General features: G+C 49.0%; 3 protein-coding genes across 4 annotated transcripts in view; 2 read left to right on the plus strand and 1 right to left on the minus strand.

The window, feature by feature from the left end:
• Nucleotides 1–203: 203 nt before the first annotated feature.
• UHMK1 (U2AF homology motif kinase 1) lies at nucleotides 204–37,563 on the plus strand. 2 transcript variants are annotated; one of them, XM_065554770.1, is made up of 8 exons: nucleotides 204–549; nucleotides 6,719–7,011; nucleotides 10,395–10,586; nucleotides 12,894–12,988; nucleotides 14,200–14,276; nucleotides 25,555–25,653; nucleotides 28,000–28,088; nucleotides 28,754–37,563. In XM_065554770.1, exons 1-8 carry the CDS (start codon nucleotides 267–269, stop codon nucleotides 28,898–28,900), a joined length of 1,275 nt encoding a protein of 424 aa, XP_065410842.1. In that variant the 5' UTR covers nucleotides 204–266; the 3' UTR covers nucleotides 28,901–37,563. The 2 variants fall into 2 exon arrangements, with proteins under 2 accessions (XP_065410842.1, XP_065410843.1); XM_065554771.1 differs by having other exon boundaries at nucleotides 207–510.
• Nucleotides 37,564–53,061: 15,498 nt separating this feature from the next.
• Nucleotides 53,062–88,736, plus strand: UAP1 (UDP-N-acetylglucosamine pyrophosphorylase 1). Its single transcript, XM_005293594.4, is given in 11 exon segments — nucleotides 53,062–53,476; nucleotides 59,247–59,451; nucleotides 66,408–66,583; nucleotides 68,392–68,564; nucleotides 77,000–77,193; nucleotides 78,933–79,076; nucleotides 80,914–81,102; nucleotides 82,038–82,085; nucleotides 86,517–86,553; nucleotides 86,555–86,584; nucleotides 88,308–88,736. Coding segments are annotated over 11 exon segments (1,566 nt in total). The 5' UTR covers nucleotides 53,062–53,199; the 3' UTR covers nucleotides 88,401–88,736.
• A 54,398-nt stretch (nucleotides 88,737–143,134) lies between these two features.
• LOC135973125 (uncharacterized) overlaps nucleotides 143,135–143,288 on the minus strand; it is a 2,842-nt gene continuing 2,688 nt past the window's right edge. Inside the window, exon 2 of the mRNA XM_065554776.1 lies at nucleotides 143,135–143,288. This exon is cut by the window's right edge and continues 319 nt beyond it. Within this exon, the coding sequence (XP_065410848.1) occupies nucleotides 143,135–143,288 (154 nt within the window).

The raw sequence follows: 143,288 nt of genomic DNA on the forward strand, positions 1-143,288 counted from the left end.
ATCTACAGGGTCTGGTGTTGGGGGGGTGTATAGGGTGTCTAGGATCTATAGGGTCTGGTGGGGGTATAGCGCCTGATGGGGGTATAGCGCAAGCTGGAAGTCTATAGGATCTGGTGGGGGTGTATAGGGTCCAGTGGGAGGTATCGATAGGGTCTGGAAGGGGGCGGGGTCAGTGGGGGCGGAGTCATAGGGGCGGGACCAGGGAGGCAGGGGTGGTCCGTTGGCGGGGGTGGAGCTCTGGCTTGTTCCCGGCGGGCGCTGTGGCAATGGCCGGGGCCCCGCTGTTGGAGGCGCTGGGCCGCCTGTGGCAGGTGCAGGCCCAGCTCGGCAGCGGTGCCTCCGCCTCCGTTTTCCGCGTGCGGTGCTGCGGGGACCCGCGCGCTCCGCTCGGCGCCGTCAAGGAGTTCGTGCCCCCGGCGCGGCCTGGGCCTGCCGCCCGCAGCGCCCCGGAGTACGGCTTCGGCAAGGAGCGCGCCGCGCTGGAGCAACTGCGGGGCCACCGCAATATCGGTAACGGGAGCCCCCCACCCTTCCCCCCCGGCAACATCGGTAACGGGATCCCCCATCCCTATCTCCTTCCTCCCCCCCCCCCCGGCAACATCGGTGACGGGACCCCTCACCCCCGGCAACTGCGATAACAGGACCCCCTACCCTACTGCCCCCAGCAACGGGACTGCCCCCCCCCCCCCGGGACCCTGCACAACATCAGTAATCAGGACTCCTCCCCCGCGCCTCCCAGCAGCGGCACTGGCCAGGACACCCAGCACCTCTCTGGAACATGTATCCTGAACCGCCCCCACACACAACATCAGTAAAGGAACCTGTGGCCTGGGACTGACCCTGTTTTGGGGGCTGGGGGGTTGGCCGCAACTCTTCCCCCCTTGTCACATCAGTAAGCAGAACAACCTCCCAAAAAATTAGTAACAGACAGCCTCTTGTGCTACTTGGTGGGACCCTCTGCCCCCCACCCCAGCATCTGTAACCAGGGCCCACCCTGCATCCTCTGGGCCAGGACCCCACCACAGTAACCAGGACCAGCTGGGGCCTTCTGCATGGCCAGCCCTAGACTCCCTGTCCCTCTAATATCGGTAGCCAGGACCTCCTGCCCCCTCCAAGTCCCCATAATTGGACCGACTGGGAACCCCTGTGTGCTCCAGCCAGGACCCCCTGCACTCCCTGGCAACATTGGTAACCGGGGCCAGTTGGGACACCCCTCATCTTCCTCCTCCCCTCCCCCGTTTAGCCCCCATACTCTATCCCATCCCTGCCGCAACATTGGTAACCAGGACCCCACCCCATTACCCCCATACTCTACCCCATCCTACCACCGGCAACATTGGTAATGGGACCCTCTGACCCCCTAGGCTGTGGACCCCCCTGAATTCCATGACACACACACACACACGCACACACACACCCAGCAACATCAGTAACCGGGATTTGCTGAGACATGCTCCACACTCCCCCAGCAACATCAGTAACCAGGATTCCCCTGAACTCTCTGGCCAGGACCCCTGAGTGACTGGGTCTGGACCCCCCTGCAACACAGGTACCTGGGACCCCTGGCATCCCTCTCCCAGGACAGGACCCCCTACATGCACACATCAGTAATCAGGATCCCTGGCACTGCCTACAGGCCAGGCCTCCATGGTCATGACCCTTCCCACAACATCCGTAACCAGGATCCCCCATGCAACATGGGTAACCGGGACCACCTGGGCCCTTCTGCATGCCTGGACTGGGACCCCCTGCACTCTCCCCCAACATTTGTAACCAGGACCCTCCCTGCATCCCACAACCTGGACCCCCACCCCAGTAACTGGGACCGGCCAGGACCGCTCCTCCTAATCCTTGCAACACCTGGACTCGGCCATGACCTCCTGGCCAGCACCCCCCCCCCCCCATACTCCCACCCCACAACTTCAGTAACTGGGTTGGGACCCGACCTCCAGCTAGGACCCTATGTAAAATTGGTAATCAGGACCCCTGCTAGTCCTCTGGGCTAAGACCCTCCTGGACCCCCTACTCCCTCTCCCAGTAACTAGGACAGGGCTGGGACAGGACCCCCATACCCCACCCCAACATCAGTGATCAGGATTCAGGACCCCTGCACCCCAGTCTCCCCACAACACTGCTAACTGTGGTACCCCCACCCTCCGGTACAGAACCACCGACCTCCTGTCCCTACTGCAACATCAGTAGCTGGGTTCCCTACTGCCTCATAAACCAGAACCCCCCAGGCCTACCACTGCATCAGTAACCAGGGCCCCCCGACCCCACTCTGCAACATCAGTAACAGGGACCCTGCCAGACCTGGCCCCTCTCTCCCTGCACCCTCATGGCATCAGTAACAGGGACCCTGAACCCTACTAGTCCTGGCCCCCCTCTCCCTGCCCCTCCACAGCATCAGTAATGGGGACCCTGGCCCCTGCCAACCCTGCCCCCCCCCTTCCCACTGCACCACCACAGCACATCCTCCTCTCCACATGCTACAACATCAGTAATTGGGCTGGTCCAACTGGGCTGGAACGCCCACCTCCATTCCCCACCACCACAGTATCAGTGACAGGGCCTGTACCCCCACCAGGCCTGGCCCCCCCACCATAACATCAGGGACTACAACCCTCCAACAACATTGGTAACCAGGGTCCCTTCCCTCACTAGCTCACAACCCTGTACCGCCAGGCCAGTGGTGCTCTATCTCCAGCTATAATGTCAGTAATCGGAACGGGGCTCCTCTTACTGCAGCATGAGGTAACTGGGCCACCTGCATGGGCTAGGACCTCCCCAAGATAGAGACTGCCACTCCCCTACTGCAACATCGGTAACCAAGATTCTTCCCTCCCCTCCCCCCCGTCTTTGATCCCTCTGCAATATCAGGAGCCAGGACCCAACTGCCCTGGGACAGAGATCTACCCACCATCATAACACGAGTTAATCTCCACACCAGATTATAACATTGAGAGGGAGGACAATGAAATAAGAACGGATATAGCCGGGGGGACAAGATTGGACATGTGCGGGGGGGGATACTAGACTAAAAGGTCATACTAGCAATACAGTGTGCATACCAAATGGGATAACAAATGTGAGAGAGGCCAAACGGCATAAATTAAGATGTTTAGACACCAATGCAAGAAGCCTAGGTAACAAAATGGAGGAATTAGAGCTCCTGGTCCAAGAAATGAAACCGCATATCATAGGAATAACTGAAACGTGGTGGAACAGTAGTCATGACTGGAGTACAGGTATGGAAGGGTATGTGCTGTTTAGGAAGGACCAGATTAAAGGGTAAAGGTAAGGGAGTAGCATTGTATGTCAGTAATGAGGTAAACTGTAAAGAAATAATAAGTGATGGAATGGATAAGACGGAGTCTGTCTGGGCAATACTCACATTGGGTAAAAGAACTACTAGAGCCTCCCCTGGGATAGTGCTTGGGGAGTGCTATAGACCGCCAGGATCTAGCCTGGATATGGACAGAGAACTCTTTAATGTTTTTAGGGAAGTAAATACTAATAGGAACTGTGTAATGATGGGAGACTTTAACTTCCCGGATATAGATTGGGGAACAAATGCTAGTAACAATAATAGGGCTCAGATTTTCCTAGACGTGATAGCTGATGAATTCCTTCATCAAGTAGTTGCTGAACCGACGAGGGGGGATGCCATTTTACATTTGGTTTTGGTGAGTAGTGAGGACCTTGTTGAGGAAATGGTTATAGGGGATAACCTTGGCTCGAGTGATCATGAGCTAATTCAGTTTAAACTAAATGGAAAGATTAACAGAATTAAATCGGAGACTAAGGTTTACGATTTCAAAAGGGCTAACTTTAATAAATTAAGGGGACTAGTTAGGGAAGTGGATTGAACTAACATATTTAGAGATCTAAAGGCGGAAGGCGCCTGGGATTATTTCAAGTTGAAGTTGCAGGAGCTGTCGGAGGCCTGTATCCCGAGAAAGGGAAAACGGTTCGCAGCCAGGAGATTTAGACCGAGCTGGATGAGCAAGCGTCTCAAAGGGATCATTAAGAAAAAACAGAAAGTGTACAGGGAGTGGAAGATGGGAGGGATCAGCAAAGAAACCTACCTTATTGAGGTCAGAGCATGTAGAGACGGAGTGAGAAAAGCCAAAAGCCGTGTACAGTTGGACCTTGTGAGGGGAATTAAAACCAATAGCAAGAGCTTTTATAGCCATATAAATAGGAAGAAAACAAAGAAAGAAGAAGTGGGACCGCTTAAGACTGTAGATGGAGTGGAGATTAAGGATAATCTAGGCATGGCACAATATCTAAATGAATATTTTGCATCGGTATTTAATGAGGCTAATGAAAGGCTGAGGAATAGTAGAAGCAAGACGGATGGGAATAAAGGAGTGGGGATTGACATTACTGTATCTGAGGTAGAAGCCAAACTCGAACAGCTTAACGGGACTAAATCGGGCGGACCGGATGATCTTCATCCGAGAATATTAAAGGAACTGGCACAAGAAATTGCAAGCCCGTTAGCAATAATTTTTAATGAATTTGTAAACTCGGGGGTGGTACCGTTTGACTGGAGAATAGCTAATGTGGTTCCTATTTTCAAGAAGGGGAAAAAAGTGACCCAGGTAACTACAGGCCTGTTAGTTTAACATCTGTAATATGCAAGGTGACGTGGCCGTGAAAAAAGCTAATGCGGTCTTGGGATGCATTAGGCGAGGTATTTCTAGTAGGGATAAGGAGGTGCTGGTTCCGTTATACAAGGCACTGGTGAGACCTCATTTGGAGTACTGTGTGCAGTTCTGGTCTCCCATGTTTAAAAAGGATGAAATCAAACTGGAACGGGTACAGAGAAGAGCCACTAGGATGATCCGAGGAATGGAAAATCTGTCATATGAAAGGAGACTCGAGGAGCTCGGTTTGTTTACCTTAACCAAAAGAAGGCTGAGGGGGGGATATGATTGCTCTCTTTAAATATATCAGAAGGATAAATACCAGGGAGGGAGAGGAATTATTTCAGCTCAGTACTAATGTGGACACGAGAACGAATGGATATAAACTGGCCGTCGGGAAGTTTAGGCTTGAAATTAGACGAAGGTTTCTAACCATCAGAGGGGGTGAAGTTTTGGAACAGCCTTCCGAGGGAAACAGTGGGGGCGAAAGACCTCTCTGGCTTTAAGATTAAGCTTGATAAGTTTATGGAGGGGATGGTTTGATGGGATAAAGTGATTTTAGTCAATAGGTCAATAACGTGCCATCGCTGGTAATTAGCAACAATGGTCAATGATGGGATATTAAAAGTTACTACAGAGAACTTTTTCCAGAGGGTCTGGCTAGAGAATCTTGCCCGCATGCTCGGGGTTCAGCTGATCGCCATATTTGGGGTCGGGAAGGAATTTTCCTCCAGGGTAGATTGGCAGAGGCCCTGGAGGTTTTTCGCCTTCCTCCGCAGCATGGGGCAGGGGTCGCTTGCTGGAGGATTCTCAGCGATTTGAAGTCTTTAAATCATGATTTGGGGACTTCAACAGCTGAGTCAAGGGATCAAGAATTCTTCCAGGAGTGGGTGGGTCAGCTTTTGTGGCCCGCATCATGCGGGAGGTCAGACTAGATGATCATTCATAATGGTCCCTTCTGACCTTTGAGTTTATGAGTAACCTGGACCCCCCACCATTCCCTGTGATCTCCCACCAAGCCGAGACACACACGCCCCAACTGCAACATCAGGAGCCGGGACCCCTCCACAGCAGTAACAGAGACCCTGGCTCCCCCTCACCCCTGGCCTGGCCTCCCATCCCCCTCCACAGTGTTGGTAACTGGGACCTCCCCCAGGCTGTGTTGGGGCCCCTAGCCCCTCCCAGCAACATCTCTAACCGGAGCTCTCCTGAGCCAGGATGGGGACATCACCCTCCCTGCCCCAGTGACATCCTGATGGGGGGGCCCCCACTGCAATGTTGGAAATGGGCTGGGACCCCTTCCTGGGGAACTGGATACACCTGCTCCCTACAGCAGCCTGAGGAAATATGCCAGGGTCACCTCCTAGGGCTACTGACCAGTCCCCTGCAGCACTGGGCATGGGAATGCCCTCTGCACAACTCGTCCACTGCAGCAGTGGTAATCAGGTCAGACCAAGGACAGGCCAATCCACAGCCTCCAATTATCAGCCCCAGGCCCCCACGTGGGCAGGCTGTGCTTTGGGCCAGGTTGGGATCTGAAGCTGGGAGGTGCTTTGTACCCTCCTGTGTTCTAGGGCTTTTCATCCTGCAGCATCTAGCAGATCAGTGTGGAGGGGGGTCTGCCCTGAGACCAGGTGCCACCTATATGCTGCTGCAGGCTGCTATGCCCTGCCTCCCTGTGCCCATGCTGGGTGGGGGAAGGGAAAAGTGATGAAGCATGCATCCAGCCTCTGGCAGAACCAGTAGGAGTTTTGAATAATCTGCTGGTTCCTTGCTTGGAGTCCAAAGTGCAAATGTAGCAAGAAAAGGGTTAGCAGGCTGGCTCTGTACGCTCCAAAACCAGCCCGTTCCCTCTTCCTCTCCCCACCACGACAGTGCAGGTGTCATGTGAGGGGAGAGGCAGGCATCAGAGGCCTGTCTGTGCTGGGGGATTTCCAAGCGCAGCTGAGCACATTCTTTTTCAGCCTCCCTACGCTCCCTCACTGATCTAAAGGGAAGCAGAACGGGTCTGATGCTCAACTTGGAGTCACTTTGAATTCACCAGCTTTGCCCTTGTCTGATTCCAGTGACGCTGTATGGCGTGTTCACCAACCACTTCTCTGCAAATGGCCCTTCTCGCTGCCTCCTGCTGGAGCTGCTGGACATCAGCGTGTCAGAGCTGCTTCTCTACTCCAGCCATCAGGGTTGCTCCATGTGGATGATCCAGCACTGTGCCCGTGATGTGTTAGAGGCCCTGTCTTTCCTTCACCACAAAGGCTATGTGCATGCAGACCTCAAGCCACGCAACATCCTGTGGAGTGCAGAGGAAGAGTGCTTTAAACTCATTGACTTTGGGCTTAGCTTCAAAGAGGGAAATCAGGTTTGGAACACCGTTTATAGGAGCACTTAATTCTGTTTCATGTCACTGTGCTGTGATCCTGTCAACTCTCGGCAGCTATGTGGATTTGCTGGGCTGGTGACTCTTTAGGGGTTACCCGTCTCTGTGGATCGTTACTGAGCCAATGGTCCAGCTCTGTAGGAATGTAGGGATTGAAGACCCAGTCAGACTAGTGGTCCATATTGTGGCCGATACCAGATGCTTCAGAGGAAGGTGCAGCTAGGAAGTAGTAGGCCCCTAGGGTCAGTTTCTTCCTAAACCCAGATAGCTAGTGCCTGGCCTGTGCCCTGGAACATGAGCTTGTATCTCATCTAACAGGATGCAGATGTTCCCATTATCCATGTAAATGTCTAATCCTTCTCTTGATACCTTGTGGCTGTGTATTCCTCAGGGTGATTAAACATTGGGTTTAAATGCCTTTTTTAAATGTGTTGCTTTTCAATTTCACAGACAGTCCCTTGTTCTTGTATTGTGCAAGAGGGTAAACTGGGGTGCATAAATCTACAGGCTCTCCTCTAGCATTCCTTATTTTATGTACGACCATTACCCTATGTCCCTTCTTATTCACCTGCTTAACAACCCTCATCTTTTCAGTCTCTCCTATGAAAATCCCACTGTCACTCAGTTTTCACCCATCTTTTGACCTCTTTTTCTGCTATGTGCCTTCCAAGATAGGGTGATGCTATTAATGAATCCTCGCATTCTGTTTGATCTTTTGACTGCCGCTTCACATTGAGCAGATTTTCATTGAGCTCTTTGCAGGGATGCCCTGGTTCCTTTTCCATATGCCTAACATTAATATGGAGCCCACCCACACCTGCCCCCGGTGTATGGACAGTTCAGATTATTTATCCTGATGTGCACTACCATGCATTTATCAACACAGACTTTCATCTGAAACCATGCAGCCTCCATTCACCCAGCTCTGTTAGACCCCTTTTGGTGCTTCAGGCTTTACTTGTCTCAGCTAAGTTAAACCATGTTGTCATCTGTAAATCTCATCATCTTCCTGGGCAGCCCCTTTTCTGGATCATTCATATGTTAAACAGCACTAGTCCTCCTAAGGAGCCATAGGACACCTCACTGTTAACATATGACACTAATTTACCTCTCATCTGGGACTACTTAGTTTCCTTAATAGCTTCCTGTGAGGGGTCTGTCAGAGGGATTTTGAAGTCCAGATTGCCTGTCAGCTGGTTCTCCTTCATCCACCTTGTGGCTGACACCCACTAAGAATAGTAGTAGACAAGACTGACATGATTTTCTTTTTCAGAAGTGGTGGTGGTTTGTCCCTCTTGTATCCTGTTCATCTAGATGTTCTATGATTCAATTATTTCAACCACTTGGCCTGGTACTGAAAACAAGGCTCACTGTCTGATTGCCAAGGTCATCCATTTGATTTGCTATCTTTGAGCTCTCTGGTACAGTAGCTGATTTTAATGAGCATATTTTAGTTAGTGGCATGGCCAATTTGCTCTGAAGTGCTTTCGGGACCTGTGGCTGTCTGCCATGCTGTGCTAGTGACTTGTTACTCTGCCTAGCAGAATGTGTTGTGGTTTTCCCATCGTGTTTGCTCCTCTAATTCCTTCTTAACCATCCTAATTCACTTCTTGTATTTGGACCTTTCTGCTGGGCTGAATTTCCTGGTTTTGGTGTTGGGAGCCATCCAGGTTGACCTGAATAACCTCGAGCCTTGCCATGAGAACAGACTGAAGCTGGCTTGTCCTCTTCCCCCTGTTGTTTAGGTGCGTAAGTGCCTTCTGTGACCACTAGGGCTGCTTGTCTGATTTTTAATTTCCTCACTTCTGACTCTTGGGCCTCTTTGACATGGTTCTCCTCTTTTAAATAAAAATATCTCCCTTTCTATCACTTAAAGCTAGGGGGTGCTGGGCTTTTAGAGAGGTTCTCTGGTAAAATGAGGTCTCGACCACTTGTGGTTACCAGTGATCTTGGCTCTTCCCGATGGCAGAGGTGGCTAAATTCCAGATTTGGGAATTATATTTGGCCTGTATCCTCTCGGTTTTAGCTAGCCAGTGTTATCTTTCTGCCCTAAGCTGCTGTTTAGTTGGGTGGTTAAACCTCGGCTGTGTTTTGCTTCAAACATGTCTGCACTTAGAGTGGGTGAAGGGATCTTTTTATACTGCTCGTATGTCAGTTTGAAGTTTACAAGCCACTTTGGGCTCCTTCGGATGAAAGGCACTTTGTGAGAATAAATCTGCAAGAGATGTACAGTCAATTAGTTGAACTGAAATTAATTCTCTTTGAATGGGTTCCTGGTAAAGTTGTCTGGCTCCACACTTTGCCTGGAGAATTTAGTTTCAGACTCTTCTCTTCTGCTGTAATGCCCTGGCTTGACTCTAAAACGATGCTCCTGAGCAGCCCTATAAAGGCAAGGAGGCATGTAGTTTATTTCCTCTGCTGCCATCTCTCTTTTCTTTGAACAGGCAGCGTATAGGCATTTTACTTTCTCTTCAGTAGCAAAAGGCAGAGCTGTCGCTGCTGAACAGGAATTGATTGCTGCAGGTTTTTCTGACTGCAGGGGGAGAGGAGAGCTGGGGGGAAAGTATATTTAAGTTCCCTGCCTGCATATTACAGATGTTTGTTTAGGATTTAGCTTTTAAAATATTAGTATTTGAACAGAAGCCATTATCCGTCCTCTCTGCTCTATGACATAAGCCGATCATGAGCTAGGCCCAGAAGTCCTCTCTGTCCTTATATACTGCATTAGTTTTTGGAGGAGCATTATGGGGACTTGACACCTTACTCTGAAGCATCTAGAATTCTCCTTGGCAGGAGACTGGTTATCTGTTCAGAAGATCATTGGACTGGTCCAGGATGACACTGCTTGCATTGATATTGGTGCTCTGCCTTTCACTTTCATCTCCAATACAAATCACTGATGTCAAAATGAGCCACTAGCTTTCTTACTGGGAGGTGGTTCTCTCTTAAAGTGTCTCACCAAACTGCTGGCTAGGCTACCAAAACAGACTGAACTTTCTAAACTTGGCTGGCTGTTTAACACCTGGAGATTTAGCAAGCTTTTGTTAAGCTGCCCATCTCAGTGGTTCTCAAAGTTTTGTACTGGTGACCCCTTTCACATAGCAAGCCTGTGAGTGTGACCCCCCCCTTATAAAGTAAGAACACTTTTTTTAATAAATGCTGGAGGCAAAGCGGGGTTTAGGGTGAAGGCTGACAGCTCACGACCCCCCTATGTAATAACCTCGCTGACCCCTGAGGGGTCCCAACCCCCAGTTTGAGAACCCCGGCCTATCTGGAAAGGACTCTAGAAGCTGGTATAAGGGGGCGGGGAGGGGAGGGAATTGGCTGAATCTTGGTTCTAGTATTCTATGTTCAATCTTCCTTAGGATGTGAAATACATTCAGACAGATGGGTATCGGGCTCCAGAGGCAGAGCTGCAGAACTGCCTGGCTCAGGCGGGGCTCCAGAGTGAAACGGAATGTACCTCAGCTGTAGATCTGTGGAGTCTAGGAATCGTTTTACTGGAAATGTTCTCAGGAATGAAACTGAAACATACTGTCCAATCTCAGGAATGGAAGGTGAGGAAAAGCTGTTCTTTGGATTCACAAATCCAGGGTCATTGTTCATGCTGGAGGAGCTTGTGCTCCCTGGTTTTATCCTGCTTATATGATGCTATTCCCAATGCCCAGAAAATGCATTGAAACCATCCCTTTAGTTCTTTCTTCAGCCTTCTTGGGAGTTACTGTTCTGGAGCACTAATATTGCACCTGTCCATAGTATGGGGATGTCTCTTTGGGGCCTGAATTCATACTGTGGGACGGGTGAAATGCTAAGGCTCCAGGACTGGGTCTTGTCTATACTGCAGAGTTTTGTTGACAAAAGGCAGCTTTTGGCGACTAAACAATGGAGGTGTACACAGTGCAATGCCACTTTTGGCAACAAAACTCTTCAGTTTCAGTGACAAAATCAAACCACTTCCACGAAAGGCAGAGAGCTTTTTGTGGCAAACTTAGTGACAAAGCAACAGTGTAGATGCTGCTGTTCATTATATCACCAGAACTAGCCTCCCGCAGTATCCCACAATGCCCACTGTGACCGCTCTGTTCACTGTTTTGAACTCGACTGCCGTGCAAAGCCCTTTTCAAAGCTCCAGGAAATGCTGACAGCTGAGCATGCCTGCAACAAAGACAAAATCATTAACAGAATGCTGCTGTCTCCTGCACTACACACAGAGGCAGGCAGGCAGGAGTGCACGTGTGTGTGTGCATGTGTGTGCGCATGAGAGAGAGAGAGACTGCTGTGCAGAGCCAGGGAGGGAGGCGGGGGCTGATGTCGGGGATGTCCCCCTGTCTCAGGACTGGTTGCTTCCGGCGGCTGTCGGAACTTAGAGACTGCGTGCCAGCACACTCCCTCTCCTCCAACACACACACACACCCTGTCACACACTGTCCCCCTCTGCCCCTCCCCCCCACACACTTCAGTTGAAAAGAGGCTGCCAATCTAGCAAGATGGCCAAGAAATCTACATCATATGATGCTGTACCTGCCCCAGGAGGCATTGCAAACCCTTCCCAAAGTACCCTGCGGCCAGTTGCACAGAGGGATAGCTACCCACAGTGCACTGCTCTGTGTCAATGCAAGAGTTGCTAGTGTGGATGCGCTTCACTGACACAAGGAGCATAGCGTGGATATGCAACAGTGGCTTAATTAGAGCGACATCACTTTTGTCGACACAATTCTGCAATGTAGACTTAGCCTAGATCTTGGCTCTGTTTGTAAGACTGCCAGCTTTGGTGTAACACCAGAATGGAAAGTGAAATAGATCAGTTACATTTCTGCAAACTAGTTCAGTGGCATGGTGACAAAGCAATACATTTCTCTGGCTTTTAGTGCGACTCTCACAATGTAGGGCTGTTTATTAGCTCTAGGAGTGTACTGAGGACAGGAGAGTGCTGCAAGGCATGTCTGACTGACTGACTCCACATTTCTGCTCTGAAATGGTCACTTTTATTTCCAGCTCCTCTCTTGGCAGTAGGCATCATTCAGAAAGACTCCCAGTAAGGAACTGAAAAATGTGTCACAGACTGTGAAATAAGCTCATCCCTGTGAAATCTGATCTCCCCCTTCTGCTGGAGCCTCCCAGCTGGAGGCTCCTAACTGCTAGTCCAGGCTGAGCTGGGGAGAAACAGGACTTGTCCTTCCCCAGCACAGCTGCTCTCAGTGGGGAGATCAGACTTGCCTCCAAAGGCAGCACAGAAGTGAGTGTGGTACACCCTCACTTCTGCGCTGCAGCAGCCATGTAGCTGGGCTCGGGGCTTCTACCCCAAAGCTTCTGCCCAGACTCAGGGCTTCCACCTCCCATGGCTTGGGATGCTGGTGCTTGCCCCCCTACCTGCAGCTCAGGGTGCCCAAATTGGCCAGGACCCATGCTTTAATCCGCCACTGGCCAGTGCTAGCCTTTAGTAGCCCCTGCCTGGGGTGTTCCCACCAGCACTGGGAGATCAGACTCACCTCCACTTCTGGGAGCCTCCTCCTGCTGCAGGAAGCTCTGGGGCTGCTACTTTCAGAGCCCAGCTCTGCAGGCAGCACAGAAGTGAGGATGGCAATCCTGTGACCTTCCTACAACAGCTTTGCGACACCCCCTCTCCCCCGATCCCCTTTTGGGTCAGGACCCCCATGATTACAACAATGAAATTTCAGATGTAAACATCTGAAATTGTAAAATTGACCAATTTTAAAACCCTCTGGCCATGAAATTGACCATAATGGACCATGAATTTGGTAGGGCCCTACCCATAGGAAATGCCCCCTCAGTCTCAGCATTTTGGTGAATGTTCACCCCAGGATTTTATTTTCCTTCTAACCCTGGCTGCTTTTGCTTTCCAGACAAACAATTCTGCCATCATTGATCACATTTTTGCCAGTGAAGGTGTGGTAAATTCAGCCATCCCAGCCTATCACCTCAGAGACCTTATCAAGAGGTATATTGCAAATAGCAAATGTTACATGTTACTCTGAGGTACATGTATGCTGTTCCAAGCAGTACTATTCTACTTGTAAAGGTTTGTCTTGCATTCAGATTCCAAGGAGTCTTGCAGTCCTTGTCTAGGCTGCCTACTCTCCTGAAACTTTCCCATGGTTGTGCTGGCAGTGCAGCTCCAGGAGTGCCTGACTCCTGGTATTCTAATTACTGTGTGAGCAGGGCTGCACAGAGTGGGTGTAGAGAACATTGGTGGCCTGCCTATGCTAGCACTGCCATTGTTGCTGTCCGGGGAATGGTGTGATGGGGAACTTGTATAAAAATATTGATGGTGATGAGGCGTTGGCAGCATCTCTTTAAGCCAGTAGATGAAACATGTTTGGAAAAATGCCTTCCCTGTGATGTCAATAAGGTCCAAATAGGAGCATCTGCAGTTCCTAAGTTAGTAGAGGAGAGGGCTCTGATCTTTCCCAAGTAGCAGCAGAGTAAATCAATAACTCTAGCAGCAAAGAAACTGACTTGACTGCCTGGTGGGCTGCAATGGAGCTCTAGTCATGTCACTTCCCTGCTGCTAGTGGGGGAAGCTCTGAGCAGCAGCTGAATCAGAGTTCCCATGGGGAAGAGGACTTAAAAGGAGGCTGGGGGAGGGGATCGACGTCTGTCCCTGAGCATCCAGTGTTGTGAGCCCCAGTGATCACAGCTTTCCCCAGAAGGTTCTAGGTCACTGTGGCACGGTCGCCTGCCATCCTGTAAATGGGAATATGCAGAGGCTTTTCAGAGAACAGCCATCTCACTATGAAAGGGTAGACTCTGGAGCAGCCATAGGGCAGCATCTGTAGGAGAATATTCAATCATGGACCTGTAGCTAGAAATGGTTATAACTGATGGTATAAATGAAACCACTCATCAACATGGCCTGTGCTAAAATCTAAGTGTCGCTTTCCAAACTCAGTTTTGGTAGAGGAGTCTGGAAAAGTTACTCACCAAACACTCCTGTAAGAAGCCCTTTAAGGTGCTTGTAACGCCAAAATTCTCAGACTATGGACAAAAGAGAGTGCACAGAAATCCCATGTGTGTGAGTGCTGTAAGGGGGCAGATGTGCTGTGGGGTTTGTACTTAAGGTTCCAGACTCACTTGAAATGCAGATCTCATCACTGCCTTTGCTGTGGGGATGCTGTGTGCAAAAACATGACGTCTCCCTTTGTCTTCTAGCATGCTTCATGATGACCAAGCGAAAAGAGCCACTGCTGCAAAGGCCCTGTGCAGCCCCTTCTTCAGCATTCCCTTTGGTAAGTTGTGTAGTTCCATCCGCCTCAGGCTTCTAACATCAAGGGCAAGGAGCCCTTGTGTCCAGCTGGAATTGTTTTGCCCCTCAGGCTTCCTTCACTTATTCTCCCTGGGTTGGTCTTTTGTGCCTGATGGCAGCCACCAGTCCTCTGCAGCACAGCTGCTTCAAGCTTTGCCCATGCTTCACCCTGTGCACAGGATCTGACTGTGGCCTGTCTCCCTAGCTGGAGGCCACAAAGTGTTGGTCTCCCTCTAGAAGGGCAGGCAGGCACTTCTCACAGATTCTGCTTAACTTAGACAAAACCGGCATTTACTTGACCACCCAAAGAAGAAGGGTAACCAGTAATATGTGCCTGTTATGGGTACTATGAAAAGCTCTTTTGGGTAGCCTTGAGCTCTAGGTAAGCAGATATAAAAAAAATATATATATATATATGGTTACCTTGTTTCCCACTTAGGCTTGGTCTACACTAGTAAATTAGGTCAGTATAAGTACATCGCTCGGGTGTGAAAAATCCACAGCCTCTGAGCAATACAGTTAAACCAAACTAACCCCTGGCGCAGTCGTTGATGGGAGAATTCTCCCACTCTCCCGTAGAGGTGGATTACCTACATCAGTGGGAGAAGCCCTTCCATCGGGGCCTAGGTAATGTCTTTACTGCACTACAGCTGTGCGGTTGCAGCATTTTAAGTGTAGACAAGGCCTGAGTATGAATCTCGGGGCTTTTGAAGCACCGTGGGGGGCGGAGGGGAGAAGCTGTCTGACAGTGGCTTCTGTTAGTGCCTCATCAAATTAAGCTTGTTAGCAGCTGAGCAATGTCCATATACTGCCCACTGAAGGCAGCAGTGTGGTCCAGTGGATCAGGCACAAGTGGGAGTCAAGTCCTCCTTCTGGGGACTACACCGCAAATCACACTGCATGCTGGTGTTGGGGTCACTGCGTTGCTCAGTCAGCACTGCCCTCTTGGATCCAACAGTGTGATTTCCTCTTCAGTTGAAATGGAAAGGCCATCTGCGCCAAATCACGTGCTGGGTCACAAGCTTCCAGCTGGAGAAAAGTCAGGAACATTCCTGCCTCTTTGGAGTCTTGACCCTCTCCATGTTGTGTCCAATTACCCTGCCTTCCCCTCCTCCCCCCTGAACGACTGTCAGTCCCCCCAGGAGCTGCACACATGGCTTTGCATTCTTTAGTTCTTTAGGCAGCACAGCTGTACTCCTTATTCATTAATGACAGTGTAAATTATTAGCAGCTGTGGAGTCTCTCGCCTCTGGGCTGGCAAGTGGCTTCTGCTGAGTCTCTGCAGCTTTCCCTGAGCTGTGTGAAGTGTGGGGTGGATAGGCTTGCAGAAGAGGAAGCTTCTCAAAGCTCAGAGTGGCCCTGGAACATAAGAACTGCCATACTGGGTCAGACCAAAGGTCCATCCGACAGTGGCCAGTGCCAGGTGCCCCAGAGCGAATGAACAGAGCAGGTAATCATTGAGTGATCCAACTCCTGTCACCCATTCCCAGCTTCTGGTAAACAGAGGCTAGGGACACCATCCCTGACCATCCTGGCTAATAGCCATTGACGGACCTATTCTCCATGAATTTATCTAGTTCCTTTTTGAACCCTGTTATAGTCTTGGCCTTCACAACATCCTCTGGCAAAGAGTTCCACAGGTTGACTGTGCATTGTGTGAAAAAATATTTCCTTTTGTTTGTTTTTAAACCTGCTGCCTATTAATTTCATTTGGTGACCCCCTAGTTCTTGTGTTATGAGGAGTAAATAACACTTCCTTATTTACTTTCTCCACCTCAGTCATGATTTTATAGACCTCTAGCATATTCTCCCTTAGTCATCTCTTTTCCAAGCAGTAAAGTCCCAGTCTTATTAATCTCTCCTCATATGGCAGCCATTCCATACCCCTAATCATTTTTATTGCCCTTTTTTTTGAACCTTTTCCAATTCCAATATCTTCTTTTTTTTTCCTGAGATGTGGCATGCAATAATAAGATGTGGACGTACCATAGTTTTATATTGAGGCAGTATGATATTTTTATATCTTATCTATCCCTTTCCTAAAGATTCCCAACATTGTTTGCTTTTTTGACTGCCGCTGCACATTGAGTGGATATTTTCAGAGAACTATCCACAATGACTCCAAGATCTTTCTTGAGTGGTAACAGCTAATTTCGACCCCATCGTTTTATACGTATAATTGGGATTGTTTTCCAATGTGCATTACTTTGCTATTTTGTTGCCCAGTCACCAGTTTTGAGAGATCCTTTTGTAGCTCTTCGCAGTCTGGCTGGTACTTAACTATTTTGAGTAGTTTTGTATCAGCTGCAAATTTTGCCACCTCACTGTTTTCCCCTTTTTCCAGATCATTTATGAATATGTTGAATAGGACTAGGCTCAGTACAGATCCCTGGGGGACCACCCTATTTACCTCTCTCCATTCTGAAAACTGACCATTTATTCCTACCTTTTAACCAGCTACCAATCGGGAACCTTCCCTCTTATTCCATGACAGCTTACCTTGCTTAAGAGCCTTTGGTGAGGGACCTTGTCAAAGGCTTTCTGAAAATCTAAATACACTATATCCACTGGATCCCCCTTGTCCACATGTTTATTGACCCCCTCAAAGAATTCTCATAGACCTTGGTAGAACACCTTGGTTTGTGAGGGCTCAGGCCAATAGCTTCATTCGAGCCGGCAGCCTTGGGCTGAGGACAGCTACTCTGGGCAGGCTCAGTGCCTGGCTGGTTGGGGATCATGTTAACACTTTTCCTGTTTTGTGAGGGATTTGGGTTGCATTTGAAGTATTATCTCCCTAGCTACCTGGAAGTGCTCTGCCTGGCAGACTTTTTGAGCCAGGGCTCCTCCCACTTTTAGAGAGTACAACTTCTGCATCTCAGGGTCATTTTTGGCCCTTTCCTGCTGAAAGACAGCGGCAGGCTCTAGATGGCTCTTCTGTCCACCTGCCCTCGAAGGCATTACAGTCGGACTGCACAACAGCTCTTGAGCCCAAAAGAATGAAGGCATGTGTATGTGAAGGTTCGGGGCTTTGGGAAGGCAAGGAGCTTTGATGCATTGACACTAGGGCATTGTGGTTAAAGCACTGGACTGCGACCCAGAAGATCCAGGTTCGGTTTGTGGCTGGCCAAAGGTTTCCTACGTGACCCTGGGCAAGTCTTGTAATTTCTGTGACCAGTTCTCCATATGTAAAATGGCGCTCATACTTCAGAAGGATATAGCTATGACTGCTTGCAACACGACAGCTCTAGGGCTGTGTAAGATCTAGTGTAGGCTCATAGCGTTTTAAGGCATTTAGGACCCTCTGGGCTGCCCACCTAATAACACAGGCCATACGGTTGCGCTAGAGCAGATCTTTTAGAAGGCCATCACTTAGTCATGCTCTAAAGACTCCAAGTGCAGGAGACCCCAGCCCAGCCTGTGAGAGTTGTTCCAATGGCTCAGCACCCGAGGTGTTTCAAAACACTTGTCATATTTTCAGTTTGAAATTTGGTGATTTCCATTTCCAGCTGGAGAATCTTATTCTGCCTTTTTGTCTGCTAGATTAAAGAACCTGCTGCTCTCAAAAGTCTTCTCCCTACACAGGTCCATCTACACTGCACTGAAAAACCTGCAGCGCTGAGTCTCAGAGCCCAGGTCAACTGACTCGGGCTGAAAATAGTAGTGTAGACACCTGGGCTCTGAGACCCAATCATCTCATGGGATTTTGGAGCCCGGCCTCCAGCCCAAGCCTGTCTGCACTGTAGTTTTTAGCCCTGCAGCCTGAGTCCCAAGAGCCTGAGTCAGTTGACCCAGGCCAGCCGCAGCCGTGCCCATGGGTCTTTTGTTGCAGGGTAGATGTATCCATAGGGACTTGTAGACCGTGATCAAGTCATCTGCTAACCTTTTCTTCAGTAAACTAGACAACTGTTAGGTCGGCTTTCCAGACCTCAGATTATCTTTGTAGCTCTGTTCTGAACTTCTCCATTTTGTAGCCTCCTTTTTGAGTTGTGGACACCAGAGAACATGAGGTGGTCCAGGGCTTTTGCGTTGTGTCGATGTAGTAAAGACACTGGCACACCCACTGAGGCCTTCTGGCAGGTTGGCGTGTTGGTGCCAAGCAGCAGAGATGCTCCATCACAGCAGTGTTACTGGGCTCTAAAGTGGTGAGCCTCTGGAGAAATGCCCAGGGGCTGAGGCCTGAGCTGTCTTCTGGGAAATCTGGTAGCTATCACCATTGAAAGCATCATCCTCACTTCCCCAGACTCTGAGGTGCCCACCAGCTGAGGCTTTTCTAGCCACAGCAGCAGTACAATGTCTTTTGAAGTGCTGGACAGCGGGAGGCAGCACAGATACATCTGTGGTCATCCCGCCAGGCTGTCTCCCCCTGCATACCAGCCAGGCTGAGCTACAGTAATAACTTGACAGGAGAAGTCAGCTGAGCCCCTAAGAGCCATGTCACTGCACCCAGATCTGTCAGATTCTGCTCCCAGATGAGCATGGAAAGCAGAGAGGCAAGGCTTTCCAGCGCCAGGAAACAGGCTGCAAGAAATCCACTTTCCCTAGGCCACCACCACGTGGGAGCTATGTAACCTCTCCAGGGGTCTAGGCCAGTGCGTATCTCATTAACAAAGGAACTGAACAGTGTTAGCTGGCTAATGCTAAATAAAAGAACTTGCATCTCCACAGCCTGAGATGCAGAAAAGCAGCACTTCTGCCAGGTTAGACCTGTCAGCTCAGCCCTGGGTCCCATTTCATCATCAAAGCTCCTGGTGCCTGATTCACTGAAGTCTTGGGCACCATGTGGAGGCAGAGCCTCCTGGGAATGACAGTAGTGGGAGTCCAGGAGGGCTTGGTATTGAAGGCTTCCCAACAGGAAGAATTGTGGATTTCCACTGCTTAGTGAAGCACAGACGCTCGCAGTCTGGAATTAGGAGTTGCATTCCACAGCATTGTTCAAGGGGCTGCGCATTGTGGGGTCTGCAGGGGTCCCACTTGGGATGAAGCATTGAAGATTTCAACCTGGGAATGTCTTAGGCTTGGTGTTTGATGCCTTTGTCCTATTGATGGAGCAGCAGAAGCACCTTTTCCCCACCAAGACACTGACTCAGGATAGTAGACCAATGAGTTCTTCCATGTCCTGGTGCCATGCAGGGTGAAGTTTTAGGAGTATGTGTGTCTATGTTGTTCTGGGTCACTGACAACTCCAGGGGGACCAGCATCTCAACAGTCCGCTCCCGGTGCTGTTTTACCCAGTGACCGCTCTGTCTTCTGGGATCACTGCGTGGCTGGTAGGTCAGTGCTTCAGATTGTGATTCCTATATTGCAATTCCATTATAGCTTAGTTCCTAGCTCTGCTCCTTGTGACTGGTATTCAAAGCCTTTCTCTGCCTGTTTGCATGGTGTGAGGCGGTGCTGCAGAAGGAAGCATTGGTTGGTGCTTTCTTAGAGAGTTAATCTAGAATATCGCTTGAAGCTTTTGCTTTCACTTTTGACACAGCTGGGTCAGCGCTCCCTACAGTCCAGTTCTGCTGGGAAGTTGGCTGCACTGGGGATAGACTTATCTACAATTGCATTGTGATACCCTCACTCCACAAGTCAGTTCATTTTGCTGGAGCTACGCATGGGTAGGGCCCTACCAAATTCACAGCCATAAAATATGCGTCACAGACCGTGAAATCTGGACTTTTGTGTGCTTTTACACAATACTATACAGATTTCATGGGGGGGGAGACCAGCATTTCTCAAATTGGGGGTCCTGACCCAAAAGGAAATTGCAGGGGAGTCACAGTATTGTCACCCTTACTTCTGTGCTGACTTCAGAGCTGGGCGGCATACCATACCACCCTTATTTCTGTGCTGCTGCTGGCAGCGACTCTGCCTTCAGAGCTGGGCTCCCAGCCCGCTGCAGCCACTCTCCAGCTGCTCAGCTCTGAAGGCAGCGCTGCCGCCAGCAGCAGTGCAGAAGTAAGAGTAGCAATACTGCAACCTCACCTACAATAACCTTGCGACCCCTCCACAACTCCTTTTTGGGTGAGGACTCCTACAATTACAACACCATGAAATTTCAGATTTAAATAGCTGAAATCATGAAATTTACCATTTTTAAAATCCTATGACCGTGAAATTGACCAAAATAGACCGTGAATTTGGTAGGACCCTACCCATGGGTATGGTACTATTTGCTGTGAGCTGTATTGTGGGCTGGCCCCTCAAGACAGGGACTGGGGTTGGAGACACTTAGTAGCTAGCTCCTGAACTAAGCAACAGTGGGGTCTCTGGAGAAATGCCATTTCTGTCATTTACATGTAGGAGGAGCTGCTAGTTGGCAGTTCATGGTACTGGGCTATTCCATGCAGTCTCTGTGTCCAGCAGAAAAAGATGCGCCTGTATACCTGTTCTCCACTTCCTTGGTAGCAAGGGTCCTGTCCAGGAGTGAGACACCATTTGAGCAGCCCTTCAGTTCTGTATTTCCCTGAGTGTTGCCTCTCAATTCGGTTGCAGGTGTCGGTGACTGGTCCCATAGCAATGAGGGAATGATCACAGCGTCAATCAGCATCTCGGGCCAATGAATCAGTACCTCGCATAGATGTTGAGTGTCTGGTTTGAGAGGTTCATACTGAGAAAGCAGGACAATCAGCGAGCTATTTTAAGTGCCTGTACACAAATGCAAGAAGCCTGGGAAACAAGCAGGGAGAACTGGAAGTCGTGGCCCAGTCAAGGAATTATGATGTGATTGGAATAACTGAGACTTGATGGGATAACTCACATGACTGGAGTACTATCATGGATGGATATAAACTGTTTAGGAAGGACAGGCTGGGCAGAAAAGGTGGGGGAGTTGCATTGTATGTAAGAGAGCAGTATGACTGCTCAAAGCTCTGGTATGAAACTGTAGACAAACCTGAGAGTCTCTAGATTAAGCTTAGACGTGTGAGCAACAAGGGTGATGTTGTGGTGGGAGTCTACTATAGACCACCAGACCAGGGGGAGGCGGCTTTCTTCAGGCAACTAACAGAAGTTACTAGATCACAGGCCCTGGCTCACATGGGGGACTTCAATCACCCTGATATCTGCTGGGAGAGTAATACAGCAGTGCACAGACAATCCAGGAAGTTTTTGGAAAGTGTAGGGGACAATTTCCTGGTGCAAGTGCTGGAGGAACCAACTAGGGGCAGAGCTCTTCTTGACCTGCTGCTCACAAACAGAGAGAAGCAAAAGTGGATGGGAATCTGGGAGGCAGTAACCATGAGATGGTCGAGTTCAGGATCCTGACATAAGGAAGAAAGGAGAGCAGCAGAATACGGACCCTGGACTTCAGAAAAGCAGACTTTGACTCCCTCAGTTAACTGATGGGCAGGATACCCTGGGAGAATAACATGAGGGGGAAAGGAGTCCAAGAGAGCTGGCTGTATTTTAAAAGAATCCTTATTGAGGTTGAGGGGAAAAAAACATCCTGATGTGTAGAAAGAATAGTAAGTATGGCAGGCAACCAGCTTGGCTTAACAGTGAAATCCTTGCTGATCTTAAACGCAAAAAAGAAACTTACAAGAAGTGGAAGATTGGACAAATGACCAGGGAGGAGTATAAAAGATATTGCTCAGGCATGCAGGAGTGAAATCAGGAAGGCCAAATCACACTTGGAGTTGCAGGTAGCAAGAGATGTCAAGAGTAACAAGAAGGGTTTCTTCAGGTATATTAGCAACAAGAAGGTAGTCAAGGAAAGTGTGGGCCCCTTACTGAATGGGGGAGGCAACAGAGGATGTGGAAAAAGCTAATGTACTCAATGCTTTTTTTTACCTCGGTCTTCACGAACAAGGTCAGTTCCCAGACTGCTGGACTGGGCAGCACAGTACGGGGAGGAGGAGAAGTGGTTCAGGACTGTTTAGAAAAACTGGACGAGCACAAGTCCATGGGGCCAGATGCACTGCATCCGAGGGTGCTAAAGGAGTTGGCGAATGTGATTGCAGAGCCATTGGCCATTATCTTTGAAAACTCATGGCGATCAGGGGAGGTCCCAGATGACTGGAAAAAGGCTAATGTAGTGCCAATCTTTTTAAAAAAGGGAAGGAGGAGGATCTGGGGAGCTACATGCCAGTCAGCCTCACCTCAGTCCCTGGAAAAGTCATGGAGCAGGTCCTCAAGGAATCAATTTTGAAGCACGTAGAGGAGAGGAAAGTGATCAGGCACAGTCAGCATGGATTCACCAAGGGGAAGTCATGCCTGACTAACCTAATTGCCTTCTATGATGAGATAACTGGCTCTGTGGATGAGGGGAAAGCAGTGGACATGTTATTGCTTGACTTTAGCAAAGCTTTTGATACGGTCTCCCACAGTATTCTTACCGCAAGTTAAAGTAGTATGGACTGGATGAATGGACTATAAGGTGGATAGAAAGCTGGCTAGATTGTCGGGCTCAATGGGTAGTGATCAATGGCTCCATGTCTAGTTGGCAGCCGGTTTCAAGCGGAGTGCCCCAAGGGTCGGTCCTGGGGCTGGTTTTGTTCAATATCTTCATTAATGATTTGGAGGATGGCATGGACTGTACTCTCAGCAAGTTTGCAGATGACACTAAACTGGGAGGAGTGGTAGATATGCTGGAGTGTAGGGATTGGATCCAGAGGGACCTAGACAAATTAGAAGATTGGGCCAAAAGAAACCTGATGACATTCAACAAGGACAAGTGCAGAGTCCTGCACTTAGGACGGAAGAATCCCAGGCACTGATACAGACTAGGGACCGAGTGGCTAGGCAGCAATTCGGCAGAAAAGGACCTAGGGGTTACAGTGGATGAGAAGCTGGATGAGTCGACAGTGTGCCCTTGTTGCCAAGAAGGCTAATGGCATTTTGGGCTGTAAAAGTAGGAGCATTGCCAGTAGATCGAGGGACGTGATCATTCCCCTCTATTCGTCATTGGTGAGGCCTCATCTCGAGTACTGTGTCCAGTTTTGGGCCCCACACTACAAGAAGGATGTGGAAAAATTGGAAAGAGTCCAGCGGAAGGCAACGAAAATGATTAGGGGGCTGGAGCACATGACTTATGAGGAGAGGCTGAGGGAACTGGGATTATTTAGTCTGTAGAAGAGAAGAAAGGGGTGGGGGGTTGCTAGTTGCTTTCAACTACCTGAAAGGGGGTTCCAAAGAAGATGGATCTAGACTATTCTCAGTGGTAGCAGATGACAGAACAAGGAGTAATGGTCGCAAGTAGCAGTGCAGGAGGTATAGGTTGGATATTAGGAAAAACTTTTTCATTGGGAGGGTGATGAGGCTCTGGAATGGATTACCTATGGAGGTGGTGGAATCTCCTTCCTTAGATGTTTTTAAGGCCCAGCTTGACAAAGCCCTGGCTGGGATGATTTAGTTGGGGATTGGTTCTGCTTTGAGCAGGGGGTTGGATGGGACCTCCTGAGGTCCCATCCAACCCTGATATTCTAGGGTAGTCCTGCCTCAGCAAACTCGGGGCTTGTCTACAGGAATATTTCATTTACAGCAAGCTGGTGTGTGACTCTACCCCATACTAGTCTGCTGCAGAGTAACTGTCCGCGTTGACCCTGCTGAATCGCTTTAACAGTTTATTAGTGCACTTCGATCTAGTCCACTTTGAACTGGGACTCAATCAAATCACGGTAATGAACTGTTCATGCGAATCAGCAGAGTCCACATGGACACTTAGTCCATGGCAGGCTAGTGTGGGGGTAGATTCACACTCCAGCTTGCTGTGAACTAAATTTTCACATAGGCAAGCCCTCGGACTGGTGGTTTATACTAGAGCTCTTCCCCCTTCTCCGCTGCATTCGGTCTGACACTTAAGTGTTCGTTCCTAAATTGATCAGCTTCCTTTGGAAGCAGCCATTGCCTGTTAACTCTTTGTTCCTTCCGCTCACGCTCTGGACTGCAGCACCTCCTGACACAGGTCTAGCGAGGTGGTGGTGGTCTTGAGTCATTCTAGGACAGATAGCTGCTTAGCTGGTTTAACGTTCTCCTAACGTTCTCCATCCTAGAGAGGCTGCCCCCTCCCACTTTAATTGGGAAGGCCCTTACATGGAATAAGGCCCTTAAAGGAGCTCATCTCCAAAACTTTTCTCGACCCCAACTAGCTGGGCAGAGTTAGAGCTGAGTGAAAACTCCAGGGACTGCCTCTTTGTTTTCCCGGCTGCTGTAACCTACAGATAAGGGCCTTGAGGGAAGGTGGGTCAGACTGCCATGGTCTCAATCTACAATCTGCCTCGTGGTCTGTTAGGGAATTTACCCCGCCTCATACCTTTGAAGGCATGGGCAGTTCTTGTTGCTTTAGGGTTTGTTAGAGGTCTTGGTGGTCTGTTGATGATGAACCATTCATTAGGATCTTACTATTCTGTGCTGGCCTCGCTGGTCACACTGCAGCAAGAGTGCACGTGGCAGGATTTCTAGGCATCCCTTGAGCTTCTTGTTCTCCAAGAGTGGCAACTTGCCTTTAAAGAAGGGATGCTTACTTTGTAATTCTGCTCTGTGAAGAGCCCACACAGGGTTCTAACTCACCCATCCTTCCACCTCCCCAGAATACGGGGCCCTACACTAAGGCAAAGGGTTGCATTTAAAAAAACCAGCACTTTTCTTTTGCCCTTGATACTGTGAACTGTGCAATTCTCACGGTGCAGTGGTGCACAGCTAGATTTGTAAGGGAGCTCTTGCTTCACATGCATTCAGGAACTGACAGAAAATATTCTTGGGGGAACTGAGGCTGTGACATTGGGAATAGAAGGAGCTGGTGCAAAACACTGGTCAAGGGGAGTGGGTACCTGCTTGAACATGGTACCCATGAGTGCGAATCCTGCAGTTATGGTACGTACAGAGAAGTAGAATTGCAAGATGAGTAACTCTCCTTTCATTTATGGGGTAGAAGGGCTTTATATCCTGCTGTATAAGTAACACCTGGTCCAGCTACTTTGGCCATGGGGACCCTTGTCAATGTCTGAATCCAAGCTGAATAGCAATAATTTCAGACTTGATTCACACTGCTTCTGTGCCTTTAAAAGCACTTTCAGCCACTGTTTCTGGGCAAACTAACCTTCTGGCCTTTGGGTCTCATAGGTTGCACTCAAAGCCTTCCTGGAAGGGAGGCTGGTCAATCTGAAGATTGAGGCCAGCTGCACACAGCATGGCTACAGGGTGTAATGCATGTATGTGGTGAGGGGAAACAAAACTGTACCTCCAAAAGTCTAAATACTGATGCAGCCTTTCTTGCCCTCCCCCTGCTTTCCCGTTTAATGCCTTTCCTTCCATGGAACTGGGTGGTGGCAAAGCAGCTCCCCATATTGAAGATTTGGTGATGCTTCCAACTCCAGTGCTAAGGCTGCTCAATGTCTTGAGTGACGCTTCTCTTCAGAGTGAAGAAGAATATGAAGGTTGGTATCTGTATTACAGACTGCAGTGCAGTAATGTTGTCGTACAAATCCACATCCCAGAATGCTGTTGGGATCAGAGTGGGATGAGAGTTTAGAGGCATAAGGAAAAGGGAGCGAAGAAACTCAGCTGGGATTTGAAACAAGTGCACAGGTACAGGAAGGCTGTTCCAGATGGCAGGAGTTGCAGAGAATGCTCTGAGAAGAGACTGGGCCTAGCTGATTAGAGAGGGTGACCCAGAGATTGGAGTAAGTTCATGGATGGCTAGAAGGGCTGCTTAAGCACATAACCCATGGGTCAAAGCAGCGCCAGATGCCTGCATGTGCAGAACAGGGTGGGAGGGAGGGGAGAATGCTGAAATGCGTTGAGTGATGTCATTCAGACATCAGCAGAGATTTAAAATAATCTATCTGTATTGTCGTACAGTAGCAGCGTTGTGTACAAAGTGCAGACGCTCGGAGAAAGCTAGGAGAGCCCCCTATGGGAGTAGGCTATAGGATGAGCTCTCTTCACAAAGAGCCTGGCTTGTAGTAGCCGGGTTTCCTCCCAGCTTTAAGTGATATTATAACCCAGTACAGAGCACTCATGGAACTTCCAGCTTCTAGCTGTGCAAAACAATCAGTGAGTGCACACATCAGGGAACAAGACTGGCCCCACTCCTGTGAGCAAGCAGTGCAGCCACACGTGTCTAGTCCGTGACACTAATGTTTTCCCTCTGGGGACCCAGGCTCTCACCCTTGTCCTAGACAGGGCTTGTTCCCACTGTGATGTAGCAGAGACTTGGTGACTGAAGGATGCAGCACTCTGCCAGACCCTATATGTCCTCTGTCTGGAACTGAGACCCCTTTAAATAACATGATTTTTCTGTTGATGCTTCTGGGACAAGTAGAATCAGTGGGTGGCCCACTGAGTTCAGGCATTTCTGGGGGCTGGGAATACTCCAGGTACAAAAGCCCCCTTGCCATGTGTTGGGAACAGGGAGCAATGCCCCTCCCCAGCCTCCATGCTCCTGGGTCTGACATCAGGTCGCTGCTGCCTCCCAGCAGCAGCCTTATCTAAATGCTCCTGTACGTCTCCTGTGGCAATCTTCCAATCCCCTCCCTCTCCTGGTGGACAGGCTGGGGGGACAGTCGGCAGCGGGGAGGCAGACAGCAGCAGGGCTGTCGCCACCTCCCAAGTAGCAGGGCTATGGAGCAGAAAAGTCATTGAGACACCCCAGTGTCTAGGGAGAAATAACAGTTCCCCACCCCCACACCAAGGGTTGTGGTAGCATCTTCCCTTCAGTGCTTGACTCCTGGTGGGGAAGGTGAAGTTAATGGGGTTTAAGAAGAGCTGGAGCATCATGGGATAAGTACTCTCCTGGGCACCATGATGGGATTGCTGCCTACTATTCATGCAAGAGCGTAGGGTGCCTCAGGACCACCATGTGCTTCAATGTGCCCAAGTGGGTAACAGGAGGGAGCTGGAGCTGGACTCCAGGCTCCCTGTAGCACCCCTGAGATCCTGTGCTTCCTATGGCCTGCCTCCCACCACATTGCAGAGTTCGGGGAAAGCACGCTAGCTGAGCAGATTCCCTGGCTCCCCAGCTGGTATCCCAGTTTGCCACCTGCTTCCCCAGGTTCTCCCCCAGGACTCTTGTTTTTGGTTCCAGACTTGCCTCTTTAAAATCTGTAGGAGCTGCTGAGAGCCACATTGAGCACCTCCTGGGCCTAGCGAGATCTGCAGAAGATCCTATAGATCAGGGGCAGGTGGAGTAGGTATGAAGATATGAAGGGTGGGGAGAGCTGGGTGGCTGCTCTCTGGAATTCCCTCCTATAGGCTTAGCACTTCTTTCCAGTATGTGTCCTTGCAGAGCATTGGCAGCCACTCTGTAGGCTAACCCTGATATTGCCCCTTCCTCAAAACCTGCAGCAGAAGTTCTGCCAAACCAGGGGCCAGCAGAGAATTTTTTCACCAAACTGGAGGGTATTTGGGCAAGTCATTTTTATTGAGGTAGCATTTCAGTCCATCATGAGAACTTTCCAGTGCTGGCTTAGCCACGGCCTTGCTCGGGCAAGTCACTTCACTATCTGCCCAGCCTCTGGCACGCCTTCCCTCTCCCTGCCAGGATTCTCTTGGTCTTAGGTGGGTCGCTGCCAAGCCAGCTCCGTCCAGATTCCAGCTCACTCAGACATTGGGACATCTCTGGTGTACGCAGACAAAGAAGGAGAATTAAGTGTACGATGAGAAGTGACTGATCCAGACTCAGTCGGGACTGCTCACATTCCACACAGTTGGATTGCCCTAGTGTGGTTTATAACTGGTAATAGTTTGCAAAGCACAGGCCACATGGCTTTCTCTTCCCTCAGATGTGCTGGAAGACATAAGAGAGGAGTGTCAGAAATACGGCACGGTGGTTTCCTTGCTTGTTCCAAAGGAGAATCCTGGCAAAGGCCAAGTAAGTGTGGAGGGGAAGGGGCTTGATATTTACACTACCAGCCTCACTGTCAAGCATTAATCCTGCTGGATGAGGGCAGTACTGTGCAACTAGAAGTATCTGGTTCTGTTGTGCAGCAGCATGAATTTGTCAAGGTAGCTCAGTGTTTCCTAGCCTAAGAGATGCCAGACTAGTTTTAGGGGAGGCTTTGGGGTACAGATTGAGATTGTTTCGGCCCCAAGACCTCTAATCATTTGCTTTACCAGATAAAACTGCGGCGACGGCCGGGTATGGGCCCGACGCTCCAGCGCCATCCATTTTCAGGGCTAGTTGATTTTGGGGTACAGAGTGGAGGATGAGGAAAGTGGGGTGAGAAAGGGGTGTGTTAAGATGCTCAGCGCCAACTTGCTAAATGTCTAGTCCAGAGAAATGAGGAATGGTAGGTAGAAGCTTAACTGGCCTTCCCTACAGACTCAGGCTGTGTGACCCCCTTCCCTGCTGTTCTAGTCCCACGGAGTCTGCTGAGGGCACTCTGGAGTTACAGGCAAGGAAATCAGTTCACTAGCGATAATTCCTCACTAAGGAGGAGAGGAATAAAGCCAAACTTACCCAATCAGTGGGTGATGGATGAAATCCCTGGGGTCTGTGACTCAATGGCAGTGATGCCCTTGTCTCTGTCTTTTCAGGTCTTCGTTGAATATGCAAATGCTGGTGATTCCAAAGCTGCCCAGAAATTGCTCACTGGAAGGATGTTTGATGGCAAGTTTGTTGTGGCTACGTTTTACCCCCTGAGTGCCTATAAGAGAGGGTATCTGTACCAAACATTGCTCTAGCAGCAGCAGCCATCAGGAGAGTCGGCAGCACCTTTTCTTCATTTCAGTGTGTTCTGCAGTTGAATGTACAAAGAGCTTCCCAGCCCTGCTTTTGAGTAGTTTTGAAAGGAGATCTGCACAGGACAGAACTGGACTTTTGCCCTCTAGTGCTGCTTTGTCCTGTACAAAGGTAGCCCATGCGGCTTTAAAATGATCTGTGTTCTGCTTGTTTGGTTACATTAGAGATGTGGCTCTTGCCTACCCTGGAAGGCTCTCGAGTGACTGGAGTAAGCAGTGGCATTGCCATCACAGGAGACTCGATATCTAAGCAATTGAGGTTAAGTCTGGTTCAGACTGTTAAAAATGTTGCTTCAGTGTCTTGACACTAATGATTGACTAATGTTTGGGGAAAGGATCTCTCTGTTAACTATTCATTAGCGGAGTGAGAACCCCTTCCCCCCCCACCCCACCCCATACACTTGTTCTGAGACACCCAGGAGGCCCTCTGGCAAGAACAGGAAAGACTACACTTTTTTTTTTCCTGTTATCTAAGGTAAAAAGACAAGCAGAAACCCCTGCATCTCTGGGGTGGGTGGGGGAGACTTCCGGTCTCTCCACCCCATAAAGTAGTGGCCATCTGGCCTTTGGGGTTACGCTGTCACTGACAGCTGGCCCAGGGAGACCTGTAAAATTTCCTCCGCTCTAGCGTCCGCTGTTGTCTTGTTGGGAAACTGATTGTCAGTGTCAGTGAAGGCAAACTGCTGTCTGAGAGCAGGGCACCTGCAGCAAAGTGAGTTCACTTGTATGGACAGGCTGGGCAAATGTGGAATCCATTAAGCATCTTTGGGGAAAGGACAGTGTTAGTCCTGACCCCTGTAACACCATGTAATCTAGAGGTTACACATTGCCATAGTATGGAGTCATCTACCGCAGCTGACATCCATTGCTCTTAGTACGAGTGCCAAAGAGTGCATAATGGAGAGGCATTCCCAGCCTCAGCAGGATGTCTATTCTGAAGACTTTTTTAAGGGAGAGCAAATTTGTACCTGTCGTCATTTCCTTGTTTGGCTTCTGTTGTAGCATGTGTGGTTTTTTTGCTTTAGCCAGTGTTGATTTATTGGAACTGTGGCAGTAAGCAGGAAGCACTGACACTTTGGGCTCTCCATAGGGTACACAAAGGGCCTGAGACAATACAAGATCCTTTAGAACAAGAATCCTTGAAATAATCCTACTTGACTGCTAAGGGCCTCCTTCAGGGTGATGCATTCTAGTGCTAGAGGGACTGTGGGGTTAGCAAGCACATTAGTTGGATGCTGTTCAGGAGCGCTGCCAGCTTTTCTGATGCCCTAGGCAGCGGGAAGGTCCCGCCCCAAAATGCCGCCCCCCCACAGAGGCAGCGGAAGGTCCCGCCACCGAAATACCGCTGCGATCGCCGCCCCCCGAATTGTAGCGCCCTAGGCCGCCTAATGGGTTGCGCCGGCCCTGATGCTGTTAGGAAAGAAACAGATTGGGTGTGGCCCATGTCACTGCTTCTCTCAACAGGAGAGCAGCCTAAATTCGACTCATGTTCTACTTGCAGTGCTTTAGCATTGAGAAAGAGCTGCTAGAACAGTAGTTCTCAAACTTTTGTACTGGTGACCCCTTTCACACAGCAAGCCTCTGAGTGCGACCCCCTCTTATAAATTAAAAACATTTTTTTCTATATTTAACACCATTATAAATGGTGGATGCAAAGCGGGGTTCGGGGTGGAGGCTGACAGCTCGCGACCCCCCAATCTAATAACCTCGCGACCCCCCTGAGAGGTCCCGCACTAGAATGTAGTGTTTACAAACCCCACATGCACAGACCCCTTCCTTTGAGTGATAGGCACAGGAGGCGAGGAAGTAAAATAACCCTAGAGGGTGTGGAAGCTGCTGCACCAGTTTTAGTGCCGAGGAGAGGCCTCTGATCCCAAGCCCTGTCTAGAGAAATCTGGGGCAATTGTTGAAGAGATGTCCCTACCTCACCCTGCATTGAGGCCGCTGCGCTTATCCGGGCAATGTGCTGCTAGCATCCTGCCCAGGCTGGACTTCCAGCATTCTGCACTTGATCTTTCCTGCTGATATTGCCAGTGTGTCATGCGAGAGTCAGTCTGCAACATGTCATAAGTCACTTGTCTTCATTCCTTCTCTGTGCTGCTGTGAAGTGGCTACTGCCATGCTGTAGTTAAAGTGGAAGCTGGCTTCCCATTATAAGCCCCATATTTAACCCTTCCCTAGCTCCTCCAGAAAGAGCCTGATCTTCCTGAGTTTTTCTGTGCCACTTCTCACTCAAGGTAGAGGCTTTTCTGGGGAGTTTGGTAAAAATCCCAAAAGGAATTTTGATGTTTTAAAAATGAGCCTGTGATTCATTGATCAGACTGTTCCGAAGTGTGGTTCAGAGTATCCCAAACAGGGTTTCACCTGGGGACTCCAGCTGTGCGTGCTTTGTTTGCGTGTGCTTAGCTGGCCTTGCTGAGACATGCCTCTGAGTGTCCAGGAGCTATATTAGTGTTGGGTTTTCAGTGTGTGAAGAGCTGGGTTTATATTTATGGATGTTTAGTATTTTGGTAGTTTAAACTGCCATGCTACTGACCTGACTGCTGCTATCTGCCAGGCTGAGCCACAGGGGGAGGACACCAAGGGCTGTCTGTGCTGGAGATGAGGTCATGTTAATTAACACAACATTCAAACACTCTGGATGTGAAGATGGCCCTGTTCAGATCATTGTCAGCTGGCCCGACTTCACACTCACCTTCACCCTCTGCTTAGACCCAGACCATCCTGTTTAAATGTGACCTTCCCCAAGACTGACTAGCTCTGGCTGGGGGAGCTGTGCTGTGATGGGAGGGCTCTGAGAAAGATGGGGTATGGACTGGGGAGCACATAGAGGGGTGGCGTTAAGCCAAGGGCTTGGGAAAGGGCATGCATGGGGGGAGGGGGTGATGGGAGCCCAGAAAGGGACCGTGAGGAGGAGACAGTAGGGCATGCACAGGCATGGTAGGAACTCAGGATGGGATACCGAGGAGTGCGAAGAGACCATGGGGTGCCTGACTAGCACAGAGTGGGGGTGGGTAAGATGCAGTGTTTTGTCTATGGTAACTTTAAGAGCTCAGTCTTCTAGATACCAACCTTGAGGTGCGTAAAGTGTCCCCGTGCTAAACCTCTCCTTGCCCACCCCAAACCCCGATGGGCACCCAGACATAGCCTCAGCACACCTTGCTGTGGCCTGGAGCAGCTGGTCCTGGAGGGAGCACTGCTCCACCAGCCCTATGGAAACAGGCCTTGTTTGGGAACCCTAACCCATCCCTCCTGGGAGAGTGTCAATGGGATCCAGCTGCACACCAGTCCCAACGTCACTGGGACAGGGAGCTTTCCTTGGGCAGCAGGTGACTGGCGTCTCTTCAGCCTGCCTGGCCAAGGGGGTGATTTGGCCCCACAGTTCAGCGAACTTTCCCCCCTTGGGATTTGCTCCCTCTCAGCCAGTCTCCATGTCAGAGAGGCCCCCGAGGCTCCCTCAGGTCTGCCCATCTTTCTCTGGCTGTCAGACCATGCCCCACCCCTCAGGGGCCTTTTCCCCAGACATTGGCTGCTCTCATGGCAGTCCATTTGTGTACCCCATGTGGGCTGTGTGCCTGGGGAGACCCTGACAAGTGCCACAGCTCCCCCCAGCTCTCTAGCAGAAAGTCCCCCGAGATTGTGCCCCGTCATGGGTCTCTCCCTTGCTGGGAAGGAGGCAGCCTCTGTCCCCCAGCTTTGCCCAGCATTCCTTGATTTCCCAGCCCCCATTCTGGGGAACAGGCTGTGCTGGGTCTGTCTCTTTCCCCCCAGCCTCCATTAGGGGCTGACCGCACCCTGTCAGAGTTACAGGGTTCAGCTGCTCCCCCAGTGCCAGACATGCCTTTGCTCGCTCACTGCCTCACCCATCCGACTCTGTGCCCCCTACAGAATGCAGAAATGGAAGCAAAGGTCAAAATAACCATTTATTAGGAGACTGGAATCTCATTTCCTGTCCCAGGGGCCCATCTCCTATGACCTAGACACTAGCTTTGACCTTGGGGTATCTTACAAATTTGGAGGCCCAGCTAAGCCTGTGGGGGATGTAATGAGTAGGTGAAGGATTATGCAGCAGGGCGGGAAACAGCAGCTGCTTCCCAAACAGGCCATTTCCAGGCCACACAACGCTGGGGCTTGGGTGCTTTGTGTTCAGTGTGTGTATGGGGGTGCTTTGCTCACTGGATCCCAGCCTTTGCTCCTTTGCAAGGCCCGGTTTTGTTAGGTGCCTGTTCTAAGTAGCAGAGCCAAGCTGTTACTAACCCCTAGAGGGGAGACAGGGCTTCCTGGTGGAGCATAGGGGATGTTCTTGTTCATCTTGGCAGAGTTAGCTACCAAAGATGCTGGCTGGGTTTTGTTTAATAGCTTTAATAGATTTGAACCAAATAAACCTGCAAAATGCAAACCACTTTTACTAGCTTTTGTCTCTTGGATGCCCTGGGAAAGCAGGGCCTGAGCCAGTAAGGATCCTTGGAATTTGTTTCTGGATGTTGGTCCTGGCCACACCCCAATGTGAGCCTTAATGTTCTGCTCCCTAATGTCCCTGTGCGACTTTAGCTACATACAAACATTGCTAAAGCAGAACCAACAGTGTGTTGGAGGGAGGCCTTCCCAAGCGCCCACCTAGTAAGCACTTGGTCGTCTTTACACGTGGCTGTCCTGTTTGCCTTTGAGCCTTGCTGTGGAGCAGTCAGGTTAAAACCAGATCTCTCGGAAGAGCATGTTGATTGGTGCACCTTTTGCTGGTGGTATTTTAGCATGATTAAGGGCACGTCTTCACTACCTGACGGATTGGCGGGTAGCAAACGATCTATTGGGGATCGACTTATCGCATCTAGTGAAGACACGATAAAATCGATCCCTGATTGCTCTGCCGTCGACTCCGGAAATCCACTGCGGCAAGAGGCGGAAGAGGAGTCGACGGTGAAGCGGCAGCGGTCGACTCTCCGCCGTCCTCACAGCCAGGTAAGTCAACCTAAAATACGCAACTTCAGCTACGCTATTCACATAGCTGAAGTTGCGTATCTTAGGTCGACTCACCCCTCCCCCCCCCCCCCCCCCCCGTAGTGTAGACCTAGTCTAAGGGCAGCAGGAGTCTGTCTCCTGTACTGCTGGATCATAGCAGAGCCAGGCCCCCAGTATAAGCAAATGCATTAGCTCTCCTGTTCATTGTCTGATCCCTGGCAGCTCTCACTTTTTTTGGTTTCCAAACAGGCTGCACACTCAGGTTATGTCTACACTACAGACCTTACAGCAGCACGGCTGTACTGCTGCAGCTGCACCACTGTAAGGCCTCCTGTATACCTGCTCTATGCCCACAGGAGAGAGCTTTCCTGTCAGCATAATTAAATCAGCCCCAATGAATGGCGGTAGCTGTGTTGGCAGGAGAGCGTCCACACCGGCACTTCCATCAGTGTAACTTATGTAGGTCAAGGTGGTCGCTTTTCACACCCCTGATGGACAGAAGTGCTAGTGTAGACAGCCAAAGAACGCTGCTGCCAAAGCACTTTTCAGCTGAGCCTTTTGCTCAGAGCTGGGATCTGTGTAGACACAGCTTTCTTCGCAGCTGAGCCATTCCGTTCCTACCATTGTCTCTGGCCTGCTCTCGCCCTAGTTACGCACCACGCAGAACCCCAGCTTGCTGGGCACAGTTTGTATCTCCTTGGAGCTGAACATGGCTCTAGGGATGGAAGAGAAGATTTAGTGCCCTCATCACAAATACTATCATCCCCCTCCTGATCTTCTACCTCCCCACCATTCACTCACTGCTACTAACACCCCACACGCTCAGACACGCTCCACCTCGGTCCCCTCCTCTTTGCCACCAGGTTCTTCCCCCCCCCCCACAAAGACAAAGCAGTTCTCTCCCTGGCCCCACCAAATTTGCCTCTCTGTCTTCAAAGCTCAGCAGCCACCGTAGCCTACTGAGACTAAAGGCTTCCTTGCTGGCAGGAGTCTCCTGTCTCTTCCTCCCTGCTCTGCGGAGTCTGTGTCATGTACCTACAGTAACTCTCCCTGCCTGTGCCTAGGGATGGGGCGCCAGCTAGGAGGAGTCTGGGGCAGGTAGAAAGAGCTTGCCAGGACTCCTCCATTGACTAGTGCTGAGACAAGGAATGGAGCTCCCCCTAAAGGTTCCATGTCGTAACAGCAGCTGCTGCACTATTCACACTTCATTCCCATTTAAGGTTTTCCCTCCAACCAGCAGGACTAGAAAAATACTCTTTAAAATGAAAACGTAGTTTCAGCAGCATGGGCCATGTTCAGGCTGGGCAAGTGGGATTCAGTCAGGCTGGACTATCAGGTGCTACGTGCGTACATCAATCAATGTGACAATGCTGTGTGGCCATTTCAAGGAGAGCTGATTGCTGAGTCAAGTACTTCAAGCTCTCCACAGAAGAAACCAGGACTTTAGTCTGGAGATCTTGGATGCTCATGGTTGATCTCCATTGCCTCAAGTCTCTGCCCTGTGAGCTGTTATGTTTTCATCCCAGCCCTTTGCAGCCTATTGTTCTGCTCCAGTCTGCAAAGATCTGTGCCTGAAAGTATCATGTGCAGACGTCACAGCTTCAGTCCTAAACTCTGGGAATTCTGGGATCATATAGAGCAGGAGTACTGGGAAATTGTTGATCCTCTATCTATGCCTTGTTTGTTAGCTCCTGCTAGCCGTCAGACATTCAATGGCAGCTCAGACTCTGAAGTTTCCATATTTATTTACCATGTTTTCACTCTGGAGGACTTTGTAGTGCCCATAACCTTCAACTAAGACTGTTCTCCACCAAGAACCTCTAGCAACTTCACTGATTGCTCTCAGGGTGGTGAATGTGGAGTAGAAGATATTTAGTCACGAATATCCATATGTAAAATGCATTCCATTGATGTAGTTTAACATGGGCATGATGGCCATGGGGGTAGGTACAAAGCTGGCTATTAGCCATAGTGCACAGTCTTTAGGGACTTAAGGTCAATCAGACATGACCTTTGGGATAGTACAATACTGCGTCAGCAAAGAAAAAAGAATGGTGCATCAGCTCATGCTCTGCCAGTGTACTGGGGAAAGATGTCAGCTGTAGACTCAATGCTGCACTTGTAGCACAATACAGTTGGAATATGTAGGAGACTTCCAGGGGTTCAGTGAAATGGGGAGAAAATCAGGGCATTAGCAGATAGAGTTCACTTTCCATGGTTGTGCTGAGATGTTTGGGGCAGAGGGATACGTGCATGGAGAGGAAGTGGAATGAAATGCTGTCACCAGTTTGTACAAGGGAGACTGAGTCAGCAGAGGGGAGCTGTCAGACGAGGGAACAGTCTCCTGGCCAGTCAGGACAATGAGCGTCACCCAGCTCCTGCTGCGGTTTGTACAAGAGTTGTCTGACTAGAGCAGAGCAATGGCCGAACACACACACCCCACACGCCCAGTCTCCTCCAGCGTGCAGGGCTGGCTCTAGGCACCAGCTCTCCAAGCATGTGCTTGGGGTGGCAATTTCCAAGGGGCGGCACTCCAGTCCCCCCCACTTTTTTTGCTTGGGGCACAAAAAGCCAGGAGCTGGCCCTGAAGCAAGATGTTCCCTGTCAGCTGAAGCTTTCCGGCTGAGCTAGAACTGACACTGCAGTTCTGGCTTCAGTAGCTAGATGGCGCTCATGGCAGCCTGAGTTGCACAGGCTGGACTGCAGTTCAGGCTGCCCTGTCCCTGGAGAGCCAGAGCATCATCCCCGGGAGCTGAGCCCGGGCTGCGGTGGCGAGAGGGGCTCAGCTCCGGGGCATGATGCTCTGGCTCTCCAGCGGCAGGGCAGCCTGAACTGCAGTCCAGCCTGTGTGTGAGGAGTTTTGACTGCTAAGGGCCTCCTCTATTGCTCCTCCATCTCACATTGCTTCCGCCCATGCATGGTGTTCAGAAATTTGTGGGAGCCAGGCGTGCTCCCTCTCTGGGGTCACATAGCGTTCTGTGAGCTTGTGCCAACTCCAGTGAACAGCACGCTCCTGGAGTGGAAGTCTGCTACCTGTGCTTAGGCAGCCCAACTGCTGATACAGCAACTGAAGAGGGATCCTGTTTATGCTGTACAATCCTCAACTACACTGAAATGTGCCGCAGCTCATGCTGGAAAGATCCATTAGGTCCAGCTTGGTTTCTGGCTGATGTTTCTAAAGAAGGGGCACCTACCCTAGCTCTCCATTATGTGGTACTGACTGACACCTGGTTACTCTTGTGCCAGACTGTGACCTAGAGGCTACTCTACTGACACCCCAAGGTAGCTGTATAGCAGCACTCAGAGATGCAAACAGTCTGCAGCCTGTTTGTCAGGAAATGCAAAGGCCATGATTCTGGGTGAAGAGCTGTGTAGCTGTTCACTGCCAGTTACTCCTCAAACCAAACACAAGCCCGAGCTGGTTTAATTTTGCTCCGCACTAGCCTCCATCCACTCTTCACAGGAGCACTGTATCTACTGTGACAGTCTCTCAGCCTGTTTCTTATCTTTTCTTTTTGCTGTAATCTGGTCTGTAAACACATGCCTTTGTTCAGATTAGATCTAAGCTGATGTACTCCCTTATGCACTGTTGCTGAGCTGATGTGTGCTTGATAAAGGTGATTAAAAAAAATAAAGCTTCACTACAAGGAAGGTAATTCATTCAGTTTTTCTTAAACCAAGCATTGTTGAAATACCATGTTATGGGTCCTCCCATTGGCTAGCTTCGGAGGTTCCATGCCTACTGTGTTGACTTTTGCAAATCCCATTCTTAGGCTCCTCTCTCCCCCCCATTCATTGTACAGGGAGAGTAGGTGCTAAACTCAGGCTGTGTGGATACCCGTGTATTCCTGTGACTTTTGTAGGCACCTATATAGTTAAGCATTGCAACGCTGTGTCACAACACCTCTTCACTTCAGGGAGCCAGGCCTGCCTTTTCAAACTTCAGCTTTAACTCTGCCCTGGAGTGACTGGGGAGGGGCAGTGAGGAGAGAAAATCTGCTGGCTCTAAAACTCAGGGCAGGTCTACACTACAGCAGGGCTCAATGCTCTGAGATTGATCCACTGGCAGTCGATTTAGCGGGTCTAGGAAAGATCCATTAGGTCCAGCTTGGTTTCTGGCTGATGTTTCTAAAGAAGGGGCACCTGTCCTAGCTCTCCATTATGTGGTACCCTCTAGGAAAGACCCGCTAAATCGACTGCAGATCGTTCTCCAGTTGACCCCCTATACTCTACCCCTGCTGAGAAGAGTAAGGTAAGACCCCGCGGTAACTCAACCTCACGCAGCTGGACTTGCGTTGCATAGCATAGGTTGATTTACTGCGGTAGTGTAGATATAGCCTTAGTGTGATCTAATCTGGGATCCCAGACACTAAATGCCTTAATCCCAGTCATTCATATGGCTATAATGGGAAGTCACTGCAGAGCAAAGCCAAAGTTGTTTGGCTACCCTAACTGTGCAGTTCTGGACCTTGACATGTTTGGATTCAGGTTCTACCTCAGCTCTCAATTTCCTGTATGTGTAATGCTTGTTCTTGGGCTAATTACACTAGTCATATTTTACCCCACCATTTCTGATGACACATGTTTTCAGTCATACCTCCATCTGAATGTGGTGTGTCAAGGCATATTCTAGTACAAGGAGGGTTCGGACCCTCTCCACTAACAGCAGTGGCTTTGCTGAACACACCTGAAATGCAGTGGGCATGTCTGTGGGGATCACTGCAGTCACGGGGCAATAGGAAATGCTGCCCTAACAGCTGTATTTCCTCCCCCTCTTCTAAAACAAAGCACCATTACAAGGTTCAGTTACTGCACAAAGAAACTAAAGGGGGAGGTGGGGGGATTGATGCCTTGACTTTCAGCTGTAGCAGTGTCTTTCGGCTCCTTAACTCCTGACTGTCCCTGTGTACTGGGGCAGCCCAAGAAGAGGTGCTGTCAGTGGGTTGCTCAAAGAGCAGCGTTGTACTAGGTGTGTGGTCTCACCATGTGCAAATCCCTCTTCTTGCCTGAGGAAAGCTGGATTCTGCAGGGTGGCTGGGTCAGATCACAGAGGGGCCTTTTGCTTTCTGGCTACTTGGTAACTAATGTTACTGATGTTCTGCACATGGGCGCTGCCCTACCCCTAAGGAAGAAGGTTAGGAATATCTGCAGCAGAACAGTGCTGGCCCAGCAAAAGGAATCATCTAGGCACAGGCGTGTTTGGCAGACTCAGATGGGCAGCCGAGGCAGCAGCACTCAGGCAGGCAGGTGCCTCCTGACTTTGGGGAAAGGCTGCCCAGTTTGCTGGAGAAGCAGCCGTACTGGAGAGATTTCTCCTCATGGCCAGAGCTCGGGCAGCAAATCCCACAACTGGGAAATCGCCGCAAGGCAGAGCTGCAGCAATAACTTGCCTTTTCTAACCCCTGTGGGGCCCAGGATGTACTTTAATTCCAATGTGGGGTGGGGGTCAGCACAGTACCAGTGTCAAAGCACAGCTGGCTCTGCCCTGCGTGCACTCAGCAGAGTCAGCACAGCTGAGATCCAGCCACGTTATCCTCCTGCCTCATCAATGGGATTGTTTACTGGCCAATGCGAGGCCCCGAAGGCAGGGGGCTGGATGTGTGCTCAGCTGGAACTGGAGGCAGTTTGCCTGCAGAGCCAGTATTACAGTATTTGAGGAGGGAGAACCAAGCTTGGGCCAGGCAAATTGACATTCAGCCTGGCCCAAGCTCTGAGCAATTTGGCCTCCTCTGCCCTTTACCCCAGCACCAATGAGCCAGTGGCTGCCCTCCCTCACACAACCCAAGTGGGTCTGGTTCCCCTGTTTAGGGCTCTTTTGTCTCTGCCCTAGAGGAAGGCTCCAGCTCAGTCCCCTCCTCCCAGCAGCTGGGCTCTGGCTGGCTGGAAGATGACAGCTGGAGAAAGGCTTGGCCTGCCTCAGCCCACATAGTCAGTGGGGCACATCTCCTGCCCTGCAGGCATGGTCCCTGGAGCAATCAGCAGGGACAGGGTAGAGCAGCAGCAATAGGGAGTAAGAGCACTTGTTCATGCTCCTGCAGGGGGCAGCTGGTGGGTGCTTTGGGGAGGTGAGTGTGAGCAAGTCCCTCACTCCCATCCTGAGCAGCAGGTCCCATACCAGCACCAGCAGCCAGGGTGTCTCATCATCATGCCCAGAACTAGCACAGGGGCACCAAGGAGGGAGGAGGCCTCTGGTGCAGTGCTGCAGAGACACCATAAGTAGGGGGTGAGCCCCAATCCAACAGGGACAGCACGTTGCCTGTGCTGTGTGCGTGCAGTGCACCTGTGACCCAGCCAGACCCTCCCCCCCTGTGGAGCAAGGACTGCCCTTCTCCCCCTGCCATTGTTAGTGCCATTTGTGGAGCTGGAGCAAGACCTCCTTCCCTGGACCCTCCTTTCTCCTCCTCCCTGCCACTCTTCATGCCACTGGGGGGGGGTGTCAGGCAAACCCACACGATTCACTGAGCCCTGGGAGGAATGAAACAATGAATGGATGTGGGTGTGGTGGGTTAGGTCACAGAGACCCCCTTGGGACTGTCACCTGATGTGCTGAAATTACCTCTGAGCCTGTTTTCTTTGTCACTCCAGAGCCCTGGGACTCCAGAGCCCTGTCTTGTTGAGCCAAACACGCTAGCCTGCTGCAATACAGCCCCAGGGTCTGAACCACAGTCCCAAAGCTGCAGACTTAACTGAAAACAGCTAAGCAAATACTCCTGTCTACAGCACCCAGACACCCAGTTCCCAATGGGATCCAAACCCCAAATAAATCTGTTTTACTCTATATAAAAGCTTATACAGGGTAAACTCATAAATTGTCCGCCCTCTCTAACACTAATAAAGAGATATGCAATGCTGTTTGCTCCCCCAGGTATTAATCACTTACTCTGGGTTAATTAATAAACAAAAGTGATTTTATTAAGTATAAAAAGTAGGATTTAAGTGGTTTCAAGTAATAACAGACAGAACAAAGTAAGTTACCAAGCAAAATAAAATAAAACACGCAAGTCTAAGCCTAATACATTTAAGAGACTGAATACAGGTAATAGCTCACCCTCAGAGATGTTCCAATAAGCTTCTTTCACAGACTAGACTCCTTCTTAGTCTGGGCCCAATCCTTTCCCCTGGTACAGTTCTTGTTAGTTCCAGCTCAGGTGGTAACTAGGGGTTTTCTCATGACTGGCAGCCCCATTTGTTCTGTTCCACCCCCTTTTATAGCTTTGGCACAAGGCGGGAGTCTTTTGTCTCTCTGGGTCCCCACCCCTCCTTCTAAATGAAGAAGCACCAGGTTTAAGATGGATTCCAGTTCAGGTGACATGATCACATGTCACTTTAAGACCTTCTTCATTACCTAGGAGCTGGAAGATGTGTACATAGGAAGGCTTGCAGGTAAACAAACCCATTCACAGTTCATTGATTCTGAAGCACCCTTAATGGCTTCCACTTAACATGTTTACATCAGTAACACAAGTTTATATCTTATTCTCCTAACTCCAGACATAGAAATAATACATGCAAACAAATAGGATAATCACACTCAGTAGATCATAAGCTTTGTAATGAAACCTTACAAGAGACCTTTTGCATGAAGCATATTCCAGTTACATCATATTCACATTTATAAACATATTTCCATAAAACACATGTAGTGCAACATCATAGTGAGGACAGGATGAGGAACCAACCCAGAAGACTGAGAGAAAACAAAGGAAGATGCAGGAGCTCTGAGTAAAGGCAGAGAGGAAGTGGCTTAGAGAACCAGCCGCTGGCGAAGGAGACCCAGCCTGGAGCTCATAGGAGCTGAGAGCATGTCACCCACCCACCACCCTGCGCTCACACCACATGCTAGAACCAGAGCAGAGCACAGACAAGTTAGACTGACCCAGTGGGGGAGGGATCACACTGGTGCGGGGCAGAGTTGATGTGTGTCTAGCCAGGCATGCGGGGGGGACTGTTTTGCTGCATGCTGTGCTAGGGCACGGGAAGCTGTAGCCCCTGCCAGAGATCCTGCCCTGGGTCTGATGAGGGAGGTGCTTGTCCCTCGGTTAACGCTGACCCCCCTGGAAGGGAGGGCTGGTGTGTGTGCCAAGGTGCATGGCTACGATCTGGGAGTCTCCCTCTGACAAGGAATGACACAAACAGGGATCCCTGGGGACCATGGCAGAGGCACTAGGGGCAACTTTGAGTCAGACGGACTCTCCCATTCCAGCCCAGACCCCCACCCCATCCTGCCAGCGTCACACCTAGGGGACCAGCCTGGGAGATTCAGAGACAAAACGAATGGAGGAGCTGCCCTGGTGCGGTGCAGACCTGGCCTGCTGACCAGATGCCCACCACCGCAAATATTTGTAAGTGGCCAGATTGGATTTATGGGCCCCTGGGCCCCTGGAACAAGTGAGACCCTTTTGCTCGGGCCCAAACATCTACCAAGACACACGGGGCCTTTGCTAGTCAGCTCCAAGGGAGCCTCTGCTGCAGCACCTCCATGGCCCAGGGCCTGGCGCGGAGATGAGCAGGCAGGCCTGTGACCCTGGTGCTCAGCAGGCTTTGCGCTCCCGGGGGGTCCCACAGCCTGATACGAGCTTGGAGTTGGGTCGTAGGCTTCTGAGAGCCAGGGCTGGGCGGCCACCCCCCTGCTGAGCTTGGGTTACTTGCATGTAACCCTTGGGAGCCAGTTGGGGAAGGGCTGACGTTTCCCAGAGAGACCCACCACATCTCCCCCAGCCCCAAGGCAGCCTGGCAGCAAGTGGCTCAGCTTTCTGGATTGGAACTGGGTGCCACCTCTTCCACTCCCCCAGGACTGGACCAAGGGAACGGCTGGCTGAGTTGTCCAGACACATGGAGGGTCTGAGCACACAGCTAGAGATGAAGCTGCAGAGACTGGCCTGAGGCAGTCCAGGGTGAAGGGCCAACAATCAGTTTGCTCAGGATGGCCAGCACCTCTGCTGGGAATGCGGGATGCCAGCCACAGCACAAGGGGGTGCTCCCAATGGAGGGTGGCTTTAAAGAGGGGGATTCTTAGGGCATAGGACTGAACTCCAGGGATAACCACTAGGTTCAAGGCCTGACTGGGAATGGTCTAGATCAGAGGTTCCCAAAGTGGGCGATACTGCCCCCTGGGGGGCGCTGGAATGATCCAGGGGGGCAGTAGTAGCCTCAGGTGCAATTGGGGGGCATTGAATAAAAATAAGGGGGCGGTGGAAACATAAAGAAAGAAGAGAATATAAGAAAATTTTGAAAAACCGTTCGTACATGTTTCATCTGTTGTGTAACATAGAGTTAAAGTTGTAGTGATTACTTTATTTTCCAAATAAATTCACAAATTATAACTGATCAGGTGTCAAGTCCGCCAACAGCTCTTAACAAGCAAGTGTTGGCAGGCGAGCATGTCGCGCATTGTCGGGAAGTCCAGCATGCATCGGCAGGAATATGTACGTGTAATGACTTGTTTACAATACGATACTATAAATAGGCGACGTATGAAATCTAATTTAGATTGTTTCTGAATTGTGTAAAAAGCAGTTAACAATAGTGCAATAAGTATTTAAAAAATTTTATTCACATTTGATACCTTCGATCTTTACGGATTATGGATCACATACAAAGCAAATTGTATTATTGTTGTTTCAATAAAACTGCAATTTACACGTGAGTATTTTTATACATTTTCTTACATATCTACCGTACGTTTCTGTGTCTCTAGTGCTTACTAATAATAAAATTGTAGCAGGCTTGTGTCGGTACAGTACTATTTGAAGTGTACAGTCAATATATTTGTCATATTTTTTATTACAATATTAACGAAAACAGGGGAATGAAATCGAAAAAAACTGTTAACTATTAACATTTATTTATATCTATCGAATCATCTGTGTTAATTGGTAAATAAGGCGTGTGTTAATAAGGAACAATTATTTAAATAAGGGCAAACTAAATTAAAACTATAACTGATTTTTAATTGCATATTGATTATTTTTTAAATTAATTATTTCTTGATAAATTTAGTTTGATATTTGACAATTTAATATCAAATACATATATCTAATGCTGAGCAAAGAACAAAACCCAGTTTATTAGTTTCATTAGTTTTTTAGTTTGGTTGTCTTTTGCCGTCTTACGCAAAAACCACTGTATACCTGATGTCGTGGGCGATATTCTAACAACACATCTTTCTTTACTATATTGTAAGACGTAGGTAGAAATATAGATACATAAAAGAACGCAAATTTGTCACTGCATCTTTCTGTTTGTTCACTTAAGGAAGGTAGATTTCTAGGGGGGCGCTGAGTAATTTTTTTTCTGAAAAGGGGGGCGCTGAGTAATTTTTTTTCTGAAAAGGGGGCGGTAGGCCAAATAAGTTTGGGAACCTCTGGTCTAGATCCATCAGCAAGTGCCCAATGGTTACCATCGTCCTCAGCGCTGTGTGGCCGGCTGCCCCAGTGGAAACCAGTTCCCAGGTGAAGACTGTCCAGAAAAGGACATTCTGCCAGCGCTGGTGGCCACAGGACTTATTGAACCCTCCCAAGAGCTGGAGCCAGCTAACTGCTGGAAACTGGCTCAGCAACCCTTATTAGGGTACGTACAGCTGGCTCCAAGCTGCTTCACCAACATGGGAGCGTGGTGACCTGGGTAGCCATGCTCTGACCCAGGTTGTGCTCCAGCACGGCCGTGACAAACTGCTACAGGCTCATGAACCTTGGCGACGCCCACGGGGGGGGAAGGGGGCAGATGCCAGCATGCACAGTGAGATGGGACAGGCTCAGAGCCGAGACGCCTGCCCTCTGTGGATAGGACAGAACACCAAGACCGTCCTCCCATGCAAGACAAGAGATTGGCATGGAAGCAAGGCCCACGTGGAGCCATAGCCTGGCCCCATGAAAACCCGACTGTGGTGGCCTGCAGCCTGATAACTGTCAGGAAAGGGGTGCTGCCAGTGAGAGGTCTGAACCGCACCCATCAGCCCATGAGGCTGTACCCCACTCAGGTCAGTGCAGGGGTCCGCACCTTCCCTGAGAAGCCATGGTGATCCCCGGAGAGAGACCAGATGTGGGAGTCTCCCCCAATTTCCCTGATATGCTGCATTGTAACACAGTGGGGGTGGAAAAGGACTGTTTGCTTATGGGAGGCTAAGATACATGGGTATGAGTGTCACCTATCTGTCAGGGCCTTAGGCTCCATATCAGTGGAGCATCAGAGAAAACACGGCAAATCCGGTTGCCTGGACATTGATACCTAGCATCCAACGAACCAGAGGTATTTGGATCTCCCCACCTCTCTGCACAGAGGCTGAGCAACTTTCCCCAGCTGGAGAACAAAGGCCTGGGAAGGTGTGAGGTGGAGGGAGAGGGTGTGAGAGCTGGCTGCTGGAATGCATCAGGGCTCACCTGGAGTCTGATGAAGGAGGCTGGAGGGATGGTTCACTACAGCTTGGCTGTGCTCTGGGCTAGCCTGAAGGGATGATGCTTTAACCGCCAGTTCTCTCATGGAGGAACTTTCAGGGGAACACGGTGGGGCCTGGACCAGATCCTCTGGAAAGCAGGGAGGGAGCACCACCCAGCCTCTCCCTGGCCCCAGCTTTGCTCTGTCCCATCGGCAGCCGCGTCCACAGCTGTGCTCCCGACCCCAGCCTCCGCGCAGCTCCACTTTCAGACCCACCCCAGCCTTGACTGCTGTCCATGGCTCTTTTCAGCTTATGCTCAAATAAATTTGTTAGTCTCTAAGGTGCCACAAGTACTCCTGTTCTTTTTGCAGATACAGACTAACATGGCTGCTACTCTGAAACCTATAGTTAAGGTTGCCTGACATTTTCCATTATAAGACCCTGTTTTCATTTGCTTATGACTTTGGCCAAACTGTAAGTGTTTGGACTGAAATTTCCCATGCTGGGATCCTGCCTTAGGCTGACTTTTTTTTTTTTTTTTTTTTTTGACTGTCAGCGGAATTGTTCAGGCATTTCTGAGAATGAAATTAGGGGAAAGTACCTTGCTTTGCCCATGTTATAAAATTCTTACAGTGATTTATGGTGAGAAGCTCCTGAAAATCTCTGTTCTCTCGTGCTCAGTAGAAGTTTGTTAGTGTCTAAAAAGCCTCTCTTCTCTGAGGAGTCCGTCTGCACTGAGTGTGCTCCATCCCCTCACAGCTCCTACATGCTGACTGGAGTGGGCATGCGCCATCCCCACAGTGTTGGAAAGTGAAGCCATCAAAAGTTAAGAAATGCCAGAAATAGGGCTCTGTGTGCAACCCTGTGCCTAGTATGGTCACATAATATTTGCAACTTTAACATGCTTTTCATATAGTTTTTCTGGGTGTAATTAACAGCACAAGCACAGTCTTGCACTGGCAGTGGGACTAACTTTTCAGAGCAGCATCTTAGAGTTTGCAGCAACAAACAGAACGGACACCATTCTCCCTCTAAGGGCAAGCTGCAGCTCTGCTCACTCTAGGATCTTTCTCCATATTCAGACCCCTCTATGGGTGTGGGGAACAGACCGTCCCATTGGTTGTCCTTTCCCATGCCTCCACCTCCTGTGAAAGGGCAGCCACCAGAGCTCCTGGACATCGCGAGTTTCCTGTTTCTTCAGCACATGGAGTAGCTAGTGCTCCACTGGCACTGCAGGGCTGGGAATGCTTCTGTGTGCTGCCACCCCCAGGGCCATGGATATTCTTGCCATCTCTGCAGCTGCCCCCTGGCCAACACTTGTGACCATTTTGATGGGGACAAGGGAGCTAGATGCCTGTGGAGGAAGGAACTCTCCAGGAACCCCCAACCTCTACATTGCAGGATGGAGAAAGAGGGGGCAACTTCTAAAGGTTAGGAGGCAGAAAATTCAGGGGTGGTGCAGGGGCTAACTACTAAATGCTGGGCTGTGGGATGTGGGGGTGAATAAGAATGAAGTGTTGGGGCAGGATATGAAATGGTTGTGTGGCGAAGCTGAAGGGCAGGGACTGAGTGGAATGGCACAGGCCAACAGTGACAGGGTGTGACCGCACACCCAGACTGGCTGCACACCCCTGCCAGGAACTGGGCTGCGGTGGGGTTTGTTTGTTACATAGCTGCTTGTAGCTATGCACATTGCAAGGCCCCACCCATCCTTCCCCTGAGATCACTGCTGTAGATGGCTCATTCATGACACAGACGCCTCCGCCCTCTCCCTGACTGAACTCATCCAGGTTCCTTGGCTGCGATAGTCTGAATTAGAGTCGGACCAGAATGAAAAACCCAGGTCCAAACTCTGTAGCCTGGTGGCTGGATTAAATGTAACCCTATACCATGGCAAGGAGGCTATTTGACAGGAACCATTGGCTGTGCCCTCTGCCTCAGAAATGCTGAATTCATAGTGGGTCGTCAGTTCTGTCTGAATGCCCAAAGTGTGCCAGGTGCTGTCCACGTGAAGAATTGGTCCGGTCCCCAAAGACTCACAGTGTAAGGTCAAACATGCCATAAGCAGACCGGGGGAGAATGAAGCAGAACAAGAGTTACAGTAAATAGAGTAACACATCTGCATTTACTTTCTCCACCACCACTCATGATTTTATAGATCTCTATCATATCCCCCCTTAGTCATCTCCTTTCTGAGCTGAAAAGTCACAGTCTTATTAATCTCTCCTCATACGGAAGCTGTTCCATACCCCTAATATTTTTTGTTGCCCTTTTCTGAACCTTTTCCAATTCAAATATATCTTTTTTGAAAGGGTGTGGGGGGGGAAGGGGCACATCTGCAGTATGTATCTATCCCTTTCTTAATGATTCCCAACATTCTGTTAGCTTTTTTTTTACTGCTGCTGCACATTGAGTGGATGTTTTCAGAGAACTACCCTCAATGACTCCAAGATCTCTTTCTTGAGTGGTAACAGCTAATTTAGACCCCATCATTTTATACGTATAGTTGGGATTATGTTTTCCAATGTGTATTACTTTGCATTTATCAACATTGGATTTCATCTGCCATTTTGTTGCCTAGTCACCCAGCTTTGCAAGATCCTTTTGTAGCTCTTCGCAGTCTGCTTTGGACTTAACTATCTTGAATAGTTTTGTATCATCTGCAAATTTTGCCACCTCACTGTTTACTCCTTTTTCCAGATCATTTATGAATATGTTGAATAGGACTGGTCCCAGTGCAGTACAGACCCCCTCTCTCCATTCTGAAAACTGACAATTTATTCTTACCCTTTGTTTTCTATCTTTTAACCAGTTACCAATCTATGAGAGGACCTTCCCTGTTATCCCATGAGAGCTTACTTTGCTTAAGAGCCTTTGATGAGGGACCTTGTCAAAGGCTTTCTGAAAATCTAAGTACACTATGTCCACTGGATCACCCTTATCCACATGCTTGCTGATCCCCTCAAAGAGTTCTAGTAGATTGATGAGGCATGATTTCCCTTTACAAAAACCATGTTTACTCTTCTCCAACAAATTATGTTAATCTATGAGCCATTTTTATAAAATTGGCATCACATTAGCTATCCTCCAGTCATTTGGTTCAGAAGCTGATTTAAATGATAGGTTACAGACTACAGTTAGTAGTTCTGCAGTTTCACAATTGAATTCCTTCAGAACTCTTGGGTGAATACCATCTGGTCCTCGTGACTTATTACTGTTTAGTTTATCAATTTGTTCCAAACCTTCTTGTGACGTTATTGATATAATCAGGGACCATATAGATCATTGTTGCAACCAAGGTCCTGTAGTGGCACCCAAATCTTGTACAAAGGGGGTCTAAGACAAGGTTATGGTTTGCTGGTTATGATTATGCTGTCTATATGTGTGTATCAATTTTGTAGTTGAAGTTATGAATATTGGCTCTATACTGTCTGTATTTCAAACTTATGCTATGCTTCTGGGTGACACCTCAGACAAGTTGGTGTCAGCTCTGCCTAGCCTGCTTGATGGCCCATTAAGGACTATCAGCTATACAATGAACCCATTCAGAGAAGGCAAATATGCCTTGAGACTCAGCAAAGTATGCAGGAACTGGCCCATATGACTCCAGACTCCATTTTGCTGTAATTTTCCACAGTGAGAACAAAGAGGTGTTCTTACACCTGGAAAAGACTATATAAGGCTGATGCCTCATCTCCATTTTGTCTTCAATCCTGCTTCTTACCTCTGGAGGGACTTCGCTACAAACAGAAACTCTACACCAGGGGTGTCAAACTCAATTGCACAGGGGGCCAAAACTCAAAACTCGCGGGCCGAACAGTATAACCATTTATTTAACAGACTAAATATTTATGTTTTTTAACCATTAATATGAACCAAAATACAGGATATCATTCCAAAATAAATACATTTCAACTTAAAATATTTTGCTCTTCATAAAAAAATATCCTGTCAATACAATACATTCAAAATCTGTACATGCTGGAATATTAAAAAATCTGAAAATATAAATAAAAAATTGAATTTAAAGCAAAAGTATAATCATAACAAATCATAACATTCCATTTTCTTGTCCTATTTAGTCAGAGCCTGATACTTGGAGTCTTTTCTTTGCAACAAGTTCGTTTATGTTTGGGGTTAGGTTCTGTGTTGTGAAGATTCTCAGGATCGATTGCAGGTGTTCATCAGTGAGGCGACTCCTGTGTGACGTTTTGTTAATTTTCATCACAGAGAACAGCTGCTCGCACAGATATGTGCTGCCAAACATGGACAGGATTCGAGCCACATGTTGGCGGAGCTGCGGCATCGCTTCAGGAATGAAGCGAGTGAACTGTGCTGGCCCCGCAGTGTCGTACTTTGCCTTCAGTGTCCCGTTACATTGCAGTTCTATCAGCTCCATCTGCATTTCTACAGGTGCGGTTTCCACATCGACTGCAAATGGGTTGCGAAGCAGCTCGAAGTTACTTTTCTGTGCCTCAAAGTCACTGAAGCGCCGTGCGAACTCAGTGCGCAGCGCGCTGAGTTTTTCAGCAAAGGTGGCATTTGGGAAAACTGTGGCACTTTCTTGGTTCCGTATTACTTGGCAACAGGGAAAGTGAGACAAGTTGCATTGGTGCATTTGTGTCTCCCATAAGCGCAGCTTCACTTGAAATGCCTTCACTGCATCATGCATATCGGTTATTATGTGCTCCCGTCCCTGGAGTTGAAGGTTTAAAGCGCTAAGATGCGACGTTATGTCAGCCAGGAACGCCAACTCACATTTCCACTTTTCATCCCGCAGAACTGTGCAGTCTTTCCCCTTACTGTCCATGAACTGGCAGATTTCCTCTCGCAGCTCAAAGTGTCTTTTGAGAACTTTTCCCCGACTTAGCCACCGGACCTCCGTATGATATGGCATATCGCCAAACTCGCTATCTATTTCCCGCAGAAAAGACTGGAATTGGCGGTGATTTAAACCGTGGGCTCTGATAAAGTTGACGGTTTGTGTTACAGTGTTCATCACATGATCCATTTTTAGGACTTTAGCACTCAGCGATTCCTGGTGTATGATGCAGTGATACACTGTCAACTCACCGGCACAGTTCTCCTCCCGCATCTTTGAGCGCATCCTTCCCACCAGTCCATTTTTTTCACCACACATAGCAAGTGCGCCATCTGTTGTAAGTCCAACGAGTTTTTCCCACGGCAGTTTCATGTCGGTTACACTTTGAAATACATTTCCAAAGATGTCTTCTCCTTTCGTTGTCCCGTGCATCGATTTAATGTCCAGTATTTCCTCTGTTACGCACAAATTGGAATCCACACCACGGATAAATATCGCCAGCTGTGCAGTGTCAGTCGCGTCAGTAGTTTCATCCACGGCAAGGGAGTATGCAACAAAATCTTTTGCTCTTTCAGTCAACTGTGTTTTCAAATCAGTCGCCATCTCACAAACCCGATTAGCAACAGTGTTTCTGCTGAGGCTTACATTTGCAAACGCTCGCGTTTTATCTGGACAAAGGACGTCGCACACTTTCATCATACAATTCTTTACGAATTCCCCCTCGGTAAACGGCCGTCCTGATTTGGCGATCTCTTCGGCCACAATGAAACTTGCTTTCACAGCAGCTTCACTTTGTGATTTTGCTTTGGTGAAAAACGTCTGCTGGGATGTCAAATTCTTCTTCAACTCCTCTACCTTTTGTAGCTTCTGTCCTGCGCTCAGGTTTTTGAATTTGTTCTCATGTTTCGTCTCGTAGTGCCGTCTTAGGTTATACTCCTTCATTACAGCGATATTACTCCCGCAAAGGAGACACACTGGTTTACCTGCAATTTCAGTAAACATATACTCATTCTCCCACCGGCTTTGAAAGCCTCGGTTTTCAGAATCAATTTTTCTCTTGGCCATTGTTGGGGTCTAGCTTTGATTTGATATTAGCGTTGTATACATCAACAGACCGTGAACTTGAACCGCGGCTTGCCGTTGGCGGCAATTGCACTGCATCATGGGATTTGTAGTGTGTGTTATTGGGGCGTCATATCACAGGGCCATTAAAAACAGATATATAAAACGATTTCGCGGGCCGGATATAATTGTATGGCGGGCCGGATGTGGCCCGCGGGCCTTGAGTTTGACACATGTGCTCTACACCAACGACTGATGACCCATCCAGCTGGGGATGTATTCCAGAGACTTGATTTGAACTGCAGTTTATTCTATCTCTGCTGCAAGCCTGAACCAAGAACTGTGCCATTACTGTATGTAATCGATCCCATTTAACCAATTCTAACTCTCATCTATATCTTTTTCCTTTTATGAATAAACCTTTAGATTCTAAAGGATTGGCAACAGCGTGATTTGTGGGTAAGATCTGATTTGTATATTGACCTGGGTCTGGGGCTTGGTCTTATGGGATCAGGAGAACCTTTTTCTTTTATTGGAGTATTGGTTTTCATAACCATTTGTCCCCATAACGAGTGGCACTGGTGGTGATACTGGGAAACTGGAGTGTCTTAGGGAATTGCTTGTGTGACTTGTGGTTAGCCAGTGGGGTGAGACCGAAGTCCTCTTAGTCTGGCTGGTTTGGTTTGCCTTAGAGGCAGAAAAACCCCAGCCTTGGGCTGTAACTGTCCTGTTTTTAGCAATTTGTCCTGAATTGGCACTCTCAGTTGGGTCCCGTCAGAGCCACATCATCACACTCCTCTAATGGCCTCTATCTGGGCCAGTTCCTCAGATTTGTCACCTAAAGAGAATACCTCAGGTTTGGGAATTTCCCTCACATCCTCAGCTGTGAAGATGGATGCAAAGAATTAATTTAGTTTCTGCACAACGGCCTTATTGTCCTTGAGTGCTGCTTTAGGGGTGGGGTGGGGGCAGGGAGCAGCGCTGTGGAACGGGGAGGGTTTGGGTGAGAGCAGGGAGCGATGCAGTGGGGGGAGGGGAAAGGTTGGGTGGGAGCAGTGCTGTGGGGGACTGGGAGTGGAGGAGGAAGGGGTTGGGTGGGGGCGGGGAGCAGTGCTATGGGGGAGTGGAGTGGAGGAGGAAGGGGTTGGGTGGGGGCAGGGAGCAGTGCTATGGGGGGAATGGAGGGGGAGGGGTTGGGTGGGGAAGGGGAGTGGAGGCAGGAAGGGATGGGTGGGAGCAGGGAGCGGTGTTGTGTGGGAGGGGAGTGGAAGAAGTAGGGGTTGGGTGGGGTAGGGAGCAGTGCTGTGGGGAAGGTGAGGGGGGGAGAGGGGAGTGGAGGGGGAAGGGTTGGGTGGGGCAGGAAGCGGTGCTGGAGGGGAGGAGTTGGATGGGAGCAGGGAGCGAGGTGGGGAGGAGGGAAATGGAAGCAGGAGGGATTGGGTGGGTGGGAGTAAGGAGCAGTGCTGGGGGGAAGGGCTGGAGGGGGGAGGGGTTAGGTAGTAGCACGGAGAGGTGCTGTGGGGGAGGGGAGGGTGGGTTGGGGGAAAGCCTTTGTTTAGCCCGCGAGTCGGCGACGTTGAGTGTATGTGACATCACAAACATCACCATGGCAAACAGCTGCGGAGTTAGCAGAAGACAGCAGCGGCTCCCTTCCGCATACGCTAGGGCCTGCCACGTGCCCCAGGAAGAGAGTGGGCGGAGGTGGCTGTGACCCCGCCCCTCGTGGGCTCTCAGCCATTAGGACGCGTCCCCGCCGCCGAATGTGAAGTCAGGGTCAGTGGGCGCGTCGTGGCCCTGGCGGACACGGCGAAGTGGTCCGCCCCTGAGCGCAGCGATTGGTGGCTGTGAGGGGCGGGGCTTAGCCGCCTATATGAGCGCGGTAGAGGGGGGTGTGCTCAGGTCTGGGGGAGCGGAAGCCGGGCAGCAATCGGGCTCGTGGGCCGGGTGCATGCGGGTTGGGAGCCGTGAGCGGCGCCGTTGGTTCGCGGGCTGGGGCTGCCCGGGGCTGGGCGACGCTCACTGCCCATGGAGCCCGAGGTGCTGCGCCGCCGGCTGGCCGCGGCCGGGCAGGGCCACCTGCTGCGCTTCTGGGCCGAGCTGGGCGGCGCGGAGCGGCGGGCACTGTGCGAGGAGCTGCAGAGCCTGGACTGCGAGGCGCTGGGCGCCTGCTTCCGTCGGGCCATGGAGGGCGCGGACGCGGCCGACCGCGACAAGGTGGACGGGCGGATGGAGGCGCTGCCGCGGGCCGTGCTGGGCAGCGCCATCCGAGACGCGGACCAGCTCCCCGAGTGGGAGCGCGAAGGTACGGGTTGGGGCTAGGTTGGCTCCACGCCTCTGGGCGCCGCTTAGCGTCTGGCGAGGTCCCTGGCGGGAGGGAGCCCCTTCGGATGCCACTGCTCTCAGCCCTTGGGGGCGGTGGGCTCTGCTGTCCCTGCTGTGCTACTGCCCGACCATACACTAGCGGGCCTCCCCCGTTAGCCTCCGGCTGAGCCCGGGGTCTCCTCTGCGTTCCAATAGGCCCCGAGCTATTGTGACCAGATGTCCTGTTTTTACAGGGACAGTCCCGATTTTTGGGTCTTTTCCTTATGTAGGTTCCTATTGCCCCCCTTCCTTCCTGTCCCGAAATTTCACATTTGCTGTCTGGTCACCCTAGCCTTAGCAGTGCGGAGGCCAACTGAGCCGGGTGGCAAGCTGTTCGGGAATTCCCTGGGCACGCTCAGCTCTAACAGCCCTTCACTAAGCATCTCGGGAAATCCAACCTCCGTGCCTGGGAGCCCTTTTCCCGAGTGCTGCTCTGTGAACAATGACAGACCCTGGGGCCTGAAAAGCTTGCGCTGGGCACAAGCCTCTTTCTTTAATTTCTCAGTTTTAGATTTCATTAACATAAATATGTTTAAACTTGTTCCAGTGGCTGTTCCTCCATGAGGGCCAGTCAGGTGCTTGTGGCGCTTCACAAGTGGCTGCAACATGCTTTTCAAATGAGGGGGCTGGGGTGGAGTGTGACAGGGAGTGTGTTGTATGTATGTGGGGGGAGAGTGGGTTTTTGGGGGGCTGAGAGCATGTTGGCATGCTGTCTTGTAAGTTCAGATAGCAACAGACACACTCTTCCCCCTGCCACCGCTCCTCTCTCACACACAGCATTCCACAGTAATGGTTGCTTTGTCTCAGAGTAGATAAGCATGCCGGCTGTCAGAAATGGAGCTTTCAAAGGGCATATTGGCATGCCTGCAGTGATTCCAAAACAATGACCAGAGTGCCCACTTGACTTAAGGGGATTATGGGACGTTTCCGGAGGCTGATCAGAGCGCAGTAATGCAACACACTGACGCCAGGGTGTTTCAGCCAATGCGCACCAAGTGTTAATCTTCTCGCCGAGGTGGAGTACCAGGAGTGCTCTAGGCCTGGAGTCAGAGCGCTGTATGGGCCTTGCCAGTGTGGACAGGTAGTGAGCTAGGGTGCCCGCGGCTGCTTTAATGCACGCTAACTCGCAAGTATAGCCAAGCCCCAAGATCTGCTGCCTTCAAATACTGCAGTTCCATGTGAAAGGCAGCATTAACGCTGCATATCCGAGAATGTAGACATCCCTAGTAAGGCTAGGATTGGAATGATAGCTTAGATAAAGAGACAGTAGGAGTGATTGTGAAATGAGTCTTGTTGCTGCTATGTAACAGTAATAGAAGGATAAAGCTTACACTTAAATGTAGTGGGTAGAGCACTTCACTGAGACTTGAGGAAGCTGAGTTTTGGTCCCAGCTCTGCTGCTGGGTGATTTTTGGTGCATTGATTTCCCTCTCTGTGCCTCCATATCCCTATCTGTAACAAGAGGACTGTGATACTGACCACCTTTGCAACGCTTTCGGATTGACCGATGGAATGTGCCATAAAAGAGTTGGCATTAATGTATCGAAACACAATGGCCCTGCTTGTTTTATTTGCTCTCTCGGTATGACACTATGGTGTGGCTGGGTAAAGTGGGGAGAGCATAACTGAACAGACTACTAAGCTTTGCACTGACCTACTAGTTACTATGTATATGGTGTCCTGCCAGTGCACCTCCATATGTGTGGCACCCTTTGTTCCATTCCTTAACAGATGGTTAAAACAAATTTGAGGCATGAGTCCAAGCAGGAAGTTATCCAGGAAGCATTTGACCTTTGGAGGTTCATTGTAAACTCTCAGCTGTTTGCTATCAGGAAAAAACAGCCATACCACATAGCTTTTGCTGGTGGAGAAAGCTCTAATGTTGCAAAAGGCTTTTCATTATAAATGCCTGTCTGCAGAAACCTGCAACTTTCTAAACTCTTCTGGGCCAAAGTGGGGTTGCGGGTAGCTGTATCAAGAGGGTGACATACTTTTTCCATTGGGAGGGTAGGAGAATCTGGACACTAATTACATGCAAAAAACTTCACACACAACTCAAACTTAAGTGGACATTCCTCAGTGAGGGCTACTGATCTGAAAATGGCATTGTCAAACAATTTCCAGCTATTGTGGATTTTTTATTGTGCACTATTCTAGGTAGCTGTCCTGTAAATGTAGACCGTTTGGAAAGAGCACAACTTAGCTGCATAAAATTGACTGGTTCAGCTTTGCCTTATTTGAATGCTTTTACTCTTGCAAAAGTTTTCATTTTTGCTGAAATTTGACTTGACTGAAACCAAAGCTTTCTTGGAAAATGAACTTCTGTGAATTGGTCCAACCACTTTGTTTGCGAAGAGGGGACAAACGTTTTTGCAGATAGAAAATCCAGGTGCAGACATCATAATATGCTTAGGCAATGGCTGGACTACATGAAGAACAGTCACTGTTGGGTTGAAAAATGATTGCATAGCTTTCTAAATTGAAATGTATTTGACTTTACCTTTACCATTGTTTGGAGTCTTGTGACAACAGGTGAAACCCAAACTCTTCAATTACATTGTGGCACAGCTAGAGAGCCAAGGGCCAATGTCTTTGTGCTTGGGGTGGGCACCTAATTAATTGGTTAAATTTTATGAAGTGCTGAAGATTGAAACTCCCATTGAAGTTGAACCCTTCACCACAAACCCTATTGATAACTACTGTGCCTTAAGCACCTATTTAGGCTCCCATAGTAAAAAAAAAAAAATTTAGACCTAGACTCTTCATAACAGTGCTATATAAATCCCTAAATTTCCAGTTATTTGTAACTTTAAATTCTTTTGGTCTGTCACATCACCTGCTTGGACATTGCTTGAAGATGTGCACTTCTTTGTACAAGTTCAGAACTGTCTTGAATTCTCACTCTTGGAGTAGAGCCACCCATGTATGCTACACAACTGAGCACATTCTGTTGCTGAAGCTATTGTGATAGAACTGCCTAGCTGTGTAACATCTAGTATATACAAACCCTCTGTGAATAACTGCTTCATGTCTTAGCCCCACATACAACCTAGCACTCCTAACACTTGGCATTCTTCTAGTACTTTAAATGCTGAGTATCTTTTGCGATGCACCTACAAAACAGCATTTATACCAGCTCCTCTGAGATGAGAGCATGTGTCCTAGGATATGGGAATGGACGGGGGGAGAAATGAGGTACAGATTTACCCAAGCTGCTGGCGGACCTGGGATTAGAACTCCAGCATTTGTGGCTCCCATTCATTCCTATGTTTAGGCCATGCTTCTCTCTAATGCAACACATAGGTACTCTTTCCCTTCTTTCGGTCTTCCTTTTGTTTGTTGAATTCCTTTCTAAACTTTCAAATAGGAAAATTCCATGTTAGCTGTGCAATCTTGATTATTTTTTTAACTTACATACTCAGTTCTGTAAGTAATATGGTATTCGAGGGGTGGGTTATTAAATACAAAAATCTACACTGGTGCAACAAGAAGGGTGCATAACTGAAATGCCAGTTAGGCAATAGGAATGCACAGGTTCCTTATCTGTGTTAACTTGCCAGACTGCATTTATCTTAGATCAGGCAGCATTGTCTAGGGAATTAAGTTCTGGGCTAGAAATCTGAGTCTGGGAATTCTGTTTTTGACTCTACTTCCCTCCCATCCTCCCTGCTTTCTGCCCTTGGGCAAATCCCAAATGAAGATAAAGCCATGTACCTCACAAGGGATTTGAGTGTTAATTAATGTTTGTATAGTACTTTGAATACATGTTGGATTGGCCACCTCTTACCACTCCTTATGATGTGGTTAGTCTGGGCTAGTGATACTCTGACATCAGTGGTTCAGGAGCTAAATTAGTGATCAGCATTACTCAAGAGCCACAGTAGTGTGTATTCATTGTTTCATTAACTATAGTACTATATAGTCATATTTAAACAGTATCAAGAATATTTGATATATACACACAGTAACTCCTCACTTAGCATTGTAGTTATGTTCCTGAAAAATGCGACTTTAAGTGAAACGATGTTAAGTGAATCCAGTTTCCCCATAAGAATTAATGTAAATGTGGGGGTTAGGTTCCAGGGAATTTTTTTCACCAGACAAGACTATAAAATATACATGCACAGTATAGGTTTTAAACCAACAACTTAATACTGGGTAAACTGTGATGATGATTGTGAAGCCTGGTTGAGGTGGAGGAGTCAGAGGGTGGGATATTTTCCAGGGAATGCCTTACTGCTAAATGATCTAGCAATTGGCTGAGCCCTCAAGGATTAACTCTGTCTACAAGGCAGCAGGAATGGAGGGAGGGGAGAGAGGATTGCAGACAGACACACACACTGTGTGTATGTGAGAGAGATGTGGATTTCCCCTTTAAGTACACTGTCTTGTTAATTAGATCAGTTTGAGACTGCAGCTGCTGCTGCTGCCTTGAAGCTCCCTCTGTTGTGTGCTCCCCTGCTGTATGGAAGATGGGGGTAAGCGGGGTGCAGGAGCAGGGGGGAGGGGGACACTTTGACATTAGCCCCCCTCTTCCTCCCCTCCCCCCGCACAGCAAGCAGGAGTCTCAGGGAGCAGCTTCAAGGCAGAGGGCAGGAGCAGCACATGGCAGTGCGGGGAGGGACAGCAGCAATTGCTAGTCTGCTGGGCAGCTGCTGCACAGGGAATTTAGGGGACTGGGGAGCTGATTGATAGGGGGGCTGCCAGTCCACCCTGGTTCCAAGCCCCCACCAGCTAGCTGCAATGTGCTGCTCTTCCTGCAAGCAGTGGACAAAGCAAGCGGCTGCCAAACAACATTAGAAGGGAGCATTGCGCAACTTTAAATGAGCATGTTCCCTAATTGATCAGCAACGAAACCACGTTAACAGGGACAACTTTAAGCAGGAGTTACACTGTGTGTGTGTGTGTGTGTGTGTGTGTTCTCAACAAAATGACTGACCAAGTATTTTAACACAATTGGTTAATAACATAGTAAAAGCATCCTGATTGGTTAATTAAATCTGCAGCACCTGTTAAAACACTGAGAGCTGCAGGAGACACTCAGACTGAGGCTAGTGAGCCACATGTGTCACTGATCTAGGCTGTCCTTGTAATCTCTGCAAGACCTGGGAGTTGTGAGGACAACTGTCTTCCTGGTTCTGTGAAGCCCAGCACTGAGAGTCCCAATGATTTTGGGGTAAATAGAAATCTAAAGAGACTTGGCTGAGCCTGGATTACACTCCTGCAACAGGATGATTTGAAGATCCTTCCTGCACATTTACTACATGAAACTGCCAGCTGAGCTTCTGTACCCCCAAAGGATAATCTATCTGCCCCTCCGCAAGGCCACTCCTGGGTGGAGTGGTGTGATCCTGGTGGACAGGAGCTGGCTGTTTTCAAGAAGGGTGCGGGGTAAACACCACACGCATGCCCAGAACTTAGTCTAGTGCTGTTGGGGCTGCTCTGAAGCTCATTCTTGTCTTCTCCAGACAGAGCTCCTTTGCTGTGACTGAGCCAGTACACGTTCCCTCAGACCATCCTGTCCCCCTACCAATAACCGGAGAGTCTTTGTTTAACTGGGATTGGCTGTGCTGCCTTCCTCCCTAAAGCCAGCCAGCTTGGGTGCTGGAGGATTATGGTTCCAATGATATTGTTCATAAACTGGAAGGCATCACATGGTTTCCCCTCTGCAGGGGGAAAGCTTTTAGTCACTTTTTTCTTTTTTTGTTTAGGTCTCCATCAGATTTCTCAGAGCAAAGTAGCTGTCCTCCTCCTAGCTGGTGGACAGGGGACAAGACTGGGTGTTTCTTATCCCAAGGGAATGTATGATGTGGGGTTGCCATCCCACAAAACGCTCTTCCAGATCCAAGCAGAGCGCATCCTGAAACTACAGCAGCTGGCTGAAAAACAGCATGGTACCAAGTGTGTCATTCCATGGTAAGGGGTTTGCATTGTCAGTCCATCCTGATGGTAGTCTGGTTTGTCTGCAGCAGGGGCCTGGGGGAGAGTTCTAGGTTCTGGTCCTGGCTCTATTTCCTTTGTGTAAACTTGGGCATGGTAACTAATCTCTGCCTTGGCCCTTCCTAGATGAAGGCAATTGGCAGTGGTATAGAATTATAGGACTGGAAGGGACCTCAAGAGGTGATCTAGTCCAGTTCCCTGCACTCATGGCAGGACTAAGTATTACCTAGACCAGTAGTTACCAATCGGTAGATTGTGATTGACTGGTTGATCGCAGAGCCTCTGCCAGTCAACTGCAGTCTCGGGCTGCTAAGTTTGGCGGCGCAGCAGGGCTGAGGCAAGCTCCCTGCCTGCACTGGCCCAGCACTGGTCCTGGAAGCAGCTGGCACATCCCTGTATTGGGCGGGGAGGGGGTGAAGGGAAAGGGGGTCTCCAGGCACTGCTCCCCCCTGCAGGCACTGCCCCTGCAGCTCCCATTGGCCGGGAATGGGGAACTGCGGCCAATGGGAGCTGCGGGGATGGTACCTGCAGGGATGGGCAGTGCACAGAGCCAACTTCTCTCCCCTCAGCCCCTCCTCTTCTCCTTCTCGCTCTCTCTCTTCCCTCCCTTCCCCCCCTGCCCTGAGTTGCAGGGATGTGCCGGCAGCGTCCAGGAGTAGCATGGGGCCAGGGCAGGCAGGGAACCTGCCTTAGCTCCACTGCACTGCCACCTGAGCTAAGCGCTGCCCAGTGCAGCCCCGCACCCTGGCCCAGCCCTGAGCCCATTCCCAGAGCCAGGACCCCAAGCCTTCTCATGCACCCCAATCCCCTGCCTGAGCCCCCTCCCAGAGCTTGTGCCCTGAGCCCCCTCCCTCTCTGAACCCCTTGGGCCCAGCCCAGAGCCTGTACCTCAACCCCCTGCCCCAGCATGGTGAAAGTGAGTGCAGGTGGGGGAGAGTGAGCAGTGGGGTGGAGGGAGTGAGGTGGGGTCTTGGAGAAGGGGCGGGGTAGATCCTGGGTTTCACTTTAATTCAAAAAGTGATAATGTGCTTAAAAAGGTTGGCAATGACTGATCTAGACCATTCCTGGCAGGTGTTTATCTAACCTGCCAGGTGCCCATGCAGAGAGCAGCCTATGCTGAGGCTGTCCTCTCAGTAAATTACAAGTTTAAGCTGCACTGGTGCAATGTCTGTTTTAGAGGTTTGCACTGGTGATACAGCATAGTCAGTCATATCCGTGTGAATTTCCTTAATGTAGCTGTGGCCTGAGTCTGCCCATCTAAATTGTTCTGCAAGGCATTGGTGACTGAAAGACACTATACCCAGGCAAAGTATTGAGTTATGAGTTGTAATGCCATAGTTAAGGTTGCAACCAGACTTCCATTATAAGCCTTCTTCTAATGGTATATCTGTGCTACAGCGGCACAGCTGTGGTGCTGCAGATGTGCCACTGTAGTGTAGATAAATCCACCTCTGAGAGGCAGTACCTAGATTGACCTAATCATTGTGCTCAGGGTGAGACATTGTCATAGCCCTGAGTGGGGTAGCTAGATTAATCTAATTTTTGTGTGTAGACCCAGGCCTTGATCCTCTCCCCTCTGGGTGGGGGAGATGGGTGTCTGCCATTGTTTCTCTTCTTTCTTGGTCTTTAAGCTGGTCTTCCCAGCCTGGCTCAAGAAGGATGTGGACTGTGACCTTTCTGGGCCATCATTCTCATGGGTGGGGGTGATGCAGCTTTTCAAAGAGCTGCTCTCCAAATTGTATGTCAGGTGTCTGAGTTCAGGAGGTATTTGAGTATGTCTACACTGCAATTAAAAACCCATGATTGGCCCATGCCAGCTGGCTCTGGCTGTTGGGCCTGCAAGGTGGGATGGTTTCAGAGCCCAGGCTGCAACCCAAGCCAGAACGTCTACATTGTGATTAAATGATCTCACAGCCCGAGCCCTGTGAACCTGAGTCAGCTGGCATGGGCCAGCCAGGGGTATCTAATTCCAGTGTAGACAGAATATACACCTTTGTTCACAATCTACAAAGTATGTATTGTAAAGTATAATTTAAAACTGGTTTCAATATTTCAGACTGTGATGACCCCCCTCAAAAGTGATAGCAAATTACTGTAGATGCTCATAGGAGCATACTCATGGTATTGCCACCCTTACTTCTGTATTGCCACTGGTGGTGCCACTGCTTTTGGAGCTTGGTGGCCAGAGAGCAGCAGCTGCTGCATCTCTCCCCTCCCCCCCCCCAGCTCCCCTTCCTCTTGGCAATATTTTTTGTGATCTTGTGACCCCCTTTTGTGTCAGGACCCCTGGTTTGAGGTGCACTGACTGAAAAATGCATAATTTGCTGATCATCATTGTCATGGCCAAATACAAATAGCAGCATTATGTGTGAAACTATAAACTTCTTCATATATAAACAAGCTGAAATCATGACCAAAGTATGCCTTCTGGAGAAGTCTGGGGAGTGACCTACAAGTTTCTCAGAGACAAAGGGCAAGCTGATGCCTGAGCCATGTGTAAACAAGGCTAGACAGTTACCTGCCAAGTGGCCATTCTTTGGCAGGAAAGGGGGCAGGGCAAACTTCTACATCTTAGTGAAGAAACAGCATGGATTTTCCTTCCACACTGACTGCTTGTTGCCTTGTTCCCAGCTGGAAGTGCTTCTCAAAGTGGGGACAGGACTATAGAAAGAAGGGACAGACACCCCAAGACAATTCTCTTCCCTGCCCATCACATTCACTGCAACTAAAGAAACAAAGGAAGCAGCTGTTGACTCTGGGGGAGGGGTCCTGACTTAGTTTGGTCAGTAAAACTGCTGAAAGCATGTGGCAAAAGAATTTTGTTTCCAATCTAATATAGATTGGTTAGGCACCAGTAAGCATTTTACTTCTTTTTCTTGTAGCATTTGGACTTTTATACCTCGTAACTTGTACTCAAAATCTCCCTGTGGAGTAAACAGTAAAACCAGTTTATTATCTAATCAGCACGTTCAAGTTGAAGGGTCTGGGTGACTCCATTTGGGGTAACAAATTATGTGCATATTATTCCTTTAAAGGAGTAACAGATTTAACATATTTGTACTAGTCAGGAGAGGACTGGGCAGTACAGGACATATATTCCTGGGGAATGATCCAGGACTGGGGCTGTGTTGGGGTCACCCTGCAGCATAACCAAAGCTGGTAGGTGCCAAGGTGTGGCTGGCTGGCAGCAGCACATACAGACATTGCTGGGAGTGATTTACATGCCAAAGGCTGTTTGTGAGCGGGCCAGGCTGGAGACTACAATGCCTTGCTGCTGTAAAGGGCAGCCCAGGTTACAGGGCAGGGGTGACACATCTACTCATTGGTCTGGATTGTACCCTGGTATGTCTCTCACCTAATGAACTGAAATTGTAAACAAGTAGCTTTGGGATTCCTTTCTGTGGTTTCTGTCACAAGCCTGGCACTTCAGGCACCCTTAGAGCCTGTGAAGAAAAATGGGGGAGAAAAGAGACAAATTTCAAAAGCAAGGGAAAATCCCAGGAAAAGCCATGAAAGAATCCCAAGAGATTGCCTTCAGCTGATGGTGGTTCTCTGCACACTGTGGCTTTCTTCACATACAAGTCTAAATAATAAAATGGGTGAACTAGAGTGCCTCATATTAAATGAGGATAATCAATGGGATACAGTAATACCAAATACATTGGAAAGACAAAACAGGTCATGCTGGTTGGGGGAGTGGCATTATATGTGAAAGCATAGAATCAAATGAAGTAAAAATCATAAATGAATCAAACTGCACCATAGAGTCTCTGGGTAGAAATTCCATGCTCTAATAAGAATATAGCAATAGGGATATATTACCAACCACCTGACCAGGATGGTGACTGTGAAATGCTCAGGCAGATTAGAGAAGCTATTAAAATAAAAAAAACTCAATAATAATAATTAATAATTGAAATACCCCATTATTATCCCCATTTTGGCTGGTACATATCACCTCAGGATGAGATGCAGAGATAAAGTTTCTAGACACCTTAAATGACTGCTTCTTGGAGCAGCTGGTCTTGGACCCCACCAGAGGAGAGGCAATTCTTGTTTTAGTCCTAAGAGGAGCACAGGATCTGGTCCAAGAGGTGAATATAGCTGGACCACTTAGTAATAGTGACCATAATATAATTAAATTTAATATCCCTGTGGCAGGAAAAACACCACAGTAGCCCAACACTGTAGCATTTAGTTTCAGAAAGGGGAACTACACAAATGAGGAGGTTAAACAGAAATTAAAAGGTACAGTGCCAAAAGTGAAATCTCTGCAAGCTGTGTGGAAACTCTTTAAAGATCCCATAATAGAGGCTCAACTTAAATGTATACCCCAAATTAAAAAAACATAGAGAACCAAAAAAGAGCCACTGTGGCTAAACAACAAAGTAAAAGAAGCAGTGAGAGGCAAAAAGGCATCCTTTAAAAAGCGGAAGCTTAATCCTAGTGAGGAAAATAGAAAGGCGTATAAAGTGAAGTGTAAAAATACAATTAGGAAGCCAAAAAAGAATTTGACGAACAGTTAGCCAAAGACTCAAAGTGATAGCAAATTTTTGTTTTAAGTACATCAGAAGCAGGAAGCCTGCTAAACAACCAGTGGGGTCACTGGACAATTGACGTGCTAAAAGAGCACTCAAGGACGATAAGGCCATTGCAGAGAAACTAAATGAATTCTTTGCATCGGTCTTCATGGCTGAGGATGTGAGGGAGATTCCCAAACCTGAGCCGCCATTCTTAGGTGACAAATCTGAGGAACTGGCCCAGATAGAGGCCATTAGAGGAGTTTTGGAACAAAGTGATAAACTAAACAGTAATAAGTCACCAGGACCAGATGATATTCACCCAAGAGTTCTTAAAGAGCTCAAATGTGAAATTGCAGAACTACTAACTGTAGTCTCAGAGTAGCAGCCGTGTTAGTCTGTATCCGCAAAAAGAACAGGAGTACTTGTGGCACCTTAGAGACTAACAAATTTATTAGAGCATAAGCTTTTGTGGGCATATTTAAATCCGCTTCTGTACCAGATGACTGGAAGATAGCTAATATGATGCTAATTTTTTGAAAGGGCTCCAGAGGTGATCCAGGCAATTACAGGCCTGTAAGCTTAACTTCAGTACCAGGCAAACTGGTTGAAACTATAAGAACAATATTGTCAGACATATAGATTAACATAATTTGTTGAGGAAGAGTCAACATGGTTTTAGTAAAGGGAAATCATGCCTCACCAATCTACTAGAGTTCTTGGAGGGGGTCAGCAATCATGTGGACCAAGGGGATCCAGTGTGTACCTAGTGTATTTACATTTTCAGAAAGCCTTTGAAAAGGTCCCTCACCAAAGGCTCTTAAGCATAGTAAGCTGTCATGGGATAAGAGGGAAGGTGCTCTCATGGATTGGTAATTGGTTAAAAGATAGGAAATAACTGACTATACCTACGTTTTTTCAGAATGGAGAGAGGTAAATAGTGGTGTCCCTGAGGAGTCTGTTCTGGGTCCAGTCCTGTTCAACGTATTCATAGATCTGGAAAAAGGGGTAAACAGTGAGGTGGCAACATTTGCAGATGATAAAAAATTATTAAAGATAGTTAAGACCCAGGCATACTGCGAAGAGCTACAAAAGGATCTCTCAAAAATGGGTGATTGGGCAACAAAATGGCAGAAGAAATTTAATGTTGATAAATGCAAAGTAATGCACATGGGAAAAACATAATCCCAACTATACATATAAAATTATGGGGTGTAAATTAGCTGTTACCACTCAAGAAAGATCTTGGAGTCATTGTGGATAGCTCTCTGAAAACATCCACTCAATGTGCAGCGGCAGTCAAAAAAAGCAAACAGATGTTCTAAATGTGCCCGTGCCTGGGGAGGGGGGGGGGGGTGTTCAGAAACTTCCAGTGAGCAGTGTGTCTGGGTCTACAGTGCATTTCCACCATTTCTGCTGGGACTGAAGGGTGTAAAGGGGGATGGTCCAGCTGCCCTTAAATTCATTCTGAGGTGGCTGCTCTTTGACCAGGGAAGTAACAGGATGAACTGATCTAGTTTAGCTCCCTCTTGTTAGTTCAGTCTTCTCTGAAAGTGGTTTTTCTAATTGCTGGTTGTAGGCACTACTGCGGCCTTGCCTTCTTAAGCTGCTTGTGCATCCTCATCCCTCTGGGATAGTCTCCCATCCTCTACAGTTGATCTCTGCTTGGGGTCTGACTCTCTGGTATCCTGGCTGGGGCGGTCAGCATCAAGCACTGATTTACCATATTCCTGGTAGCCATTGCTAGTGTTTCTAGAACCTGAGCCATAATCCCTCTAGTTCTCTGTGCTGCCTATTCAAGCAGAACCCCAAAAGGTCAGGAGATGAGCCTCCTCCAGCTGCAATGGGGCTCAAGGGCCAGTAAGTCAGCAGTGCCAGATGTTGCTGACAAAGGGTCTTCTAGCCAAATTACCCAGCAAAGTATTGTCCAATGCTGCTCAAGGAGGTTCCAGTGTCTGTTTCTGTCAGTGGAAGTGTTGCTCAAGGCCTGTGTTGAGGTTCCTCACTGGCTTGGGGCAGCTAGTTCTCATCCTCCCTAGTGCCAGTAGATCATACCGCAGCAGATAAAACTTCCTCCTGCATGTTTGTTCTAACCATGGGCTCCTCCCAGCTCATGGAGACCACCAGCACCATCCTCCTGGCTCCCTAGGTCCCTGACATGGCCACTCAGACAATTGCTGCCAAACCTGTGGCTGCAGAGAGCTCACTGGTCAGAGGTGAAATGTTGATGTGATTCATTGTTAGATGCAAGTGAGAGCTGTTCTGTGATACATCCTGATCCCAGGGGGTCCTGATCTCTATCCCACAAGTGCTCTACGTGGGCTTCAAAAGCAATCCTGTGTGAAGATCAGACAGGAGCAGAGTCTGATTATCTTCCTATTTACTTGGGTTTTTCTCTTCTTCCTGTGGCAGGTACATCATGACAAGTGGCAGAACAATGGAATCTACAAAGGAGTTCTTCTTGAAGCACAATTACTTTGGTTTAAAGCAGAAAAATGTGATCTTTTTCCAGCAAGGGATGCTGCCTGCTATGGGGTTTGATGGCAAGATTTTTCTGGAAGAGAAGGGCAAAGTTTCCATGGCACCAGGTCTGTGCTGTTGAAAGCCCATTAGTCAGAGTTTAGGGGAGCAAACCTATCCAGCGGACTGGATTCAGCAAGGCTCTGAATGGGGCATCAAGGTCGTTCAGATTAGAAGGTCTCAAATGCAAGATCTGGAGCAGGAGTTCTCAAACAGGGGGTTGCAAGGTGTCAGCTTCCACCCGAAACCCCGCTTTGCCTCCACCATTTATAATAGTGTTAAATACAAGAAAAGTGTTTTTAATTTATAAGGGGGTCACACTCATGGGTTTGCTGTGTGAAAGGAGTCACCAATACAAAAGTTTGAGAAACACTGATCTGGAGGGTGATGGGGATAAGCTTTGAGGAGGTAGGGTAAACCATGGTGGGGTGAAAGTTCATTCTAATTCCATCAGACACATGTAGCCAGAAGCTCACAGGTGTTTTTAGATGCAGAATTGCTTTGTTTGGAATCCTGTTTAACTTACAAAACGTTTCATGGTCTGTGCCAAATCCAGCAACAATCCCCCAATTTCCCATGGATTTCCAGTGTTGCTCAAGATCAGCCAGAGCAGAGGGGAGTCACAGAAATGGCTGGACTGAAGAGGCTTTGAGTGGGAGGGAAGGAGCTTGTTAGACTGCAGCCTAGGGATACCCCCTTTCTCTCATCCCAGAACGTCATGCAGGAGGACAGGTTAGATGGGAGGGACAGAAAATACATAAGTGGGATAAAACTCGCTCTAGGGACTTCAGAGGGTGACTTGTGGAAAGGTTGGTTCTAGGAAACAGCAGAGAATCACTGCTTATCCTTATAGATCTGGCAGACCTGGCATTTCAGAAAGCAACTTGCAGGCTTGGTGTCATTAAACATCTGTATCGCAACAGTAAGTGCCTGCCTGTCCCTTTCCCTTAGACAAATATGGCTCTAACAAAGCCAGGCATCTTGCCTGCAAACTGGGGAGTGACCCTCTTAGTATTCTGCCTAGTTATCTAGGTGTAGTAGTTTGCTCTGCTATAGCACAGCTGGGTTCCTGTTTTCCCTCTGGGACAGGGGAGTGAATTTGCACAGTGTGGCTTGTGCCCTATCACTCATCCATCATCTTGGGGATGGAGTTAGCACTGAGATGCCAAAGAGCCTGCTTAGGTCATAAGTGAATGGGGAGGGGCGAGAGAGAGGCTTTGCAGGGCTTTAGTAGTGACGAGGGGCTCAGTATCTCCTGGTCCTATTGGAATAAAAGCCACTGTTAGTCCGATCCTTCCTGCAATTGGTGCCCTGCAGCCCAATGGCATTTTTATTGAGCTGAGTGGAGTCCTTGCCCTGACTTGGCATCTCAGTGTTGCAATGAACCCTAGGATCTTCACAATTCCATCCTGCATACCTTGGCACAGCCCCTTCCCCATAAACACCTGTCTTGTGTAGTTCCCTCTTCCCCCTAATTCCCTGCATATGCTGCTCCTGCTAGGACTATTCCTCCTCCTCCTCCTCCTCCCCCACAGAGCAGACAGACTGGTGCTGGCCAGTCAGGGTTGTGTCATGGCTTCTCTTTGGCCCAGCCTCTGCTGCAGGGTCACAGTGCCAGGCCCCAGCCTGAGGGATGGGATGGAACAGGGCATCAGGGAAACAGACCAGGGGAGAGGATATTTGGTCTGGGGTGCGCTCACAGGGGCCAAGGTGGGGACTTTGGCCTCCTCTTACTACAGTCTAGTCTGTTCCCCTGGCAGCTTCCCTCAATCTCTAGGAACATGCTGATCCCTGTGTGGCATCCAGCTGGGGACTGGCTTAAATACTCACTCCTGCTGTATGCTTCTGGTGCAGTAATGTGTTCTCGCCTCACCAGATGGCAATGGGGGGCTGTACCGAGCCCTTGGCGCCCATGGCATCGTGGAGGACATGGAGCAGCGAGGCATCTGGAGCATCCATATGTACTGCGTTGACAACATCTTAGTGAAGGTGGCTGACCCCAGGTTCATTGGGTTCTGCATACAGAAGGGAGCTGAGTGTGGTGCAAAGGTAATGGGGCTGCAGTGGGGTGGAGAGGGCAGAGGAGCTGGCTCATACACCCTTGAGTACGCTGGCACAATTGTCGTAATCACACCATTGGTTGGCATCAGCAGCTTGCTCCCCATCAAGGCTGTATCCAGGCTCTTCTGGTTCCTCCATCAACATGGGCTCTGTAGATCCTAGAGGAGTTGGAACTGCTCTCATAGCAATGAATGCTGTGTGGTGCTGTTTTTTCAGGCTGCAACCACGTTAGCCCCTGTAATTAGGAATTGGATGTGGTACACTCCAATCTCTGTGCATGGCACCATGTGATGCCACTGGCAGGAGACTGCACATCTCCATAATAGGACAGTGCCTCTCCTTTCTCACATAACTTGATGACCAGATGAATAGCTGATAGTTTGTTTAAATTATAATCCCTAGACTTCAGCTTCAGCATGGCCTTGTGGTTAAGAGGCATGAATAGTCATCTTGAGCTATGTTTCAGAAAGCCTGTGCACCCAGGCAGGTGGCAATGTCTCTGTTTATATGTGGTCTGTATTGTGAAGCTTTTCTCAAGTGCTAGATGTCAAACTCTAATATAAAGTTTAGGTTCTGGAGCCTGATGCAGCCCCAGGGGAGCAGTATTGGCTCACTGAGCTGCCACAATCCAGCCCCTGCTTCCGTGTTCTTGTTTCCAGTTGGTCCTTTTGGATGGCTGAGCTACTCGAGCGCTCCCTTGAGTGGGGAGTAGAGTAGGTGGCTGTTGCTATTTCAGGCATCAGCTCCTTAGTGGACTGGCCATCTGCCTGGCACCTGCTCTGTTTGTGTAGTGCGTCCAACAGAATTACATTAAACATATTAGGATTGCAAAGTTAATCACTCAAATTAGGAGATGCCTGTGCACCCTTAATCCAGTCCTCTTGTGTATGTAGTACAGCTGTTAATTACTTGATCACATACTACTACCACAAGACCCCACCTCACTCCGTGCACAGGATTGATGATGCACATTGAACGGGTATTGAGGATTTTGTCCTCATTCAGTGCAGAGCCCATGTGTTTACTGTTCGCTGTCCAAATCCTGCCAAATACAGAATAAATTACTCATGGGTTCTTCTGTGGTGCTCTCCTCATAGTCTTAGTTCTGTGCAGACATTACTGAATGTGGTATCTCACCCTGTGAGATGAGTGGGTGATATCCCCATTTTACAGCTGGGGAACTAAAGCACAGATTATAGCAAAGTGTCAGCTAACTTTCAGTGCCAAATTTGAGCAGCCTAGGACCTGATTTTTGTTCAGAGTACTTAGAACTTCATAACCTTTCACATGTTGAAAGCACAGCTCTCGTTGATCTCATTTGCAATTGAGAGTGAGAGAGCACTCTGCAAATCAGACCCCACGATCTCAAGTCAAATACCTAGAAAATGAGGACCACAGTTAATGCCAACCTGCAAAAAATCAGACTTAGGTTAAAATGATTCAAAACAAACCTATAAGAACAGCCATACTGGGTCAGACCGATGGTATCCTGTTTTCTGACGGGCCAGTGCTTCAGAGGGAATGAACAGAACAGGCAATCATTGAGTGATCCAAATTATCCATACTTGTATACAATTAAAGTTGAAATTGACAGTCGGAGGCCCAAACTTACTTTGATCTATTAAAACCATTTAAATAAATGCTTGATCAATGAGCTCTCAAACTTCAATGAATTAAAGGGTGCTGCTTTTTTACATCTGAGGTGATCTCAAAAGTTAAATTTATAAATGTCAGTATCATAAAGTACATTAAGTATCAATTTCAGGCTTTCCAGAAGAGCAGATGCTTGTATTTCAGTTCCTGTTGTGCAGAAAACCTTTTGCCTTAATTGCTTTTGCCTTCAGTTTAGCTAGCAGTTACAGGGAACACTTTCTCCATTTGGACTAGTTAATTCAAAGTTGAGAAATCGACTGGGAGTTGATTTCAGTAAGTTAGGTGTTCAAAAATCCTGTGAGGCATGTATGTGCATCTTTAGGTGCTGAAGTAATTTGAAAAATATGGCTGTGGGCAATTTTACTTATTTGTTTTTATATAGTTAAATAAAATTACCTTATACACCTGTACCTTGATATAATGTGACCCGATATAACACTAATTCTGATATAACGCAGTGCTCCAGGGAGGGCGAGGCTGCACACTCTGGCGGATCAAAGCAAGTTCAATATAACACGGTTTTACCTATAACGTGGTAAGATTTTTTTTTTTTTGGCTCCAGAGGACAGCGTTCTATCGAGGTAGAGGTGTAGTTAATAAAAAACAACTTTAAAATGTTGTTTTTGTGCATTTTAAATTGAATTCTTATTTCCATCCAAATGCAGTTTGACATAGATCTCAACCAAATTAAGAAATACATCTTTCACCATTTTCTAACAATCAAAGTAAATTAAGAATCTGAATAAATGTATGTTGAGCTGTCATTTAAATTTATATTAATAGTGTGTCCTTCTTAGCACAAAGTACCCATCTATCTACTGTATCTATTTAAAAATGAGAATCTACTTTTATTTAAGAAAATAAAGTATGAATGCAAAGCACAGTTAAAGCCAATTTTAACCTAATCCACCCTCTCTGGGTGAGAAGGATTAGAATTCTGTTTCCAGAGCAGCATTCAGCTACCTTTCTTCCTGAAATTCCCTGGTTCATTCAGTACAGTCTCCCACCTTCTGCAACAGCTGAGGCAGAGGTCTGTCAGACCACAGCCTTGACTCATCCCCAGACCAGGTCTGTCCTGTGCACTGAATGAAGCAGGGGTCATGTGGAGAAAACAGTATGATCATGTAATTAAAGAAGCATCATAATGTATATGCACAGGGGGCTAAATAAGTTTCCTGGGAAACCATAGTTCTGGCACTTCCAAATGACCATGTTCAATTTTGTAATCACAAGTTTCTTAACATTTTTTAATGTAATTTCCCAATTTTTGTTAAGCTTAAAGGCAAACTTCAACCTGTAAAACCATTTTAGCTCTCTCTCATGGCTCATCAGCAAGGTCAGGACCTTCAGATTCACTGCACCAGTAATGGCATAACTGATATCTTTGTTGACCTGCTACTAAGGAGGAAATAGACACATTTTACCCATGGTCTAGCTATGTGCTACAGAGCAGAAAAATGGTGGGACTAACCAATAATGAGTTCAGTTAAGGTTCTGAAGGTTTAGCGGTTACAGATCCTTCTGTTTCTGCCCATGGTCCCCCTTCCCCTGTGCATTTCTTCTTTGTCCTCCTTCACCCCTTTGCATTACAGTCATGCAGGTGTGGGACCTGGCAGCATTGAAAACAAGTCAGCTGTTATCACTGTACCCTGAACCACAGAGACCCCTGGCTTCTGGAAGAAGCAATTGTAGAGAAGTCTTGCTCAGGCCCAGCAGCCTGGGATCAAGTAGGCTCAGTTGCTCTGGGGATGGCACATGGTCAGCCTGGCGTGTCGAGGCTGTGAAGGGATGGAGCACGGTTGGTGCAGATGGACTCTTCAAAGAATTGTTGGGCCTGATTTGTGTTAATTCTCACAGGGAGAGCAAAAGGCACCTCCCAGACTCCAGCATTATGATGCCCCCACCTACATAAGCTGCTAGCGCTTCTCTGGGGAATGGCTGCAAGTCTTCACTGAGCATGGGCAGAACATATCTCCCTGTCTTCTGAAACCACTGAGCTATCTGTGCTGTATCTTTTAATAAGAGACAGCCACCATGGAAAACTTCAGCCTAAATTGGTTAAGTTCAGCAAATTTATAAGCCAACAGGGTCATACAATGGGAAGTGGTAGGCACTGTAACTATAAGTGTTGCTATGTGTATTGTCTATAACAGGGGTGGGCAAACTTTTTGGCCTGAGGACCACATTGGGGTATGGAAATTGTATGGTGGACCATGAATGCTCACGAAATTGGGGTTGGGGTGCGGGAGGGGGTGAGGGCTCTGGCGGTGGGCTCCAGGGTGGGATCAGAAATGAGGAATTCAGGGTGTGGGATGGGGCTCTGGGATGGGCAGGGAGGGTGGGGTGTGGGGAGGAGAATGTGAGAGCTCTGGCTGGGGCTGTGGTCTCTGGGGATGAGGGGTTTGGGGTGTAGGAGGGTGGTCCAGGCTCAGACCCAGGAGTTTGGAGAGCGGGAAGGGGATCAGGGCTGGGATAGGGGGTTGGGGAATGGGGAGGTGAGGGCTGTGGATGGGTGGGACTGGGGATGAAGGGTTTGGGGTGCACAAGGGTGCTCTGGCCTGGGACCAAGGGGTTCAGAGGGCACAAGGGGGTTTGGGGCATGTGGGGGGGCAGGTGTTACTCAAGGGGGCAGACTCTAGACGGTGCTTACCTCAAGTGGCTCCTGGAAGTAGTGGCATGTCCCCCCTCCGGCTCCTATGCACAGGTGCTGCCCCACAACTCTTACTGGCCGTGGTTCCCCTCTGCCCTGATGCATAGGAACCAGGGGGGACATGCCGCTGCTTCTGGGAGCCGTGCAGAGTGGCCCCCGACCCGTCTCCCCAGCTAGAGCACTGGAGCAGAGCAAGCCCTAGGCCCTGCTCCCCAGCAGGAGCTGGAGGGCTGGATTAAAATGGCTGGCAGGCCAAATGTGGCTTACAGGCTGTAGTTTGCCCACCCCGGTCTATAAAAAATATTTGGTTACAGTAGTGTATAGGTGGAGCTTGCCCTGGGAAACTGGTGAACCTTAACCAACCAGTGGGCTTCTAGGATGTCCAGCTAAAATCCTGACAAATGTAAACTCTCTGGGTTAATTAAATAATGAAAGACTGCTAACCTGGCATCCCAAGGAATTAATGCGAAGTCCAGATAAAGGGCACAGTCCACATCAGTGCTTCTGGAGCAAGGCTCTCACCTGCTGGAAACTGCTAGGAAGAGCAGTCAGGAAACCGTTCCAGTCCAAGTAAAAAACCACTTGCCCACCCACTTAATAAATACTACTACCATGCTTCCCTCTCCAGACACTTGCCATGTCACTGCTGACTGGCTTTCTCTTTCCCTTATGTCTTGGGCTAGTTTTTCATTTATGTGCACAAAATTCTTTTTCTCTGCTTCCAGATCCCTGCTGCACTACTGACTCCTCACATCAGTTCTGTTTCTCTCCACCAAAGGCTTAATACTTTTAAATCTTCCCCCCCCCCCCCCCCCCCAAGCAAACTCACCTGTGCTATCTCTTCGCAGCAGTGGTTTAGAGCAGGGGTGGCTACTCCTGTCCTCAGTGGAGAAGGACTGCTTGGGGCAAACATGTCAACTCACTGCCTGGCTGTTCCCCTTGGTGTACAGTTTCCCTAATGATCCTAGAGGGCCTGGTGTCTGTCTCTACCTTCTCTTGTGCCGAAGGAGGTGTGCACTGGAGCAACCATACTCTTTCCCTCTCACCTAGAGAGGGATGAGGAACTAGTTCCCTACTGTTCACCTCCCTGAGTAGGAGGGGGTTGCGGGGAGGCAGAGCTGGAGTGCCCTGCTGGCCAAGGAGGGCAGAAGGGAAGAGCTTTGGTCCAGGGCAGGGGGAATCCAGTGAAACGGCAGCTCTCCACTCCCTCTCAATGAACCCAGGGTCTGGGAGTCTGGAAAAGAAAAGCTGTTGGGATGTAACTGCAGTAGCCTGCAGGGTGAAGTGCAAGCACTCTCTCCTGATAGCAGTGGCAGTGGGTTTATAGGCAGGTGATAGAACACATTTCTGCTTTTCCCCCCTCCACTGCACCTCTACTTGGGGGCAGTAGACAGAGTGACTGGACTTATGAATAAATTAGAGGATGTTGTATTAGGCTGTGAGGTAGTCATAACAGTGCAGTAAATAAAGACTGGTTTCAGAGTAGCAGCCGTGTTAGTCTGTATCTGCAAAAAGAAGAGGAGTACTTGTGGCACCTTAGAGACTAACAAATTTATTAGAGCATAAGCTTTCGTGGGCTACAGCCCACTTCTTCGGATGCATGTAGAATGGAACATATATTGAGGAGATGTGTGTGTGTGTGTGTATGTATATATATATATATACACACACACACACACACACCTATACAGAGAGCATGAATAGGTGGGAGTTATCTTACCAACTCTGAGAGGCCAATTAAGTAAGAGGAAATAAAACTTTTGAAGTGATAATCAAGATAGCCCAGTACAGACAGTTTGATAAGAAGTGTGAGAATACTTACAAGGGGAGATAGATTCAATGTTTGTAATGGCTCAGCCATTCCCAGTCCTTATTCAATATTATTACCTCTGGAAACTCCCCATAATCCTTTTAACTGAAGCTTCCTCTCTTTGTTTTGTTGTGAACTCCCAAGGCTCCGTTTGGGGAGCTGCTTATCAAAAAAACAAACACAGCTACTGTTTGCTGTGAATGAGTAGAGGCAGGCAGGGGGGCTCCCTTTGGAACGCCCACAGCTAATGCTTGCTTGAAGAAAGAGGCAGCGAGGGGGTTGGGGTCCGTTTTCAGCAGCTGCTTATCTGGTCTATGAGGGGGAAAAAAACAGCTGCTGTTTGCTTTCAGTGAGTGAGAGGGGGTGGAGGAGGGAGGGGGGTCAGAACTTACAGGGCAGCCTGCTGACACTCTCAGCACTTCAATAAACCCACTGTCTCTCCCCCCACGCTCCCTGTCACGCTCCACCCCACCCCCACCCCACCCCCACCCTTTTGAAAAGCACATTGCAGCCACTTGAATGCTGGGATAGTTTCCCATAATGCACCGCTCCCAATGCCACTGCAAATGTGGCCACGACAGTGCGCTGGCAGTGTGGACAGACTGCAGCGCTTTCCCTACTCAGCTGTACGAAGACCGGTTTAACTCACAGTGCTGTACAGCTGCAAGTGTAGCCATACTCTAACCGTCAGTGAGGAGTAGCTGCTTGAAAGATGTCAGTCTGCAAAGGTCGACCACAATCAGTGTGGGTTTTTTCTCATTTTTTGCCAAACTGAAGGGAGGAGGAAATTGTGCTCAAACTCCACAGTTTGGGCTGAGATCAAGCAAGGGAAACTTAATTCAAAAGCAAATATTTCTGGAGGTGATGGACATTTGAAAATAATGAGTTATAATGGAAGCCTGGACATAATACAATACCTGATACGCATTCTAGTGCTGCCTGGTACCATATGCTGTCTCTGGGGGATATGTGAACCTCTACAGAGTTCTGATTTTTCTAAACACGGCTGAGTACTGTCGTGTTGGAGGGGGTGACTGCCTGCTGCTTGGCTGGCTGAAGTGATTTGATTCTGGCCCATGTCTCAGTGCAGCTTGTGCTAGCCCCCATGATCCCTCCCCCAAAGCACTTGTGATTGGACACTTCAGTTTGCACCAGAATGGCCTTCAGATTCCATGCAGGCAAGGAGACTTATCCAAGGAGAGACCTGGTACTTTGTAGTTCTGTGTGGGGAGTGCCCTAGTGGTAGGAAACATAGCTTTACCCTGTAAGACTCTTCTCTAGTGCCACACGAGGCTTCCCGTGCACTCCTCACCACTACCGAACACTAGATACTCTGGGGATATAAAGCCGTGTCTGCTGTGACTTACCGTATCCATCTCTAACTAAAGATCTCACTGGAAGGACCTTCAGAGCATGCCTCCGTCCATTCCTAGGAAACTCCCTCCTGCCAAGCCACTTTTATTTGCATCCAGCCTCTTTTGACGAAGAGCACAAGGGGGAGCTAGCCCCACGAGCCATGTCTAAGAAAGCTCAGCACCCACAGCCGGGACCAAGTTTTTAGAAAGCCCAAGGCAGCAGCTGAACTTTTCCATATTCCAATAGCTGGCCCAGTTTCTCTAGTGTTCAGCACCAAGGTGAGCAGCCAGCCTGCCACAGAGGGCAGTCCGAGACCTGCTGCCTCCGCAGATGACACTTGTGGGCAAGGCCTGTTTCAGTGTGAGTAGACAGTCTCATTCAGCTCCTGTGCAAAGCAGCCCGAAGGGCAGGCCACTCGCTGCTCCGTTTTCTCTCCCCAGCTCCATGTCCTCTGTTGATTCTCCATGGGCAATGTGAGCATGGAGTGTCCTCCCAACTGCAGAGCCAGTTCCCTTAGCAGGAGGGAGACAGCAGTATTCTGTCCTTCTTCTGGTGCACCAGATGCTGCCACAGGAGAGGAGCTGTCTGTGGGAGTGAAGTCCTCTCCTGGCAGAACAATGTTTCTGGGAGAAGGAAGCAGACGACTGGATAGTCTGTGAGGGAGAGGGGCAGGTGCCAGGGAAGCACATGCAGGGGACAGGGCTTGGATGGAGGGGGAAGAACTGTAGAACATATTGGGATAAAGAGGGTTGATTTATCTTCTTTTTTTTTTTTTTCCTTTCTAAGAACAAGCATCACCTAAAAGCCAGTGTAAAAGTTGTGAACCCCTGTGTGAGGTGTTCCCACTCGTGCCCCTTTCTGCACTGGCTGTGGTAACCCACTTCACCCCTTTACAGGGACTTCCTGGACAAATGCCCTTTCATCTGAGTTCTCCTGTGTGTGTTCTCTGGGCAGGTGGTGGAGAAGACAAACCCCATGGAGCCAGTGGGCGTGGTGTGCAGAGTGGATGGCATGTACCAGGTGGTGGAGTACAGCGAGATCTCCCTGGCCACAGCACAGAAACGTAGTTCCGATGGCCGGCTACTGTTCAACGCGGGCAACATTGCCAATCACTACCTCTCAGTGCCCTTTCTGAGAGATGTTATCAAGTACGGGCAAGCTTGGACCAGGGGCTGTGTATTAGTGCAGTGCCAAAGAGAAGAGCTGGGACTTGGAAATCTAGCCTGGTCCCATTGCAATCAGGCAAAAGCTCTTGTGCAGCATATCACTCTGTTAAACACTACAGGGGTTACAGCTTTCCCAGAGCAGAGTAGGATGAGGAGTGGGGCCTGAGTGTCTCCTTCTGGCACTAGTATTTCTCCTCCTAGCCCCTTTCTTCACAACCACCTTACCTCAGCAGCAGCCCAGTGGCTGTGTTCACGCTCACCATCTGTGGTAAAGTCCAAGCTAATGGTGGAAGGCAGGAGATTTTCATCTCTTGTCAGAATGAGGCTGTTCTCTGAACTTTGTGGCACCCCTCAGGAAGTAGAAAACAACCGCAGAGTGCAAGATAGGTAAAGTACCCTGCTGCTGCTGTTCTCGCTATAGAGACAGCTCTCAGAACCAGCAATCCAAACCCCCGCCCTAAAGTGACATGGGTAAAATGGCAAACTACCTCTGCCTTCACTAGGTTCCTGCTTCGGTGAGGTTGGGACCCCCTGCCACCGGGGAACAAAAGTCACTTACATCCTTGCAGACAGGACGGTTGAGAGTCCGGGCATAATGAACGCTCTCCCATTATGTCTGGAATGAATTGTAACACCTGTCCCCAGGCCCACAGTCCCTCACTGCCCTGACTATATTGCACTACTGGCAGAAGCCCTAGCTGTCATTACTGAGCAGGGACCAGCTGCAGTATGCATTGTTGCCATTATTGTAGCCTCAGGTGGCCTTCTGGCATGTCTATTCACATGGTCATCATAGCGAAAGCTGGCACTCCTTGGAGCAGACATCACACTGTTATTCTCCAGATGTCTCTCCACTTTAATAGTTCCTCTTGCTCTCAACCCCCTAAATTCTCTTTTCCATCACCCCTATACGTTCTGTCCCTGGCAAGACTGGGACTGGTTAATATTGCTTCATTCCTTAATGTAAATGGAGCATATTGTTTTGTGGGTATGGGGCAGCTGGGAGGTGGTTGCTGGTGCTGGGAATATATAGACTGGAACGGTCACTGACAGGTAAATAAGGAAACAAAACAAAAACTGCTTCTAGAAACTGAAGCACAATTAGCAAGGGTTGAAACCCAACTGGACTGTCTAGCAAGATTAATAACAGGCACTAGGATGCATATGTGCAGCCAACAAAGCACTGAGACAAGGGACAAGATCTGGCCCTGTACATGAACTTCTTCCCCTCCACAAATCCCTCAGGAGCATTGTGTGCACAGCACCAGGCCTGGAGTATCAGCATCATGCTTTGTCACCCTCTCATGCTCTGTCCACCAGTTTTCTCTGCTCTGCTCTCCTGTCTTTCAGCAGTAGGCGGAAGCACTGGAGTACCTGGGCTTCCTCCACTCCAGCTGCACAACCTGCAGAGAAGGTTGTGAGCCTGCCAACACTCCCAGAAGCTAGGGAAGAGGGGGACAGAATGGTTTGATCCAGGGGGCATTAAATGGGCACCAACAGCAGGAGGAGGGCAGGTTGTAGGGAGTTTGGTTTTTTTGTATTCTGGCCATAGGGCAAGCAAATTGTAGGCAGCTGTGGGACCAAAAGAGGAGGCAGCTGGGAGGACGATACACCCCCATCATTACCTTCTGCTCCTGGGCCAGAATGACTAGAGGACAGTGGCGGCTAGACCATGCCTTCTAACTGTAGGAGGTTCTGACTCCTCTTTCTTGCCCTGCCAGCATTTACGAACCTCAGCTGAAGCACCATGTGGCCCAGAAGAAGATTCCGTACATGGACATCACCAGTGGGCAGTTGGTCAAGCCAGACAAACCGAATGGCATCAAGATGGAGAAGTTTGTCTTTGACATCTTCCAGTTTGCCAAGTATGCCCTGGGCTCTGCTGCTTGTTACTCAGATGGTAGAATATTGCTGTACCCTCTTCCTGGGGCTGCTCCAAGGAGGAGCTGGGTATGCCAGTGTTACTGGCAATTACTGTATTGGTGTTGGTATGCTATAACCCAGCACGGATTCGGCCGCTCAGCGGCAGTGGTCTCCCAACAAGGACAACATGGCTTGGTCACAGGGCTCCTCCCCCAGGGCAGTTACACTCTGGATTCCATTACAAACCGTGTAGGAAGCTGCGCTGTCACATGCTGATGACGTGGCTCTCAGCACAGTGTTGAGGAGGGCTGACTGTGGTGACTCTGGCCTGTACAGATAAAGACTCGGGGTCCAGCTGCAAGAGCCAGTTTTGGTGCCCAGTCCTGCTCTGAGTTCTGCCCAGGCTTTGTTCCCTGGTTTGTTCGTTTGCCTCCTTGCAGGCTGGCAGCTGCCCTGTCACCTCTGTCTGGTGCACTTTGCACTGCCCTTTAGCCAAGAGAGGAAGCAGCAGGGCAGGGTTGGAAAGTTCTATGCTTCCCGCTCCAGCCCCTACATGGTCTCTTCAGGTTGGGGAGTGGGACCAGAAACCACCTTCTGAGATAGGCCATTCTCCTGGAATTGGGATGAGAAGCTTCTCGAACTCCCTCTGGTACATTGCCAGCGATCTCAGTCACATCCTCGGCTGGGAACAGCCTGAATCATGGAGCTCTTGTCAGAGCAGAGTGGTCTCTGGACTGACAAAAGCCACCTCCAGCAACAAGGAAAATGTGTTGTACAGTAACTCCTCACTTAAAGTCATTCCGCTTAATGTTGTTTTGTTGTTACGTTGCTGATCAATTAGGGAACATATACAATTAAAGTTGTGAAATGCTCCACTCTTACGTTGTTTGGCTGTCTGCTTTCTCCACAGCTGGCAGCCTCCCTATGCCCCCCCCCCCCATGCCTCCCGCCTGCTGGCAGACCCCGCGGATCAGCACCTTCCCCCTCCTCCCCCTGCCTCCTGCTGGCGGCAATCAGATGGCTTGCCGTGTTTTGGCGGGAGGGGGAGGAGTGAGGACTCGGCACACAGGCGCCCTCTTCCTTCCCTGCCTCCCGAACCCAGCAAGCCAGCTGATTACCCCAGGCAGGAGGGAGGGGGGAGGACTCAGCGCGCAGGCTCCCCCTCCCTCCCCTGCTTCCTGAACGGAGCAAGCCAGCTGATTGCCCCGGGAGGGGGGAGGAGCGAGGACTCGGTGCGCAGGCTCCTCCTCCCTCCCCTGCCTCCTGAACGTGGCAATCAGTTGGCTTGCAGCGTTTAGCAGGGGTGGGGGAGGAGCCAGGACACAGCGTGCGAAGTAAAGGGGGGGGGGGGGAGAAGAGGCTGGTCAAGGGTGGAGGCTGGGGGGAAGGGGTGGAGTGGGCAGGCTGAGGGTTGAGCCCCGCCCCTGGTGCTTTCAGAGTAGCGGAAGCTGCCCTGGAACCTAACCCCCCTGTTTACATTAATTCTTATGGGGAAATTGGATTCACTTAACATCGTTTCACTTAAAGTCGCATTTTTCAGGAACATAACTACAACGTTAAGTGAGGAGTTACTGTACTCAGAGCAGGAGACACAGGCTCAGGGCTGTAAGGCCTAGGTGGCTACAGACTTTACAGACTGAGTGGGTGCAGTATCTCGGCCCAGAGGAGCTAATTGTGACGCCACTAGCATTATCTGTGCTGCCGGTTGCTGACAAGTCTCTGGGATGGAGAGAAGAGGGGAGGCTTCCTTTCAGCTCCAGAGAAGCGAGAATAAAGGGAATCTGTAGCAAAGCTCTTCTCTTTGACACCAAGCTCTTCCCTGCCTTATCCCCGCTCTAGACAGTTTGTGGTGTACGAAGTGCTGCGTGAAGATGAGTTCTCTCCTCTGAAGAATGCAGACAGTCAGAATGGGAAAGACAACCCCACCACTGCCCGACATGCCCTCATGTCGCTGCACCATTGCTGGGTCCTCAATGCTGGGGGCCACTTTGTGGATGAAAATGGCACCCGCATCCCTGCGATTCCCCGGTAAGTTGTTGTTAGCTGCCCTACCTCTGCTCCATCCCCACAGAGCAGGCTCCTTTACCGTCTCAATGGTGGGATCAGAGCAGAGACATTTCATTCCCAGTTGGTGATCTAGCCTTGGGAACACAAGGGAGCCCCATTGACTGTCCTACCGGGGAGCACTCTTCCTGCCCTCAGGGTTTAAAGGTTCCTTCTGGAGAGGCTTGGCCGCTTGTGACTCGTGTCATCCAGTTGATGTACTGTTCTGTTACTCAGCTGAGCACCTGTCTTGAGTAGGGGGCAGCGACTGGTCTGTCTGTACACTGAAGAGAATTCTTTTCATCCCATGGGTTCAGAGCAGAGAAAATATTAGCAAATAGTCCCCAGCCGCTGTGCAACCATTCAGTAACCAGCAAACAGATCCTTTGAGAGCCTGTGCAGACTCGTTACCTGGAACTGATGGCTAATTGGTCCCTACTCCGTGGTGGTCAAAGTGCCACCCACAAGTGAAATATGGCTTGTGGAGCTCTGTCATGTGGTCCATGGCCACTGCTACTGGCAGAAGTGCAACCTGCAGAGATCAGTTGTGTATTGCTAGTCTCCTTTTGGCCGACCTCTGCATTAAGGGTAGCTGCACGCAACTTTGCTGGTGTGAGCTGCCCTCCCCTGGCTCCTGACCAGCTCAGGCAGTTGGGCTGAGTTTGTTCAATACAGTGAAGAGGTTACTAGAGTTCTCCACCACACAGCCCATCCTAAGGAGCAGCTAGAGTTATAATGTATCCTTGCCAGCAATTGTGCTCTCTGCTGCTGGCCATCCCCCTCACCAGCTCTTCACCGCAGCCACCACTACTAGGGGGTTCCAGGAAGGGGCTGATGAACAGTTTTACCTCCTAACTTGGTTTAGTTCCGTTTCAGTTTGTTTCCGTCCTATTTAACCCTTATTTATTCCTACATAACAGCTTCACAAGTGGAAAGCCAGATGCCATCACAGCTGATGTCAATTGCAAGTAAATATCCAGTGCCAGGCTGTGCATCATGCATGGTGATGGGGCTATGCTTAGGTACTAACAGGCTCTGCATTTCACTGCAAGGCCAGGTGCCTGGTGAGTGGCAGTTCGCACTGGTTGTGTGCACTGCTTTCATGGTGACTGGCTTCTGATTGGGAGCTACTAACAGAATGGTAGCGAGGGTGCATGCTGGGAAACGGAGAGCATGTCCTGCTAAAGAATCCTGTATCTGTTGCTTCTCACGGTAGCTAGATCCAAAATCAATGATTTATAATATTCTGTGTGTTCTTGCCCGGACCTGTCTCATGTCCAGGCCTGTGTGTGTTAATTCCTACTGCTCCTCTCAGCAATGAGACTGAGTGGTGTAACTTGAGGCAGAACTTAGCCTGGCAGTTGGAATTTGGATTTACAGTTTTGCTGATGCAGGAGCCAGGAAAGACCTCAGCTCCCTTCTGTGGCTGTGCTGTCTTTCTCTCTAGGAAGTGGATCTGAATCCGATACACACTGGGAAAAGGTGAGAGAGTGAACCATGTAAAAATGGCATGGGAGCTCTTCACGTCCTTGCAAAGTAGGCAGGGGTTGGTTGTGGCCTTCTGTCAAACTGTTCTTCCTGCACCAGAGACTGGCTGGAACTCTAGCCACCATCTACGGGCCCAGCTGAGCTTGCTGGCATTTGAACTTGTACTTCCAGAGAGTCTGTGTATTTCAAGCCATAAATGGAGACCATCCTCTTCAGTGTTCATCATCTCAGGCCTCACACTAGGGAAACTAACTGGAAAAACAGTTTCCTTAGAACGTTAGGAATTGGGGCTATTTGCCACATGAGCCTTGTACCGTACGTGTTTGGAGAAGGTCTGCCTTGGACTCTTTGGGAGACAGTGGTCATTCAGGCTTGCTTCTGTGATTCATTTAAATGCTATTCCTGGGGAACTTCTGCACCACTGCACGTCTGCAGAAACATGTTCCCCCCCTACACACTCTCTCTCTCTCTCTCTCTTTTTGCTTTTCCACACAAAAATGGTTTCTGTGGGGAAGCAAAGAGAAGCTGCACCAGTGCTCACTTACCACTCCCTGGCAGCACAGTTGCGTCTGTTTGGCCACCCCGGGCTGCCAGGGGAGAGGTAAGTCTCCGGGGATGCCCTGGCTGCCCAGGGACGTTAGTCTCAGTTAGGCAGAGGGGGAGGAGGAGGACGATGGAAACAGAGTTCTCCCTCCCCTGCACGGAGCAGCCAGGGCTGGGTCAGATCAATCCCCAGAAACCTCCCCAGCTGCAGGAAGCTCTGCACCACTGGGGGTGGGGCTTGGCAGGGAATCTGGGTTCAGGGAGTGAGTCTTGGTGGGGTGGGGGGTTCCGGGTCTGGGCAGGGCAAGGTTTGGTTGGGGGGGGGGTGTCCAGCTGCATAGGGAATGGGCAGACAGGGGGAGCAGCTCCCTGTACAGTGACCCCTTCCCCACTTCCTGGCCCCATGACTCTTCAGCCACTGGGGGAGGGGTCACTGTACAGGGAGCTGCTCCTCCTGTCTGCCCATTCCCTATGCAGCTGGACACCCCCCCTCCCGCCCAAACCCCCTGCATCGGGAGCCCCCTCCTGCACCTAGACCCTCCCCCCCAATTCCCCACTCCCAAACTCCCACCTCCCCAGTCTCACATCCCCTGAGAGCCCCCCCCATACCTGGACCCCCGCCACACTGAGCCCCAACCAGCTGCACCCTGAGCCCCACTCCCCCAGCACCAAGACACCCCCCCCCCCCCCAAGACATAACCACCTTCACCGGACTCCACTGCAGAGTTCCATTCCCCCTTCACCCAGAACCCCCCAACGAGCCCCTGTGCCCCCTTCACCCAGAACCCCCAACGAGCCCCTGTGCATCCAGATCCCCTCCACCGAGCTGCCTGCACCCAGATGGCGCCACACAAAACCCTGGTACTCTTGAAGGAATTCTGCACCAAAACATTAAAAATTTTAAAATTCTGCATATTTTATTTGTCAAACTAACACACACCATTTCAATTATTTTGGTAATTTAATACTTGTCAGCAAATAATTAAAAATGATGTGATTTTATTGTGTTATTTTGACACACAAAATATGCAGAATTTTAAAATATTGTGTGCAGAATTTTTTATTTTTTGGCGCAGAATTCCCTCGGGTGAAGATGGAGTGTTTGGGAGCTAAGAACTGGGCAGAGAGAAAGACACACCTCTCCCCTCTTTAACTGCTTGATCTATGTCAGGTGATAAGGACGTCAGTCACTGTGAAGCTGGGCAAGATAAAATCAGTAAACGAAGGGAAAACATCCAACCCCTTCACCTTTCATCAGAGCAACACACTGAGAGTGCTCTAGTACCTTGTGGTCAACTTGTCCAGCAGCTTGAATTCAAACTTTTCCATTCCTGCCTAACAGGTAAGGCATGGGAGAGGGTGCCACAACAGTGAACACTGCTAGATATGCTAGATCTTCTCTGAGGTCTCATTTAATAATCAGCATAGCCCTACACATGCCCGGCCACATAAAGAGTGGAATTGCTGAGTCTGACATGCTTATGTCCCGGCCCTTCACATGTAGAGACCACATCCTTTTTCCCCTTTCCCTCAATCTCTACTTCTACAGCATATTTCCTCCTCTACTTCTGTCCTGAGATGCCGTGAGTTCTAGTGTCACAGAAACAGATTTCCTGAGGCTCTCTTGGCTGTGCTTTGACATGGGGTATGGTTAAAGAGAGGTCTCCTTCTGTTTGTACTGTAGTAGAACCAGAAGGTACACCCATGGGATCTAGGTACTATACAAACACCAAAAATCAGTCCCTTCCCAGAGAGCTTAGTCTGGCTACTGCTCGTGTTTCCTATCACCCAGAATCCACTTAATTCTCATATAAACCCCTTTTTGATACCGTCCGCCCTGCAGAACCAGTACAAGTTGATATTTGTATTACAGAAACAGTTGAAAGACCACAGCTGAGATCGGGGACCCATTGTGCTAGGTGCTGTACAAACTTAGTGAGCCAGCCCAAGCCCTGCTGCAGGTCTTAGTCTAACCAGACAACAAAGGGGGGCAGGAGATGGGCACAGACATGTGATGGGACTGCCCCAGGTCACCCTCCAGGCCAGTGGCACAGCTCGGGATAGAACCCAGGTATCCTGAGTCCCAGATCATGCTGCCTCCCAGAGAGAGTAGGATTCTGTCCCCCTTGCATTGCATCAGGTAACGACTGCCACTGCCAGCATTAGCATTGTTCAACACAAACAGAAAGAACTCATGTTGAGCAACTCTTTGCTCTGGAAGTAGCCTCGCTGATTTAGGTCTGGTCTACACTAGGAAATTTGGTTGGCATAACTACATTGCTCAGGGCTGTGAAAAATCCACACGGCTGAGCAGCAGTGTTAAGCTGACCGAAGTCCCTGTGTAAACAGCACTAGATGGATGGAAGTCAACCTAGCTACCGCTTCTCAGGGAGGTGGATTACCGATGCCAATGGGAGAACAGCTTCCATTGGGGTAAGTAATGTGTACACTGAAGCACTACAGTGGTGCAGCTGTGCCGCTGTAGCATTTTAACTGTAGACAAGCCCTATGTGGGCCTGCTTGAGGACTGCATTTCTACCACCTGACTCATGCGAAGTAGTATCTGGTCCTCAAGTACAGGGGTAATACTTACAGAAACTTACAAATTGAAGCAAACTGGATCTGAGAACCACTCAATGGTGACTAAATATGGACAGCAGTGGACAGGAGATCAGTAATTTTTAAAGTCTTTCAAATATCTGCTTGGGAAGTTCTCCATCTCGTGTGGCTTCCTGGTAGAAATTTCATGTTAAAAAAGGTGAGCTGCATCTAAAAAGTTTTGCTAACAATTGTTGGAATCAGAAAAAGCAAACAGCACATGCACCACTTACAACATAAAACACACCTCCAGCTTCTGAATTAAGACTAAGAAAAACCCTGATGTTAGACTGGAGTCCCTGCATGCCCCAGAGACAGTCTGAGGCATCCTGAAACGGCTACAGCTCATGCACCTTTACAGACAAGTAGTCTGATATAACATGGGGGTGGGGCTGATCATGGGGAACAAGAGAACAGGGTCACACTATGTCACTTCACTGGGTCTTCCCCAATCAGTCACTGCCTCTGTCTCAGGCTTAGCAAGCATTAATCCTGCATGCACAGCTGAGGCTTGATGAATCTGTGAATGAGCCAGGCATTGGAAGGCAGTGCATGAGTACAAGCCATGTTCGTTCTTTAGTATACTGTGTTCGCCCCTTGCATTGGCATCAGGGGCTACTGTACACACACAGTCTGCGTATATAAAGTGCAGCTGCTTGCACGTTGAAGGCTGCTGGTGTTTAAGGACTGAATTCTCCAGGGCTCTTACTGATAGTCACCACAACTAGAAGCATCTGTTTCTTAACACAACTTTTCTCTTTCTGCCTTAGTTTGAAGGATGCTAACGACTTGCCCATTCAGTGTGAAAATTTCTCCTCTCATCTCGTATGGTGGAGAAGTAAGTATTATTCCCCCCGCCTTTCTTTCTAACTGAAAATGCATTTGTAAACTAGCTTAATGAGGTTTTCGGGTGACTGAGGGATTATGCAGATTCTGTAATTGAAGGGGGAGGGAGTGAGGGGTAGAGTTGGCTTGTTAGAGACACTGAGAATTTCTCCTGTTGTGAGGTTACCTAGGCTTTACTGAGTTAGGCAAGGTACATCCTTGATCCTCTGGAGGTGGAGTGTTTGTCTAGTCAGGGCCTGACTTTGCCCATGCCTAGTGTATCTGCATTGTGTATCTGCTGAGCAGGCAGCTGTGCTTTGGCCTTCTGGAAATATCACCCCTTCAGCTGTTATTTAGTGAATATGGCAGTGAGTTTGCAGCTGTTGGAACAGTCTTACAGTCACTGGTGTGTCTCATTGCAACTGGATGCATCAAAATTCTGCAACACCTTACAGTACATGATGGTGCTGGCTCTTATGTAGGCCACACATTAGTAGCTGAAGGGAGTATTGCTGAATTCTCTGTGCAGCTTAGAGCCCTTGCTTTGAGTTTCATTAAGACCAGCTCAGCGAATCTGAAGCTGGCATTTATTGGAAAGAACCAATTCAATCCACAGGATGCAATGCAGTCCCTTTGACTGCTGGCATTACATGCTCATCAGTTCAGTACAACTTACCTCTTATGTCCTGGCCACACTGCCTTTTAACCAAGCTGGTAACCAGTTACTGGCCATGGCTTGCTCTAATCAGCATTGGCCAAACTTGGCTAGGAACCGTGGCAGCAAGGTGGCCCAGGTTGACACGGTTTCTTTCTGTAACTGGTACCATATGGTCAACTGGGGACAGAGCAAATGGGGACCGCCCCCAGCCATGTTCTGGCTTGGCCGTTCCTCCTTGTGCAGGAGGACATCCCAGAATACCTTGCTGCAGATGCTGCTCTGCATACATGTCTTCGGAGCGCTTTGTCAGAGCTGCCCAAACTTCTCCAGAACTCACTGAAAAACCACTCTTGGGCAGCATGGTAGATGGGACATGCCCCCAGAGCTGTGATGGCAGGAGCCCTGCTGTTTAGACCAGTGGTTCTCAACCAGGGGTACATGTACCCGTGGAGGTATGCAGCAGTGTTCCAGAAGGTACATCAACTCATTTAGATATTTGCCTAGTTTTACAACAGGTTACAGAAAAAGCACAAGTGAAATCAGTACAAACTAAAATGTCATACAGACAGTGACTTGTTTCTGCTGCTCTGTATACTATACATTTCAGTGTAAGTACAATGTTTATATTCCAGTTGATTTATTTCATAATTATATGGTAAAAATGAGAAAGTAAGCAATTTGTCAGTAATAGTGTGTCTGTGTTTTTGTCTGATTTTTGTAAGCAAGTAGTTTTAAATGAGGTGAAACTTGGGGTATGCAAGACAAATCAGAGTCCTGAAGTGGTACAGTAGTCTGGAAAGGCTGAGAGCCATTCCTTCAGACAAAACAGAACCTTGTATCTTATCACTGGTTAAGAGGATGGTTGCAATATTGCAGTTAAAGGTTGTCATGCGGATGGGCCCAGAGCATTAACTATTTAACTAAGCTTTCTGCTCTGGAACGTCACTTTAATTTGCTCACCCCAATTGGTTAAGTATCTAGCTCTTGTCTGTTGGCAGGTAGAGCCATTCTTAATGCTGCTAAATCCATTGCGCTGTTGTCACCTGGTTCCTAACGGCAGCTATCTTTCTCCTTTTAGGGTCTGGAAAAGTATGTGGAAAACAAAGAATTTCATGCGCCGTTGATCATTGACGAGAATGGGATCTATGAGAGGGTGAAGAACAGTGTATAGACTCTTTTGCAGGAAGCCAGCAGACCCAGCATAGCTTGTGACTTTAGCTGTCAGACTGTAAATCCAAACAGATGAAGATTGTAGCTGTAAATGGTAGGGGCTAGTCTTGCCCTCTGAATTCACTGGCTCGTGGCACATGACGGTCTCTATATTTTAATTTAAAAAACAAACATTTTAGTCAATCCCCTGAAGCTAAGTACAGATGTGGTGTTGCTCTCCACACTTTGAGCATAGGCATTTATTTTAAATGTGTATAAAATAATAAACAATTGTACATGCTGAAAGGTTTTTATGGTACGAGGAGAGGTTCATATTAAATTTTATTTTTTCCTCAAATAGATATGACTATCTTTAAAAACAAAAATAGGATCGCTGTCACTGTCCACATTCTGCCTTTTTAGAGTCTCATTTTGTTAGCTAGTACATCTGTTTTGGCTTCTTATACACCACATTACTAGGTATTATGTGCATGGTATTAATATAACATACATTATGTATATGGGTGTTGGGAAATTATGTTAACTGATTGTATTATGCTCTTCCCACAGTTCTGTTCACCTATGTCAAGTATCCCACAACACTGCAAAGCTGAAGTCAGCTTTGGCATTAGAAAATAGGAAACCTGTCAAAGCAAAGCTGCATAAATACCTTGTACCAAGTGCAGTTAGGGAGTACTTTCCTGGCTCATCAACACTTGGAATGTAATATTCAGAACAAGATATGGGAAAGTATAGGGAGGTACCAAGGACAAAGCTGGCACAAACTAGTGGGTTACATTTAAACTTTAACTGGACGTACATGGGTCATTTAGCTTGTAACAGTCACACTATAAATAGAAGTGGGTTTGAGGGCATATCTTTGAAGCACACCTTCTGTGAAAGGTGAACATGCTGCGAGATAAGAATTGCGTCCCAGAAGGAGGGTATGTATGTTTCATCTTCGTATTATGCTGTTTTGTCTTTAGGCAATAAATTTGGCTAGGCTTGTTTAGTTGGTCCCTTGAACATTCTTAGGCCTGGTTTACTCAGGAGGATTAGGTTGGTTTAACTGTGTCAGTCGGGCGGGGGTGGTGGTGGAAAATCCACTCCCTTGTATGGCGTTGTTAAGTTGATCTAAGTTGATCCATCGCCTTAGCTACTGGCTCTCTGGGAGGTGGATTACCTATGCTGATGGGTGAACCCCGCCCATTGAGATAGTGTCTGGACTGAAGCATTACAGTGGTGCAGCTGTAGCATTTTAAGTGCAGACAAGCCCTTAATAATGAACCATAAGTGTAGTCAAATCAATTGGTTAGACCATTAATCAATAATTTGGCAAACCAGGCCAGGGGACATTAGCCAAGCATTAGTCAAACCCGTTTGTCCTGAGGTCATGAGCTAGCCAGTTGGATTTGGAGTATCAGTTTCCTAGAGGTTGGACTTTGGGAGTCCTTGCCCTCGGGGGGAAATTATATTAAGTGTTACTTTGGCAAATAACTGGTTAACAAAGATTATGGAAAGCAAAAACTGCTTTCTGTGCCATAATAAAGCCATATTTTAAGAATATTTAAAGATTAATTATAAGTAAAATGTTTTCTGCACAAAATACCCAGATAAAGCAAAGGCTAAAGTGGCCACTATTTGCAACAGAACACTATGTTGTGCTAAAACACCGAGTAGAAATATAAAAATATAAGCCATAGCAAATGAAAGGGAGAAACAGGACGTTTTAAAGCATGTTATCATACAGTACATAACAGACCATGGCAGTGATTTGGTCACATTAAAGGCAATCCAAAAAGTGATCCATGGAGTCATGTATGTAATTTGTTTAAATTGGAGATGGAGGGAAAAAGCAAAAAAGGGAGAAGACAAAGAAATGGGTGTTTATACAGTGACACACAGTCTATTAACCAAAGCAAGAAAGGGCACTACTGTAAACAATTTGGAGTGCAGACAAAAGCAGCAGGTACTTGGGGAACAAATACAGGTTTTGCAGGGACAGGTAGCAATCCCCACACTCCTCCCGGAGCCAGGATAAAACCCAGAGGTCCTGGCTCCCAGCCCTCCTTCCCCCCTCCCCTCTCAAATGCACAGAACCACTCCTCTCCCAGCCAATGACATTACCTTCTCTCTCTAATATTTTTACTTTTAGTTCTAGTTTCTTTATGTCCTTTCTCTGTCAAATCCTCCCCTTTCCTTTTATATTCTTCACATGGCTCAGTTTGCTGAACTCACTGCTGCTGTCTGTGCTTTGGAATGCCCTCACAGAATTAAGTATCAGAAGGGTAGCCATGTTAGTCTGGATCTGTAAAAAGCGACAGAGTCCTGTGGCACCTTATAGACTAACAGCCGTATTGGAGCATAAGCTTTCATGGGTGAATACCCACTTCGTCAGACGCATGTGACATGCTTCTCACAGAATTAATTAATTTCCCTTGGCTTGTGCCTACTTCCTTTCCTATAACGATTCTCAAAAAGAAGAACAGGAGGACTTGTGGCACCTTAGAGACTAACAAATTTATTAGAGCATAAGCTTTCGTGGACTACAGCCCACTTCTTCGGATGCATATAGAATGGAACATATATTGAAGAGATATATATACACACATACAGAGAGCATAAACAGGTGGGAGTTGTCTTACCACCTCTGAGAGGCCAATTAATTAAGAGAAAAAAAACTTTTGAAGTGATGATCAAGCTAGCCCAGTACAGACAGACAGTTAGATAACAAGTGTGAGAACACTTACAAGGGGAGATAGATTCAATGTTTGTAATGGCTCAGCCATTCCCAGTCCTTATTCAAACCGGAGTTGATTGTGTCTAGTTTGCATATCAATTCTAGCTCAGCAGTTTCTCGTTGGAGTCTGTTTTTGAAGTTTTTCTGTTGTAATATAGCCACCCGCAGGTCTGTCACTGAATGACCAGACAGGTTAAAGTGTTCTCCCACTGGTTTTTGAGTATTTTGATTCCTGATGTCAGATTTGTGTCCATTAATTCTTTTGCGTAGAGACTATCCGGTTTGGCCAATGTACATGGCAGAGGGGCATTGCTGGCACATGATGGCATATATCACATTGGTAGATGTGCAGGTGAACGAGCCCCTGATGGTATGGCTGTGTAGATGGACTACAAGCTATCAGGAACAGTATCCCTGATAATGTCACAGCTAACCTGGTGGCTGAACTTTGTGATTTTGTCCTCACCCACAACTATTTCACATTTGGGGACAATATATACCTTCAAGTCAGCGGCACTGCTATGGGTACCCGCATGGCCCCACAATATGCCAACATTTTTATGGCTGACTTAGAACAACGCTTCCTTAGCTCTCGTCCCTTAACGCCCCTACTCTACTTGCGCTACATTGATGACATCTTCATCATCTGGACCCATGGAAAAGAAGCCCTTGAGGAATTTCACCATGATTTCAATAATTTCCATCCCACCATCAACCTCAGCCTAGATCAATCCACACAAGCGGTCCATTTCCTGGACACTACTGTGCTAATAAGCCATGGTCACATAAATACCACCCTATACCGGAAACCTACTGACCGCTACACTTACCTACATGCCTCCAGCTTCCATCCAGGACACACCACACGATCCATTGTCTACAGCCAAGCTCTAAGATATAACCGCATTTGCTCCAATCCCTCAGATAGAGACAAGCACCTACAAGATCTCTATCAAGCATTCTTAAAACTACAATACCCACCTGCTGAAGTGAAAAAACAGATTGACAGAGCCAGACGAGTACCCAGAAGTCACCTCCTACAAGACAGGCCCAACAAAGAAAATAACAGAACACCACTAGCTGTCACCTTCAGCCCCCAACTAAAACCTCTCCAGCGCATCATCAGAGATCTACAACCTATCCTGAAAGATGATCCTTTACTCTCACAGATCTTGGGAGACAGACCTGTCCTCGCTTACAGACAACCCCCCAACCTAAAGCAAATACTCACCAGCAACCACACATCACTGAACAAAACCACTAACCCAGGAACCTATCCTTGTAACAAACCCCGATGTCAACTCTGTCCACATATCTATTCCAGTGACATCATCATAGGACCTAATCACATCAGCCATACCATCAGGGGCTCGTTCACCTGCACATCTACCAATGTGATATATGCCATCATGTGCCAGCAATGCCCCTCTGCCATGTACATTGGCCAAACCGGACAGTCTCTACGCAAAAGAATTAATGGACACAAATCTGACATCAGGAATCAAAATACTCAAAAACCAGTGGGAGAACACTTTAACCTGTCTGGTCATTCAGTGACAGACCTGCGGGTGGCTATATTACAACAGAAAAACTTCAAAAACAGACTCCAACGAGAAACTGCTGAGCTAGAATTGATATGCAAACTAGACACAATAATGGCTGAGCCATTACAAACATTGAATCTATCTCCCCTTGTAAGTGTTCTCACACTTGTTATCTAACTGTCTGTCTGTACTGGGCTAGCTTGATTATCACTTCAAAAGTTTTTTTTTCTCTTAATTAATTGGCCTCTCAGAGGTGGTAAGACAACTCCCACCTGTTTATGCTCTCTGTATGTGTGTATATATATCTCCTCAATATATGTTCCATTCTATATGCATCCGAAGAAGTGGGCTGTAGTCCACGAAAGCTTATGCTCTAATAAATTTGTTAGTCTCTAAGGTGCCACAAGTCCTCCTGTTCTTCTTTTTGCGGATACAGACTAACACGGCTGCTACTCTATAACGATTCTGTGACTTCTTCCCTTCCTGCAATTTAAAAAGTGATAGTTATTACAGAAATCCCTATTGCAGAAAGAGACTGAGAAACTAAAATAAACAGATTACCAAAATGCCAAAGGTAAAAGCTTTACTTTAAATAAATTCAGTAAAATTAATAATTTTAACCCTTCTGGAAATCAATAGCTAAAGAAGATATGGTTGCCAAGCAACAGAATGCTAACTTGCTTTTGATCCTAAAACTGCTCTTTTTTTTCTTTTAACTAGACACTAACTAATGAATATATACATGGATTTTTCTTATTTCTGTATAGTAGTATTCTTAAGGTAAGAGTATTGTAAAGTAATGTAAGTTGCCTTAAGTTAACTAAATTAATACAACTGAGTGGGCAAATAAAATAGGGATTTTAATCAATTCTTATTAAAAGTTTTTTAATAAAAAAAACCCCAACCTGCCTAATTGTTTAATTCTTTTAACTTTTTGTTTTGTAGTATACCTTGCCATAGTAACTTTTTTAACTCTTAATGCTTCATCATGTATATTTAAAAATAACAATTTTGGCACCATTTGTCTTTAATTGTAAGTAATCCTATGTGTCATATGTTGTCCTATGTGTTATGTTTTGTGGATCATGTGACTTCTTGCTTTTATTTTACTATATTTTTCAGTTTTGTTGCAACAAAATCAATGTTGCACGCATAATTATAAAAATATATGTTTTTAACATTAGTGGTACCACACTATTTTGATATTATGGTTGCACTTCATAATACCACTTCATTTTTTCTGCAAAGTTCAAAATGGGGTCAGTTTATAAGTATATGTACATATATTTCTGTCTCAAAGAATAATTCAACGGCAAACAAATAAAATGTTTTAAAACGGGGGAAAAGGCCTCAATGCAAAAACAACATTTAATAAGATCATAACTTTTTTGTTATAAATTTGGTTGCACCTTTATTAAATATTAAAATATACTTACATTATTTTATAACCAGTGTTTAAGCTATAACAATATATATTACATCTCATTATGTTGTACAATGTTAAAGTTAACCAAATAAATTTCAGCAGATTTCTGTCTGTCTCCCAAGCATAAGCAAATGTCATAAGAATTTATTAACCTCAAGGGTTATATAAACCTTCATTTAAACTTCATTTTGCTTTAATTTTTATACTATTTTTTGTTTTGTGCTGTGTTTAACAATGTATTGTTATAAAAGTTTGTGCTTTAAAAATAATTAACAAAGTTTAATTGCTATAACATACAAATTAACTCTAAGAACCTTGGGTAAAAATTCTGTTGCTAACTTATTAAGAGTGTCCTGGTGGTAGGTGGGGAGAAGTGCAATTAATCTCACAGAACATTGTGATCACTGTCTTGGCATCAAGCACTATATTTATTATGGAAAACTAGTAATGCACATGTTAAGGAAGTAAGAAATAATATCTTTATGCAAAAACTGCAAAAGCATCTAAAACAGGTATATTTGTGCTAAAGAATTGGGAAACTCAAAACAAACAGCAAAAATTATTTTAACAAATGAGTAAAAGAAAAATAATAAAAGAATAGAAAACTAGGCCCTGCATCTGTCATAGTCTATGCCGAAGCATAACTTGTTTCATCAATAGCTTGGTCCCCATCGCATTGTGAACAAACCGAGCTCATCTGTGTATAAATTTGGGTTACTGGAAACAAAGAAATGTGGAGAAGTCTATCGTATTAAGAACATAAGAACGGCCATACTGGGTCAGACCAAAGGTCCATCTAGCCCACTATCTTGTCTTCCAACAGTGGCCAATGCCAGGTGCCCCAGAGGAAATGAACAGAACATGTAGTCATCAAGTGATACACTCCCCATCTCTCATTCATTATGTTAGTTATATTAACCAGCATAAGCAGTTTAAGGATGCATACCACAGACTGGAGCCACCAGAATACATCAGTGTGCAGTGAAGAAGTTCCCTGGGCATCAGAAGAAGAAAAGACAAAGTGCTTTATATATTACAGACTGGTCAACTATACTTTAACCTACGATACACAGACAATTGAGTATGCAATTAAGTATAGAGGCATAAAACCCACTAGCTGGGCCAGGTCTAACTGTTATTTAAACTGTATATTATTAAGGAAAGTGAGTTTATGCATATAACTGGTTTTAAATCTCATTGGCATATGGATGAATTTGATTATTGCTTGTAAAAGCAAATATATATTTCATTGTTAATAGCATCTTATCAGGAACATGCACAAGATTCAGTGGGAGCTAGTGTACAGGAGCAGCAAATGGGAGTTTTGCAAGGGAATTCTCCAGGTGACGGAGGAGCAACTACTTGACCTTGTGGTGAGTTTATTTGTGTGCATGTTGCTTGACTAAAGTATAATATGGTCTGTTTGGGGGCTGTGTGCTGTGCCTAGTGGTCTGCTTGGGAAGGCTGAGACCTTCTTAAGGAGACTTTGATCCTTCATCCTTTTAGGATCCATTAACCAGGGGGCAGGTCTTCTTAGAGAGAACGGGTCTAAATAGCCAGCCACTAAGCGACCAGAGGAACTAGTGAACAAGGCAGTTTGCAAGGGAGTTTAGAGAGAGATACACCTAACATTCTTTAAATTGAGGCCAACAACCCCCCCCATTCGACTCCCCAAAAAAGGCTGCAGGAGTAAAGGAATGCAGATAGAAGTCCAGCAGCTGAGTGGGGGATATTCAGGTTATAGCACTGACTGCAGCATATACAATTACCTGCCTTGTGGGCAGGTGGCATATGTGTGCATTCGGTGCAAGCAGCTCATGGCTCTCCGAGACAAAGTACAGGCTCTGGAGACCAGAGGAGCTGAACTGGAGGAGCTGAGGGAGACAGAGAGGTACATAGAGGAGACTTTCCGGGACCCAGTAGAGCGAGTCTCACCCCCAGTCTGACAGCCTCTGTGCTGTTGAGGAGGATGAAAGTCTCAGGGAAGGAGAACATCAAGCTGGAGCAGAAGGCAATGACCCCATAGTTGGTACTCTTCTTCCCACTAATGCCATGGTACCCTCACACTGAGGACACCCCTCCAGGGGAGGGAACTCCAGTTATTAGGAAGAGACAGGTAATAGTTATGGGGGAATTTGCTCTTTAGAAATACAGATAACTGGATTTGTGATGACTGAGAGAACCACATGGTGAACTGCCAGCCAGGTGCAAAGGTTGCAGATCTCTCAAGACATCTAGACAGATTTATGTGCAGTGCTGGGGAGGAGCCAGTGGTCATGGTACATGTAAGTGCCAATGACATAGGGAGGGATAGGAGAGAGGTCCTGGAGGCCAAATTTAGGCTGGTAGGTAAGAGATTGAAGTCCAGGACCTCCATGGGAGCATTCTCTGAAAGGCTTCCAGTTCCTCGCGCAGGGCCAGTTAGACAGGCAGAACTGGTTGGTCTCAATGCATGGATGAGACAATGGTGTAGGGAGGAGGGATTTTAATTTATTAGGAAATGGGGAACCTTTTGGGAAAGGGGGAGCGTATACAAGAAGGATGGGCTCCACCTAAACCAAAATGGAACCAGATTTCTGGCATGTAAAATTAAAAAGGTCATAAAGGTGTTTTTAAACTAAGGGCTGGGGGAAAGGAAAACTTTTTCACAAGGAGGGTGGTGAAGCACTGGAATGGGTTACCTAGGGAGGTGGTGGAATCTCCTTCCTTAGAGGTTTTTAAGGTCAGGCTTGACAAAGCTCTGGCTGGGATGATTTAGTTGGGAATTGGTCCTGCTTTGAGCAGGGGGTTGGACTAGATGACCTCCTGAGGTCCTTTCCTGATATTCTATGATTCTATGAAAGGTGACAAGTGCAGAGGAGCACATGGTTCAGAGAGAGACATCCCTTAGGGGCAGATTTATTAAAGGGGATTCTCTGTATTCTATTAGAGAGGAGAGGATATACGTTGATAAAGTACAGGGAGAACTGAAGAGAAACAGTCAAATGAAAGAGTCCCATTCAATTACATCACATGGAGGACAGACATAAAAAGTGACAAAATTTATAAGTGCTTGTGTACAAATGCTAGAAGTCTAAATACTAAGATGGGTGAATTTGAGGGCCTGGTATTAAATGAGGATATTGATATACTAGGCATCATAGAAACTTGGTAGAAGGATGAGATATCAATGGGCTATGGTAATACCAGGGTAAAAAATATATAGGAATGACAGAGTAGGTCATGCTGGTGCGGGAGTGGCACTATACGTGAAGAAAGCATCCAGTCAAATATAGTAAAAATCTTAAATGACTCAAACTGTACCATAGAATCGCTATGGATAGAAATTCCATGCTTGAATAATACGAGTATAGTAGTAGGAATATACTACCGACCACCTGACCAGGATGGTGATTGTGAAATGCTCAGGGAGATTAGAGAGGCTATAAAAATTAAAAAAAACCCTCAGTAATAATGGGGGATTTCAACTATCCCCATATTGACTGGGTACATGTCACCTCAGGATGGGATGCAGAGATAAAGTTTCTAGACACTATTAATAACTGCTGCTTGGAACAGCTGGTCCTGGAACCCACAAAAGGAGAGGCAATTCTTGATTTAGTCCTAAGTGGAGCACAGAATCTGGTCCAAGAGGTAAATATACAGTCAGAGTATACAGGCTGCCTTAGCAGGCACCTCTGAAGAGAGACCACCTTTCATGAGCAACTACTTGCAGAGGCCACGGAACGTTTTCCTCCCTATAATTTAACTGAAGAATAACTACCTGTCATCTGCAATCAGCGACCACATTTTCTTACTCCCATCCATAAAAACAAATCTGTAGGAGAAACCAATCTTCCGTACTTCTGTGCTGCTTCTGCTGGTGGCAGTGCTACTTTCAGAACTGGGCGCCCAGCCAGCAACTGCCGCTCTCCAGCTGCCCAGCTCTGAAGGCAGCGCAGAAGTAAGGGTGACAATACCGTGACCCCCTACAGTAGGCTTGCAACCCTCTTTTGGGTCAGGAACCCCCATTTGAGAAACTGTGTACTTTTCTGTACTGTACTACTGTATTAATAAACCCATAGTACAGTACTGTATCGTATAGTGTATATAATGTTCATTTAAAAGGCAATTCAAATTAAACCTGAAACATGGCTACCAATTGTAGCCTTTGAGTACATAGTATAAATGCCCATTTTACAGCAAACCTTTGAAGAGAGACCACCTCTAACAAGTGACCACTTGCTAACTCCCATGAATGATCATTCTTGGTATGTTTTACTATAGCTGAACCATTCAGTGATAGCACCATAATATAATTAAATTAACATCCTTGCGAGGGGAATAAATACCAAAGAAGCCCACCACAGTAACATTTAACTTCAGAAGGGGAAACTACACAAAAATGAGGAAGCAAGTTAAATGGAAATTAAAAGGAACATTCACAAAAGTGAAATGTCTGCAAGTTGCATGGAAACTTTTTAAAAACACCATAATAGAGGCTCAATTTAAATGTATATCTCAAACTTTAAAAAAAGGGCAGACCCAAAAAAAAAAAATGCCACCATAGTCAGAGTTAAAAAGTCATCCTTTAAAAATTGGAAGTCAAATCCTACTGATGGAAAATAGAAAGGAGCATAAACTCTGGCAAATCAAGTGTAAAAGTATAACTAGGCAGGCTCAAAAGAATGAAGAGCAACTAGCAAAAGACTCAAACTAATAGAATTTTTTTTTGGGGGGGGGGGGGTACATCAGAAGCAGGAAGCTTGCCAAAAATCAGTGGGACCACTGGACAATCATGGTGCTAAAGGAGCACTCAAGGAAAATACAGCCTTTGTGGAGAAGTTAAATGAATTCTTTGCATCGGTCCTTACTGCAGAGAACGTAAGGGAGATTCCCAAACCTGAGCCATTCTTTTTAAGTGACACATCTGAGGAACTGTCCCAGATTGAGGTTTTGGACAAATTGATAAATTAAGCAGTAATAAATCACCAGGACCAGGGTGCATTCACCCAAGAGTTCTGAAAGAACTCAAATATGAAATTGCAGGACTCCTAATTGTGATATGAAACCTATAACTTAAATCAACTTCTGTAACAGATGGCTGGAGGATAGCTAACATGATGCCAATTTTTTTTTTTTAGTTACAGAGGCAATCCTGGGAAGTATAGGCTAGTAAGCCTAACTTCAGTACCAGGTAAATTGATTGAAATGACAGTAAAGAATGGAATTATCAGACACATAGATGAACACATTTTGTTAAAAAGTCATTATGGCTTTTTAAAGGGAAATCATACCTCGCCCATCTCTTAGAATTCGTTTGAGAGGGTCAGTAAGCATGTGGACAAGGGTGATCCAGTAGATATAGTGTACCTGAACTTTCAAAAAGCCTTTGACAAGGTCCCTCACCAAGGGCTCTTAAGCAAAGTAAGCAATTATGGGATAAGAGGGAAGAGCCTCGCATGGATCAGTAACTGGTTAAAAGGCAGGAAACAGAGAAGGAATAAACGGTCAATTTATACAAAGGAGAGAGGTGAACGGATGGGCCCAGTACTGGGATCAGTACTGTTCAACATATTAGTAAAACAACTGGAAAAGGGGAAAAGGAAACAGTGAGGTAGCAAAATTGTAGATGATACAGTCCAAAGCCGACTGACAAGAGTTACAGAGGGATCTCACAAAACTGGGTGACTGGGCAACAAAATGGCAGATGAAATTAAATGTTGATAAATGCAAAGTAATGCACATTGGAAAACATAATCCCAACTATACATACAAAATGAAAGTCTAAATTAGCTGTTACCACTTAAGAAAGAGATCTTGGAGTCATAGTGGATCGTTCCCTGAAAACATCCGCACAATGTGCAGTGGCAGTCAAACACAGAATGTTAGGAAAAGGATGAAGTAAACCTCAGTTCTTCTTCGAGTGATTGCTCCTGTGTATTCTACGGTAGGTGTGCGTGCTCACCACATGAACCGATGCCAGAAATGTTTCCCTTAGCAGTACCCATACTGGGGGAGCACCGCGGCAACCCCTGGAGTGGTTCCTGTATATCGCACTATAAGGGGAGCCACGGGCTTCCCCCCATCCTCAGTTCCTTCTTGCCTCCAGTGAAGGTAGTTGGAACTTTTGTGCTCCAGCTCTGCTGCAGCCCTTCTTTACTTTAGTGGTACTGTGGTAGATTGTTCTTCAGTTGTTAAAGTGGGCTCGGGACATGCCCCGTGCCCCAGGCTTCAAGTCGTGCGACTCCTGTCGCCATTCTATGCCCAGGAATGACCCTCACGCTGAGTGTCTTCGCTGCCTGGGTGAGACTCACATCAGCAACTGTTGCAAGATCTGCAGGTTGTTCAAGCCAAGAACCAAGAAGGAGAGAGACTTCAGACTTCAAGCTCTCCTGATGGAGTCGGCGCTGACTCCAACACCGGTGCGCAGATCGGACTCGGCACCGGCCACCGCGTCGTCAGTACGTAGCGAGGCCCCTTCGACCAGTCGGCGCCACTCTCCCTCCAAAAAGCAAGGGAAGGGCTCGGCCTCGCAACGCCGCCGCGATAAGGACAAGGGGGAGGCTGGTCCTGCCCTGGGCAGCCCTCAATCCCCCCCAGGCTCAAAGGCTCCGACTCGTGTGGAGCGGAGCAGTCTGGTACTGTCGACCCAGGCATCCCCACCGGTACGGATGCCGTTGACGCCGGACACTGTGCAGGCTATGAAGGACATTATGTCTCTACCCGTCCCAAGCTCGCAAACAGGTACAGGTCCTAGGTCGCAAGGCAAGCCCCCTTTGGGTGCCCACCAGACCTCTCCGAGCAGCCGCAGTTCCCGCTCCGAAGAGCACTACCCGCACCACTTGGTGCGCAGTGACTGCTTTTCTGACAGCTCCCGGCCACCCTCGACGCCGGCCAGACCAGCCAGGCCGCCATCAGGACGGTAGTGGCGGGGACCCTCTACGCCGCCTACCAGCGAGCAGAGGCACCAAGAGAGGCACTGGGAATGCTCACCTGCTAGATGTGGGTACCGGAGCTGCTCTCGACAGGACAGACATCGGCCACAATGGGACCTCAACCTGGTCTTGTCCCATCTCATGGGACTCCCCTTTGAACCCCTGACCACGTGTTCCTGGTCACACCTCTTGTGGAAAGTGGCCTTCCTTGTGACGATCACATCGGCCCGATGTGTCTCGGAGCTCAGGGCCTTAACCTCAGAACCCCCCCATACGGTTTTCCATAGGGATAAAGTCTAGCTCCGCCCGCACCCAACGTTCCTCCCAAAGGTGGTCCGCGCCTTCCATATGGAGCAGAGCATCTTCCTCCCCGTGCTCTGTCCTAAGCCCCACTCCTCTAACGAGGAACACTGCCTACACATGCTCAATGTGCGTAGGGCATTGGCTTTTTATCTGGATCGGACTAAACCGTTCCGCAAATCCTCTCAACTCTTTATTGCCTCAGCCAAGCGGGCAAAGGGGCAGCCCATCTCCACCCAGTGGCTCTCCCGCTGGATCATCTCGTGCATACACACGTGTTATAATTTGGCAGGGATTCCCCTGCCACCGATTGTCAGGGCACACTCTACGAAGGCTCAGGCCTCATCAGCTGCCTACATCACCCATGTCCCAAGCCAGGACATTTGTAGGGTGGCCACTTGGGCCTCAGTTCACACATTTACTTCGCATTACACGATCGTCTCCCAGTCTAGGGATGACGCTGGGTTCGGCAGGGCGGTACTTCGTCCCGAACCATCGTGAACTTCTACCCACCTCCAACAGATATTGCTTGGAATCACCTACTGTGGAATACACAGGAGCAATCACTCGAAGAAGAAAGGACAGTTACCTGTTCTGTAACTGGTGTTCTTCGAGATGTGTTGCTCCTGTCTATTCTACACCCTGCCCTCCTTCCCCTCTGTTGGAGAGTCGGGGGAGCCCATGGCTCCCCTTACAGTGCGATTATATAGGCGCCGGTGCACGTGGCAAGCACACACACCTACTGTGGAATAGACAGGAGCAACACATCTCAAAGAACGCCAGTTACGGAACAGGTAACTGTCCTTTATCATATTGCCACTATATAAACCCATGGTACTCCCACATCTTGAATACAGTGTGCAGTTCTGGAGGTCCCATCTCAAAAAAGATATATTAGAAATGGAAAAAGTACAGAGAAGGGTAACAAAAATGAGGGAAGATTAAAGACTGGGACTGTTCATTTTGGAAAAGAGACAACTAAGGGGTCAAGTATCAGGGGGTAGCCGTGTTAGTCTGTATCTACAAAAACAACAAGGAGTCTGGTGGCACCTTAAAGACTAACAGATTTATTTGGGCATAAGCTTTCGTTTTCACTCTATGCATCCGAAGAAGTGAGGTTTTTACTCACGAAAGCTTATGCCCAACTAAGGGGTGATATGATAGTTTTATGTACTTGAAAACTCTTATGTTCTGTCATGGAGTCACTGGAGCGATGCTCTGGAACTACTCCATATGAAGCCAGTCAGGACTCTGAGGGATCATGCCTCCTCTCTCTGAGCATACTGTCTCCAGAGCAAGAAGCTTACACAGCTTCGACCTTCCTGGGTCTGACCTCGGAGCATTCAGCATCCCCTCCACGCCGTGCGCTTCCCACAGCGAGTCCACTCAGGCAGGGCTCCTGGGAAGCCAGAGGGCCCTGCACACCAACTCCGCAGTCAGACGTGACTCTCACCCAGCCAGTAAAACAGTAGGTTTATTAGTCAACAGGAACACAGCTTCGGACAGAACTTGTTAGCACAGAAATCTGTGACTTTCAGCCAAGTCCAGCTTGTGGGAAAGGAAGCCCAGAGCCAGGGCTCTCGTCCTCCCCCTGAACCCCAAGCCAGCCGAGACTGACTCGCTTCCAGCTGCCGGGCCCCTGCCTGTTGCTCCTCCAGCCTCTGTCTCACTTCCTGGCCCAAGAGTCACCTGGTCACATCCCTCTCCTGGGTCTCAGGTTATGAAGGGGCGGCCATTGCATTCATTCAGGCAGCTAGATCAGCCCCCACAAAAGTCACGCATCTGATTTTTTGGGTCTTTTTCTTATATAGGCTCCTATTACCCCTACCCCGTCCCGATTTTTCACACTTGCTGTCTGGTCACCCTATTCCCACCACCTAGATATTGGTGCAATGAACAGGGAAACACACACACAGCATTCATGCAAAACAGGCTCACATACAACATAAGAAAAAATCCCCACTTCGTCACATCTGTCCCCCCTTCGAGACCAAACTGAGCGGGGTCACTTTAGCCAGTGACCTGGGGAAGTTCAGGCACTCTCCAGGACAAAGCATCAGCTATGACATTTACGTGGACCACCTCCATCTCATAATCCTGAAGGACAGACTCCACCTCAGGAGCTCCACCCTCTCATCTGGTGCAGTCACGGCAGGGCGAGTGGTACACAGTGAAGCATCGCCCAAATAGATCCAGCTGCAGTCTTTTAATAGCCCACTCCGTGGTCAGGCGCTCCTTTATGGCTGCATAGCCCTGCTCCCGGGGCAGCAGCTTCCTGCTCAGGTACATGATGTGGTGTTTCTCCCTCTTTGCATTGACCTGCCTCAGCACCACACCCACCCCTATGTGTGGGGTATCAGTGAACCCCATAAAGGTTTTGTCAAAGTCTGGGTTTCCCAGCACCGGGCCCTTGATCAGAGACTCCTCTGGCACTGCCCGGTCCAGACCAGGTTGTCTGGCTTACGCTTCTTGCATAGCTCAGTGACGGGAGCTGACACAGAGCTAAAGTGAGGCACAAATCTCTGGTAATGCCCTGCCATCCCAATAAAGGCCTGGGCCTGTTTCTTAGTCTGGGGGGCAGGCCAGTCTCTGATCGCCCCCACCTTGGCTGGCTCTGGCTTTAGGCAGCCACTCCCCACCTTGTGGCCCAGGATATGACACCTCTGCCACCCACACCTTGCATGTCCCAGCTTTGAAGTGTCCCTAGCCTCTGTTTACCAGAAGCTGGGAATGGGCAAGGGGCTGGATCTGTTGATGATTACCTGTTCTGTTCATTCCCTCTGGGGCACTTGGCATTGGCCACTGTCGGAGGACAGGACACACTGGGCTAGATGGACCTTTGGTCTGACCCAGTGTGGCTGTTCTTATATGGGAGAGTGTAGGAAGGTACCAAGGACCGAGCTGGCACAAACTGGTGGGTTAATCTTAAAGTGACATGTAGGGGCTTTTGGCTTGTAAATAACCACGTTATACATAGAAGTGGGTTTGAGGGCATATCTGTGAAGCACACTATGTAAGGTAACATGCTGCAAAATAAGAATTCCCAGAAGGAGGATATGTATGTCTCCTCTTCATATTGTACTGTTTTGTCTTTATGCAATACATTTGGCCAAGTTTGGTTAGCTTGGTCTCTTGAACATTATTAATAACAAATCACAAGAGTAGTCAAGCAATTGGATGTGCTTTTGAACAATAGTTTGTATCTTGTAGAGATTGCACAGTTGTAAGAGGAAAAACTTGATTAAGGCCTGGTGTAAATTATAGACTTAGTTTGAAGTAAGGCAGCTATGTCAACTTAATTATGTCAGTGTCAATTCTACAGCCTTGTCCAGCCGATCTAAGTGCCCTACTACAGTGACATCATAACTCCACCTCCACAAGTGGCATAGGGCTTATACTGGTGTAGTTAGGGCAACACAGTGTCCATGTAGACACTGCCTTACTTACATCAGCTGTTGGCTGTCATTCTTGTCAATTTCACAGCTCCCTGCCAGAGCCCCGGAATTGACAAGGCCAGTAGGCTCCCTGCTGTGAACCCCGCACTGGGATCACCACTTAGGCTGTCACCCTGGGGTGAGGGTGCTGCAGCTAGAGCCTGACTGCTGCCCAGGTTTCCCACTCCCAGCTGGGCTGCTGCCCAGACTCCCAGCTCCCTGCTGCAAGCCAGGCTCCCCATCGGGCTGCCTCATTCCATTGAGGGATGTCTGTGGGAGTCCACGTGCTGCCCATGGTCCCTGCTCCCAATGGGGCAGGGAGCAGGGACCATGCAGCCCAGATGACACCCAGGTTCCTGGAGGGTGTCCAGTGGGACAGCCAGGCTCCCGGCGGGGAGCTCCATGCAAAGCTGAGAGCCTCGTCAGTAGCCGGGCTCCCAGGATGGAGCAGAGCTGAGAGCCCAGGCTCTCAGTGCTCTACACTGCCCCTCTTCAGTTGGTGCAAGCACTCCTGGTGAAGATGTATGCCACTGACAGAAGGCGGGTAATGTGGACATGAAAAACAGCAGTAATCACTGTAGTGGCTGTGAGTCGACCTAACATAGGTTAAGAACGGCCATACTGGGTCAGACCAAAGGTCCATCCAGCCCAGTATCCTGTCTGCCAACAGTGACCAATGCCAGGTGCCCCAGAGGGAGTGAACCTAACAGTTAATGATCAAGTGATCTCTCTCCTGCCATCCATCTCCGCCCTCTGACAAACAGAAGCTAGGGACCTCTTAAATTTGACTTAAATTTGTAGTGTAGACATGCCCTAAATCTGACTCCCTCACATCTGTCATGTGCGGTCTTATTCAAGCAGGAGAGGAAGTGATTTATGGAGAGGCTGGTTGCAGTTCCATAGTGAAGGCTGAATTGAGTTTTGCTCTTTATTGCATATGAAGAATACCCTGTATCTCTTTCCCCCCCCCCCCTTCCCCCTCCAAAATCACAGCACTTGTGGTGCTCAGCTTGAATTGACTGAGGATTTATAAGGAAATCTGTTAATTGGTTTGAGTGAAAGTGAATTTTTAAAATGTGCCCTTTAAGAAATTTAGCACAAAGTAAATTTTGCACACCTTTTTTTGTCCCAAATTATCTCAACATCAGAATAAAACTCTTCAAACTTCCCATTGTTATAACTCACTGAAATCTGCTTAAAGCAAACTTGAAAATATCAGATTACAATCAAGCTTTGTTATTAATTAATACCATTATTCAGGCTGTAGCTAGAATCAGTTCAGCATCATAGGGCATTCTGAGTGAGCTGCTGTGACAGGTAAATCAACCAATTCCTACTCTCTGTCTGCAGCTAACTTGGATGTTGCAATTCATTGGGTTATAATGAGGCTTTAAACCAGTTTCTGAGTATTAGGGTACTGGATGATGAGATCCTCTGTCTTCCTACTGTGGGGTTTCTTGTACCTTCCTATGAAGCAATTAGTATTTTTAGCCCCATTTTACAGGTGAAGAAACTGAGGCACACAGAAGTGAAGCAACTTGTCCAAGGTCACCCACCCACCAGTAGCAGAGACAGGCTAGAACCCAGGGCTCCAGCATCCCAGTCTAGTGCACTCATGTAGCTCCCACTTGCATGACCTCTGGCAAAAGGGGAGCTGGATTTTCTATATATGTACAGTCCTGGGGTTGGGAGACTGCTCCCAAAGGGACAGCCAATGTGCAGAATCCCTGTGAACACCTATCTTGCCAGACCCCGAGGCACCAAAATTCCAGAAACATGGTTAAATTAAGAGCCCACACAGAAGGGAACACTGGAGGGAAGGAAGAGCCAGTGACTGATTAAACTATGGGTAATGAACAAACTAACCTCAACTAGAATATCTGAACATCATAAAGATACTTGTAAATGCACAGCTGAGATAAAATTTTTGGTATTAATGTTAAGTTTGGGGATAAGAATTTTGACATGGATGTTAAACTTTATGATAATGCTACTTTTCAATTAATACCTGTAAACAGGTTTAAAGCTTATCACAGCAGCGAAACCATAAAATTTCTGGTTTGCTGTGTGTGAATGGGGAAACTGAGGCACACCACCTCATGGCCTTAATGGCTGGATGCCAAAAGAACTATAACACAAACTGCCTTCAAGATAGTCAGTGACTAACCCTCTTGCAATAAACTAAGGGGGGAGGTGTGACATGCTGTACCTCGGGGGAACATCCAGCACCCCCATGTTCCTCCTTATAATATGATTATTTGGTATCTAATGCAAAGTTTGTCATGTCGGGTGTCTTTGGAAGGCTCATGATGCACTGAACGTTGTTATGGTAATGTTATAGTAATCATTGTTATAGGTTGTAATTACATGTATATAGTTATGAGGCTGAGTTATGTGTCCTTGTGGCTTAAAGCAAGCCCAGGTAAAAATTCTCCAAGAACTGAGGGGCAGTTCACACCTCATCAGGGCATGTATGGGACAAACCCAGCCCAGCCTCACAGGAACAAAGGACGCTGGCCTAGGCAACAACAAAGGATCTGTTGGACTCTCGAGTGAGTCACCCCCCTTCCTTTGGTCAGTTTGGGATTGCGATGAGGTAATGCTCACCTGACTCTGAAGGGGGGGGGGGCAAAGCCAAGAGGGAAGAAAGGACATGATAAAAGGGAAAGACGTTTGCCATGCTCTTCCTCTCTCTTCCACCTCCATCTACAGCCACCACCACCACCACCAAACGACTGAAGCGCTGATCAAAGGGGAGAGCCTGGCTGAAGGGCAACCAGCCAGCCTGTAGTGAGAAGCATCTAAGTTTGTAAGGGCACTGAAAGTGTTAAGATCAACTTAGAATGTGTTTTGCTTTTATTTAATTTGACCAAATACAACTTATAGATTCTAGGACTGGAAGGGACCTTGAGAGGTCATCGAGTCCAGTCCCCTGCCCGCATGGCAGGACCAAATACTGTCTAGACCATCCCGGATAGACATTTATCTAACCTATTCTTAAATATCTCCAGAGATGGAGATTCCACAACCTCCCTAGGCAATTTATTCCAGTGTTTAACCACCCTGACAGTTAGGAACTTTTTCCTAATGTCCAACCTAGACCTCCCTTGCTGCAGTTTAAGCCCATTGCTTCTTGTTCTATCCTTAGAGGCTAAGGTGAACAAGTTTTCTCCCTCCTCCTTATGACACCCTTTTAGATACCTGAAAACTGCTATCATGTCCCCTCTTAGTCTTCTCTTTTCCAAACTAAACAAACCCAATTCTTTCAGCCTTCCTTCATAGGTCATGTTCTCAAGACCTTTAATCATTCTTGTTGCTCTTCTCTGGACCCTTTCCAATTTCTCCACATCTTTCTTGAAATGCGGTGCCCAGAACTGGACACAATACTCCAGCTGAGGCCTGAGCAGAGTAGAGCAGAAGAATGACTTCTCGTGTCTTGCTCACAACACACCTGTTAATACATCCCAGAATCATGTTTGCTTTTTTTTGCAACAGCATCACACTGTTGACTCATATTTACCTTGTGGTCCACTATAACCCCTACATCCCTTTCTGCCATACTCCTTCCTACTTAGTCTCTTCCCATTCTGTATGTGTGAAACTGATTTTTTCTTCCTAAGTGGAGCACTTTGCATTTGTCTTTGTTAAACTTCATCCTGTTTAACTCAGACCATTTCTCCAATTTGTCCAGATCATTTTGAATTATGACCCTGTCCTCCAAAGCAGTTGCAATCCCTCCCAGTTTGGTATCATCCGCAAACTTAATAAGCATACTTTCTATGCCAATATCTAAGTCGTTAATGGAGATATTGAACAGAGCCGGTCCCAAAACAGACCCTGCGGAACCCCACTCGTTATGCCTTTCCAGCAGGATTGGGAACCATTAATAACAACTCTCTGAGTATGGTTATCCAGCCAGTTATGCACCCACCTTATAGTAGCCCCATCTAAATTGTATTTGCCTAGTTTATCGATAAGAATATCATGCGAGACCGTATCAAATGCCTTACTAAAGTCTAGGTATACCACATCCACAGCTTCTCCCTTATCCACAAGACTCGTTATCCTATCAAAGAAAGCTATCAGATTGGTTTGACATGATTTGTTCTTCACAAATCCATGCTGGCTGTTCCCTATCACTTTACCACCTTCCAAGTGTTTGCAGATGATTTCCTTAATTACTTGCTCCATTATCTTCCCTGGCACAGAAATTAAACTAACTGGTCTGTAGTTTCCTGGGTTGTTTTTATTTCCCTTTTTATAGATGGGCACTATATTTGCCCTTTTCCAGTCTTCTGGAGTCTCTCCCGTCTCCCATGATTTTCCAAAGATAATAGCTAGAGGCTCAGATACCTCCTCTATTAGCTCCTTGAGTATTCTAGGCCCTGGTGACTTGCAGGCATCTAACTTTTCTAAGTGATTTTTAACTTGTTCTTTTTTTATTTTATCTGCTAAACCTACCCCCTTCCCATTAGCATTCACTATGTTAGGCATTCCTTCAGACTTCTCGGTGAAGACCGAAACAAAGAAGTCATTAAGCATCTCTGCCATTTCCAAGTTTCCTGTTACTGTTTCTCCCTCTTCACTAAGCAGTGGGCCTACCCGGTCTTTGGTCTTCCTCTTGCTTCTAATGTATTGATAAAAAGTCTTCTTGTTTCCCTTTATTCCTGTAGCTAGTTTGAGCTCATTTTGTGCCTTTGCCTTTCTAATCTTGCCCCTGCATTCCTGTGTTGTTTGCCTATATTCATCCTTTGTAATCTGTCCTAGTTTCCATTTTTATATGACTCCTTTTTATTTTTTAGATCATGCAAGATCTCGTGGTTAAACCAAGGTGGTCTTTTGCCACATTTTCTATCTTTCCTAACCAGCGGAATAGCTTGTTTTTGGGCCTTTAATAATGTCCCTTTGAAAAACTGCCAATTCTCCTCAGTTGTTTTTCCCCTCAGTCTTGATTCCCATGGGACCTTACCTATCAGCTCTCTGAGTTTACCAAAATCTGAGTATTCCCTCAAACCCTTTCACCCCGCCCTAAGGGGAAGAGCTGAGAAAGAAAAACAAAGGATATCAGCTGTTGCCACCAGCTAATTAAACAACATATGCACAAACCTCTTAAGACACACACAAAAAAAACCAATCCTGTTTTTAATAAAGGTAAATTTTATTAAAAAACAAAAGAAAGAAAATACATCTGGAACTTAGGTTATTGCTAGATTTAAAAAGAGCAAATGTAATAATTAAGTATCAAGAATGGTTTTCTTGAGGTCCAGCTTAATGGTTACAAGCAAAACAAAATCATTTGGGGGTTAGCACAGAGGAGTCCACAAGCCAATAAGGAGGGAAAAAAAGAGATAAACCTAATTGCGTCTTCCTAGACATTCCCTGATCTACTTACATATCTGGGGGTTTTAAATAATTAGTCTCTAGGTATGATCTGATGGTTTTTCACACCTGGTTTAAAGCTTCCTACAGCATAGTTCATCCCTGTTCCTGCTCTGTGTCTCCTCTCTCCAGAGAATAACAACAGACAGACAAAACAGGAGACTTGTTTCAATTTTAAAAAGTTCTAGCCTTCCCATTGGCTCTTTTGGCCAGGTGTCCACTCACTTTCTTTTACCTATGCATGCAGTCAGACTTTTTAACCCTTTACAGGTAAAGCAAGTAGAGAACAACTACCAAGAGGGATTTTATAGCTAACTGACTGACTGGGTGTCCACAAAAGGGAGCTACCCCCTCCTCCCCATTTATCACAACAATAAATGTAGCAGTGTTGTCTAATGAATAAGAACAGTCTCACTGCAGCAGCTGGAAGGGGTCTATTCAATGAACAAGGCAGGAGGTTGCAGAAAGAGACCGGATGGTTTTGTGATTCAGGCAGTGGCCTGTGCACTAGGAAAGCTGGGTTCTCTCTTTGGCTGTGCCACAGATTTCCTCTGGGAAGTTAGAGAAGTTACACGGCCCACATGTCCAGAGGTGACCATTCATTGTGTGTTGTCCATGTTCTGGATCCCCCAGCGGAGCCAGAAGGGCCTCAAGGTCAGAAATGCTGAGCACTAGCTCCGCCAACTAAGCTGGGAACACTCAACATTGCTTACCAGCGAGGCCCATGATGTCCCAAGTCCTTAGCCTCTCTGTGCCTCCGTTCCCATCTGTACCATGGGATAATAGCCTCCCTGGGGTATCATGAGGGTCAGTATAGTTAAGTTTGGGCGCTACTTGTATGCTGTGGTGGTAATATGGCCCACAATAGGTCAGAAGCAGGGATCACTGAGGGAGGCTCTCTGGCCTGTGTTATGCTGATCAGCTCAGTAACCACCACGGCCTCCCCTGGTCTGGATCTCTGACCCCCTCTTGTAATTAGGGGGCAGGTGCCCTGGGGCAGGATTACATTGTGCCCTTTACTAATGTGTGAGTGTTTGACTTTGCCACCTTAATACCACACTCCTAACAGTCAGCAGGGGGGAGGGGTTGGGGGTGGGGGTGGGCAGGCGGGTATTGAGGCATTGTGTGTATATAGGGACTACAGGATGGGGTCAGGACATGTTTTGTCAGCATGTGTTCCAGATGATTGGTCACTCCTTTTGTTGGAGCCATGGAACGAGTTATTGTCAGGGACAGGGTGTGTGCTCCAGGCCAGCAGTACCGCCTAATGGCCATACGGTGGGGTGTAACACCTAACAGTGATAGTCTAACAAGGGTCTGTTTACCTGGCAGTTACAGTTTGGGGCAGTGTTGCCCACTGGCAAGAGTGGGGATGCGGGTAGAGGAACTCAGGCCCATCCTACTCCACTGGGTTCTGATCCAGGGCCCAGCTGATACCGCTAAGCGTGCTTCCTGGGTCACTGCCTACCCTTGTGCCAGTCCCTCCAACATCGTCACAGGTTGGCTTTGGGGTCCCTCCTGTGTTCCCCTCAGATCCATCTCTGGAGTCTTTCCACTGGCCACAGCAAGTCATCACCCTAGTCTCCTGTGGTTGACGGGCTTCCAGTGGCTTGGCTCTGAGGCTCAGTCCTAGTGGCATGGAGCACTAGTGGCTTCCTAGCAGGGGGCAGCTGCACCTGACTGCTCTCCTCCACATCAGCCCAGACTGAGCTGAGTCGCTCCCTTTTAAATACTTCCTCCACTGGGAGCATGTGCAGCAGAGGTGAGGGGGTGTGGTCTATTGGGCCCAGAGCAGTTCTTTAACCCTCACCTCACCAGAGTGGTGTTAGTACACTAGTCACAGAGATACAGAAAATAAGAAATGGACAGATATGAAATCTCTTTCCATTCCCCACCCATATTGTATTCCATATAGGCCATATATGTGAGTGGGAAGGGGAACTAGTGAGACAATAATTATGGGATTTTCAACATTTTAATTGGGACTGTTTTGTATTCTTCTACTGGCAAAGCCAGAAGTTTTAGTTGCCATGTGTGCAACTGTACAAGGCTCAAGGGGAAAGAAATAATGTAACTGAGAACACATCCAACAGGGACCTAACAGCTTTTTCTGAATATTTGCATGTAACAAGTTTAGAGACTAATGTTTCAGTTGCAGTTTCTTGATCTTCTGTAGTCCAGTTAGGGGACACAAGCAGTTGTTTTGTTCAACATCTTCATTAATGATCAGGATGATGGGATGAAGTGCACCCTCGGCAAGTTCGCAGATGACACTGAGCTGTGGCGAGAGGTAGATACACTAACGGGTAGGGACAGAATCCAGAGTGACCTAGACAAATTGGAGGATTGGGCCAAAAGAAATCTGATGAGGTTCAACAAGGACAAGTGCAGAGTCCTGCACTTAGGAAGAAAGAATCCCATGCACCTCTACAGGCTGGGGACCGACTGGCTAAGCAGCAGTTCTGCAGAAAAGGACTGGGGATTACAGTGGACGAGAAGCTGGATGAGAGTCAACAGTGAGCCCTTGTTGCCAAGAACGCTAGCGGCATATTGGGCTGTATTAGTAGGAGCATTGCCAACAGATCAAGGGAAGTGATTATTCTCCTCTATTCAACACTGGTAAGGCCACACTGGGAGTATTGCGTCCAGTTTTGGTCCCCCCACTACAGAAGGGATGTGAACAAATTGGAGAGAGTCCAGCAGAGGGCAACGAAAATGATTAGGGGCTGGGGCACATGACTTATGGGGAGAGGCTGAGGGAACTGGGCTTATTCAGTCTGCAGAAGAGAAGAGTGAAGGGGGATTTGATAGCAGCCTGCAGAAGAGAAGAGCAAGAGGGTGTAACGATGCTGGCTTTGGTGGGACCCAACTGAGAGTACCAAATCAGGACAAATTGCTTAGAGCAGGGCAGTTACAGCCCAAAGCTGGAGTTTCTTTACTAAGGCAAACCAAACCAGCCAAACAGCGAAGACTTCAGTTTTACCCCACTGGCTAACCACAAGTCACACAAGCGATTCCCTTAGACACTCCAGTTTCCCACTATCACCACCAGTGACACTCGTCATGGGGATGAATGGTTATGAAAACCAATGCTCCAGTAAAAGGAAAAAGGTTCTCCTGATCCTCAAGGACCATCCCCCAGACCCAGGTCAATATACAAATCAGATCTTACCCACAAATCATGCTGTTGTCAATCCTTTAGAATCTAAAGGTTTATTCATAAAAGGAAAAAGATATAGATGAGAGCTAAAATTGGTTAAATGGAATCAATTATATACAGTAATGGCAAAATTCTTGGTTCAGGCTTGTAGCTATAATGCAATAAGTTGCAAGTTTAAATCAAGTCTCTGGAGTACATCCACAGCTTGGATGTGTCATTCAGTCCTTTGTTCAGAGCTTCAGTTTGTAGCAAAGTTTCTCCAGAGGCAAGAAGCAGGATTGAAGACAAAATGGAGGAGATATCAGGGCCTTTTATATCCTCTCCCCTGTGGAAGATCACAGCAGCAAGATGGAGCCTGGAGTCACACAGGGCCGCCCAGAGGATTCAGCGGGCCTGGGGTCTTCGGCGGTGGGGGGGCCCCCGCCACCGAATTGCCGCCGAAGACCCAGCGCTTTGGCGGCAGGTCCCGGGGCAGAAGGACCCCCCACTGCCGAATTGCCGCTGAACATCCACTCCGGGGGCCTGGGCCCTGGGCCCCACGAGAGTTTTCCGGGGGCCCCGGAGAGAGTGAAGGACCCCTTAGAGGTTTTTAAGGCCCAGCTTGACAAAGCCTTGGCTGGGATGATTTAGTTGGTATTGGTCCTGCTTTGAGTAGGGGGTTGGACTAGATGACCTCCTAAGGTCTCTTCCAGCACTAATATTCTATGATTCTATGTGCTACCAGTGCCCCATCACCCCAGCAGTACCAGAGGTGCTGCTGTCTTGAATGCACACTGACTGCTGCAGTTCTTAGTACTGTGCCCAGAGAGCAGGTCTAGACCGTACAGTAACTGTCCATGCAAAGGTCCCGCCACGGCTAGTCCCAAATGGAGCTGCATGGCTGGTAGTGTGACAGTAGGAGATACCCCCAAATGCCAATCTAGAGAAGGCCCCTGGAGCAGCATCTCAGGAGGACAGATGCTCTTTGAGTTTTAGCCCAGCATTGCTCACAGGAGCTCTGGAGGTGCTGGCCAGTGAGTGGGACCCATATCTTCCCTGCGTTGACAAGGCCAGTGAGAGGGATTGGTCCATTGTGGAGATGGGCAGCAGTTCTCTGTGGGAGGGGAGCCAGACGCCAGCTATTCCCACCCATCACGGGATCCATGGGCTCCGTCCCATACACCCTCTCTCAGTGATGAGCTGGAGCCCGTTCGCACTGGTTATCGCAAACCGGTTTTTAAATGTAGACGCTGGTTTAGAGCTTGTTGTTAAAGGGGTGGGCAATTGGGAGAGGGAGGTTTTTCTGTCATTACACCGGCCTGCGGGCCATGTCCAGCCCGCCTGAGCTCCCAGCTGGGGAGGCTCCCCTGGCCCCTCCCCCACCTTCCCCCCTCTCGCAGAGCCTCAGCGTGCCACGCTGCCAGTGCCAGTGCTCTGGACCACTCCTGGGCAGCTCTGCAAGAGCTTTGAGCTGCATGGTAAGGGGGTGGGGCTGCGAGCTCCAGCGGGCCGCGCGGCATCGATACTCGCTGCCCTGAGCAGCATGGTAAGGGGGCCGGGCCAGGGCTGGGAGGAGGAGTTGGATAAGGGGAAGGGAGCGGTTGGAGGGGGCGAAAGTTCTGGGGGACGATCAGAGGACGGGGGGGTTGGGTAGGCGTAGGAGTTCCAGGGGTCTGTCGGGGTGGTGGTGGATGGGGGGGGCGTTGGGGCAGTCAGGGGACAGGGAGCGGGGCAAATTGGGTAGGGGGTGGGATCCTGGGGGGCAGTTAGGGTGGGGGGGTTTCAGGAGGGAGTGGTCAGGGGACAAGGAGCAGGGGGGGTTGATGGGTTGTGGGTTCTCAGGGGGGCAGCAGGGCTGCCCAGAGGGGGGGCAAGTGGGGCAATTTGCCCCAGGCCCCACAGGGGCCCCCACGAGAATGTCAGAGGCTCCCCCCTGCCTCCACCTTCGCCCATCCCCTGGCGCCTCAGCGCGCCATGTCCCGGAGTGGCCCTGACAGTGCTGCAGCGGCGTGGCTCAGGTAGGGCCTGAGGTCCTCCCGCTCAGAGCCACGTGGTAAGAGGGTGGGGCTGCGAGGTCCAGCGGGCCTAGTGGCAGGAGCTCCTGGATGCAGCTCGCTGAGGCTCTGGGAGGCAGGGGTAAGCAGCATGGTAAGCCCCTCTGAGCCGGGCACCCCCCAGCTCCGAGCCCAGCCCCTCTGAGCCGGGCACCGCCCCCACCCCATACCCCCCCAGCCCTGACTCCCCAGCTCTGAGCCCAGCCCCTCTGAACTGGGCACTCCCCGACCCCATCCCCCTGCAGCCCTGACCCCCAGCTCCAAGCCCAGCCCCTCTGAGCCGGGCACCCCCCCCAACCCCATTTCCCCGCAGCCCTGACCCCCAGCTCCGAGCCCAGTCCCTCTGAGCCAGACACCCCTCTGACCCCATCCCCCTGCAGCACTGACCCCCAGCTCCGAGCCCAGCCCCTCTGAGCCGGGCACCCTCCTCCCCCCTTCTCCCTGCAGCCCTGACCCCTAGCTCCGAGCCCAGCCCCTCTGAGCCAGACACCCCCCGACCCCAGCCCCCCACAGCCCTGACCCCCAGCTCCGAGCCCAGCCCCTCTGAGCCGGGCACTCCCTGACCCAGAGCCCAGCTCTCCACCCAGCCCTGGGCAACTGTAGCACCACCCCTTGGCAACGACAGCCCATTGGCACCAACCATCACCATCACCCAGCGACAGCCCATTATGTAATTGCAAATGTATACATACCATTAAAGCATTTAATGTTTTTAAATAATGTATTTCGTGTATTTTCAAATTATTAAAAATTAATTTTTGAATGTATTTCACTGGTTATCTTTTACATTTCCAAATACATGTTACTATAGTATTGCAACTTTTTTTATAGAAGGGGCCCCCAAAATTGCGTTGCCCCGGGCCCCCTGAATCCTCTGGGCGGCCCTGGGGGGCAGGACATGGGTGGGGGTCGGATGGGCGGGGGACAGGCTGTTTTGGGAGGCACAGCCTTCCCTACCTGGGCCCCAATACAATTTTGCAACCCCAATGTGCAGGGCCGGTTTTAGTAAGTGTGGGGCCCGATTCGAACAGTTTTGACGGGGCCCCGGCAGGGATGACTAAAAAAAACCACGTAAAAAAACCGCGTGGGGCTTGTACTCACCGGGCGGTGCTCCAAGTCTTCGGCGGCACTTCGGCGGTGGGTCGTTCACTTGCTCCGGGTCTTTGGCGGCACTGAAGGACCCACAGCCAAAGTGCTGCCAAAGACCCAGTGCGAGTGAAGGACCCGCCGCCGAAGTGCTGCCGAAGACCCGGTAGGGAACCGATTGTTAAGATTTTGGCAGCTCATCACTGCCCTCTCTCATTCTAACAATAAAGAGTTGGGCCTGAAATTACTATTTAAATTTCTATTGCAGTTTTTAAGTCTAAATGTAGCTAAAGCTCCGCTGGCTTCCTTGCAGTCCTGCTCTTTGCAGGTTCCTCTGTCTTTGCAAAGAAATGTGCTTTGCAGTAGTTGGATGCCAAACATTACACATCTGTGTTGCTGAATGAATCATCCTCAGTCACCTCCAGCCTATGGATATGGTATGCTGAACGGATATGGTATGCTCCAGCATATGCTGAATTATACAGCAGGGTTCAGGCTAGCTCACTGAGGATCGCAGGGTGGGGAGGCAATACCTGGGAATTCAGCTAGGACCCCATCCAAAGAGAACATTAGCTCATTGTCTCTGGAGACCACAGCCCAAAGTTACTTTTCTATGCAGCCTGCCAAGGGATGCAAGTACCACTGTCCCATTTTGCAGATGGTATAGCTGAGACCCAGAGATTGTTTTAGCAGAGAGGAGAACAGAACTGAGGTAAAGCCAAGCCTCATCTACTTAGCTACTCTGCCTTTAAAAAGGAATGTGCCATGGCTAGATGTTGGGTAATGCTCTCTACAGAATGGGGCCACTCCTGCCTGCAAGACAAAACATAACAAAACCTTCTGTTAAAAGAAGATCCAATGGCTGGAAGTTGAAGCTAGACAAATTCAGACTGGAAATAAGGTGTAATCTTTTAACAGTGAGTGTAATTAACCACTGGAGCAATTTACCAAGGGTCGTTGTAATAGGGTCAACGACTCACCAATGCAGCACCTCCTGCTGGTCGGTTGGGAATTAGCTTGTCCAGCACTTGGAGCACCTCCTGGTGGCCAGTGACTCGCCTGCCTCAGGCCCCCGTGTCCCTCCCAGACCCTGGTGCCCTTTACCTCAGGGTTCTGCCTCAGCAGTACCCTCAGACTCTGGGTCTCCCCTCCCCAGGGAACCACCAACCCTTTAGCCGCACCTTGCCTCAGTGGCTACTGCCAGTCATCATCTAGTCCCCGCTCACTGGGGCAAACTGCAGTCTGTAATGGCCACTCATCATTGGCAAGGAAGTTGGACCAGCTGCCTCTGCCTAACCCCAGGCTGCACCTCCCAGCCCTAGTACCTGCACAGGCCTTTATCAAGCCTCAGCCTGGGGAATTGCCAGGCTGGAGCTCCCCAGCTCCTTCCCCAACACTGATCTGCTCCAGGTACCCTATTCCCAGGCAGCTAGGTCCTTCTCCTTCTCTCTCTCTCTCGAGACTGCCCCAGCTCCTCCCTGAGCCCTTATAACAGGGCCAGGTGTGGCCTGATTGGGGCGTGGCCCCAGCTGAGGCTGCCTCCCCAATCAGCCCAGCCTTCCTCCACCAGAGCAGGATAACTGCCCCACTACACCCCCCCCCCAAAAAAATCCCCCCGGGAAGACTCTTCCCTTGTGCTCCCCGAAGCTGAGCCTCCAGGGCCGCCTGTTTCTTTTCCGCCACCCCCCACCCTTTGGCCATTTCCCAGGTGTTCATTTCCGCCTTTTGGTGGGCCTGCTCCGCTACCTCCAGCTGCGCCCGCAGGTCTGCATCTCCCTGACCCTCCAATTTTAGGGTCTGGGTCCATTTGGTGGCCTGGTCCTTGACTACCTGGGTCCTGGCCTCTTGCTGGGCCCACTCGGTCTCAGTTTCTTTAAGTGTGACTGGCTCGGCAACCATCTGGGTCCCGACCTCTGTCCCCGTTGCTGCCTCTGCCACTTTTCATGGGTGGCCCAATGGCTTGTCAGCCATTATTCCTGCAGCCTCCAGCTTGTCCAGTTTTGCCCCTTCCGGGCCCCCAGGCACCTCCTTCAGCCGCCCCTCAGTTCCCCTGAGGGGGCAGTGCCTACTAATGTGGCATGGTGTATGGCAGCTCCAGCAGGCTCCCTGCCGCCTCGCTGCCTTGGGTTTCTTGTGGTCCCTTTGAGGCAGGGCACTCCCTCTATAGGTGCCCCCACTGCCCACAGGCCCAACATCTTCTTCGCCTCCTGACTTCCCTCGCCAGGTGGGCTCTCGTAGGGGCTAGTCCCTTCCCCCATTCTGGGTGAGGCTCCCTGCCCCCATCCCAGCAGGGACAATCCACCCTTACATGTCCATACCACCAACAGGCGTAACAAGCCCTGTGCTCCCCCACCGGCCTCCTGGCCCAGGCGCTGGGCTTCTCCCACCAGTCTTGGTGGTGTCTCTGGAACTCCCTCCGCAGAAGTTTCACCAGGGCCCACTGCACCTCTGCCAGCTGCCCCAACTGTGCCTGCAAGGCCCACTGTACCTCCCACTGTCTTTCCTGGTTCTCCCAGACCACACGCAGCAAGTTCTCATGCCTCTCCTGCGTTCCATCAGTGCCATTCAGCCCTAGCACCGGAGACCAGCCAGGGACAGCACAAGAGCCTTCAGCAAAGAAAACCTCTGTATATGCTGGGTCCATTGTCCCTTCCTCTTCCAGGCAATAGTCCCAGTCCTGTCCCTGGTATCATGGGTGACCGTCTATGCTCACATTCTCCACCACGTGTAACAGGGTCGACGCAGGGCCGCCCCACAACATTCTGGCACCTGAGGCAGGGAGCTCAAATGATGCCCCCATGTCCCCTCGCATGGGCCAAAACTTTGAAAGGTCTCAATTCTGCCTTCTTCCTGTTCTACTCCTCTCATGGTACCGCTCTGCTACCTACCCCAATAAAGGAGAACTAACAACTTAAAATGCCTTGTTCAAAAATTTTAAGTAACACTTAACTTTCAAATGCCTGAAGAGCAAATGTAACTTTTCTTCTCTGCATAGTAAACACTGGCATTTTTATCTGTTTGAATAATCAAAGTGGTGCTTTCCGTGCCTTCTTGGTTGCAAAGATTTGAACTGCTTCCTGAAGGTCCTGAACTTGCATCTGAAGAAGTGAGGTCCTTACCCACGAAAGCTTATGCTCCCAATACTTCTGTTAGTCTTAAAGGTGCCACAGGACCCTCCGTTGCTTTTTCCTGAAGGTCCACAGTCTGGGCCAGCTCATGCTCTATTCAGATGGTTGTAAGGCCAGCCAGCCTCTCCTGTGTCATTGTGGAGCGTAGATGTGTTTTTATTAACTTCAGCTTGGAGAAGCTGAGTTCTCCACTGGCAACTGTTACAGGAAGTGTTAGAAGTATGGGCAGAGCAACAAAAGCATTTGGAAAGAGGGTGGTCATCTTATTTGTGCACATATATTCCAGAACAGCCTTTGGAGTTGATCCTGCTGAAATGTATCTTGAAAGGGCTTTCAGTTCATCATCTAAATCCCTCGCATCAATGTTGTGCATGTCATCATGTGTCAACACTGTCTCTAGTGCCCTGCATTGCTGGTGTAGGTCTTCTTCAGGTATACTGAGGGGTTTTGGAATATCATACAACATCCCAAATATACTGCTGTGTTCCTTGAGCCACATGAAACATTCTTCAACTGACTGTATTGCACAATCTAGCACCTGGTTAAAGAATTCAACTTTGAATTGTTGTTTGGGGTCTCTTATGGGATTATCCTGTGCCTCGTAATCAAAATGTCTTCTTCTTCAGTGACTCTTGTATTCTTGAATGGGTGGGAAAATAGCTTCAGTGTGAAGTTCCTCTGCCAACTTCTGTGCACTCTTCAGAACATTTTGAAATTCCTCATCTGACCGGTAAGACTGTAGGTATGACTTTGCTTTATCCAGTTGTTCCATTGCTCCAGATATATAAAGGTCAAGAGACCTTGGAGTCTCTTGCTTACAACATTTATTTCAAACAGTATATCATGCCACAACACTAAGCCACACAGAAATTTTAAGTTATGTATGTTTCTGGTATCAGAGTTAGTCTGGATCTGTAAAAAGCGACAGAGTCCTGTGGCACCTTATAGACTAATAGACGTATTGGAGCATAAGCTTTCATGGGTGAATACCCACTTTGTCAGATGCATGTAGTGGAAGTTTCCAGAGGCAGGTATAAATATGCAGGCAAGAATCAGTCTAGAGATAATGAGGTTAGTTCAATCAGGGAGGATGAGGCCCTCTTCTAGCAGTTGAGGTGTGAACACCAAGGGAAGAGAAACTGCTTTTGTAGTTGGCTAGCCATTCACAGTCTTTGTTTAATCCTGAGCTGATGGTGTCAAATTTGCAAATGAACTGAAGCTCAGCAGTTTCTCTTTGAAGTCTGGTCCTGAAGTTTTTTTGCTGCAGGATGGCTACCTTTAAATCTGCTATTGTGTGTCCAGGGAGATTGAAGTGTTCTCCTATAGGTTTTTGTATATTGCCATTCCTGATATCTGACTTGTGTCCATTTATCCTTTTACATAGGGACTGTCCAGTTTGACTGATGTACATAGCAGAGGGGCATTGCTGGCACATGATGACGTATATTACATTGGTGGACGTGCAGGTGAATGAACTGGTGATGTTGTGGCTGATCTGGTTAGGTCCTGTGATGGTGTCGCTGGTGTAGATATGTGGGCAGAGTTGGCATTAAGGTTTGTTGCATGGATTGGTTCCTGAGTTATAGTTACTATGGTGCGGTGTGTGGTTGCTGGTGAGAATATGCTTCAGGTTGGCGGGTTGTCTGTGGGTGAGGACTGGCCTGCCTCCCAGGGCCCGTGAAAGCGAGGGATCGTTGTCCAGGATGGGTTGTAGATCACTGATGATGCGTTGGAGAGGTTTTAGCTGAGGACTGTAGGTGATAGCCAGTGAAGTCCTGTTGGTTTCTTTCTTGGACTTGTCTTGCAGCAGGAGGCTTCTGGGTACACTTCTGGCTCTGTTGATTTGTTTCCTTATTTTCTCGTGTGGATATCGTAGTTTTGAGAATGCTTAGTGAAGATCTTGTAGGCATTGGTCTCTGTCTGAGGGGTTGGAGCAAATGCGGTTGTAGATCTTGTAGGTGTTGGTCTCTGTCTGAAGGGTTGTTCTTTTATAATATGCCATTGAAATTGGTCCTGAGGGGTGGTTTGGGGGTACAAAGAAACTTTTAAGAAATAATAAATTGCACAGTACAGGTGAAAGTTTCTTGCGCAAGCATGGATCTTGAATATTTTATTTGATTACTGACACACTGTAAACATAGGCATTTCTATTATCTTAAAAATTAATTAGCACTTGATTTATTCCTTGTTACTACAACACTTATCACTATGTGGCATTTTGTGGTTATAGTATTGTTTAACAATGTTTTGTGTTAAAACTAAAATGTGTAATTTCAAAGTCTTTCTGCTCCAAGTTATCCCTCAGCAGTTTCAATTCTCTCTGGGGTTTTACTGGAGACAGTTTCATTTAATTCCTTGAAATTATGGCTGCATGTGAGCTAGTTCTTCTTATGGGTAACACCTTGTCTATACATGAGATTGCTTTAAGTAAGCTTTACTCCAGGGGTGGGCAAACTTTTTGGCCCAGGGCCACATTGGGGTTGCAAAACTGTATGGAGGGCTGGGTAGGGAAGGCTGTGCCTCCCCAAACAGTCTGGCCCCCACTCCTTATCTGACCCCTCCCACTTCCCGCCCCCTGACTTCCCCCTTCAGAATCCCTGACCCATCCAACCCCCCCTGCTCTTTGTCCCCTAACCACCCCTTCCCGGGACTCCCCACCCCTAAACGCCCCCCGGACCCCAGCCCCTATCCAACCCCCCTGCTCCCAGTCCCCTGACTGCTCTGACCCCTATCCACACCCCTGCCCCTTGACAGGCCCCCTGGGACCCCATGCCTATCCAACCCCCCCTTGTTCCCCATCCCCTGACCGCCCCCCAGAACCTCTGCCCCATCCAACCGCACCCTGCTCCCTGACTGCCCCCCAGGACTCCCCGCCTCTTATCCAACCCCCCGGCCCCCTTACCATGCCGGTCAGAGCAGCATGTCTGGCAGCCGTGCCGCTCGGCCGGAGCCAGACACGCTGCTGCACTGCTCGGCAGGAGCGCGCAACCCCACCGCCCAGAGCACCCTATGCTAAGGCAGCCTGGCTCGTTGTTGCCCTCTATTGGCATGCCAGGCATAGATGTTTCTGAGTTTGCTATTGTCTCTGAGCTAATAGACCTATTGTTTGTTTGTTTGTTTGTTTTGTTTTTTAAGCGCAACTAGTAGAGGTCATGCTTTCAGATCCAGAGGTTCCTGGGCTCAATCCAGCAGATGACCCAGCCAGGACCAACTGTGTGTGTGCAGGGGGGAAGGAGACCAGGCCTCAAGGGGCAGGAGAGTGGCTCTTTCAGGCACTCCTGGCAGTGCGTGGCAAAGCAGGATTCACACTGGGATGGTTTAGCATTGCTTTTCCAAAAAAAGAACAGGAGTACTTGTGGCACCTTAGAGACTAACAAATTTATTTGAGCATAAGCTTTCATGGGCTACAGCCCACTTCATCAGATGCATAGAATGGAACATACAGTAAGAAATATATATACATACAGAGAACATGAAAAGGTGGAAGTAGCCATAACAACTGTAAGAGGCTAATTAATTAAGATGAGGTATTATCAGCAGGAGAAAAAAAACTTTTGTAGTGATAATCAAGATGGCCCATTTTAGACAGTTGACAAGAAGGTGTGAGGATACTTAACATGGCAAAATAGATTCAATATGTGTAATGACCCAGCCACTCCCAGTCTCTATTGCTTTTCAGTTGCTCATTCACTGACTCTTAACAAGAAGAGGTGACTCGACCACAGTGTAGAAGTATTTACATGGGGAGGAGGTTGCTGAGAGCAGAGAGCTCTTCAATCTAGCAGGCAAAAGCAGAAAAGGATCCAATGGCTGGAAGCTGAAGAAATTTAGATTGTAACTAAAAAGGAGCATATCTTTAACAGTCTGAGTAATAACCACTGGAACAAGTCACCTAGGGATGGGATGGATTCCCCATCACTTGGAGTCTGTGCATCAAGCCTGGGTGTTCACTGTCTAGCACAGCCTAAAGTTCTGGGCTGAGTGCAGGAATCACTGTGTGTAAGTCGCTGGTCTGTGTTGTACAGGAGGTGAGACTAGATGATCTACTGGTCCCTGCTGGCCCTAACATATGTGACGCTCTCTGCACCCCAGGTAGGAAGCTCCTTCGTCCTGTGCCTGCAACTGGAATCTCATGCACTGACACTCCACACTGGGATTGCACATGGCGAATGAACAGCATCTCCATGCAGTGCCTTTCTGCTTTGAAATCTGCTTTAGCATTGTAAACCGGAGGAGGGCTCCTGCTGGTCCTGTTCCACCAGCACCACCAGGCCACTTCCACTACTGTGACCCAGGGACCTCTTGATGTCAATTGGCAGAGGAGATAGGGATGCATCAGGGTCACAGGGTCCCGTGGGTCTGGTATTTACATATTAATTTACAGAAGAGTGTCAGGTAAGGAGGTTTCTGCTGAAAGTCTGTGTCGCACTGGTTACCGTCATCATTGCAAAGTGTATGTGCAGATAATACATACAGAGATGTGTGTATATATATAGAACATTATGGTCTTAAAGCCTGGTAGTAAAAGGTAGGCCACGGAGAGGTACATGCCTTGAGACAAGTTCCACCAGACACCAGGTGGGAGGCAGGTATCTCCCTGTCCCTGCTGACCATTGTGTATTGTGAGTCTTACCATAGGAATTGATTTGCATCCTGAATCAAATGCTAATGAGGGGATTGTGGGGATGTCAGGAGAAGAAATGTACAGAAAGAGGTGACCTGTGGGGTGGGGGGAGTGGGAGACCCTTGTTACAGGTGAACAACAAAGGACTGGTCTAATATATCTAGGGGTGCAGAGCAGGGCGGGTGCAAGGAAGTTTCGCACCATAGGTGGAACTTCCACCTTGCGCCCCCAGCCCTGCGGCAGCTCCCCGGCCCCCCTCCACCTTGAGGTGCCCCCCCCGCAGCAGCTCCCCCCCCTGCCCTGAGGCGTCCCCCCCGGCAGCTCTCCGCCTAGCCTGAGGCACCCCCCCCCCCCCGCAGCAGCTGCCCACCCCCCGGCCCGGGGATCCGTGCGGCAGCTCTGACCCAGGGAAATCCCTGGGCTGCCGGCAGCACGCGGACCCGTGGGTTCCCCTGGGCTGCCGGCGGCGCGCGGACCCGGGGGAACCCCTGGGCTGCCGGCGGCGCGCTGACCAGGGGAACCCCTGAGCTGCCGGCGGTGCGCGGACACAGGGGAACCTCTGGGCTGCAGGCGGCGCGCTGACCCAGGGAAACCCCTGGGCTGCCTGCCAGCGGCTCAGACTCCCTCTCCCTCCCAGCGCACCGGCCACTGGAACACTTTAAAAAAAAATTGGGGGCGCCGCTTTTTGGTGCCCCCAAATCTTGGTGCCCTCGGCAACCACCTAGTCCGCCTAAATGGTAGCACCGGCCCTGGTGCAGAGAGATACCTGCACATCCTTCATCTGGGGAGACTGCCAGCTGGTTTGGTCTTCTGAAAGGAGGTTCTGACTCTCAGCCAGTCTGGGTACAAATCGCTGGGAGAAGGACTTTGGCGGAGCAGCACCTTGTTAGACAGGAGGGCATCTCGTTACTTGAGTCTATGCTCTAGAATGTGTGTTATGCTTTGGTATGTAAACCTTTGTTTCCAATAGCTCTGCCAGTTGCCATTTGAATCTCTGGTCTTTGCTAGATGTATGCTTGCTTTCTCTGGAACCCAGCCTAAGTGCTGTGGGTTGAGCACAACGGTGATCCGAGGTAGAACAGGTAAGCTGGGGTGCACTTTTCCTTTGGGAGCAGCAGCCAGTCTGTGAACGTCCAGTGGAGCAGGGCCTGGGCATTCCTGGGGGATGCTCAGGGATAGGGTGTGCCTGTTGTTAGCCTGCAGGGAGCAGTGGAGCTCACATGGGCTGAGAGAGGAGCACTGGTGCTGCCTGTGGCTGGTGGTGCCAGAGAGCTGACCCCTGGCAGAGGCAGACAGGGCTTCCACATGTGAAGGGCAGGCAGTAGTGAGGTGCTTCCCAGGCCAGGGTATCCCAAGAAGCCTCCCAAATGCTGAGCACGGAGCTAGAAGAAGAGCCCATCCAGTCCTCAAGCATCACCCTCTGAAGGAAGGGATTATAAAACAGGGGAGCTCCCCTCCTCCAGGGAAACACGGTCCCACACCCCTGCCAAGGCCCCGCTCTCTGGGCTAGGGAGATTTACAGGCTGCCCCCCTTTGCTCAGGCTGTCTCCTGGAGATCATAGAATATCAGGGTTGGAAGGGACCTCAGGAGGTCATCTAGTCCAACCCCCTGCTCAAAGCAAGACCAATTCCCAACTAAATCATCCCAGCCAGGGCTTTGTCAAGCTGGGCCTTAAAAATCTCTAAGGAAGGAGACTCCACCACCTCCCTAGGTAACGCATTCCAGTGCTTCACCTAGTGAAATAGTGTTTCCTAATATCCAACCTAAACCTCCCCCACTGCAACTTGAAACCATTGCTCTTGTTCTGTCATCTGCCACCACTGAGAACAGCCGAGCTCCATCCTCTTTGGAACCCCCCCTTCAGGTAGTTGAAAGCTGCTATCAAATCCCCCCCCCAATCTTCTCTTCTGGAAACTAAACAATCCCAGTTCCCTCAGCCTCTCCTCATAAGTCATGTACTCCAGACCCCTAATCATTTTTGTTGCCCTCCGCTGGACTCTTTCCAATTTTTCCACATCCTTCTTGTAGTGTGGGGCCCAAAACTGGACACAGTACTCCAGATGAGGCCTCACCAATGTCGAATAAAGGGGAACGATCACGTTCCTCGATCTACTGGCAATGCCCCTACTTATACAGCCCAAAATGCCGTTAGCCTTCTTGGCAACAAGAGCACACTGTTGACTCATATCTAGCTTCTTGTCCACTGTGACCCCCTAGGTCCTTTTCTGCAGAACTGCTATCTAGCCATTCGGTCCCTAGTCTGTAGCAGTGCATGGGATTCTTCCGTCCTAAGTGCAGGACTCTGCACTTGTCCTTGTTGAACCTCATCAGGTTTTTTTTGGCCCAATCCTCTAATTTGTCTAGGTCCCTCTGTATCCGATTCCTACCCTCTAGTGTATCTACCACGCCTCCTAGTTTAGTGTCATCTGCAAACTTGCTGAGAGTGCAGTCCACACCATCTTCCAGATCATTAATAAAGATGTGGAGTGTCCTGTTCCCCCCTGCCCCCAGGGGTGGACAGGGAATGGCTCCAGGAAGCATGGGAAGCGTTAAACCCCATAGGGGGTTCTGGTTCATTATTTCATCCCCTAGGAGCTGTGAGGCCACCCTGCAGCCCCTCTGGCCCTGCCTCTGTGTAGTGGCCCTCAAACATTGCATGAGCGACACAGAGCCTCGCTGAGTGACTCCCTTGGGCTGGAGGCAGGATCCCTGCAGACCAGATTATCCCAATTTTTTCTTCTGGCCTTTGTGTTAAGTGGGGAGGTTGGTGCAGCCAGATGCAGCACCAGCACCTGGGGGAATATTAACGAGGAACTGCCTTTAATCCTTTCTCTCGTTCATATACAACTCTGCTCTGCTACCTAAATCAACAAGCCATTAAACACCTCCTGAAACAATCTGCCTGGATCTGTAAGGCCACTCACTGCTTTGGGATTGTTTCCTTCCTATGAATGAGTTTTGCTGTAAATTACAGCTCTGCGCGCATTCCCTTGGGCCGAGCGAGCGAGCCTCGGCAGAGAAGCCAGCTCTGATTGGTGTCTGACTCCCCCAGCCCCTAATTGAAGCCAAATGTGCAAGATGTGGGATTGTGGGACGTTGGCCGGGGTCCAGGAATTCGCAGAATGCCTCGGCGCCGTCTTGCATCAGCCGGCAGAAGTTCGCACTCGGCGGGGAAGAGAAATCTGCGGCCCCACTCTGGCGCGTCTTGGGGTAAGTGCTACGGGGTCAGGAGCCCAGTTGCCCAAGATTCCGGGCTGCACCAGCGCGGCGGGGCGAGAGCAGAGCCCGGGAGCGGCCGGACCCCGAAGTTTTGGGACAAGTTGCGGGAGGTCGGGACGAGCTACCTCCGGGGGGAACGTTCTGCGGGGAACGGGGCGCTGCGGGTCGGCCCGCCTGGGGGAGGGATCCCCGCCCCGGCTCCAGCGCGTCTCTTGCCTGCTGCGTGCTAAAACTCCCCAGGGTCCCGCCTTGCCTCCACCCCGAACTAGAGCGCGGACAGGGCAGGGCCGCCTGCGAGCCGGGCTGTGCCCCCCGGGCCTGGTGGAGGGGAGCCCGCCGAGCCCCTCCAGGGGTGCAGCGGGGTGGCTGAGGTAAGCGGGCTGCGCGGCCCTGCCCGCGAGGTGCCGAGCCGCGGCCCCAGACGCTCCGCGCAGCGCCGGGTAACGGGGCCGCGGCAGCCCCGCTCCCCTAGACGGCGAATTGTAGCCAGAGCAGACTACAGTTCCCAGCAAGCATCGGGCTAACCCGCCAGTGCGGCCCACGGCGCCTATGGCACTGCTTTCCGGCGACTTGTGGTCCTCGGCCTGCTCTGACCTGTGGAAGTGTAACACTACTGCAGAAAAACTAGACTTCATTCTGGGTTATAGTAGCAGGAGTGTTCTAAGCGAGACATGGGCAGTAATTCGGTGGCTCTACTCTACACTGATATAGCCTCAAGTGCAGTTCTGGGTGCCACATTGCAGGAAAGATGTGGAGAAACTGGAGAGAGTCCAGAGTAGAGCAACAAAAACGATGAAAGGTCTAGAAAACACGACCTGTGAGGGATGACTGAAAAAATTGGGTGTGTTTAGTCTGGAGAAGAGAAGACTGAGAGGGGACATAACAATCTTCAAGTACATAGAAGTTTGTTACAAGACAGAGGGAGAAAAATTGTTCTCATTAACCTATGAGGATAGGACATGAAGCAATGGGCTTTAATTGTAGCAAGGCTGGTTGAGGTTGGACATTAGGAAAAACTTCCTGTCAGAGTGGTTAAACCCTGGAATAAATTGCCTAGGGAGGTTGTGGAATCGCTGTCATGGGAGATTTTTAAGAGCAGGTTAGACAAACACCTGTCAGGGATGGTCTAAATAATACTTACCCTTACCCTGAGTGCAAGGGACTGGATTAGATGACCTCTCGAGGTCCCTTCCAGTCCTATACTTCTATGATGAATATCTTTGGGGCTCTATAGCCCCCAGCTCTGCTGTGTCTGAGGCCTCCATAGTGTCTAATGGGGCAAACTCCTGGTCTATGGAGGAGCTGTGTCAGCCCTCAGCATGGCCTGTGGAACGTTAGTTAGCCTATTACTGTGAGCCCTTGTCACGGAGTCAGCCCTTGTCACGCTATACAAAGCCAGTCAGGACTCTGGGGGAGCATGCCTCCTCTCTCTGAGCATACTGTCTCCACGGCAAGAAGCTTACACAGCTTCGACTTTCCTGGGTCTGACCTTGGAGCATTCTGCATCCCCTTCCTCACTGTGTGCTTCCCGCAGCGAGTCCACCCGGGCGGGGCTACTGGGGAAGCCAGAGGGCCCTGCACCCCGACTCCGTAATCAGACGTTGGTAACAAAAATCTGTCACAATCTGCTTGGAATGTCAGTTGATTAGGCTGACGCCACAGGATTGTTTGGGGAGAAGATGACTAAACACATCAAGTGTCTAGATTTTTAAAGCTTTATTGATTAAAATAATAAAATAGCGGAGAGTGCTGGAAATGCTTTTACGTCACTCAAAGGAAGGAAGAAAGTGTTAATGCCCCTCTTTCCAACTGAGCAATCAGCTGTGCCTTAGTGAGCTTTCCAATGCGCAGCCGTCTTTCTCTGCACAGGTCCACAATGACCTTCTTAAGGAGATTGTTATAGGCCATCTCCACGGTGTTCCGAAGTGGTCACAGACTCACAGGCCTATGCTCTCTCAGCTCCCCATGATCCCTGGGAGGAACCCCTTCAGTGCGACAGCCCTTTTCGGGGGTCCACCTCTTTCGGGGTTAAGCCATAGGCTTCTCCTGGAACCACACCTCTTGGCGCCTTCAGCACTCCCGTCTCTTGCTAATCCTCCTTTGTTTTACTGCTCCCCAGTCACTTACTGCAGGATGCTCTGTCCATGAGGTGCAGTTTATCCCACCCTTGCCACCAGTTATCATGGAGTCACCAGGGCGATGCTCTGGAAGTACTCCATACGAAGCCAGGCAGGACTCTGAGGGAGCATGCCTCCTCTCTCTGAGCATACTGTCGCCAGGGCAAGAAGCTTACACAGCTTCGACCTTCCTGGGTCTGACCTCGGAGCATTCAGCATCCCCTTCTCACACCGTGCGCTTCCCGCAACGAGTCTGCCCAGGCGAGGCTCCTGAGGAAGCCAGAGGGCCCTGCACCCCAACTCCGCAGCCAGATGTGACTCCCAGTCAGCTGGCAAAACAGCAAGACTCACATAGGCTCACATACAGCATAACAAGGGAAAATCCCCACTTCATCACAGCCCTGTCCTAGGCGCTAGTGCAGAGGAGCTGTGTGCTCTGCTCAGGGCGGGTGGGTTGTAAGGAGAAGATGGACCTGAGATAACAAACCTGCTTCCAACCAGCCCCTCCTCTGCCAGCCTCACTGTCTTGCCAGGGTTCACATGCATCTGAGGAGCTGAGCCTCAGGCAGCTGGGCCCAGAGCCTCAAAGGTATCTAGGTGCCTAGCTCTCATCCATTTCAGTAGTCATCGAAATACTTGTGAGTGCTGGGGGGTGCTGCACAACCACTTCCTGCTCATTTACTAACCTGAGAGTTGGACGGGATGACGCATGGGAAAAGGAAGGGTCAGGCATGCTCCTGGACTGGATGTGTGTGCTCTCTCTAATGCCCTGGCCTGACCTCTCTGTTGGGCTCCATAGCTGCTGCCTGCGGGGTGTTGGGCCTCTGCTCCCCACTCCCCCAGAGATCAGAAACAGGGAGCCTGCTGGTGGCTCCCACATGGGGAGGGTGGAGAGAGAAGGCTGGGCTGTGTCACCGGGGAGGGGGAGCCAGCAGCTCAGGGTCAGTTCATTTCCTGCACCGCCCCTCTTTTTCTATGGATAATGTAGCAGCCCAACCACCTCCCCCCCCCAGAAGAACCTGGGGTAGGGTTACCATACGTCTGGTTTTTCCTGGACATGTCCGGCTTTTTGGTAATCAAACCCCCGTCTGGGGGGAATTGCCAAAAAGCCGAACATGTCCGGGAAAATACCAGCCGGGCACTTCCCCTCCCGCGGCTGCTGTGCTCCTCCCCTGACTCTTCGGCTCTGTTTAAGAGCCGAGCTGCCCGAGCACTACTGGCTTTGGGCAGCCCCCTTGCCTCCGGACCCCAGCCGCCGGCCGGGCACTTCCCCTTCTGGGCTCCAGCTGCTCTGCTCCGGCGGCTGGGGTCCGGAGGCATGGGGGCTGCCCGAAGCCGGAGCGCTCGGGCAGCTCAGCTCTTAAACAGAGCCGAAGAGTCAGGGGAGGAGCACAGCAGCTGGAGCCCAGGAGTTGAAGTGCCCGGCCAGGGGCACAGGGTCCGGAGGCATGGGGGCTGCCCGAGCGCTACCGGCTTCACGGTTTGCTGGGCAGCCCCCAGACTCTGCGCCCCCGGCTGGGTGCTTCCCCTCCCGGGCTCCAGCTGCGCTGGGGAAGTGCCGGCCAGGGGCGCAGGGTCTGGGGGCTGCCCGGCAAACCGTGAAGCGCGTAGCGCTTGGGCAGCCCTTTTCGTGTGGCTGGGAGGGAGGAGGGAGAGTTGGGGGGGACTTTGGGGAAGGGGCGGGGAATGGGCAGAGTTGGGGCGGGGCTGGGGTTGGGAAAGGGGCGGGGCCAGGGCCCCGTGGAGTGTCTTCTTTTTTTATTTTTTAAATATAGTAACCCTAACCTGCCACTTCCTGCCCTCTCTGAATGCAACCCCGGAGGCCTAGTGTCTTTATCTATTCTGGGGTGGAATCATGCAATTCTCCGCTCTTAGACCTGGCCTTGGGCTACAGGATCCTGTGTATCAACCGTACATACCCAGCAGGTCCTACTCAGATTGGCATCTGCAGTTCTTATCTGCAGGATCCTTTTACTAGTGCTGAATACAGTAACTAGACAGCCATCTCAATCCAACCTATTTGTTTTAGAAGTAGGAACAAAGCATATAGAGAAAAAGGATTTTAAAACAATTCACAATGCATGGCTTTCTCACGTAAAACCCTTCCATCCTGGGATAGTGACCGTGGCACTTCAGATAAATTCTACAGAAACTAATCCCTTCTTGAGAGAGTCTCTCTAGCCCTCTTGATTTTTCTGGTTCCTTTTCTGATCCTGGCATTGTCTGTCTCAAATGTTTGCTTGAGCCATTTATGGGTATTTCTTTTTTTCCTGTTTGTTTTCCATACAGCTCCCCCTAAATAAATTAAACCAGTATATTCATACAGCAAACACCCCAATAATCACATCAACATACAGTATTCGTAAACTGTATCCCCTTGTTTCTGCCTCCAAGAATGGCATTTACAATCTTAGCCACAGCATCGCACTAGGAGCTCATGTTCAGTTTGTTATCCACCATGACATTTAGGTGCCTTCCAGAGTCACTGCTTTCTGGGATACAGCCCCCCCCCCCATCCTATGTAAGTAAGAAAAACATCCAATCTTGACTTTAAAATGGTCAGTGATGGAGAATCCACTATGAACCTTGATAAATTGTTCCAATGGTTATTATATTCTTTGTTCCTAAATGGATAGCCTTACACTTGGCTGTATTAAAAGGCATGATTTTTTACATTACACTCATCTTACCAAGTGATCCAAATAACTTTATATCAGTAACCTGTCCTGGTCGCCATTTACCAACCCACCAGTCTTTGTGTCAGCTGCAAACTTTATCAGCAATGAGTTATCTTCTTCTAGATCATTGATTTAAAAACCAGTCTCTTCAGGGTACAATTGGTTGAGATCTGTCAGCCAGTTTTAACCCATTTAATATGCACATACTGATCTTGTATAGTGCTAATCTTCTAATCAGAATGTTGTGCATTACTAAGCCAAACATGTCCAAATATATTACACCACTACAGTTAATTTGACCAAACAGCCTTGCAATCTTGTCAAAGAACAGTATCAAGTTCTTCCAACAAGTCCCATTTACTATGAAACCATGTTAATTAGTATCACTTATTTCTATCCTGTAACTCTTTAGTGATAGTCCTGGAGCAGCCATTCCATAATTTTGCCCAGGATCAGTGCCAGGCTAGCCAGCCTACAATTACTTGGGTTGTCCTGTTTACTCATTTTAAATACTGGCACAACACTAACTTTAACTTATTTCCAGGCTGAATTTGTCTAGCTTCAATTTTCAGAAGTTGGATCGTGTTATACCTTACTAGATGAAAGAGCCCATTATTAAATATTTGTTCCCATAAAGATACCTATAGACTGTGATCAAGTTTATTTAGCTTAACAAAGAAAAGGTTAAGGGGTGACTTGAAGACTCAGTCTATCACTGTAAGTTATGTTTTCCAATACCTTAATCATTCTTGTAGCTCTTCTTTGAACCCTCCTTTTCAACATCCTTCTCGAACTGTGGACACCAGAACTGGACACGGGATTCCAGCTGCAATCATACTAGTGCCAAATACTGAGGTAAAATAACCTCTCTGCTCCTACTCAAGATTGCCCTGTTTCTGCATCCAAGAATCGCATTAGCCCTTTTGGCCATAGCATGCACTAGAAGCTCATGTTCAGCTGATTATCCACTCTGATCCCCATGTCATGTGACTTCTCCCAACCACTCTCTATAATGTCAAGTCAATCAGATTTCTTCTCCTGCCTGAGCATTTCCAGTTCCTCCTGTTTATTACCAGGCTCCTGCCATTGGTGTGGATAGCTGAAGAATGTATTTCTTTTATCATAGAAGATTAGGGTTGGAAGAGACCTCATGAGGTCATCTAGTCCAACTAAATCATCCCAGCCAGGGCTTTGTCAAGCCGGGCCTTAAAAACCCCTGAGGCTGGTGTCAAGGCTGATTCCCCACTCTGGCACTTCGAGTGCAGAAGTGGGGGCCCACAAGGATTTTAAAAATTAGTACGGGCCACTCCAGGCTGGTATTAAACTCCCAAGGTCACAGGTTCTCTCTGACCTTGGATGGGTAGATGCTGCCACCACCCAAATGCAAACCCCTTGAAACCCAGGAAGGCACACTTGGGAATTCCTTCCTGGGGGGTACCCTCAAGCCCTTTCACCCCTCCACCCCCCCGGGGGGAGAGCTGAGAAAAAAAACAAAGGAAATTAGCTGTTGCCCCCAGCTAATTAAACAACACATGCACAAACCTCTTAGGACACCAAAAATCCAATCCTGTTCTTAAAAAAGGGTAAATTTTAGTAAAAACAAAGAAAAGATATTTTGAATTTAGGCTTTTGCTAGATTTAAAAAACCCACTTACAAAAATTAAGCATCAAGATATCTCTCTTGAGGTTCAGCTTATAGGTTACAAGCAAAACAAAAGCATCTGGGGTTAGTACAGAGGAGTCCACAAGCCTTACAAAATAAAAGAAATAAAACCTAATCATGTCTTTCTAGACCATGGGTCAGCAACCTTTCAGAAGTGGTGTGCCCGGTCTTCATTTATTCACTCTAACTTAAGGTTTTGTGTGCCAGTAATACATTTGTGAGATGCCCTTTCTGGGGATGCCAGACATGTGAGAATTTTTTAGAAGCTGGGGGCGGCTGCAGAGTGCTGGGCCCCGGCCAGGAGCAGAGCCCTGGGCTGGCTGCTGATACCCCAGGGTGGCTGCAGAGCACTGGGCCCCTACCTGCTGGGGTGAGGGAAATGAGGAAGGAGTTGCTCAGTTGCATGAAACTATGAGTATAGGGCAATGGCACTGAATATGGGCCCCATTTTCCCACCACCAGATGGGGTCATTGTAACTCATATCTCATTCCTGAGAGTAATTAATGCACAGAGCACAGCTGCTACTGGCGTCCCAAAGCTGTCGGGGCTCGTGTGCTGCTAGGCTGTGCGCTGCAATGGTGCCTGTCGAAGTTATCACCAATTGGTATGGGAAAGTGCCTTACCGCAGAGGAAGAAATAAGGCTGCCATCCCTAGAAACCTTTGGGAGAGGACTACAATGTACCTCCATGAAAGGTATCCTCCAGAGAGATCTCGATGAAGAAGGGACATCCCCGTAGAAACAAACTGTTCTGCATGGTCCCCTGCCTAATCCTACAGGGGAATGAAAAGCAGATAACAATGCTAACTTTCTTGTATTGGTACCTCTTCCAGTATGGAAAGTTGATAGCTGTATCCTGCTAAGTTGGGACAACCGTCAGTGTGATGGGAAATAAATATACATGCTTACCCAAGGATCCTTCCCCTGCATTGGGCCTGATTGGATGGCAGTGGAGTCTCAAGCAGGTCCTGGCTTGTGGTGCAACTGGACCCCGTGGTAGCATGTCCCCTATCATCCTTTTCTTCCTTCTCCTTGCTGTGCACAGCAGGGGCTGTGGCTCGGGCTCCTTGGAGGTACCCATGGTAGTCTGTGGGTTGGTGGGGTCCCCCCAAGTATGGCGTGCAGCTCTTTGTAAAAGTGGCAGGGCTGTGGCTCAGCACCACATTGATTGTTGCCCCCCTGGCCTGGTTTGCCTGACTCAGCTCCTTGGCTTTCACACAGCACTGCTGTTGGTCCTTGTCATGCCCCTTTTCTCCTGCATCTCCCATGCAATCTGCTCTTCCATGTCCACATTTCTATGGCTGGTCTGTTGCTGTGTTTGCACAGCCTGTTCTCCCCACAGGCCCAGGAGAGCCAATATCTCCTGCCTACTCCAAGCCAGAGTGCGTCTGGAGCGTGTAGCCAGCAGGGTCAGCTGGACAGTTGCACACAACAGTGGGGAGCTGTGAGTTGTGCTCTCTAAGCTGGACAATCAGGAAAAGGCATATCAAAAAGTTCTGGGTTTTAAAACGGGGGTGGGGAGGGTTCTATTTTCTGTGACCCCTTGGGCAGTGGAACTCACAATTGTGACCAGAGTGGTCACTGCCTGGCATTGTGGGTCAGTATAAGTAATGCAATGCCTATGCTGGCACTGTGTCAACCTCACCACACTGACCATGGGCCAATGCTGCTCCTGGAGGTGGTGTTACTGCGCTGCTATACTGGGGCGCTTATGTCAGTGGGAGACCCATTTAAGTGTAGATACCTGCATGTAGCAGATCGCAGCAGGGCCCCCCGGCTCCTGCCTCTGCTAGTCCACAAAGTCACTCAGAGATCCTGGGATTAGTAGCCACAGGTGCAGTTTATTCACAGGCTTGTTTCCACCACCATTTCACCATGTACAGTTGGCCATTCACCATCTGCAGGCAGGAGAGAGGGAAGAGCTGCTTCCGCTCCCTGCCTTTCCCCTTTCTTTCTGCTCCTCCCTTAGCTTTCTTCCTTTGAGGCTTGAATACAGCCCAGGCTAATTAGGTGGTCAGCTGTCTCTGCTTCCCCAGTTAGGGCCAGGTTACTTCCAGACAGCTCTAATTCATTCCCGTAAATGGGAACTGGCGTGACAGAGGGTTGAATCAGCAACCCTTTGCCCAGCACCCTGTCACACACCTCCCCACCTTCTCCAACTGCCAGGTTTGCCTCTCTGCATCCTCTCCTTCCTCTACTGGTGGGGGGGCTCTATGGGAGAGGTTTTTCCCCCTCTTTTGGGTCATTCCCAGAACTTGCCGTGTGGGGTTTCTCCATCCCCTACCCACAGAAACTACGTTGGGTGGGCGGTGGATGGACCCACAGGTCCTCGAAGCATTCACAGCCCCCTGGGTGTTCCCGTTTTTTCCCTCCCTTCCCTTCCGTCAGGGGTTCAGGGTTGGTCCCAGCCCTCTCCTGGACACTCAGGACTTCCTGTTCCCCAAGCTTGTCTAGTGGGGCCTGGGTCTCTTCCTTTGGGGGTCCACTAATAAAGGCCTCCGCTGGGCTTTACTCTCCAGTCAAGGACCCTGGGTGGATGTCTTGCTCATAGCTTCCCGCTCCCTTCTCAAGCTCTGTTGTCTAGGGGTTTTCTGCTCGGAGGTCTCTACCCCCATCCTCTGGGGATCTCCCCTATTTTCCTATCTTGGGCTTTCTCCCTCTGCTCACCTTCCCTCCTGGGAAGGAGTCCCAGTCCATACCCACCACTACCAGGTAAGGCAGGCCCTTTACTACCCCGATCCGCTGCCACTTAAACCTGCCCCGAACCTTGAGGGGCACCTGGGCCATAGGGTATTGTCTTCTATCCCTGTGGATGCATTCCACGTCCATCTTCGCACTGGGCATCCACCAGTGTGGCCTCACGTGCTTCCTTTGTACCAGAGAACAGGCTGAGGCCGAGTCCACCAGGCCTTGCTGGGATTTCCTCCCCAACATTACTGGAAGAGTGGACAGCTTCCGCCTCTTCTCCTGCCCTCCAGCATTTGCCCACCCACAATCCAAGTCCCCCTTCTTTTGTCCCGGTCGTCCGCACTGCCAGCAGACAATCGGCCTGGACCCGCTGGGGAGCCCCTCGGGTGTCCTCCCTTTTGTTCTCTGGGCCCTTCCCGGGCAGAGGTTCTCTGGGCCTCCTCCTTCTCCACTTCCTTGCACGGCCATCCCTCCTTCGTGGGGAAGTCTGCCTTGTCCCATCCAGCTCCCACAGTTACCCACTCAAATGTACCTAGGAAGGTGTTGGGGTCATCTGTTGGGCCCATTTTACATAGTCCTAGGCCTGGCGCCTGAACGCCATCGCCTCCTGTGGGACTCGCCACTTTCTGCAGGAGCTGCTGGTTTGAGTGTTGGCCTGTTAAACCCAGGGTTGTGGGTTCAATCTTTTGAGGAGGCCACTTAGGGATCTGGGGCAAAAATCTGTCTGGGGATTGGTCCTGCTTTGAGCAGGGGGTTGGACTAGATGACCTCCTGAGGTCCCTTCCAACCCTGACATTCTATGCCGGCCTGCTCCTAAATGAGGGCCTGAAGGCTCTTCTGCTGTTCTGCCTGCCAGATGAGCAAGGCCTGTCTCTCCAGCTGGTAGGCTTGCTGAAAACTCTGCATTGCCTTCTGCACCTTCTCCTGCTGCTTGACTAGCCATTGCAGGGTCTCCTCCATCTCCAGACTGCCAAACACTTGCTCCAGCACGCATCCTGGACAAGCTCCAGTGTGTAACAGAGCGCGGTAGGCCCCCCTGGCTCCTGCCTCTGCTAGGTCCACAAAGTCACTGAGACCCTGGAGATAGTAGCCACTGGTGCAGTTTATTCACAGGCTTGTTCCCACCATCATTTCACCATGCGCAGCTGGCTTTTCACGATCGGCCGGCAGGCAGGAAGTAGGGAGGGAAGAGCTACCTCCCTGCTTCCATTCCCTGCCTTTTCTCTTTCTTTCTGTTCCCCCATTGGCTTCCTTCCTCCAAGGCTTTTATACAGCCCCAGGCTAATTAGGTGGCAGCTGTCTCTGCTTCTCAGATTAGGGCCAGGCAGCTCTAATTTATTCCCCTAAATGGGAGCTGGCATATCAGAGGGCTTTGCCCAGCACCCTGGCACACTGCACAACTAGGTCAGTGCAAGGCGGCTTTGTAGTCACAGAATGATAAAATATTAGGGTTGGAAGAGACCTCAGGAGGTCATCTAGTCCAATCCCCTGCTCAAAGCAGGACCAACACCAACTAAATCATCCCAGCCAAGGCTTTGTCAAGCCAGACCTTAAACACCTCTAAGGATGGAGATTCCACCACCTCCCTAGGTAACACATTCCAGTGCTTTACCCCCCTCCTAGTGAAATAGTGTTTTCTAATATCCAACCTAGACCTCCCCCACTGCAACTTAGAACAAGAAGCAATGGTCTCGTCATCTGACACCACTGAGAACAGCCTAGCTCCATCCTCTTCAGGTAGTTGAAGGCTGCTATCAAATCCCCCCTCACTCTTCTCTTCTGTAGACTAAATAAGCCCAGTTCCCTCAGCCTCTCCTTGTAGGTCATGTGCCCCAGCCCCCTAATCATTTTCATTGCCCTCTGCTGGACTATCTCTCCAATTTGTCCACATCCCTTCTGTAGTGGTGGTGGGGGGGACAACCAAAACTGGACACAATACTCCAGTTGTGGCCTCACCAGTGTCGAATAGAGGGGAATAATCACTTCCCTCGATCTGCTGGCAATGTTCCTACTATATGTTAGGCAATGTTCCTAACAATATGCCATTGGCCGCCTTCGCAACTAGGGCACACTGCTGACTCATATCCAGCTTCTCGTCCGTTGTAATCCCCAGGTCCTTTTCTGCAGAACTGCTGCTTAGCCAGTCGGTCCCCAGCCTGTAGCAGTGCATGAGATTCTTTCTTCCTAAGTGCAGGGCTCTGCGCTTGTCCTTGTTGAACCTCATCAGATTTCTTTTGGCCCAATCCTCCAATTTGTCTAGGTCACTCTGGACCCTATCCCTACCCTCCAGAATATCTCCCTCTCCCTCCAGTTTAGTGTCAGCTGTGAACTTGCTGAGGGTGCAATTGAGAAATTAGTCTGATTGAAGGATGTTTAGTTTGTATATTTTGACATGCGATGTTGACAGTTCGTGTTATAACGGGTTATAAACCTTTAACTTTTGAATCTCAATATCTGCTGTCATGAAATAATGACCTAATTTCCTGCAACTATGGAAATTTAAATTGATAATTTAAAAAAATGCTTAAAAATAAATATATATTATTGGTTGAAAGGATAAAAGGATAACAATCTGCCATGCTGCCACCTTGAAGAGATGGGGACTTGTAATGGGGTGTACCAACCCCACGCTAGGCAGGAAGGGGTTAAGGAGTTGCTTTGGGCTGCAGTGACTTCACCCTGCCATACTTGCAAGACAGGTCAGGCCTGGAGGAAAAGTTCAAGAGGGAAGAGCGCAGCTCTGGGTGGAGGACAGACCTCTCATCCCCTCAGCTCCATTATCGGGCCCCATGGCAGGCAGAACCTGCTCCTATGGCCAAGGACTGTTCAAGCACCCTGCAAGGAAGGCAGGTCACACTATAACCAGTCACTGCAAGGTGCTTTCTGGGGGCTGATCAGAGAACATGGAGCCAGACTGTACCTTGGCCAAGACTCCCAGAAGGAAGGGAGGTTGCTGGCTCATCTGGGGCTGGTTGTTGTTTCATTTGTTTTTCCTGTTTTCCTCCACTGGGCCCCAGGAGAGGAGGACTCCAGAGGGGCTCAGCAAAGGGCTGAGTTTCCATCCTCAGGCCAGTGATGGAACTGCCCTAACCCAGATAATGAGATCTGAGCAAGCATGTGACTTGGTCACGACCCAAGGGGGCGCTGCAGAGGGACTAGGCTCTTGACAGCACTATTCCCTGTTGTCTGGGCCGTGACCTTGTGCAGCCTTTCATCATTGTAGATGGGAGATGGTACGTAACTGTCTCCTAAGCGGGGGCATCAGGCCTGGCTCAAGACAAGGGCTGTGAGGTGCATAGAAATGTAAACGGCCCTCAGCAGAGGTGGACCAGACACCTCAGCTCCTGGGGCCCTGCTCAGTGCACTCTCCCTACAGTATTAGGTGATGGGTCTCTCTTGTCTGCAGAATGCTGCCAACTGGACGGTGCTTGTCCAAGCCCGCACCTGCCCTTGATGGGGCTGTTTCCTTTCCTTGTGCTTTATTCCTAGGGATGCTTTTGTGTATCCCAGCCCAGTCCCTAGGCTTCAGGGCCCTAGTGCATCCAAGGCTGGGTCAACATGAGGCTTGGGCTTTGTCTACGTCACTATGTTTAGTGCTGGAGCCCAAGCCTCATGCAGACCCAGTCTCGGAGACTTCCTGCTGCAGGTTTCTGCTGGCCGTGCAGGCACAACTGTGAGACTTAGCAAACTTACCAGCTGCAGGGAGGCTGCTTATGGCATTCCTTTTAGCTCCTCTCTGCTCACAGCCTCCTGGCTACAGCTGCCCAAAAATCAGAATTTCTGCTTCCTCGAGCCCTTTCTGTGCCTAGACCCCATAGAGTGTGTCGTCCTTAGCCTTCCTGCTGCTGCCAGTGAGCTGCTCCTTCCAGCCTTGGCTCCTGCTGATTTTGCCCTGGCCAGTCCCTGCTGGTGATTGCTGCCACTCCTGTAATGCTTCTTTCCAGGCTGGGTCCTATACAAAGCACATGCAACTGGCAGCTTCATTCTGCAAGCTGGTGTGGCAAGGACTTGGGTCTTTCATAAGAGAGCCCCAGACCTAGCTCTGCCTGAAGTGCCCTGGCATTCCTGGGCACTAGAGCAGGGACAGTGCCTCACTGGGAGGGGGAGAGGCCTTGCTCGATAGGGAGGGCTCCTTGGTGCTGGGACTGGCTGTTCAGTGCATGGCACAATGGGGTTCTGGTCCATGCCTGGGGCCCAGGCTCTCTGGGAATATAAGTAATACATACAGAGGGAGAGGGCTGCATAGAGCCACTAAGAACTGTCAGTGGAAGAACTGGGACTCAAACACACGTGCACCTGGCCCAGTGCATGTTACCCCCTTGCATGCTCTGTGGGGCAAGTAGCAGCACTATGGTTGGCACCTATCCGGTTTTCACCTGGACTGTCTGGGTTTTGGCTTGTGTGTTTGGGTGCCATTTGACAAGCCCTGCTGTCTGTCTTTTTTTTTTTTTTTTTTTTTTTAAATCTGTGGAAAAGGTGGCAACCCTAAGCAGAAGGAAGGAGGCAGCGCAGCAGCACCGCCATCTCTGGGGGCCAGGCTGCTCATGTGGCTTGTGGCAGCGTGTTGCCCTTCGCAGCCCACAGGTGGCAGGCAAGGCGGCCTTGGCCATGCTGGTGAAGACCCTGCGACCGACGGGGGTGGAGCCTTGGAGGTCCAGTTACCAGCCATTAGAAAGGTGGCAACCCTAAGCAGCGCTGTCTCTGTCTCTGGGGGTATGTCTACACTACGGGATTAATCCGAATTTAGATATTTCGGATTTGAAAAACAGGTTGTATAAAGTCGAAATGGATGCGGCCACACTAAGCACATTACTTCGGTGGTGTGCGTCCAAGTACTGGGGCTAGCGTCGATTTCTGCACCGTTGCACTGTGGGTAGCAATTCCATAGTTCCCGCAGTCTCCCGCGCCCATTGGGATTGTGGGTTAAGATCCCAGTGCCTGATGGGACAAAAAACATCGTCGCAGGTGGTTCTGGGTACAGCCTCACCTCCTCCCTCCCTCCCTCCCTGCATGAAAGCAACGGACGGCAGACAACCATTTTCGCGCCTTTTTTCCTGGGTGGGTGAACACTGCAGACTCCATACCACGGCAAGCATGGAGCCCGCTGAGCTCAAGACAGCACTCATGAATATTGTAAACACCTCGCGCGTTCTCGTGGAGTTTATGCTCAGCCAGGACCAGAGAAACGAGGCGAGGAGGCAGCGGCGGCGGCAGCGCAGCGACAAGCATGATGAGGACATGGACACAGACACGGATACAGAATTCAGTGAAACCACAGGCCCCGGTGCTTTGGAGATCATGTTGTTAATGGGGCAGATTCTATCCATGGAACGCCGATTCTGGGCAAGGGAAACAAGCACAGACTGGTGGGACTGCATAGTGTTGCAGGTCTGGGACGATTCCCAGTGGCTGCGGAACTTTCGCATGCGTAAGGGCACTTTCATGGAACTTTGTGACTTGCTGTCCCCTGCCCTGAAACGCCAGAATACCAAGATGAGAGCAGCCCTCACAGTTGAGAAGCGCGTGGCGATAGCCCTGTGGAAGCTTGCAACGCCAGACAGCTACCGGTCAGTCGGGAATCAATTTGGAGTGGGCAAATCTACTGTGGGGGCTGCTGTGATGCAAGTAGCCAAAGCAATCACTCAGGTGCTGCTACGAAAGTTTGTGACTCTGGGAAATGTGCAGGCTATAGTGGATGGTTTTGCTGCAATGGGATTCCCTAACTGTGGTGGGGCAATAGACGGAACCCATATCCCTATCTTGGCACCGGAGCACCAAGCCACCGAGTACATAAACCGCAAGGGGTACTTTTCAATGGTGCTGCAAGCACTTGTGGATCACAAGGGACGTTTCACCAACATCAACGCGGGCTGGGCGGGAAGGGTTCATGACGCTCGCGTCTTCAGGAACACTACTCTGTTTAAAGGGCTGCAGCAAGGGACTTACTTTCCGGACCAGAAAATAACCGTTGGGGATGTTGAAATGCCCATAGTTATTCTTGGGGACCCAGCCTACCCCTTAATGCCATGGCTTATGAAGCCATACACAGGCAGCCTGGACAGGAGTCAGGAGCTGTTTAACTACAGGCTAAGCAAGTGCAGAATGGTGGTAGAATGTGCATTTGGCCGTTTAAAAGGTCGCTGGCGTTCATTATTGACTCGCTCTGACCTCAGCCAAAGAAATCTCCCCATTGTTATTTCTGCTTGCTGTGTGCTCCCCAATCTCTGTGAAAGTAAGGGGGAGACCTTTATGGCGGGGTGGGAGGCTGAGGCAAATCGCCTAGCTGCTGATTACGCGCAGCCAGACACCAGGGCGATTAGAAGATCACACCATGAAGCGCTGTGCATCAGAGAAGCTTTGAAAACCAGTTTCATGGCTGGCCAGGCTACCGTGTGAAATATCTGTTTGTTTCTCCTTCATGAAAACCCTCCCCCTTTACTGACTGATTTTCTGTAAGGAACCCACCCTGCCCCTTCCCCCAGCTTTCTTTCAAACCAAATAAAGTCACTATCATTTAAAAATCATTTATTCTTTATTAATAGATTAGAAAAAGAGGGAGGGAACCCGGGTGGTATTTGGGAGGAGGATTGCTGGGAAGGAAAAAGCCACAAAGAAAAGGTTAAAAAAATGACAGCCTTTTGCTTGGGCTGTCTACTGGGGTGGAATGGGAAGGTGTACGGAGCCTCCCCCCCCGCGTTCTTACACGTCTGGGTGAGGAGGATACGGAACATGGGGAGGGGGGAGGGTGGAACAGGGGCTGAAGCGGCAGTCTG

This window comes from Chrysemys picta, chromosome 8 (genome assembly GCF_011386835.1).
Source record: "Chrysemys picta bellii isolate R12L10 chromosome 8, ASM1138683v2, whole genome shotgun sequence".
Classification (NCBI taxonomy): Eukaryota; Metazoa; Chordata; order Testudines; family Emydidae; genus Chrysemys; species Chrysemys picta.

Coding starts and splice junctions, on each gene's coding strand:
- UHMK1 (XM_065554770.1), top strand. CDS start 267: ATGGCCGGGGCCCCGCTGTTGGAGGCGCTGGGCCGCCTGTGGCAGGTG. Junction 10,587..12,893: donor TCCAATCTCAGGAATGGAAG/GTGAGGAAAAGC, acceptor TTTGCTTTCCAG/ACAAACAATTCTGCCATCAT. Junction 28,089..28,753: donor AGAATCCTGGCAAAGGCCAA/GTAAGTGTGGAG, acceptor CTGTCTTTTCAG/GTCTTCGTTGAATATGCAAA.